The sequence below is a fragment of the Amblyomma maculatum genome, chromosome 3 (genome assembly GCF_055883805.1).
Source record: "Amblyomma maculatum isolate TAMU_Amacu chromosome 3, ASM5588380v1, whole genome shotgun sequence".
NCBI lineage: Eukaryota > Metazoa > Arthropoda > Arachnida > Ixodida > Ixodidae > Amblyomma > Amblyomma maculatum.
Genome location: NC_139346.1, coordinates 80,142,636 through 80,286,814, shown reverse-complemented (window position 1 = coordinate 80,286,814; position 144,179 = coordinate 80,142,636). Strand labels below are relative to the sequence as shown.

The 144,179-nt window shown below is 46.5% G+C and overlaps 1 protein-coding gene across 1 annotated transcript; it reads left to right on the top strand.

Annotated features, from left to right (window-relative positions):
- The first annotated feature begins 42,602 nt into the window (after positions 1-42,602).
- Positions 42,603-143,593, top strand: LOC146195062 (scoloptoxin SSD14-like). The gene is made up of 12 exons (XM_084596710.1): positions 42,603-42,625; positions 45,022-45,348; positions 48,710-48,832; positions 54,428-54,525; positions 75,462-75,657; positions 79,729-79,892; positions 84,786-84,990; positions 85,712-85,790; positions 119,580-119,770; positions 135,587-135,827; positions 139,954-140,067; positions 143,400-143,593. The coding sequence occupies exons 1-12, from the start codon at positions 42,603-42,605 to the stop codon at positions 143,544-143,546; spliced, it is 1,908 nt and encodes a 635-aa protein (XP_084452836.1). The 3' UTR covers positions 143,547-143,593.
- Positions 143,594-144,179: the final 586 nt, after the last annotated feature.

The window sequence follows — 144,179 nt, the reverse complement described above, 5'->3', positions numbered from 1 at the left end:
ACATGCCAGGCAAGTTATAGTTCCTTTTGTTTACATATACATTTAACAAGCGAAGCGTTTTGGAAGTACAGGTCTTACTGCACATGTGTGGTGGTAGTTTGCTAGTGTATGTCTATGTGGTGGACTCTGTGACTGCCTTGCTTGGATGATGCTTGCGTTGTACTGGGATGATTGTGGTAATAGCTGCTGGGCAAAGAAGAGGTATGTGGAAATGTACTTGGGTGTAGAATTTGTGACTTTCATGCTTGAACGATGTTTGAGTTCTGCGGTGAAGAACGTGCTACTATCTCCTTGGCAAAAAAGAGGTGTGTAAAGAAGATTTATTTGGGTGTAGAAGAGGAAGAGTGGTGAAGAGGAAGTGTGTGTTCAGATCCATAATATAGTTGGTAGTGTGCGCCAGTGTTGTGTTTCTTCTCATGGGATTGTGTTTGTTGCGCCACACTTCTGGGTACTCCAGAGTAATTTCGACTACCTGGGAATCTTTAACGTGCGCTGACAGGGTGGCTGTTCCTGGCCCTACGAGGCTGGGACGGTAGGTCAACGCCGCGTGCGGCGGGGACTAGCCACCTACCGAATTGTGATCTGTTGTAGGCTGTCATTGCACCCGACAACGCCTACGTGGTGGACGATGGCTGTTCCGGCGCGCGTCTTTCTCTGCCTCATCGTTTTCTTTCTCCGCTGCTTTCTCTGCTCTGGCCGCACGAGGCAGCGGAGGTGGCTCAGCTACAGAGCCAGTAGCAGGCCCGTGCAATTTGTTTTTCTTCTTCCTACAGCCACAACAACAACAACAATGCTGACATCGTACAGCACACGGACGCCTCTTCGTTTCGCCTTCATTGAAACGCAGCCGCCGGTGCAAGTGCATTTGTAGGCGTTATCCTCCATCGTCTCGCGAATATTAGGCTACCCCTGCTGAGCTAGATATTTAAAATTTCACTTTAAGTATTCTATTAAGGTCTACTGACTTTTTGCTAGCTCCTAATCTGCGTTTTGTTTTTTTCTTTTTTGCTTTCTTATTACTCTAAGTCAACTGGGTAGTCTAGTCTTGGATACGGTACGTTTTCTGCTTAGTTCAGAGTGGCGTTTAGTGCGGTAGTTTGTGGGCTCTTGAAGGTGTGAACAACCTTTAAAAAGAAAATTGCGATCATCGCGGAAATAACCCTTCGACTTTATCCTGATCCCAGCAACGTTCGTTCGCTTTCTAGGACCGATATTGAAAGAGTAACTATTTTAATGTCGCGGAAGTAAAAGTGGACAAAAATAACTCGTCGTGCTGGCTTTCAAGTTCTGTACGCGCGGATTTAGCAAGATCAGATTCTTTGGCTGAGTGTGATCACTGATGATTTCTGGCAGGTTTATGTCCTACTCTTCAAAACTAACTGTACTGCGGGTAAATGGCATCTCTCACCTCCGTTCGTCGTAAGATTGCAAGCACGTGCAAATATTTTCCAAACTTTAAAATGCTGAAAGCCCGCCAAAAAGGTGAGCAAGATTCAAGCGTTTGTTTTTGCTCTGTTCGTTTTAGGGCCGAAGGACAGCACGAGGAATACGAGACGCAAATGTTTCAATGCACAATAGCAATGCCAACCGTGAAGGCTATTCGTCGCCGATAAGGTCGTCACACTCAGCTTCGGCTTCCCATCGGTTTCCCCTCGATACGACTGGGATGTAGCTGCGGAAATGGATGCCGTGTTTACCTTCCAACTCGCAGCAGAGACAACGGAGCAATAATTAGCTGGAAAATCCAGAATTGTGTTCTTATACATGCAAAGTTTGCACGCTAAATTCGCAGGTGTCCGAGTCTTGCTTACTAAGGCAAAATCACTATTGTAGCCAGCACTCTCGTGCCTTCGTGAATTCACAGCTTGATGCTTGACTATAAACGTGTTGACCTGCTATAACGTAACTTTCTTCGTTCATCGTAGCTCTAATTGTCATGGAGGCCACCCCGAAAACGTCGGATGGATCCCAGAAGCGGGTATCGACCGACGCGCAAAGCTCGACCTCTGAAACACTCGCCAAACCTGCTGGGTGAGTGCAGTGTTGTGCGTTACATATCCACAGTAATATGGTTGAGCACCATAATTTGGTTTGATTGAACTAACCATTAACACAACTTAAGTTTTTAATGCAAGAAAGCATCAAGGTTGTTTTCAGCTCCAATTGTCACCAAGGCTTATGGACATCCTGGCATGGCACAGTTCCTGTCAGAGGATATTCAGAAACTCTTGTGTTTTGTAGCACTTGTGATTTTAAAATAATGTCAGGTGGAGCAGCACCAAAAGTGAATATTGTCTGAATTTTCTAGCTCCAATAACTATATTGTGATGGTAGATTATTGTCTGAGAATGTTTCTATCCCGGCGCAAATATTGTCACTGCTGAACGAGTGGTACCATATAGCACAGCCAACATGCACCCTCAAGTTTGTTTGAATCGTTATAATGGCATCAGATGGCGCTACGTGACCAAGAAGTAGCTGTATAGTCCGCTAATCACATTCTTGTGCTTGAACGATCATTTTTCATTTTGCATATGCCACTACTCAACTACTATCTACGTTGCTAAGACGCTATGAGGTGTGGTTATTGCTAATAGCCTACTTCAAGCCTCTACCGCGAGTACATCTTGTATTGACTATATCTTTGCATGATACGTCGATGTAACCAGATGGAACGATGTGTGTTACTTTGTGTACAGTGGACCTATGTGTCTAGTGGAATAATCTAGGCGTAGCACAGATCAGACAACCAATGTTTTTTTCTTGGATTGGGGGGGGGGGGGAGGCGTCACTGAGCAGGAAGATAATAAATACGTTCATTACGGGGTCTGCGGCTGTGCCTATAGACGTAGTATCAAATCCCGGCCGCCACGGCCTCTTTTTAATGGAGGTGAAAAGCAGATGTCCGCGTACAGTGCGGTGGTAGTGCACGTTAGAGAATCCTAGGTGACAAAAATGTCCGGAACCCTCCACTACGGTGGCTCGGACGCTTCCCGGAATCTCAGTGCTCTTCCGGAAATTAATTTGTTTAGATGCCTAGACGCTCTTGTTTTGCTGTACTGTATCTTGGCCGTGATTGAAAAGGTGAGGTGTGTGTGAGTTCATTTCCTAAACTGACTGGTGTTCTGAGTAACACAACACGGAGAAAAAATCCTGCGCAGAAGCACCTCTTCAAAGCTGAGGCAAAGATTTTGCAATGAATGCCATTATCACTGAGCGTCAACTGGGTGCTCAATAGATGACTGTTCCAGTAGGTGATAACTGCCACAAATGAGGTTAACCAGGTACACGATTTTGGTTGGGTTTGGTATAGGTGGTTGAACGTCCCAAGATGATTGGGTTACAAGAGGCGCCGTAGGGGAGCGCTCTGCACATTTCGATCCCCTGGGTTTCTTTAACCTGTACTGATATCGCACAACACTCGGGCGCCTGGCGTTTCTCCTGCATCAAGAAATGGCTCTTTGTGGACATTTTTCGATCCCACATCCTTGCGCACAGACATAAACTGCATTAACCGCAGAATCACAGCGGCTTGACGCAAGCACAAAAACATCATGCGTATTGGACAATATTAGGAAAGTCTAAACCTACTCGAACATTAAAAAAGTAAATTTAGAATGAAGATAAAAGATCGCTGGTTCACGTTGACCTGTTCTTAAATAGCCGCTGCCTGTTCATACCAGCTTATGATAAAGGTGACGCTGCTTTGCTTTTTGCTCCATACTTCCCAGATAAGATCAGAAATAACTAGCAAAGGTATCGATATGGCATTAATTTCAGCCTAAGTGAAATCTGATATCAAGTCCAGTTAAGTGTCACATCGAACGGGAAACACTGTGTAAAACGGAACAGAAAAATATAGTGGAGCGATCCTCAGAGTGCCGACAGAATGTCGCTTCTCCCACAGTGTTTATTTTCTTTTGCACTGCACTGCTCCCTTGAAACGCCCCATAAAAACAACTATCTGTTTTCTGTTATACTATCAAAATTTCTTAAGCCTTTATTAATTGCGGGAATTCCGTTTCATGCGCGAAAAGCGCTGAATTTAGCGGGCACGTCGCGTGAAGTGTAAGTACTCCTGTAGATTTGGACAGTTAATCTGATATGGTGCTAAAGAAACAACGAAATGTGCGCACTACCACAATTCACGCCTCGTGTTTCTGCTTTCTCACCACCTGCTTCTCAAGCAGTGATACTTCGCGGGAGGTTCTCGGTCTTTATAAAATACTCGGGTTGTTGTGATTTCACTAGACAAGCAGAATAAGACACGTTTGACGCCCTTCAAGACCTGTCCGCCCGTTCTTGCACGCTTGCTATACTTCAGTTGCGGGTGTCGTCAATGCAAACTTGAGGTTGGTTTCCTTTCAAAGGCGCTCAGTAAGACCCATGCGTCTCTTCCTTCGCGTACTACGAAGCACTCATCCGTTCAGCCTTTCAGCATCCACGCCGATTAGGCCGTATGGTGTTTGTAAACATGAGGTAATGCGTCTACCCTAAACCAATCATGAGAGCGATTTTCTTAGAAGATCCGTTTAAGTGGCAAGGTGTTGTCAAGAGTAAAATGCATTTAAACTGCTCGAAAGGTGAAGGTACCACTTTGTCTTTTTTGATTACTAGACAGTTGTGAGCGACTAACCACTGGCGCCACCTACCGTTTACAGCTCCACAGAGGCCAAGCGGCCAAGCCTAGGTGCGTAAGAGCGAGTGTCAGTTGAACGCGTTCTTCGGCGCGGAGAGGTGAAGCTGAGTAGTGGGGCACCATGCTTCGTTAATAAAAATCGTCTCCATTACCTGAGCCTTGTTCAATGCCGGACGTCTCGCCTAACTTCCGCCCAGCCTTTTCTCAGCCATAAGTCCTCGCCCATGCCCTCACAACTGGCGCAGTCGACCTCGAACCATGCCGGAAACGTCCCCACTCTCCCGCCTGACGAAGTAACCGGCATCCCCTTTGTCCCGTTTGCTTCTCCCGCCCGCCATATTGCCGCCTCCCCGCCCTATGAAGCCTTTCGCCCTCTTCGCCTGAGACGTCTCGCCTCTACGCTACTTGTGCTGCTCGTCTTCCGTCGCTTCGCTTGTTGTGCTGCACCGTGAATCGCCATGCCCCTCGTGAACAGGAATGAGGCTACGCCGGAGGACCTCGCGGGCTTTAAAAAAGATTACCTTCGTAAAGAGCTGGCTCACCGAAATTTCGATGCTGCCGGATTGAAGGAAGACGTCCTAAATCGCCTTCTCGCCGACATCACCAACAACCGCACAACGCCACCCCGTTTGCTTACCCCTGACTCTGCCGCAGCCGCCCAGGACCCCGACCTCGCGCCGCTTTCGAAGAATGTCGATGTAGCCCAAACAATAGAGTTGCTTACGGGTTTACTCCAGCAACTCCTCCATGTGTCACAAGGCCGTGCAGCCCCGGTTCAAGTCATCACTCCGCCAGACGTGTCCGCTTCACTTTCAACATACAGTGGTGACGGCAGCATATCAGCATCTCACTGGATTGAAGAGTTGGAGCGTACTCAAAACCTGGCTTCATGGGAACCGTCAACACTTCTCGCCATCACCCTGGGAAAACTTCATAGAGCCCCATCTGATTGGAAATCCGTCATTGGCCGCCAATGGCAACATGGGAGAGTTTCAGGCAGGCCTTTCTAGAGCAGATAAGTGACAAGCTCACGTTGCTGCAGTGTCAACAGGCAGTTTTTTGTCGGATTCAAGCGCATGGAGTGATCCTTGTTAACTATTCTCTGGCGAAGTTCAGGCTAATATCTGATTGCCCAGTCGCCCTCACCAACCCTCAGCGCATCGAGTATACCCTTCAAGGCGTTGCCGCCGCAAATCTGGCTACCGCATTGCTGCACAACCTCCAGCCACAGTCTCAGCATATATGGAAATAACTACTCAACTTTACCAGACATTACGTCATTCATCTTTTCGACTCACGCGCACAAAGAGTTCATTTGCCAAGGAACCAATGCCCAGGCTACAAGCGCTACAATGCAGCACAGAGCGCATAAACTCCCAGTCTTGGTCAGAGAGACCCGAGCGCCCACAGCGCATTTCAGCTCTCCCGCCTGACCAACGAGATGCTAGCTACCACAATATCTCCGCTAAGCACGGTGCCGCTGCCTACCGCCCCGGTCAGAACCTGGCAGGCGCTGTGTCTTTTCAGTGCCGTCAAAAAGGACATCTCGCCTCTAAGTGCCCATCAAAATCCACTGCTTGAAAGTCTAGCGTGCATCCCTCCCCAGCTCTCCAGCACAGCCCTTCTGAAACTTTTTATGAAACACTGGTTCAGTGTGCCCTTGTAAGTGCCATTATTGCCGGGATTGGCCACGTCGTCGCATTTCCTGACAGTGGATCTAAAGTAACACTAATTTCATGCCACCTAGTCAGCTCCTTGCCCCTCCTGCCCTGGACAAGAGCTCCCTTAATCGTCGTCATCGGAAGAGCATCAGCAACTCCTTCTGGTGCCGTCTGCTTGAAGATTTCTGTTGGGCTCATCACTGGTTTGGTTGAAGGAGCTGCCTTTGACAATAATCCCGTACCACTTATCATGGGAGAGGACTAGTTTTCTTCAAGCCACGCGCAGTTAGTATTTCAACCACCCATGCCTACTGATATTCGCCATTTCCCAACAAACACAAGTGTGCTGTGCCATGAACGACTGCTGCCTAGGATGTCAAATGCTGTTCTTCGTCAAGGGTCAGCTTTTGACCACTGTGTGCCTGGCCACCACAGCTCAGCAGGCCTACAATTATTACCTCTTCCCGTACCAGACCAGCCCTTGTGGGCAGCATTCTTGCCAAGATGTTTCAAAAAATTGCAACCACCCCTCTGAATTCAAACAAGCTGCTTACCCAACAGTTGAGGTTTGCATTGATCCATCCTTGCCCACCGCACAGATTGGTAGCCACTTGCAAGTGCCTCTGCAACAAGAAATTACAAGCCTCCTGTCGAAACATGCTGAAGTATTCGCTCGTGGAGAGGTTGACTTGGGTCTGTACGAAGCTGTGGAACATGCCATTGACCTTCTTCCTGATGCCGTGCCATACAGTCGATCCCCTTACCGCTATTCTGCTGCAGACCGTCGTTCCCCCCCTCCCCCCTGGGGGATCAAACAAGCACACTTCTTCGCCAAGGCATCATTCTCCCAGGCTCAGGACCTTGGACATTCCCTGCAATTGCTGTTAGCAGAGGTACTAAGAAGCGCCTCTGTGTTAACTATGTGCCTCTAAACAGGATGACAGTGACTGTTGTTCAGCCCCTTCCAAATGCGGATGACATCATGGATGATATTGCTGGCTCGTTGAACTTTGCCAGCCTTGACATCAAAGTTTGCTTACTGACAGGTTCGTGTCCGTGAAGGAGACAGAGCAAAACTGCTTTTATTACCCACCATGGCACTTTCATGTGGACCCGCATGTCATTTGGACTGAAGACTGCACCTGCCACTTTCCAGCGTTCCATGCAATGCATTTTCACAAACGTGAAGCCACATTGCACAAAGTGTGGTGTGCAAGCCTGCTTAGATGATGTTCTGATCTTTGCGCCAAGTTCTGAAGAGTTTGTTAGGCTACTAGATGAGGTATTCTGCCTCGTCTGCAGCAGTGGATTCAAAGTTTCACTGTACAAATGCAAGTTTGCCTTGGAGTCTATCAAGCTTCTTGGGTTCATTCTCAGTAAGAACAGGCAAGCAACCTGGCGCTGCCAAAGTGGATGCCATCCTAGGAATTCCCCAGCCTACGAACAACAAAGCAGTTTTGTCATGGCTCCAGATAGAAAACTTCTACCGCCGCTTTGTAAAGGGATTCTCAAGGATTGCATCACCTCTGCAAAGTCTGACTCGGTCTGGAGAGTTTTCCTGGACCAGCTCCTGTGATGAAGCTTTCCAATGAATCCGCATAGCAGTAACAGAAGCACACATGTTGCGCAATTGAGATCCATATGCCCAAACGACTGTAACAACGGATGCCTCGGGAACAGCAGTTGGTGCCGTGCTTTCCCAGAAACAATGTGGGAAAGAAACTGTAACTGAATACGCCAGTCGCGCACTCACTGCCGATGAGAAGTTACACAGTAATGTTTGGAAGTTTATTGGCGTGCATTGGGCAGTCACAATCAAGTTTCGCCACTACTTACTCGGCAAAAGCGTTTGCTTGCTAACTGACAACTGGACTTATTGCAGGTTTGACAGCTGACATTAGGCCTTCACGTCGTTTCACAGCCATGTTGATGGACCTTACTGAGTTCGAGTTTACTGTGCAGCACTATCCTGGTCGCCAAAACGTGGTTGCTGACATGCTATCCCGCTTATCAGCTGTTCTCCACCAATCACAGCCACTAGGAGCTGCACAAGCAGCAGAAAAAGAATGCCAGGATCTCCGTCGCTCTCTGCCATTTACAGAATCGTCAGAACATGAACATGACATCGCCATTATTGATGACATCCTGCACCATACTGATGTGACTGCAGGCACACAAAACATTGTAGTGCCAACAAACATGCGCCAAGCTGCACTGGAAGTGGTTCATGACGGTGGAGGCCATATGGACGTTGCCTGGATCCTGGCCCAAGTGAGAGAACGTTACTGGTGGCCGAACCTTGCAGCCTCAGTGACTCGCTACGTTACAGCCTGCCAGATCTGTCAAAGAAGCAACAACCCGTGTCTAAAAGTGTTGGAAAATGGGCCTAATGCCAATCTCAGACGTTCATTTTGCCTTAATTTCCATTGATCACATTACAACGCCAGCCGCCTCTGGAAAGAAGTATATTTTAAATGTTATTGACTTCGCCACTGGCTTCATTGTTCCAGCAGCCATGGCTTTAGCGTCGACTAAAGAGGTCGTAGCGAGTCTGCAGTCGATGTTCTTTCGGTTTGGTTGCCCTGACGACTGCATGTGTGACCATGGGGCAGCCTTCGAATCTCACCAGTTTAAGCACTTCTTGCGCATGCATGGTGCAGAGATTCACTACTCGGTCGCATATCGCGCAACCAGCAATGGTCTTGTCGAAAGAAGCAATGGAACTTTAGTTTCCGTTCTTCGGAAGCTGTGCCCGAAGGACCCTACCACTTGACACAGCAAACGTGAAGAAGCTGCATTTGCAATCAACTCAAGCTACAGTGCCAGTAGCCGCTTTTCTCCTTTCGAACTATTTTACGGGTACGTGCCTAAGCTTCCATATCAACGCCACCGTGCCGCTGCAACCAAGACACTTCAAAGCCGCCTCCTTATGTTGCCACAGAAGCGGGCTGTCGCAGCAGGAAATACCGATGAAGCACAAGCGAAACGAAAGACAGCATATGATCAGTCTCATAGGGATCACTCATTTAAAGTCGACCAATTCGTATGGGTACGCCGCCAACAACCCGTAGTAGATCGTACTGAAAAGCTAGCTCCTAAATTCAAAGGAATTTACCAGATCACTGACCAGAAGACTCCTGTGACATTTGGGGTCACCCGCATCAATGGAAAAGGACCCCGGGATCGACGCTACGAAAGAGTGGGGCACGGCTCTCAACTAAAGCACTATGTTCCACCAAATGTCGACCCCTACATCGTCCAGAACCAGACTTAAGCGCGTGACCCTTATAGCTCTCCTAGTGGTAGTGGAAATGACATGTCCCCACCAGCAGTGTGTACTGATTATAAAATCCCGCCTTACATACCCTCATCGAGACCGCACCGTCAACATCGGTCACCCGAGTGATTGAAAGAATACTCCCTCTCCCAGTGCGCCTCACGGCACATTTCATTGCTTTACCAAAGGAACTTGGTCTAATTGAGAGGGCCTGGATGTGAGCGACTCACCACTGGCGCCACCTACCGCTTACAGCTCCGGCGCGGAGACGTGAAGCTCACTAGTGGGGCACCATGTCTCGGTAATAAAGTTTGTCTCCGTCAGCACGCAACTGCAAGTGCACAAACGACAGGCTGTGTGCAGCGCGTGCAACAACTTCCGATAACAGTCTCAGGTGGCTGCCACCTAGGCATGCGCCGCCATATGGACAATGACACGGCCTTTATTTTTATCGTTAGCATCGGTCCACAACCGCGATTTTCAAACAGCGGCGATGATGGAGCCGCAAGCCGCAGAATCAACCGGTGATAACGCAACCAGGTGTGCACTACAACAAAAGTTTACAAGATGGCGTCCTTGCCCTTGTCGCAGAAAACCCTACGTCAGATGTTTGGATACTGTGCAAAAATCTTGATTGATTGACAGAGACCAGACTTCTTAGCGACATGCGCTCAAGCCGAAATTTAGAAACCGCACATCCCTCAAATGAAACGAGACGTCGCGTTTTGAATGAAAGAGATTAAAAATTAGTACGTGATGTCAGTCTGTCTCAAATAGGTTAATTTTATAAAAAATTGACTTTTTTTTTAATAACGATTCACTGCATTTCAGGTTGAGATTGCATCCTACGCCTCTCGGGTTGCCAGTAAGACACGTTAACGACATTTCTAGGGAATATAATATTTTATAGCTTGGTAGTAGCATGGATTGATATGTACGTCGTGCGATCTTCCATATAAAGTCGTCGCCTACTGCTGCATGATAAGGAGCATATGTATAATTTGAAATGACTACCAGCTTTAGTGGAATTTTGCCCTTAAAGCGGAGCTTGTCGGATTATGTTTCATAGCTTAAGCTCTTATCACGTTTGGAGACTGAGGTCGGCTTGTCAGCGGCCCCAAATTCAAGGTTGAGGATTCTCCCTCTTCCGTGATCAGATCCTCCCGTGCACGTGTTTACCGTACCTGCTCCCCGAAACTGAAGCGAGTGACCTTCGCGGATGCCTTTAGCCGTGCGCTTAAAGAGGCGAGTCGCAATCCCCTGCTGATTGTGGGCGCATTCAACGCCCTAGCCGGCTACGGGGCAATCGTGAAGAAGCGCGTGGACGCATTCTGGCAGAGCTGACGTCCACAGTGGGCCTCACCCTCTGCACCGACACCGACCTAGTATTTCCAACCCGCTCAGGCAAGCTGAACCGAGACACATGTCTAGACCTCTCCCTCATCCGCAACGTACGATATGCAGACTGGATCAACACCGAGGACACCCTCGGCAGCGACCACTGTGTCCTTAACACAACCGTTTACACACGCCCCCCCCCAAAAAAAAAAAAAAAACAACAAAAAACAAAAACGCCGCACAAAAAAGCACGGACCCCCATTTGGACCACCATTTGCCAAAATTTCCCTCCAGAAGCCAGCACAAACACCGCAGAGCAGGGCAACACCATCTGGTCCCAGTCAGTCATGGCGCACCGTAACTCCCACGAGAAACAAATACAGCTCACAGAGGTGATTACGGACGTGGACAACCACCTCCTGAATCTCTGGGAAACACGCCGCGGCCTCACGCATAACGGACCTCACTCGCCAGGCAGCAGAGAACGCGACACAACTGGCTGACTCGAACTGAGTGGACCGTTGCAACACGGAGGCGAAGCAAATATCGAGCCGGAGCACGTGGCGGCTCTTCCGAGCCCTCATCAATCCAACACACATCCGCACGAAAATACAAAAGCACCTGTACAAAACCACGCACTAATTCCAAGGAAACACAGCTTAGTTGGCAGTGGCGCTCCGCGATCGCTACCTGTGCACAACTCAGGACCCCCGCGGATGGGCCTCTTTCTATGAAAACAAGGAAAACAGGAGCTGGAAAACCCATTCTAAGCGCACGACTTGCGGGGCAGTCTGGCTAAAGTGAAGAAGGGCACTGCGCTGGGCAGAGACAAGGTCACCGTCAAACACCTGGCGAACCTCTCCGACACGGCGTACCAGTGCCTTCTTGACTACATCAATGCGATCTGGACGGGGAAGCCCCCCTCCCCACAGAATGCAAGACGACTCTCGTCAACTTCATTCCCAAAGTCGGGAAACCAGTCGAATGGACAACCTACGACGCATATGTCTGTCCTTGTGTGTGGGCAAATTGATGGAGACGATGGTGAGAGATCGGCTGTCTGAGTACCTTGAACAGCAATACACTTTCGCGGACACCATGTTCTGATTTCGCCCACACAAATCCCCACAGGATGTCCTGCTCCAAAGCGACAGCGAAATACTGAACCGCATCACATACTCAAGAAATAAAACAAATTGTCCTTGCCCTGGATCTCAAAAGCGCATTCGACAACTGTAACACACGGTGTCACACTGACACAGTTCAGTCAAACGCACCTTGATACGAGCACTTTCAACTACATGAAATAATTTCTCACAGTCTGTCTTACATTCGATTGCACGATCAAGAACACGAACCATGTCTGCTCTGCACGAGGGGCACTCTGCAAGGCACAGTGCTGTCTGCTCTCCTAATAAACATTGCAATGATGCGCTTACCTGCTCTGTTGGATGCGGTCGAAATGGTGCAGCATGCGCTTTATACCTACGACATCACCCTCTGGGCCACGAAAGGGCGTGTGAGGGATATAGAGATCAGCCTCCAAACGGCTGCTGGCCTTGTGGACCACTATGGCCGCGACTGGGGTCCCCAATATTCACAGAAGAAATCGAAATTCGTTTATCTGCGCTCCTTGCACTCATGCTCGACAAAAATCAATCTCTCCTTGCAAAGTGGCCTCATTCAAGAATCTAAGATAATTAGTTTTTGGACTCTTTATACACAACCAGCGACGATGCGACACAACACTTGCCAAGCTCCGGCAGGTGGCGAACCAGGTGGGCCGAATGGTGCGTCGGGTTATGAACAAGCGCGGTGAATTACGATGCAATAACGCCTTGCGGCTGGCGAGCGTATTCATGACCAGTGTAATCTTGTATTCGACTCTGGCCCTGCCTCCACCTGCAGAAACCAAGGAGGTTGCTATAGAAGGCACCTTCTGTAAAATAACGAAACGAGAACTGGATATCTCGGTCTCTAACTCTACCAGCCGCCTCAAGGCGCCCGGTGTGGTGAATACTTTCAAAGAGCTTCGTGCGGCTCAACTCACCCACTTATACACGCATCGGACAGACAGAGTCGGGTCGCTGTCTTCTAAGCGGATTCGACATACAACACACCCAACCGACAAAGGAGAGATGTCGCGTTCCCGAAAAATGGAGACGCGCCCTCCATGTGCGGCCTCTCCTCCCTAACATGTCCAAAGAGAACCATAATGGTCAGCAACGGGCTCTGGCGGAAGCCTTGGATGGACATTATGAAGCAAACTAGGAATTGTCTACGTGGACCCCTCCGGGCCGAACACTAGAGGGTAGTACACAGCCGCGGGCTTCCACAATTGCAAAACAGCAGACGGCCTTACGTTCAAGGCCCAGTCACCAACCCGCCAGAAGAGGTTGCCATCACCCTTGCAGCCTCCTACTCTGCTTCCAAATACATAATAATCAACTCACGAGGGGCTTGTCGGAACGTCCAAACAAAATGGACTGCTCCCCTATCCTACAGCACCTACCAAAATTGTTGTCGAGATTCGGATCCGCGTACCGAGCTCTTGTTCGGGCTTTTCCACGACAACACATGCCAACACCCACACAACATGCCTGGGAGGCTCGTCTACGCAGCTCTAACCTGGATGACCAACGAATCAACGGATCGGTCTCGTTCTAGAGGCTGCCAGATTCCAGAGTCTTGACCGACCCCTAAACCTGGGCCTTCAGCCCCTTGACTGTTTCAATAAATATTTACCAACTAAATCTCGTTTGGGCATCAGGTCACCAAGGTCTCACATGAGAATGAAGCAGCCGATGCCGCCACCCGCGCCCTCTCTCTCCTGGCATTTCTCACGGGACCCTACGTGGATCTTAATTGTGATTTTAATCTAAATACAAATTCAAAAAAATATGTACGAACATTCTAGAGTGTACTTTGGACCACTAAAGTGGTACGAGGCGATAGGCATTACAGCGCGGCGGATCGTAGCCTTCCACTACGGCACCTCTATCTCCCTCTCTCTTTCCATACCCACCTTCCTCCCTTCCTTTATGGCTTGGTGCATGTGTTCGCGGAAAAATGTGACAGATACTGCGCTTTTGCTATCCTTTAAATCGATTTCGAACGCCACAGGTGGCCGCTGTACTAACGCCTCCCAGACATCTGGGACTGCTTCTGTTTGCTGTATGGCGTGGCGCTTGAGGAAGCGGCCTATGAAAGGCGCCGCACGGATGCCTGGATCGGACCGCGGCAGGGTCAGCTTCGAATATGCATTGGTTGGTTTGTTGGACAACTTTTATTTCCATCGGAAATAGGCATTCTCTTTCCCGTCCACCGCACGCGTGCCGGGGAAAACGGAGATTCCTGCCCCCGCGGATTAGAGGCTCGCAGGCAACGCTTGGCTTGTGGCGGCCTCTCCCGCCAGATGGACGGTGCCTAGCTGGATCGCAGGGTCCGCGCTTCGCAGCAGGGTATCCTAGGCTTCTCTACTTCTTATATTTTGTCCTATCCCAGGAGATTCTGGGCACCAAACTATGTGGTCGAGGGTCCCTCTCGCCCCACAGTGCTTGCACTGATCATTGTCCATAACGTCTGGTAGCGCGTCAAACGCCCAGACCGGGTTCATGAAGGTCTTAGTTTTTAGCCGCCTCCTCGCGACAGATTCTCTATTTTTAGGGCAACATCTGGCGGGTGTACTAGCCTAGTCCCAATTTATAATGATCGATCATTTCCCCGTAATGTTGCAGACGCTTGTCGTATGTCCAGTGTTCGAGGGGCTCGACGGCTAATCGGAAGTAAAGAGCTCGGGCCATCTCGAGAGTCGCCTCGTTACCAGAGGCGGTAGAGTGAGCGGGTGTCCAAATTAACTGAAGTTTCTCATTAAGCATTCTTTGGGTGAGGATTTTGGCTGCCTCCGGCGATATCCTCCCCTTTCCAAAATTTCGGATGGCAGTTTTTCCGTCGTTAATATGAACTTGGGTTTCGTTCCTACGCAAGCTAGCGCTATCGGAACTTCCTCCGCAGTCTTTATGTTGCGGCCTCTGATGGCAGCCGCGGATACCGGCGCCCTTCGGCCATCGGCTACCTAGGCTACCGCCGAACCTGTTCTGCCACTTGCCGCATCAACATAGACTATTTCGTTCGCTCCCATATTCTTGAACCGTCGCTCTAGAGCTTTGGCTCGTTTGGTCCTTCTTTCGACATTAAAATTCTGGATGCATGTTTCTAGAGAAGGGGGGGGGGGGGGGCGGTTACCAAGGCGTTCCTGCTTTCCCTACTAATTGTGACGTTTTTGAATACCTCTGTCTGGGTTGAGTCCTACATTTGCAAGGATCACCCTGCCCGTCTTGGTCCTGCTTAGTCTCTCTGACTGGGAGACTCGCACTGCCCCCGTCAATTCTGTCCACTTGTTGCGCACCCCGAGTTCGAGCAGTCATTCGCTCGAGGTACTCATGGGCAGCTCTAGCGCCTTCTTTACGTATGTTTGGATCAGGGAGTCTAATTGCTCCTTTTTCTTGGACGTGATGTCCAGGCAGGGCGTGGCTTAACTGATTCTGTTTATTACGCATGTGTGGATTAGCTTTAGTACGATTCTCTCCTTGAATCTTCTTCCTTTAGTGGCGACCCTCCGCGAGAGCCCAAGTTGTTGCGTTGCGTAACTTTCTAATTTCTTTAGGACTTGTCCATTATGGCCGTGAGATTGGTGACTGTCCACAGAATGCTGATCTGATCTACTTCTTGTACCGGGTTGCCCTCTACCTGGATATGAAATGTCCCGCTATTCTTGAAGCGGAGGTACTTTGGGTTATATACAAACTCCAATTTTTTCTGGGCGCACGGCAGTCCCCTTTCAGCTGCGTAATAGACAATGGTGTCAGTCGCTGCCTACAGGAATTACTCCCTACTCACATCGATCTCCTGGTTAATCGAGAGGTTGATATCGTCCGCATACACGCTAAAATGTAGCCCCTTGATTTGATTAAGTTTACCCGGGAGGCCTCTCGTCGCCACGTTGAATAGGAAAGGCGATAGCACTGAGCCCCGTGGCGTGCCTTTGCTTCCTATTTCTATTGTAGGAGATTCTAAATTTTGAAACATCATGCAGGTTTTTCTGCCCGATAAGAAGTGTTTTATGTAGTTGTATGTTCTCTCCTCTACCCCGAGCGCTTAGAGCCCTTCGAGGATAGCCTCGTGTCTGACATTGTCGAAGGTCCTGGTGAGGTCTAGGCCCAGGATCACTTTGGCGTTTTTCAATCGTGGTCTATGATATGTTTTAGTACGAACATTACATCCTGCGTGTACAAGTGTGGTCGAGAACCGACCATCTCGTGCGGCCACAGGTCGTTTTGCTCCATGAAGCACGTTAATCTCGTCCGGACTACGTGCTCCAATCTTCCCTACGCATGAGGTTAGCAAAATGTGTCTCCAATTGCTTTAATTGCGGGGGTTTGCCCGGTCTGAGTATTAGTATTATGTTGGCCATTTTTCATTCATCTGGCTCGTCTCCCACACTTTTCCAACGAATTCCGCTAGAAGACTTATAGGGTCATCGGCCAGATTGCTTAGCATTTTATTGGGGTTCACGTTGGAGCCCGAGGCAGGTTCAGTTTTCAGTTTTACCACTTCTGCCCTCACCTCTGCCTCCGTCAAGCGCCTCGTTGGACCCCCTACCGCAGCTCGGCAGGGGAAACGCTGGTGGGCCGCAAAGTACATTTTTACTAAATTATTCATAAACGCCGCGTCGTCTCCTTGATGGACGGAGGCATGAATCTGTCCAAGACGTGGGGCATGCACCGGCAGCTGCTTGACCCAACAAATTCAAACACTCAATTGGGGGATACGATTGGCAAAATTCAGACACGCCTTCTTATATGCATATGATGTGATAACAACTTTATTTTTCCACTGGATAAGGAGGACCCCATCCCCGCCCCTGGGACGTAGGCCTAAGAGACGGGAGCCAAGACCTCCGCGATCAGAAGCAGGCAAAGAGGTCTTGGCTCTTCGCGACTTCTTCCGCCCGGCGGATGGCTTTTTGCTGTGGAGCAGGGTCCTCGCTCCGCAGCAGGGCTTCCAAGGCTTCTCTAGAATTTATATTTCACTTAGCCCCTGGGAAGCTAGCACATTCCCAGATTATATGGTCGAGGGTCCCTCTCTCCCTACAGTGTTTGCATTTATCGTTTGTTCTATCGTCCATCTGAATATAATATGCCCAGACCGGGTTCACAAACTACCCAGCTTGCAGGCGCCGCAATGCGACTGCCTCCCTATTGTTTAGACTTTTATCTGGGGGAGGCACCAGTTTTCTGGTTAACCTGTAATTTTGAAGAATCTCCGCATAACTTTACAGACGCTCGTTCATGTTCCGGCAATCGGGCGGCTCCACAGTTACCAGGAAGTAGAGAGCTCGGGCTAACTCATGGGCCGCTTCGTTGCCAGGAGCGGACGTGTGTGCAGGTGTCCAAATTAGGCGAATTTTTCTGTTTAGTCATCTACTGGCCAGAATCCTTGCCGCTTCCGTCGAGACCCTACCCTTTCCAAAATTCCAAATAGCCGTCTTGCTATCGCTGATTATGAAATTGGCTTGCGTTCTGACGCAAGCGAGCGCTATTGCAACTTCTTCAGCCGTTTTGATGTTGCGGCTTCTAATGGCGGCAGCTGATACAGGGGCACCTCGGCCGTCGACGAGGCGACCGCAGCCCCCGTTTTGCCACTTGCCGCGTCCACGTAGGCAAACAACTTGCTGTGTATCGAATCGAAGCGTCTGATTAGTGCTTCCGCTCTCTTCTCCCTCCTCTCTGTGTTGAATATTGCACGCATGTTACGAGGAAGGGGGGAATGCATGAATCTCCTGTTCACGTCATATACATGTCGTGATGGTACATCGCGCTACCGTTGTCGAAGACAACAAGCATTTATTTGAAGGCATCAAAGTTCACCGGCGCTTTATAATTCGTTTATAGGAAAGGTCAGTATCTATCACTTGCGGAATCCCGCTATCATCCTCACGGTAGACAAAGGGTATTATGAAGAGCGTTTCACGATCCGGGGTGTGGGGCAATTGGTAAAGTGCTGGGCTGGGGATCCAAAGGATGGAGGCTAGATTCCGGTGGAGACAAGGTTTATTAATTTATTCTTAACTGTCACTCTCGAAAGCGTGACAACTCTGAAAGCCACCTTCTGCTGACAACACTCTGTCGACAACATTCTGTGTTGACCACCTTGTGCTGACAACACTGTCGGCAACCTTCTTTCGACAGCGATGAAGCATTAAAGGCTTTGGCATTGATATCACTGATCCACGCACCACGCTCTCTCCACCCCGTGCAGAGGGCTGGGGAAGGCTAACGAGCGGGTGCTCTTGTGCCTGCTTACCAATACAATGTTGTGCCCAGCAACTGTTAAACATTTTGATCCCCAATTTGACAGGCGGTGCTCGCACTGTGGAAAGATGTCTGACGCCTACCACGTGGTGTGAGCCTACCAGAAGAACCCTTTGCTGCCACCTATTCCCAACCCCACCCGAAAGAACTGGGAGGCGACCCTGTCCGGCTGCTGCACCCTCGAGGCCCAAAAGGCCTTAACGCAGCGTGTCCGGCCTGCGGCAAACGTCAGTAGTGTGCCTGTCTAACCATTCCACCTGGCGACTGTACCTCTATATATACATAAAAAGTGGTTCCACCACCACCAGATCAAGATTTTGAATCAAGGGGGCGGAGGGGAGGCGGGAAAGGGACAGTTGGATCAAAATTTTGGTCTACTCGGTGGTCCCCAAGGATCGGACCGCTGTTAAATGGTCCGTTAGGTAAAGCACACAAAATGCCTGTCGTGTCGAGCTTTAAACTGTGTGAGGGAGTCCTACCGACGATCTCTGGTCAATGAAACCATACGAGGGCGTACCATCCGGGGGCCATTGGGGATAAATTAGTAAATTGACTTAGAGGAAGGGAAAGGCGCACGTATATGTCACACTTCTTGGTGGACGCCTGAACAGCTCCTTAAGGGAAGGGAGGGAGGTGGGAGTCAAAGAAAGTGAAAAAGGGCTGCCGTAGTGGATTGCTCTGGAATAGGATAGACTAGGATAAACTTTATTGCTCTACTAACTTCTTTTTGTCGATGGCTCTGGCTCCGTCTCAAAGGGTTTGCATCATTTTCCAGGGCGCTACTGAGTTTTGCTGCTCGCTTGGCATGGATGACCATTCCTCTTTGGAGGATTGGGTTGCCGCTGGACAGCATACTCTCCTAGTGTTCCGCACTCACATTTTCTAGTTTGTGGAAAATTTTGTTTCTACAGCATTCGCAAGTGATGTGATATAGCGTCGGTATAGCACCGCATCATGGGCAAACCTCCCTGTTAGTTTGGGAACCTTTTGCTTAAGATGTGTAAATTAGGGATTGTTCCAGCTTGCAGTTTCCGCCAGTAGACTGCTTCCCGGACTAATATCGGCCATCTTGACATCTTAAAAATCATCACATACATTCAGAACCAAACCCTCACAAAACTTCATCACGGCCTCATCAGACATTCGGACATTTAACGTGTACTGAAATCGCAGAGCACACGGACGCCTTTACGTTTTTCCACCATCTAAATGCCACCGTCATGGTCGCGATCGAACCCGGATGCTGCGGTCCAGAAGCTGAGCGATTGAATCGTTGAAAAGCTTACGCTCTTGCAATTCTGGGTCTGTCAGTTGTTGCTGCAATTATTGCTTTGTATTTGTGATCTAAGCGGTGGCGGTAAAACTTTAATCTATAACTGGCACATGATAAGTGTCAACCTATTTGCATACACGGCGGCTTGAAGTGCTTGCACGACGCGGTGTGTTCGGCCAGTCGAATTACTCCTACCTGAGTGTCCGGGTGGCAACAACAGTAGAGGCTGCCAAACTTTTTCGGTCTTTGTCTGTTGAGTTACATTTTCGGCTTATAGAAATGTCTAAATCTTATGTGCCAGATCCGCCTAATACTGACAGTGTTTGCGTCTATCGGAGAATTGTTCCGGGTAGCACTGGCTAAGGGTAGCTGGATTCGGAAAAGTCCTTGCTTGTAAGCGGTTCAGATGCATTCTTGGTTCTTATTTAGTACCTATCTGCCGGTGGGTATTCTACCCCTTTGATCCGATCGTGCTTAGCAACCTCTTTATAGATGACGAGCTTGTCGCTGCTCAGAGTGTATTGAGGATCACAGCCTACCCGGAAGGGGGACCGCGGGCAAGTTTGTGAGCTCCCCCATTGCCCTGAACCTGGGAGTGAGCTGGTGCCATATTAGCCGAATTGTTATTTTATCCTGACATAGTTCCGATAATTGCATATTGCTGTTTTCTAATAACTAGTTTTAGTAGCCATTGTCCCTGCTATCGCAAGGACAATGACCACCTGTTTAGCCGTGTCAGCTAAGCTCGTCCTGACCGAGCCACTTTTTCTTAGTTTACGTTCATCATCTGACACTACTGCAACCCTAACATGTATGTCCTCATACTCGTCAGCATTGGCATAGACCTCGTCCCGCCTTTCTTATCCTGTATTCCTTCCTTTCTTCCTTCTGTTGCGTTTTCGCCCTTCCTTCGTTCCTGGTGATGCTCTGAATGCATGTTCCGCGGCACCGGGGAATTTTTAGTCGCTTTCCGACTTCCATTGGAACATGTCTTCTGGTCCACTGGCTTTCATATCGAATACCTAGTCTTAGTAGTATGCTCCTCATCCGGGTCTTTGCTAGTCTTTAGTATTGGGTGATTTGGTTTGCCGCTATCACTTCTGCCAGCATGTTTGCACCCCAGCTTCATTAGCTGGTTCGTAGACGTATTGATGGGGATACCAAGGGTCGTTTGTATGAATCTTAATGATGATCGCCTCTATCTTAGCCTTCTCGAAGTTGGTTAGGTGTAAGTACTGGATTGCGTAGGCGATCGTGCTGATGAGAAGCGCCTGTACAAGGTTTAGGCGGTTGGCTTCCCTCATGCTCGACGTGCGATTAGCGCCGCTTTAATTAAACGCATCATTTGTTAAACGCAGCCATTCGGTTTCTTTATAGCTTCTCCGTGACGAATACTTTCCTGTAGCCACATTTCTAGGGTCTTTTCCACTTTGGGGATGGGTACTCCATCTGCCTACTACGGCATCTCTCATAGCCTGAGTCGCTTTGGGACGTTAAACCCCGCAAACCAAACAAACCAACATTCTGACTCTCGGTTGTTTGTCCACTCTGCTGCGTTGACTACTACGGCATCTCTCATAGCCCGAGTCGCTTTGGGACGTTAAACCCCGCAAACCAAACAAACCAACATTTTGACTCTCGGTTGTTTGTCCACTCTGCTGCGTTGACTTTTCGGGAGAGCATTTGAGGACTCTAGGGGTTGACATATTCGGAAATCGTGTTCACAGCTGCCAGAAAGGTGCCTTCACTTTGTCTATCACTACCTCCCGAGATTGGGATCGAGCGCATTTGGCAAGCACTCGCAGGTTATGACTAGCAGATTAGCGGTATCGCTCAAAAGGAAAGAATACAACAGTTGCATTTTACCTGTACTGACCTATGGGACTGAAACATGGAGGCTAACCAAGAGGGTTGTATGAAGTTGAGCACAACGCAGAGGGCTATGGAACGAAAAATGGTAGGGGTAACACTAAGAGACAGGAAGCGTGCAAAGTGGTTGAGAGAAATAACCTAAGTTACTGACATTGTAGGGAATATTAAGAAGAGGAAATGGGCATGGGCAGGACATGTAGTGCGAAGAGAGGATAACCGATGGTCGCTGGTAACAAACTGGATTCCAAGGGAAGGGAAGCGTAGCAGGTGGCGGCAGAAAGTTAGGTGGGCGGATGAGGTTAAGAAGTTCGCAGGGGTCAAGTGGATGCAGCTAGCACATTGCCGGGGTAATTGGAGAAATATGGGAGAGGCCTTCGCCCAGTATCGTCAGGCTGATGATGATGATGATGATGATGACCTGCCGTGGTCCAGAGTGTGCTGTTGTCCGCGTACAGGCTTTGGTTCAGGCCCTCAATTTCTTCTAGTTTTGATGGACGCTTGATCAGTGCAACATTGAAAAGTAGTGGTGAAAGGACTGAGTTCTGGGATGTTCGTCTGCTGTCTAGCTTAAGTTTGTCCAGCTTGGATTCTCCAATTTGGATGGTTGCTGCTTGCTTTGAGAGAAAGTAGCTTAAGCAGTTTTGTTTCAGCTATGCCGAGTTTGTTTAGGTTTTCAGGAATTGTTAGTGTTTGACGTTATCGAATGCCTTTGATAAGTCCAGGCCCAGATTAACTCGGCGGTCTTTAGTATGCGCTTCGATGATCTGGTGCTAGATTTGCAACATAATGTGCTGGGTCTGACGAGGTCTGAAGTCAATCACAGAGTTGGGGTAGAGTGCGTGTCTGTTTAGTCTTGTCTGGAAAAGTGTTCCATGAGTTTCCCCACGCACGATGTCAAATAAATTGGTCGTAGATTTTCAGTCTGTATGATTCTGCCAGGTTTGGGGACCATGGCAATTTGCGCTGTCTTACAGATAATCGGAAGTCGTCGTCGTTGCCATCAACTTTGCATGTATCTTGCGAGGGCAGCGGTTGAGGCATCGTCCGGATTTCGCAACAAATTCTTGCGGACTATCTGGCCCCGGTGCTGACGTTTTTCAAGGCGGGCAAGTTTACCCGTGATGGCTTTTTCTCCTATGGGTGTATCCAGGCCCTCGTTTGGTGGTCCGTGGTAGTTTGGGAGTACATCAGAGATAGGAGTTTCCACATCGAGTGCCTGTATTTCTTAAAGGACTTCCTTTTCCGTCCCATCTTAAAATTGGACAATCTTTTGGATGTTTTGTTTATGCGCTGATTTGCAACCTTCCGGCTACAAGAAGTAGTGTAGTACCTGCTAGGTTTTCGCCAGTCTTATTTATCTTTCCATGCTATTGCATGTATATTTTCAAGTTTTCTGCATAACTCAGGTGTTGAGTCGCGCCAGGCTGTGGCGTACGATGCTGTTCCATCTTTGTTGCTTAATCTTCTCCAATCCACTTGTGGCTTGCCGTAAGTGCAGTAAACGGCTGTCTACCTCCTCCACACCTGCTTCTTCGGGTACCTCTGTGGTTGTTTCTTCAACATTTGCACGAAGTGCTGTTGACCACTCTTCTATAATATTTGTAATTTCTCCGCTTCCGGTTTAGCTTATGAGCTCCCTGTAGGTTTCCCACCCACCCACTCCACTGCCTTTGCTTTTTCGCGGTCCTCATTCCACCACTGTTTCGACGATGTAGTGGTCACTGCCTAGGTTGTGTGTGTTTCACCATATGTGGCGTATTTTTCATGGCAGGGAAAGGTCAAAGCCGGATATGTGTATGTTTTTCATCCCTTTTCTGCTTCGGAGTCGATCCTGTGGATTCGTTAGCAGCGTTAGACATACCTGTTGCACGTCTTGCCAGAACACCCTGCCCTTTATATCTTCTCGACTGCAGCCCCACGCTGGGTGTGGAGCGTTAAAGACGTCTACTACGATCGGCGCTTGTTTGTTGGCGATTTTGAGTATTTTAGAAAAGTATGCCGAATTTGGTATTTCTCTACCGCGGAGTGCTGTATACATTAAAGATAAAAAGGCTTCCTTTTGTCCTTGCTTGGCATGAGTTCGGCGAGGACGTGGTCAATGTTTTTAACCTTTGTGTCATTCCGGATTACTGTTATGTTTCTCCTAATTAAATTACTTATACCGGAGCACTTAAAGAGGTAGGGACACCAAATTATAAGGTTGTGCAAAGCTTCTCACGCGCTTCCTTTGTGCTTGAAGACCTTGTAGTCAAGTATTAGACTAGAGGGAGGAATAGAAAATTTTTTACATATTTTCTAAAATTTGTGGAAATCCTCGCTTGTGCATTCGGGACCTATCACTAGCGCATTGACTGTGACCCAGGTTCACTGCAAAAACCATATTCAAGTATTTGGGACATCACTGCACAGTTTTCTGGCGCAAGAAACGATGCTGCTAGCCAGCTCATTTTGGCAGTTCTATTGCACCCGTAGCATTTTAACAGCTCTAAAGCGCGGACAGCCAGACGGCTCACTGTAGCTAAAATTATGCTTCATGGCAGTCATTCACTAAAATTTGCGAAGGCTGCTGCTGACGGCACGGCAATGGTCGGCGGACGGCGTTGTAGTCGGTCGCCGTAGCCGAGACCCGAGGTGGCCAGCGGCGCAGCAATGAGGCAATGTAGCAATCTTTGGTTTTGTTGCAGAATAGACAAATGTTATCACAACTGCTGATATACTCGTGCAACAGTAGCATGCCTGCACAAATGCGGTGGATTCGGCAACGGTGCCTCCTGCGGGCGCGCCAGGCGATGAACTGCGCTGCTCTCTGCCTGCCATACTCAGCCGCTAGCCCTAGTTGGTTTCACCAGACGGCACTTCGGAAAAGTGACTAATAAAGGTTTGTCTTCCGTCGCCGCTTTAGTATAGGAGCCTATCTCATAATAAAATAAGCTCGGCAAAACGTGTGCGCGACTATCTTCATTTGGCCTAATTTTCTCTCCACAAGTAACGCCAAAGACAGTTCCGGGCCGTTTATTACCAAACCGTATCCCGTAGTAGCACTCGAGCACACGACGCTCTGGCGTGATTCTTCTGAGCAACGCCACCTGACGACAAATTAAAAACCATATCCCGTAGGAGCACTCGAGCAGACGATGCTCTGGCGCGATTCTTCTAAGCAACGCCACCTGACGACAAATTAAAAACCATATCCCGTAGGAGCACACGAGCAGACGACGCTCTGGCGCGATTCTTCTGAGCAACGCTACCTGACGACAAATTAAAAACCATATGCCGTAGGAGCACTCGAGCAGACGACGCTCTGGCGCGATTCTTCTGAGCAAGGCCACCTGACGACAAATTAAAAACCATATCTCGTAGGAGCACTCGAGCAGACGATTCTCTGACGCGATTCTTCTGAGCAACGCCACCTGACGACAAATTAAAAACCATATCCCGTAGGAGCACTCGAGCAGACGACGCTCGGGCGCGATTCCGCTGAGCAGCGCCACCTGACGACAAATTACAAACCATATCCCGTAGGAGCACTGGAGCAGACGATGCTCTGGCGGGATTCCTCTGAGCAACGTCACCTGACGATAAATTGTGGGTATATTGTGTAAACGGATAATAACGCATTTAAAGGCCACTGTTCCTGTCGTGCTTGTGGCGCGATGGAAAAGAATTCGTGCAGGACGCACATCAGGATAACAGTGATATCCTGCCATGCGTGAACGCCATATACTGTGGAGGCCCATTAGCATGATTGAATCATATGAAAACCCTCCTCATTTTGCGCGGGTAAGTACCGTATTCCGTAAGGAGTAATAGGTAATTCTTTCTTTATGGTTCTTTGAAGTACGTCCCAAAATTAAACCCCTTCCCAACAATGAAGAAATACATGATCTATCGTTTCTGACTGTTTGCAAATTAAGCAATGCGCACCCCACAGAAGAAATAAACCTCGCAAAAACACTTCTACTTGCAAAGTTCTAGTGTGCAACTTAAAAAAGAAACAAAGCTGCCAGCACTTTCATTCTCTTTACCCTCTTCAGTACATTCCTGCCAAGCCCTCCCCTGTATATGGCCGTATAGATGGGCTCCAGAAGAACAACGTCGCACAAATCTTTGTATACCTTTTTCTTTTTTACAGTTGATAAATATTCTCTTGAAAATCTTGCATAAAAAAATCACACCTTGAACAACTTTTCTAAAGTAACCAGAAAAATACCTCCCGTGTAACATTCTGTTGGCACAACAAAATCTGGTAGTGCACGTCCAAGCCTAATTTGGCAGACAGTGAACAAAAATGCACCATGAACGTCACGCAGGAACAGAATACTGCTGACAATCTGCCGCAAAAAAAAAAAAAAAACCCTAAGCCCAAACCGCCATCCTTGACACTTTTAAATAAACTTGTGCGGGCTGCATCTTTCCCATTTTGAAGCCCACACAAAAACCGCGAATATCCTAGGCAGCTTCTGCACACTCAATCTTACACAGTGTAAAACTTGCATCCCATACTACAGCCTAGAAATGAAGAGGTTGCACACTGTGGCTCTGGTAAAAATTGATAAGCCAGTTCCTTTCCATTTATCTGCCCTTTCCCGCATGTCATCTGTGCAAGCTCTCCAATATGTCTCGCTATCACGATAGCATTCTAGTGGCACGCCAAGGTACCTTGGCCGATTCGTCACCCAGGAACCGTTTGCAAAATTATCAGGAGCACTTTGTCATCTACCGTACCAGAGTCCTAGGGACTGGGACCAGTTTACCCTGCTGCCTGTAACTTCACTAAAGGTTTTTACAGAATCAACAAGTTCGGTTATACCCTCCTGGTTAACCGTAAAAACCTGTCCATTGGTTTATTGACATTGTGAAGTTTGTAGATGATAATCCTGAGTGGTTGCCAAAGGTAGAACCTTTGATGGATCTAATTGAATTTTAGAACGACGAAGCCAGCCCCTGGCAGTCTTATTATATTAATGTCTTGTGTGTGTTTGTGTTGTCTTGGAAAAGTCAGGCAATAAAGAAAAAAACATTTCTTGTGGCGCAATGGATTAGCACCACCCACCTACACACTGATGCCACTGAAACATCTGTTCAAATCTTGTGCTGTAATTTTTTTTCTGAATCTTTTTTTGTTGCCTTCAGCGTAATTATTTCCTGCCTTCAGTGAGTGCACGTTACCTTTAGGTTGCGCTCACAGACATCTTTCAGCAGCAATCACCGTTTACAGTGCGTTTACGTCACCTTTAGGTTGCGTGCAGAGAGACCTTTCAGCAACAATCGCCGTTTAGCACCAATAAACACCACACCAACACCGGAGCAGTGGGAGGCTGCGCTGTCCTGCTGGACGCCTGACGACCAGCTCAAGCTGATTGACAGAGCGCGCAAGACGGCAAAGACCACTGGGGCCCTGGACTGAGGGCCCCACCAACGCCGGTAGAATTCCCTTTGTGTAAATAAAGTTCTTCATTCATTCATTAGCTCGCTGAGAGCGTCGTCTGCTCCAGTGCGCCTACGGACTATGGTTTGGCAATAGGCTTCCCTGCCGCTTCCAGCATTGTTCGGCCCACCAGGGTCACACCGGCACTTCGTAGTAATTTTTCGTGCGTTCGGCGATGTAAGCAATTTTGATTTGGGTTCACTGTTGCCAAGACTGTACTAGATGACCGTTTTGCATTCGCCAAAAAATTCTAGAGGGCACTTTAGATCACTAAAGGGCGATGAGGCGTAAGCCGTTACAGCGCGGAGGATCGTAGCCCTCCACTACGCCACCTCTATCTCCCTCTCTCCTTTCACTCCCACCTTCCTCCCTTCATTTACGATGTGGTACATGTGCCCGCGGAGAACTGTGACAGATACTGCACCTTTTCTATCCTGTAAATCAGTTTGAAATGCCGCTGATTCCTGTTGTACTAACACCTCCTAGATGTAATTTGAGTTTATTTCTGCTTGCTATTGTGAGGGGGGTCTCAGTTATGAGTGGAAGGTATTGCTGCAGCAGCGCTCTCTTGCGCTGGAAGCCGCGACAGTTCCACTGCCAAATTTAGTTTTCATTTACGTGCCTGGCCATTTCGCAGCTGAGCTAGGGTTTGCTCGACATTCTGTTGCCACGTGTTGACGGCTATGAGATCGGTTCGAACTCTTTGCACTTCTCCTGCAAGTGCCTGTACCTGGCTCTGAATTTGGTTCATGAATTGGATCATTTGGCTCATGAATGAATTCACTTTTTCGTCAAGCCTGTTTTCGGGTGCTTGGAACGGGTCTGTTTTATTAATTTTGCGCTTCACCGGGGGCGGGCGAGACGCCTCAGTCACCATTTGCTCATCCCCTTTCGCCGGAGGCGCGGCTTGTGGCGGGGCGACTGGCTGAGCTGGTGGCAGCTGCTTCTCGGGAGTGGGAGGCCCTTGCTTTTCCGTCTGCTGTTTCGAATTTTGATTTTGCGTTAGCTTTTTAAGAACCACCTTAATTAAGCTCCTCAATTTCGTTTTTAAGAATTTCGACTTCCTCGTCTTTCTTACCTTTCTTAGGTTTAGTCCGGGAGGCCCCACTGTTGATACTTACATTTTTCCGGTCTCCGCTGGCGTTCCGCGTCGTCCATGGATTGACCGCGTCCCTCGAACTCGAGCGTCTCCTGGACCAGGACCTGGAGCGTCCCATGGAGCGAGAACTGGAACGCCCTCGCTGCTGCGGTGGCGTCTCATCGGCAGTAGATTCCATCCAGCCTTTTCTAACGCGGAAGTCTCCTCCTCCTTGCTTGACTTTCGGTTGCCCTGTGTTGTCGTCGCGCGCTGGCTTCTCCTTGACTTTTCGCTCCCATTGCTTTTTATTCACCTCGTACGCAGTTCTGCATATTTCCTTATATTTTCGGTCGCAGGGAAGGGAGTCAAAGTAATGGGATACCAGGTGTTCAACAGCGATAGAGGCGCGAAATCGACGGTGGCGACCTTTGCCAAGCGCAAAGCAGCGGTGATAGAACACGACTTGAATTCGAGAGATATGGTTGGGTTGGTTCATAGGAAGGGAAAGGCGCAGTATCTGTCACACTTGCTCTGTGGACACCTGAACCGCGCCGTAAGGGAAGGAATGAAGGTGGGAGTGAAAGTGGATAGAGAGAAAGGGGGGCCGTAGTGGAGGGCTACGGATAATTTCGACCACCTGGGGATCTTTAACGTGCGCTGACATCGCACAGCACACGGACGCCACTTCGTTTTGCCTCCATCGAAACGCAGCCGCCGAGGCCGGGATTCGATCCCGGGAACTCCGGCACAGTGGTCGGTCGTCTTACCACTGCACCACCCCGGCGAGAACGTATTTCTCGAGGTATTAACGGGACGAAAGAAGGATCCCAGTCTATTACTTCTTAACATTTGTAGCTCGCCCAAGCAAAATAAAATTAGATTTAGGGCCCTTATGCGCAATGCCATCAAGGCGGCCGGGAATACTCCCTTGCTGATCGTTTGTGACTTTAACGCCAGACATCAAGAATGGGGCTATGCTATACAGGACACCAAAGGTAGGCAGCTATAGGGAGGACACGCACGAGCTAGGTTTCACCCTCCATACGGATCCCGGTCATCCAACGAGGACGGGTAACAGTGTATGCGCGGACACATCCGCAGATCTGACATTTTTTTCAAAAATTACAGGGTTTAGACTGGCAGAATTCGGAGCAAAATTTTGGCAGTGACCATTTCATTGTCGTTTCGCTCCTCAAAGAGGGCGTCAAGACGCTCAGGGCGTGCCAACCGGTCGTTACGAAATGGATCAATTTAGAGAAATCAGCGCAACCGCGCAATGAGAACGGATTGAGAAGATTGAGGAATGGACGGAGGCACTCAGACGCCACGTTGGTGAGGCGACAAAAACGCTGGTAGGAGACGACGCTCCTGGTATAGCAGATAGCCGACTGCTCCACATGTGGGACGCTAAACAAGGCATGGAACGCAGGCTGAGAAAGCAAAAATGGAACAAGAATCTTAGAAGGATCGCGAGGCATAACAAGGAAATCGAAAGCTACGCGATGAAATTGTGCGAACAAAACTGGCTCAGCAGATGCGACGCAATGGAAGGAGGCATGAATCTTTCCAAAACGTGGGCCATGCTCCGGCATCTGCTGGACCCAACAAATTCAAAAACGCAATCGGGAATAAGATTGGCAAAAGTCAGACACGCCTTTGAAGGAGACGATGCGGCGTGTATGAATGTTAGTAAAAACGTACGTTGCAGACAACCAGCGTTCCCCCCTCCCGAGCTATAGTGGCACGCCCAACGAGGCGCTTGACGCCCCCATCACGGAGGCAGAGGTAAGGGAGGACATTTTAAGACTAAAAACTAAATCATCCCCGAGCCCCGATGGGATCACCAATAAAATGCTAAGGAATCTGGACGATGACTCTATTAGTCTTCAAACGGAATTCATTGGAAAAGTTTGGGAAACGAGTCAGTTGCCAGATCAATGGAAAACGTCAAACATAATACTAATACCCAAACCGGAAAAACCCCGCAATTGGAAAATATGAGACCAATTTCCCTAACCTCATGCGTAAGGAAGTTTCTGGAGCACGGAATGCAGACGAGATTAACGTGCTTCATGAAGCAAAACAACCTGTGGCCGCAAGAGATGGTTGGTTTCCGAGCACACTTATGCACGCAGGACGTAATGCTCCAACTAAAGCATGATATCATAGACTCGCGATCGAGAGACGCGAAAGCGATCCTGGGCCTAGACCTCACCAAGGCCTTCGACAATGTCAGGCACGAGGCTATCCTCGAAGGGCTCGAAGTGCTCGGGGTAGGGGAGAGAACGTACAACTACATAAAAGACGTCTTATCTGGCAGAAAAGCCTGCATGATATTTCAAAATTAGAATCTCCTACGATAGAGTTAGGAAGCAAAGGCTCAGTGCTATCGCCTTTCCTATTCAACGTGGCTATGAGAGGCCTCCCGGGTAAACTTAATCAAATCAAGGGGCTACGTTTTAGCATGTATGCGGACGATATCAAGCTCTGGATTAACCATGGGAGCGATGCGAGTACGGAGGAACGCCTGCAGGCATCGACCGACATTATTGTCGATTACGCGGCTAAAAGGGGACTTTCGTGCTCCCCGCATAAAACTGAGTTGTTCGTTTATTTATTTATTTATTTCCAATACCTCAAAGGCCCCAGGATTACGGGGTTTTACATTAGGGGTAGGCTTGACAGTATTGTCGAGATTAACAAAAAACGTTTTCAATGGCGGTTCTGAAATGGCTTGGGTTAGAGTGAGCGACGATGTCAGCAGGAAGATCGTTCCAGTCGATGGCTGTCCTTACAAAAAATGAGTTGAGGTGCGTTGTCGTTCGGGCATGTGGCGGATAAACAGCCGAGGTGTGGCTGATCGATGAATCGGCATGATGACTGCTGTGCTAGATGATAAGGCATGATATAATTTATGAAATAAACAGAGTCTAGATATTTTACGGCGTGCTTGCAAGCTTGGGAGACCGGCATTAGCCTTTAGATTAGTGGCGCCAGTATTACGAGAATAGTCAGAGAAGATAAATATAGCTGCATGGTTTTGTGTTAATTCAATGGTAGATATCAAGTTTTGAAGATGCGGGTCCCGCAATGCGCATGCGTACTCCAATTTGTGCCTTACAAGAGTTACATAAGCTAGATGTTTAACAGAAGAAGGTGCCTGAGCTAGGTTACGCCGAAGAAAGCCAAGTGTGCGGTTAGCATCGTTAGTAACGGATGTAACGTGAGAATGCCATGTAAGGTCACTGGAAATTGTGACACCTAAATATTTCAAAAAAGATACCGAGGAGTTAGTAGTTCTGTTTAGTAAGTAGTTGTACGAAGAATAGTGTTGGCGTCTGTGGAAGGTAATTAAGGCCATTTTGTTAACATTTAGGGTCATTAACCAATTTCGACACCATTCCTCGACTTTTGCCAGATCGGCCTGAAGAGCCAAATTGTCAGTAGGGTTATGTATGGGACGGTAAATGACAACAGTCATCGGCAAAAAGGCGGATATTAGAAGAGATGGAGTTCGGTAGGTCATTAATATATATTGGGAAAGGAGAGGACCAAGTACGGTACCTTGGGGTACACCGGAGAGAACAGGGGTGAGGCTGGAAGCGTAATCGTTAGCGAGAACAAACTTTGAGCGGTTAGTAAGCAAATCTTTGATCCAATTAAATACAGATGCATTTAAGTTAATTCTTGACAGTTTTAGTAATAGTCGCTTGTGGGGAACCTTATCAAATGCTTTTTTTAAATCTAAGAAGAGTGCATCAGTAGGAATATTAAGGTCTAAGTTGGAACTAATGTCGTTTCCCTTTCGGCCCTGGTGGCGTCAATTGACGCCACAAGTAAAAATTCCCCTTGGCGCTTCTAAAGCGAAACCAAAACCGCCAATTTTTTTCCCGAGATAGTCTTCAGGAATCCCTACTGCCATCGACACGAGCGTTCACGTTATGTTTTTACGCTGACGGCGATAAAGAAGAAGACTCTCCGGCCAGAGCATGGCACGCGACGGGGCAGGTAAGCTCGCACTTTCAAATATTATAACTTAGTAATTATTGAAATGCACGCGTTCCTATTTTTATAAGTAGTTTTTAACGGTTAGCTAAGTGCAGGAGTGCTTGAACTGGATTAGCTGAGTGCGTTGGTTTTTCGTAGCGCCCTTTTTTCTCTATGTGCGATTTTGACGCCATGAGGGCTCAGCGGTTGCAAAAGGCGCCCATTGAGTTACGACGGACGCGGCGTTTCAGGTTGGCTATTTCTGTATTCTCGCAGATTCATCGATCCCGGCGGCGCTCCTTTACTCCTGTCATCGAACTCAGTCCAGCAGGCTCCAAGCCGCTACAGATGCGCTGTTTGAGCAGCTAGATAATGGAAATTTGTCGGATGTAGACGGCGAATGGGAGGACGAGGACGACGCTGCCGAGGTTCCTGCGACCGATCCAGCGCCAACGGACGATGAGAGCGAGAGCTCTGATGACGAGTGTGGTCTCGTAATGTCCACTGGATGGAAAAGGACACCATTTCAGGAACCAGATGCGACATTTCGAGGGGAAGTTCATGATGCGCCCGAATTAGACTGAGAAATGCTATCGCCATATAACTATTTCAGAAGATATGTTCCGAAAAGTGTCTTTCTGGAACTTGTGGATAAAACAAAGCAATACTCGGTGTTTCAGGAGGGAACCTGAGTGAAAACTGACGAAGAAGAGATAAGGCGGCTTGTGGCACTTCATCTAACAATGGGTGTCTTACGCTATCCAAGGTTGAGACTTTACTGGAAGCCTAGCATGAAATCGGGTCTTGTAGCGTCAGTCGGCCTGTCACGCAACCGGAACAACCTGCATATTGTTGACGCTAACACCCCCAGCAAGACAGACCGCCTTTGGAAGGTGAGGCCCCTGCTGGATGCGTTTCAGAAACGGTGCAATGAGCTCGTTCCAGAGGAGCGGCTTTGCATTGACGAGGAGATTGTGCCCTTCAAGGGCCGTCTGGACATCAAGCAGTACATAAAAGGAAAGCCACACCCTTGGGTTGTAGAAATATTTATGCTCTGTGGTGAATCCGGCCTTATTTATAACTTCGTGCCATACCAAGGGTCGACAACGGCCCTGTCCGACGACCTAAAGTCTAACTTTGGCATCACAGGTGCAATTGTTATGACTATGGCTCAGCGCATTCCATCTGGTGTGGGACACAAGTTGTTTTTTGACAATTATTTTACTTCTTTGACTCTGCTACATGAAATGCGGAAGAAAAAAATATTTGCTGCTGGAACCATAACATCTAACAGATGTGAGAAGTGTCCCTTGATTAGCGAATAGATCTCAAGAAAAAAGGGCATGGCTCATCGGATTGCCTTGTGAGTTGGGACGGAAAGGTGGCCGTAACGAAGTGGCAGGATAACAGGTCGGTAACCTTGGCATCAAACTTTCTTGCTGTAAATGTTGAAGACACCGCCAGGCGATGGAGCAAAACAGAGAAGTGTTTTGTGGACATCAGACGACCAGCTGTAGTCGGTGCATACAACCGCAGCATGGGTGGCGTCGACAAAACACATTTCCTTGTGGCGCTTTACCGTACAACCATCCGGTCAAGGAAGTGGACCCTTAGGATGATATTCCACTTCATGAATCTGGCGGTAGTGAACGCCTGGCTTGAATACCGGAAAGAAGCGGACAGGCAGCTTATCCCGTCAAAGAACAGCTTGACTTACTCGATTTCACCTTGAACGTCATTGAAGCGCTTTCGGCAGCTGAGAGTAAACCTTTGACTCCGAAGAGAGGAAGACCCTCAGCGTCCCCTCTGCAGCCTGCAAAACAGGCTCGGTTTACAGAAAACAGGCCTGTTCAAGATGTCAGGTTTGATCAGATCGGATATTGGCCCATTCATGACGAATCAAGGGAGCAGCGATGCAAAATGGAGCACTGCACTGGAAAATCGCGCATCCAGTGTGAGAAATGCAAGGTCCACTTGTGCCTTTCAAAGTCTAGGAACTGCTTCAAAGTGTTTCACACTCGATACTAAAGAAATTGTGATTTCTTAGCGTTTCGTGGAACCCTCAGAATAAAGCATCGAAAATTTTCATTTTACAACCCTTGAGCCCTGATGTCCTATTTTGACGCCGCATCGCTAACTCGGTAACTATTTTCACTACAAGGTTAAAACTTTCTGAGGATAATATTTAACTAATATAAACGTGAAAAAATGAGATTAAAAAAATCTGCAGTCGAAATAAAAAATTCAGGGCCGAAAGGGTTATAAACAATGCAAGTTGCGTGTCACAAGAAATGCCTTTCTGAAAACCGTGCTGATTGGGATGGAAAAATTTGATGGATGTTAGGAAGTTGACGACATGTGAGTAAATAACGTGTTCTATGATTTTAGAACATACGCTTGTGAGAGAAATGGGGCGAAAAGTGTTACCTGAGCCCTTCTTAGGAACTGGAACGATCTTGCCCACTTTCCAGTCTTGAGGGACTGTGCCAGATGATAAAGACTGCTGAAAAATGTGTGTTAGGATTATGCTAGTTATATGCTTGGTGTTCTTCAAAACCTTTGTGTTGATGCCGTCAACTCCTGACGATGATGTGAGCTTCAAAGAGTCGATAATTTTGCTATGTCATGAGGTGTAAATGTGATGTCCGTCATGTTCAGATGAGTTAAAATGGGAAAGGAAGGGAGGTTTGCGTTAGTCTCTCGAGTGAAAACCGCACTGAAAGTACGATTGAGGGCCTCAGCAATGTCGCCATCAGATAAAGGAATGCCTGACTCGTTAGTTAAGAAGACGCGTGTATTTGAACGTTTTGGGTTAATAATCCTCCAGAACTGTTTAGGGTTGTTGCGGATTAATAAAGGTAGTGTCGATGAAAAGAATAATCGTTTAGACTTTACGAGGAGTGAGCGAAAGAGTTTTAATGTAGAATGATACTTCTGCCATGCACGTGGGGTGCTAGTAGATTTTGCCGCTCTGAAGTGTCGTTTTGTTTTGTTTTTTAATCATTTAAGAGATGATGTAACCCAAAGTACCTCCGCTGCAAGAATAGCGGGGAGTTTCATATTCAATGGAAGGCAATCCGGTGCCAAAAGTAGATCACATCAGAATTCTGGGGATGGTCATCCAATCTCACGGCCATAACAGAGAGGTCCTGACAAAATTATAAAGTTACGCGATGCAAACCCTCGGGCTCTTGAGGAGGGTCGCCACTAAAGGAAGAGGCCTCAAGGAGAGAAATTTACTACAACGATTCCAGACGTGCGTAATAAGCAGAATCAGTTACGCCACGCTCTACCTGTACATCAAGGCCGGCGAAAAAGAGAAGTTAGACTGCCTGATTCGAAGATGCGTTAAGAAGGCGCTAGGAATCTTCATGGGTACCTCGAGCCAACGATTGATCGAACTCAGGGTGCATAACACGGGGGCAGAATTGGCGGAGGCAGTGCGAGTCGCCCAATTAGAGAGGCTAAGCATGACCGAGACGGGCAGGGCAGTCCTTGTAAAAGTAGGCCTCAACCCAGACAGAGGAGTTCAAAAAAGTCACAATAAATAGGGAAAGCAGGAACGCCCTGGTAGTCCCCCCTTTCCTTAGAAATATGCATCCAGAATTTAATGTCGAAAGAAGGGCCAAACGAGCCGAAGCTCTAGAGCGACGGTTCAAGAACATGAGAGCGGAGGAAGTAGTCTATGTTGATGCGGCAATTAGCAGAACAGGTGCGGCGGTAGCTTCGGTAGTCGATGGCCGAGGGGCGCCGGTATCCGCTGTAGCCATCAGAGGCCGCAATATGGAGACTGCGGAGGAAGTTGCGATAGCGCTAGCGTCCGTAGGAACGGAAGCCAAGTTCATAATTAGCGACAGAAAACCTGCCATTCAAAATTTTAGAAAGGGGAGGATATCGCTGGCGGCGGGCAAAATTCTCGCCCAAAGAACACTGAATAAAAAAATTCAGGTAATTTGGACACCCGCTAACGCTGCCGTCCCTGGTAACGAGTCGAGCCCCCCGAACACTGGGCATACGACGAGCGTCTGCAAAATTACGGGGAAATAATCGACAATTATGAATTAAGACGTAGACTGGTACCCCCCCAGATGTTAGCCTAAGTAATTTAGAAGCTGCCGCGTGGAAGCGGCTACAAACTAGTACGTCCATGAACCCGGTCTGGGCGTTTCACGCGCTACCAGACCTTAGAGACAATGATCTGTGCAAACGCTGTGGGGCGAGAGGGACTTTCGACCACATAATTGGGAGTGCCCACAATCCACAGGGATAGGACAAAATATTACAAGTAGCCTGGGATACCCTGCTGCGAAGCGCGTACCCTGCGATCCAGCACCGCACCGTCCATCTGGCGGAAGAGGCCGCAACAAGCCAAGGGCTTCCTGCCAGCTTCTAATCCGCGGGTTCACGACTCCCCGTCTTCCCCGGCACGCGTGCCGGGGGCGGAGAAGAGGACGCCCATTTCCGGTGGGAATAAAAGTTGTGCAACCAACCAGTTCTGCTTGGTGTGCGGTGTGGCGTTCGAGGAAGCGGCAAATGAAAGGCACCGCACCTACGCCTGGATCGGACGCCCGGCGTGGTCAGCTTCGCATACGCATGAATTGCCTGGTGACGTCATGACCGGTCGTGACGGTACACCGCGCCCCTGGTCGAACACCACCAGCATTTCATTGAAGGCGTCAATGTTCACCAGCGCTCGATAATTCGCTTACAGAAAGGAAAGGCGCCGTATCTATCACTTACGGAATCCCGCTATCATTTTCACTGTAGACAAGGGCAATTATGAAGAGTGGTTCATGATCCGGGGCATGGCACAGTTGTTACACACTTGGCTAAGGATCCACGGGATGGAGATTCGTTTCCAGGTAGAGACAAAGTTTGCTAATAATTTTAACTCTCGCTCTCGAAAGCATGACATGCCCAATCATTCCTGTCCGAGCGGACAGCAGAGCTCACTTCAGGTAGTCTTAAATCGGATCGCATCCTTCTAGGAAGCCGAGGCACATCACACGGCTCGGTGCTCTTCCCTTTCCTCATCAATATTGCACTCATTACAATTCGCCCCAAGCTCGCTGCCCTGACGGGGTTGCAGCACACTTTCTATGTGGACCTGTGGGTAAACACGGGGAATTACGACCAAATAGAGGATAAGCTGCAGCAGGCACTCCACATAATCGAAACTTACGCGTCGCGAACAGGCCTTGAATTCTCGCACGCGAAATCGAAACTGCTGGTTTTCAGGACGAAGCCGCGCGGAAGAAATGTAAACCAGGTCCCCCGAACTCAATGAATGTATACGTGAGAGGCCATCCAGTATGGGAGACCAAACCATGCGCATACTGGGCATGTACATACAGAACAATCGTAAAAAAGAGTACTGCAGAATCTGCATTGGAGTAATGCGAAAGCACGGATGCTGCCATTAGTGGCTTATGGTTGTTTGTAGTTGCTTAATTCATTTCTTGTTTCCCCATTTTAGTCTTTGGTACTTTCTAATTGCGCGCCAATCCCTTTATGTCACCTTTTTCGGCTCTACTTACGGTTGCGTGACGCCACATTCTTGACAGCATATCCACTACGGCACCCCTTTCTCTCTTTACACTTTCGCTTGCTCCTTTTAGCCTTCCGTTACGACGCGGTTCAGGTGTCCACAGAACACGTGTGGCAGATACTGCGCCTTTCCTTTTTGTGAACAAGTTATTCTAATTGCCTAATTAACTTATTGGACTAATTATGTCTTCAGACACGTTACATCACCCTCTATCGATTGACACCTAACATTAGTCTCTACCACTTCTCACAACTGCGGCGGACGCGATTTTGCGGACGCGTTCTGCGGACACGGTCTGCGGACAGAAATCTGTGAACATAGCAAAGAAATGCTTTCGCATTAAAGCACAGAAACAATCAACAGACTAAGGGCCGCGGTCAATCAGACTATACGACTCATCAGACGGATCGCCATCATAGGAAAAGGAATGAAAATGAGATCTCTGTCGATAAGTACAGGCTTTCGTACTGAGTAGGAATGTCTACTCCCTCCCGTACCTGCAACTGCAATTCGCGGAGAGAATGAAGGTGGAGGGCTTAATCCGACAGGCCTACAAGGCTGCCTTTCGGCTCCCGCACAGCACATCTACGGAAAAGTTGCTGACCCTTGGGGTTCACAACACGCTATCAGAGCTGTCCGCGGCACACCTTGTCTCCCAGCTTGGACGACTCTCGCACGAAGCCCCGCCGGGGTGGTGCAGTCGTAAGACGTCTGACTACTGTGCCGGAGTAGCACGTTAAAGAACCCCAGGTGGTCGAAATTTCCAGAGTCCTCCACTACGGCGTCTCTCATAGCCTGGGTTGTTTTGGGACGTTAAACCCCACAAACCAAACCAAACCAAACCAAACCTGGGTTCGAGCCCGGCCTCGGCGGCTGCGTTTCGATGGAGGAGAAACGAAGAGGCGTCGTATGCTGTGCGATGTCAGCGCACGTTAAAGATCCCCAGGTGGTCGAAATTGCTCCGCAGGCCTCCACTACGGCTCCTCTTTCTCTCTTTCAACATTCTCTACCGCCTTCCTCCCTTCCTTTAAGGCGCGGTTGAGGTGTCCGCATAATACCAAGTGAGACAGTTACCGCGCCTTTCCCTTCTTATAAATCAATCAAATCAATCTCTCACGAATACGGGGGTACACATGTGCGAGCAACCTCCAGAGAAGCACGCAAAAACACTGTTACCTACACACATTAGGACACCTATTCATTAAACCCTTAAACAAGAATATTAACGCGGTAGCGTTAAGGAGCTCGTGTCGCAGAAAAGCCGGTGTCGTCGGCGTCCAGTGAGTGATAAATCCCGGCATGCACTTCATAAATAAAAAGCAAGTTCCAAGATGGGCTGGGTGGGAATCGAACCAGGGTCTCCGGAGTGTGAAACGGAGACGCTACCACTGAGCCACGAGTTTTTTTTCTTCTTTATTGCCTGTTTTGAGTTCACATGAATTCAAAAAGGATCCACAATAATGGTAAAACTCGCAACAACTAGACTTCGGCTGTCACGAAAGGTTTAAAATTTTTTTAGGACAGCCAGTTCATCGAGCACACTGATCCAGTCAGGTGGATCAGAAAGCACCCGATACGTTTCTCTAAGGAGCAGCACACTCTCGATAAAGTTCTCGCGTACAGAACGCGTGTTGACATCTGCATGTTGCACTTGCATCCTTGTTTTCCACAGGCTGTGGAGGCCCAAGACCATGACTAAATCCAAAGGAATACCCTTGAAAGCTTGAAAGCGGTACAAAAGCGCTTCTAGTGAATGCGGTGTTGCCTTAGAAACATGCCGTAGAACGGTATACTGCAGTGTATATCGGTAATTATGAGCATGTTACTTACAGAGGTCGCAGTTACACGAGTAGCGAAGTACGTTTCCGCTACATTTCCTCTGCGCTCTGCGCACATGCAGAGCCATCTTGCGGCAAACACAGAAGAACACCTCCTCGCAATGTGCGGCGCTGCCCCGACACGTGGCGCGCCACCCGCCCCTGACGTTTCGCCGTGCACCCTCACAGGTTGTAGAATCAAGCGTCTTTCCTTTCTTTAGATCACTATCTTCGCTCACCCGCTTCTCCCCTTCGGGCCGCGCGGTTACCGGTGCGAGGATGCCCCAATACCCTTGCGTTTACTAAGTTTTCTCGACGAGGTGCAATAACGCTATCGCGTTCCACTCTTGAAGGCGAAGCTTAAGCGTCCTCCAAATTTTTGTTGCGAAAATCGGCAGTGGCGCGAGAGGAGCTCTCGCGCTAGGCCAGCCAATAAATCATTCTTCATCATGTCACAAGCCCCGCCGGGTTCGAACCTGACCGCGGCGGCTGCGTTTCGATGGAGGCGAAACGAAGAGGCGTCCGTGTGTTGTGCGGTGTCAGCGCATCGTAAGGATCCCTTCAGTTCAGTTCAGTCCTTCAGTCGTGTCCGACTCTTCGTGACCCAATGGACCATGTCACGCCACGCTTTCCGGTGTCTCACTATCTTCCTAACATCACATAACTTCATCTGCAGTGCCTCGAGGATGCCATCTAACCATCGCGTTCGCTGCCTACCCCTTCTCCGGCGACCCTCAACCTTTCCCAACATCAAATCTTTCTCCAGCGACTCCTCTCTTCTCATCAGATGACCAAAGTAGCTGAGCTTTAACTTTAGAATTTGGCCCTCCAATGAGCAGTCAGGGTTTATGGTCGACAATATCGACTGATTTGGTCTTCTGGCAGTCCAAGGAACTCTCAAGAGTCTTCGCCAGCACCACAATTCAAAAGCGTCAATTCTTCGGCGGTCAGCCTTTTTCACAGTCCAACTCTCGCATCTATACATCACAACTGGGAACCATAGCAGGAGTTATACGGATCTTGGTTGGCAGACTAATGTCTCTGCTCTTTACTAGGTGGCCAAGGCTAACCATTTCTCTCTTTCCCATTTCTCTCCTAACTTCATGGCTGCAGTCTCCTTCCGAGGTGATCTTGGAGCCCAAGAAGAGAAAATCTGTCACAGCTTCCACTTCTTGTCCGTTGATGCTCCATGACTTGATAGGGCAAGACGCCATGATCTTTGTCTTTTTAATGTTCAGTTGAAGCCCAAACTTCTCACTCTCTTCTTGTACGCGCATCAGAAGTCTCTTGAGTTCCACTTCACTTTCTGCCATTAAAGTGGTATCATCCGCATATCTAAGGTTGATACTTTTTCCAGCAATCTTCACTCTAGCTGAAGACTCGTCCAGACCGGCCTTCCTCATGATGCACTCTGCATATAGGTTAAATAGGGAGGGCGACAGTATGCAGCTTTTCCTCACTTCTTTCTCAATTGGAAACAAATCATTAAGACCATGCCCAGTTCTGACTGTGGCCTCTTGTCCTTCATACAGGTTCCTGAGGAGACAGATGAGGTGAATTGGAACTCCCATCTCTTGGAGAGCTTGCCACAATCTGCTGTGATCTACGCAGTCAAACGCTTTTGCATAATCAATAAAGAAGGTGTAGATGGGTTTCTGGAACTCTTGCTTTTTCCATGACCAGCGAAGGTTGGCAATTTGGTCTCTAGTTCCTCTGCCCTTGCGAAACCCAGCTTGCACGTCCGGAAGCTCCCGATCCACATACTGCTGTAGCCTACCTTGGAGGATTTTCAACATCACCTTGCTAGCATGCGAAATGATGCGATCGTGCGGTAGTTGGAACAATCTTTGGCACTGCCTTTCTTTGGAATGGATTTGTAAACTGACCTCCTCCAATCCTGTGGCCACTGCAGGGTTGTCCAAATCTTGTGACGTAATGTATGCAGAATTTTAACAGCGTCGTCATGGTTGAGGTTTTGAAGCAACTCAGCTGGAATGCCATCAATTCCTCTAGCTTTGTTCTTAGCAAGGCTGGCTAAGGCCCATTCAACTTCACTCTTCTGGATACCCGGCTCGAGATCAGTAATCACAACCGTCTTATGTTGGGTTTGCACATTCGGGTCCTTCTTGTACAGTTCTTCTGTGTACTCCTGCCACCTCTTCTTTATCTCTGAGGCTTCAGTGAGGCCCTTGCCTCGTTTGTCCTTTATCACGCCCAGCTTCGCACAGAAGCTTCCTTTGATATCCTAGGTGGTCGAAATTACTCAGTTGCCCTCCACTACAGCTTCTCTTACTCTCTTTTCACTTTAACTCCCTCCTTCCTCCCTTCCCTTACGGCGCGGATCAGGTGTCCACAGAAACAACTGTGACAGATACTGCGCGTTCTCCTTCCTATTAACCGATTATTATTTATTATTATTGTTAGTATTACTATTAATATTATGTCACCATGATGTGCAATTTGCTTGCTTGTCATCACGTAACATTTTGGTGGAGGCGCGGGGTGCGTCATCCCGATCCTCGTCTTGGAGCACCGCCGCCGATCTTACGCAGGGACCATAGACCGAGAACTTTGGGATAACGCCGCGCAGCTTCAACCCAGCCCTTCCTGCCCAGATCCGACCAACTACCACCGCCCAGCCCTCAGCCCGGATCTGAAGACAAGGCGCTCAAATGAACTTACCAGAGACTGGACTAGAGCAAAGACCCGACGAAACTGAAGAATGAAAGAGAAGAACACGCAACCTCCGTACCGCCCAGCCGCCCGACGTGACCTCGAGCCATCGATCCCATGGATGCTTCGGTGGCGTATGGCTGAAGGGCTCCAGGGGAGGAGGATCACCTAATCCTCATTGTGGTTATCGTGATTATGCGTGATCCTTGCCTCTAGCAGTGGGAGGCCGTGTTGGCCAGCTCAGACGCGGTCGTCCAGACCAGGGCCGTGGAGTAGGGCGCCCAGGTCGCCGTCAGCCATGGGTTGATGGCCATCTAACACGGATTCATCCATACATGCTCTCTGACGAAAATAGTTTTTCCATCCATCCATCCAGTGGTGGCAAGCACATCATTCTCTTCTATCTTTTCTTGAACATCTACATCGTCACGTCACTATCGACTTTACCGAACCAATCGGAACAGTCGCTCGGTGGCCCCGGAAGCGTTGCGAAGAAGATCGGCAGTGGCGCGAGAGGATCCCTCGCGATAGGCCCGCCATTAAATCATCTTTCTTCATGTCAGCATGTTGTGCCGTTCGCTTGCTTGTCGCCACGTAACAATATATACCCCGCGCACCACGAAGGTCGACGCATGGCGATGGCTCGCGCCCTACATTCCAAGTACGGCTGACAGGTCAATACAGCCTACGTCGACGCGGCGGAATAGCGCCATACTCAGAGACAAGCGTTCGCACTGGCCACTGTGAATGGGAACGCTTCCTCGTTGGCGGCCGTATCAACCGCAACCACCTCCTCCGAGACGGCGGAGGAAGTAGCTATAGCCTTAGCTATAGTAAGCACGTCCGCTCATATTATATTCGGTGATTATAAAAAAGCTATTCGCAATTTCGCGAGGAGCTGCATCATTTCTACCTTCTTCCGCATCCTCCAAAGCACCCCTCCTCTGATAAGAAATTGAACAAATCTGGGTCCCGGCCCACTCGTCTAATCCGGGGAACGAGGCGGCTCACGCGCAATCCCGAGGTTTTTTAGACTGGGCAGTGAGCGCGTCCTCCGACCCGAATTTTACGAGAGACGGGTTAATGTTTTTTCAATAATATTACCCACCACTTCAGGCTGGAAAGGCGCACATATCCGCCTCCCAACAAAGGCGCAGGGTTACCTGGCGCCGACTACAAACACGCTTACTCCTAAATCCGGTGGCGCTTGCCCTTATATACACAGGCCAGTACAACCAAACTGCAGTAAATGCGGCAAAAGGGCGACGTACGACCACATTTTCTGGAACAGCGCAAATGATCCACCTGCGCTGGAATGAATACAGCTCCCTTCTCCCGGACGGTGGGAAGCCGTGCTTGTCAGCTCGGACCCGAAGATCTAATTACGGGGCATCGAGCGGGCTAATGAGGTCGCCGTCAGCCATGGACTAGCAGCCATCTAGTACGTCTCTCCTAAGACCTGCTTGAGCGACGAAATAAATGTTTTTCAATCCAGTCCAGTCAGCTGACAACCTTCTGTCGACAACAATGAGGTATTAAAGGCTTTCGCCTTAAAATGTGTTATTTTCTGTCAGCAATCACCAAGTTCGCACACTGAAGCAGCGCTCAATACGGCGCATCAAAGCGGTGCCTCGATCAGTGCTATTCAAACTATATACCCGCGAGCATTTACGCTCGCTCATTCATAGTCAAAGCCTTCCCCACTTTTTAAATTTTGTTCCAGCTGCTCACTTAACGTAGGAATTTGGGCAAAACTGTAGGGAAGCGAGCGGACAACATCGGCACTGCTACGAATAGCAAATTGTCGGAGAGCGATTTGTCGACAGCTGTTCGTAGGCGACAACATGTTTGCGAATATTTCGTGCTGGCGCGGCGTGAACGGAAAACCAAAACGACGAAGACATTGTGTTTACGGATGCAGTCGAACAACTTGATAATTTCCGCAGTGGGACTCCGCGACGAGAGCATATGGCGGAGCCGCACTGCAAAGAGGGCAGACGACACACCTACTCGTTGACGTCACCAGTCTTTGGTCCATTTGACATTTCAATCTTATGTGCTGTTTTTTTTTTTTGCGTCAGGTAAAAATCTATGAGCTATGAACTGAAACCGAAACTGCTGCGTACTAATAATAAGAAAATATATTGTGTAATTCGATTTTGCGTTTCCAACACCGTGTTCTGTGCTTACAGATTCGCTACTCGCTATTTACGGCACAAAAGTACGGCACCAAACATTAGACAGATTTAGCTTACCGTGATCCGCGATCCGCCACTGTGGCTCTCTACCGCGCGCTGTCAAGCTGATTGGTCCCGACACGGCAGGTCTGTGTGCCGACATCCAGTATGTGGCGCCATCTGTCGGCGTCAAGTGGGGTCTGGCATGCGCAGTGGAACGCGCGGTGGCGGATCCCAGTAGCGGATCGCGGATCACGGTAAGCTAAAACTCTCTATTGGTGTCCCTACCCCCTTAATAGACTTACGTGCAACGTATTCGAAAGCGTTTGTTTGTGAGCGTTGCCATTTGTTGTATGTTCTACTATTGTTATTGTTAACTATAATTTGCACGTAAGGTTGTGTTTATTTTTGTATTTGGCGGCAGTTAGTTTTAAATAGTAATTATACTTTTGTTGGGATATGTAACTGCTAGTATTTCTTCAGTTATCTATATCCGCTGCAGATATACTTAGCTGGTATCAAGATATTTCGCTAGACTGTGTCTTGACAGCACAGGTTATCTTACACAAATTCTTTAGCCGCAGAAGGTTTTTGCTGCGATGCACCTTGCAATACGTACGCAATGAAATATGCTAGCGCGCTGTTAAAGTAGATATTCGCTGAACGCCAGATTCTCCAAGATTATTATCTCCGATTTGATTCGACGTATGCGGTAATGTCTCCAGCAGTCGTTGGCGACCATAGCTTTTACTAGCGCTGGGATGAGGCAGTGCCAACTGCCTTGCAACACATGTTTAGCTACTATTAAACATTATCAGTTCGCATCGCTAGGAGTTTAGAGCACGTTTTTCGAGCACTTGAAGGTTGCTGAGTTCTGTAGAGCCACTTTATGCGCCGCATTAAAGGCTTTTGTCTCGTTACTGGCAGCGAATCAGTTGGGTTGTTTTATCCGAGTTGACTATATTTGCCTGTGCCTGCCACGTCGTAGAGGTGAATCCCAGCACCTGGTTCTTCTGTTTTTGCTGGCTGTGGTGACGACCGTCGCCGTGGCAGCTGGCCTGCTGCTGCTGATCGGGGGCTCGGGAGATGACGCAAAAAGTGTGGTGAAAGAAGCTGTGATCAGCTACACACCGTCCATGTCGAAACTGGGAAACTACACGAAATGGGCGGCAGCGACGGATGCGGCACCGTGCGCGGGAGCTTCGAGGTAAGAAGTTGGAATCGCGCACAGGGCTTCGCCGCCAGAGCAATGTAATTGATTTCTTCTATCTCAGTAGCAAGATGGTTCTGGTTAGCGGATATCGCATGAGAACATTCACATTTCGAATAAGGCCCACGGATGAAGGCGCGAAATAATGGGATACATGGTGTTGGCGGTAAAACTTAAATCTCCCAACAGATACAGGATAGGCGTCAACCTATCCGCCTACACGACAGCCTGGAGTCCTAATTAACTACCCCTGCACTTCATGTGTAATATGGGATGCATACTAACTGCACCTGCACTTCATGTGTCACCCCCAAGTGTGCATACAAAAATGGAGTTGAGGAAGGTTTTTATAATAGCTACCAGGAACATCACGGACAAAACATTTAAAGGCAGTTAACATTGTTAAAAGCGCGCACTACCACACAGGCACACACATGCACGCGCGCGTACAGCCTGTCGTACCCGTGCGTCGGTTCAGGATCGAAGACACGAGGAACTGGGATTTACATTCACTGCCTGGGGCCTCGAGGGCGAGATCAGTTCGCAACCATCTCTGTTTATTTTTGGAACAGAACTAACGTAACTCAATATAAGGCTGAAGGGTGCGTAGCCCTTTGATAAGTAAAGGGAAACGTACAAAAACACACAAGCACTGCTGTTTGCAAAGGTTCGCCGTAGTCGTCAGTGTTTGGCTTTTGGCTAACCGTAACACCGGCGCAGGCACACATCAGTTCGAAGGAACCAGAGGAGTCCCCCTGAATCCTTCAAAGGAGCCGCGGATGGGCTGCTTGTCTGCACGCGGCAGGCCTGACAGTCATCTGTGCGCAGCCACCAACTCTTGGCCCTCCCTTTTTTCTTCCCGCGCAAACGTTGATTCCCGAACTAATGTCTCCGTGTGCATCGAGGGCAATAACGTTGTTCCTCCTTCCGTCTTCGTTGTCGCGATGCGAAGCACCTGCTCGAAAACCGGGGGGGTTGTCCCGCTCTCATTAAACTATTAACAGGACCGTTTCCATTGAGAATGGCGAGATTCAGCGATAGCTAGTTAGATGCTTCATTTTGCGACATGTCGTGTAAACAATGCAACAGCGTCGGGTATATGTGCGCTGTTAATATCTTCATTTTTCATATTTATGTGCATAATCATCTGCCGCGTGACAGGGGCCATACAGCTTACATGATAGCCAAGGACGGTAGGAGGGCAGTGTCTTTATTCTGCACATGATTATAGAGACCCAATGCGGGCCTGAACCGAGCACATCAGCGGCTAACCTTAAATGTCTAACGCACTTTTTCCGCTTCGTCTTCTTTCGATTCCACCTAAGTCCCTTCCATCATTGCGCGGCCAAGTTGTGGGCCATAATGAGTTTTGGGTTCGTGCGGTATATGTAAGAAGTAACTGGATGACGCCATTTCAGCCACGTGTCATATCAAGTAGTAACGATGTTGCAGCTATCGCTGATGACCAAACCCGAAAGCTCATACTTGATTCAGCGAATTTGAGCTTTAGCTTCCTGCGTGAAATGCTCTACTGATTTCATCGAATCATCGTCCCAAATTCGCACCTGGAGGTCTTCGCGTACCTAAATTCTTTGCTCTACGGCACGAGAGCGAACATGGTGGGTTCGGGCAACCATTGTTTTTTTGCTTGCTCAGAGCACAATTTCAGCGCTGTAAGCCACGAAGATGGTAATGGATAAGCTTGCACCGAATTGTCTTCGTAATCTGCGGCTTGAAACGCCGCGTAGGGAGCTGGCATTTCTTCAGTATCTCGTTCTGCCTCAACAGTGGCGATGCTTTTACTGCGGCACTTCTGTCATGTCGGCGCACTTGACCTTCTTATTGTAGTCAACTGAGTTGCCACTGCTCGTGAACCACGCATCTTTATGCGTTGGCGCAGCACATCTCTGATAGATATGCCACGTCCCATAGTTGTAATCCGCCCCAACTTTGAGCTCATGACTCTCTCCTCTCTTCCTATGTCCTGCTTCGCAGCATCAATTGCGGCCACGTGCTTGGAGACGTGCTGGTGCAGACGCGATCACATAATCCTAATAGCTTGCCACTAGAGTTCGCGTTTTCAAGAAAGAAAATGTATGTGCGCAGGCAGCAGCGCATCTAAGTAAATCTATGTAAGCCGATTGCCTTTTGCTAGACAGCGAGATGATGCTGTTTGATAGTTTTAGTTCTGATTCTCCACTTCACAAGGTTTGTTACCCCCCCCCCCCCCCTTATCCCCCCGTGGGCTGAGCGTTTCTAGCTGGCATGCAATTTTGGGACACATTAATTTGTGGCTTTTTTACTCGGGACTTTATCAATCCTGAGAAAGAGAACGAGGTGCTGAATTACCGAAATCTCTTCTGCTGCATGGAAGACTGATTGTGCAAGCGTTTATCTCGAGATACAATTCAATGATTATGAAGAGTAAAAAAAGCGCACGAACAAGCGGTGTTCTATGATTCGGCGCTATGACGCCAACACTTTAAAGCCATTTTCATCATCTTTGACGATACCGAAATTTGAAATTCAAATACGTTGCATTTTCTCTACCTTTTCAAGTCATCTTGCCGACTCATAAAGAAACAATACAGAAATGACATCACGACTGTATCGCGGCATTTAACTTTGCGCATCTCTGAGCAGTCTGGTCGCTGTTTCTACATCTGCGTCAGAAGAATACGGGCGGCTGTAGGAACGCGCTAAGGTGTCTCTCTTCGGACTGTGACGAGAAATTTATAAAATATGTTTAGACCTGCGGGGATCACGCAGTTGTTTTACATTTGGCTCGTATACGTTCACAGACATTCGCTTGATGTTAGGGACTTAGAGTATTACCATCAAAGTAATTAGGACCTTTTAAGCAACGACCTGTTTGGGCCCAGTGCACATTCCCGAAAAAAAAAAAAGCCGGGACATCGTCTTTCACATTGCTAAGTGAGGCGGCACTGTACTAAGCAGGGATTCTTCTATTTACCAAAAGGGCAGGTCGCCTAAGCTAGGAGGTATTTTTGATGCAAACTTTAAAACCTTTCGATGAATTTCAGAGGAGCTTGTGGACATATGGCACCAGTAGGCTCGTGCTTGACAGCAGGAACTTTGAACTATAAGCATTTATTACTGTAACTATAACATATAACTTTAAAGTTATAATTCTAGGCACTATGTCGCGTGACTGTGTGTCAGTGTGCGTTGATCTTAAGTATGTCTTCGTTCTGATAGCATTATTTATTACGCTGTGTGGTGGGCTGGATTGAAAGGAACAAGACCAACCTCTTATCCACTAGGACTCGGCCTCCTTGCAGGATGTGCCTAATTCAGGCTGGAATAGACACACTGGCGTCATCTGCCCTTCCCGCAGGTACATGTACACCAAAGGTGGGAACGCCATCGATGCAGCGGTGGCAACTCTCTTGTGCCACAGCGTCGCACTTTCCGAGTCGACTGGTATTGGTGGTGGCTTCGTGGCGACCATCTACCTGGCGTACGTACAAACGTTTCCCAATATTAGGCGAGAGCCTATACTCTGCTCCATGTGCCGAAAAGCTTTCGCCGTACCCTTCAATTGTCCGGGGAAAACTTTCGCCGGAAAAAATACGAACGCGATTTGGTGACAAGATTATGACGCAACCGTAATTCGCACAGCATTCTGGGTGATGTCATACAATTTCACTCACCATTTATCTTCCATCTATAAGGCATGTTGCAGGCTAGGTTGCGTTAGGGTTTCGAACCGACGAAGTATGTACCTCAGTGTCATGCTTTCTAACTGTCAATATCCACCATTATATGCGACAGATACTGCCCCTTGCTTTCCCAAGACAACGTATACAAAAATATTGCAAAAATCTGGGAATGAAAAGACGGTGTTGATGCCGCTATGGCGCCTACTCTTAACCGAAGCTTGAGCATCTGCCTAATTTCTTTATTGAAATTGCATTAGGCACAAAAAGAGGTAGCAGGGTGCTTAAGCTTCGTCCTAGGGACACGAGTGAGAGCGGTTTTTGCACTGCCTTTTCATGCCATAAATAAAAAATACGAGGGTCTTTAGCGACTGAAGTCGTGCAAGGCGAAAGCCTGAGTGTCGCATTCTGCTGGCTTTAATTCGTAAATACTTCATTAGTCATAACATAACAAATACAACACAAGTGTCGGCTAACACATTATCTTCCATATTTCAGCAGTCTTTAGATACCGGATGTATTCCAGATGACTGGAAAACAGCAAACGTCAGCCCAGTTCTTAAATCCGGTGACAGTACATCTCTGGAAAATTATCGCCCCATATCTCTAACCTCGATTTGTTGCAAACTACTTGAACATATTCTTTACTCGCACATAATGGCTCATCTAAACAACAACTAGCTTATTGACGACCAGCATGGCTTTAGGCAAAAGAAATCTTGTCAAACACAATTATTCGAGCTCGTAACAGATCTTCATGAATCGGTACACGAATTAATATATACTGATGCCATAATTATAGATTTTTCAAAAGCTTTTGACCGCGTTCCCCATAAAAGATTAATGAAAAAAGTTAATAACCTTCAGCTGCATTGCGACATCACCCGATGGATCGAAGAATTCTTAAGAAATCGCTCCCAACGTGCCAAAATTAAAGAGTATTCGTCGAACAGTTCACGCGTCATATCCGGAGTTCCACAGGGATCAGTTTTAGGGCCTCTGCTATTTTTAATTTATATTAATGATATAGCGTTTAATATATCATCTAGCGTACGACTCTTCGCTGATGATTGTGTAATTTATAGAAAGATAGCTGACCCCACTGACGCAGTTATCTTACAGACTGACTTAGTGCATCTAAATGAGTGGTTTCCCATGTGGCAGATGGAAATTAATATAAACAAAATCAAGCTAATGACCTTTTCCACGCGCAATAATACGCCTTCTAATGTTTACATGAATAATGGCAGTTTAGTTGAAAGAACAGATTGCTTCAAGGGTGTTTTTTTCAGTTCTGATTTAGGCTGGAGCGCCCATATAGATTATATCACGTATAAAGCATTTCGAAAACTAGGACTCATTAAACGTCGTTTACATCTTGCCAACTCCGAGATAAAACTTCACGCGTACACTACTCTCATAAGGTCAGCTCTAGAGTATGCCTCCATAATATGGAATCCAAGTAGTGTGTCATTAATTAACCGTCTTGAGTCTGTCCAAAATAAAGCTGCCAGGTTCATCCTTTCGTCGTACTCAACGTATCACAGTGTGTCTAATCTTAAAAAATCTCTCAATATGCCCGACCTTGTCATTCGACGCAAGTTCTCTCGTTTATCGTTCTTTCATTCCTTATATCATGGTGACTGCCCATTTGCAGCTAATCGCATCGCTCCTGCCCATCATATTTCATCCCGGACTGATCATCTCTACAAAGTACAGCCAATATTCGCAAGAACGTTAAAATATCAAACTTCACCCTTACTGTTATCTATAGAAAACTGGAATTCAATACCGAGTGATATAGCTACTGAAACTTCTTTATCACAATTTCAAATAAAATTTTCAGGGCACCTTGGTTGTCTGTAATCACCGTTGTATTGTTCCCACTATTGTCTTCTTAAGCGTTACGTGCTGTTCCCTGCACACCTATGTATCCACTAGTAAATGTAGTGCTGTGTACGTCAATCTGTATGTTGTGTATAATTCTTAAGTGCATTTTTGTTAATTTACAGAACATCTATGTATCCGCTAGTGAATGCAGTGCTGTGTACTTCGATCTGTACGTTATGTATAATTCTTAAGTGCATTTTTGTTAATTAATACGCGTGAAGGATATTTGTTGTGCTGTTTTTATGCCGCTCCCCCCCCCCCCCCCCCTATGTAATGCCCACTTGGGTTTTTAGGGTATTTAAATAAATAAATAAATTAGTCGCTAATTATGCAATTGCTTAATTACTTATTTATATATACCTTAGCAATTATTTACTTAAGGAATTACTTAGTCATCAATTAGTATATATTTATTGTTCATTAATTTGTACTTAATGACTGATTGACATATGGCCATACATTCGCGCATACTGCGATTGGTCGAGACCTCTATGACGTCATCCCGCCACGGCCAATCAGAGCCGCGGCAAAACTGGGACACATTTTGTCCACAACAGCATGAGCCATTAAAGGCTTTCGCCTTAAAAAACATGAGCCGACGGTGAGGCGGCAATGGATTTCCTCAATAATTTTGCGAAGCAATCGGTCTGAGGCATCGGAAGCTGCCAGACGGAACGTCGACACACGCGACCTGGCGCCTAGCCCCATTTCAGTTATCGCTTGGCATCCAGAAGCAAGGAGGGCGGGCGTTATGTGCACCTAGCAGGGGAATAATACGCGCAACGACATCTACTGAAATAAAAATAGCACCACACAGTGAATAGATTCTGCACTAATCTGCAATACCAACTTTGTTTATATGCAGCTCACATTGTATATATCCACGTTCGCCATATGAAGTGTACTCCTTCGTTATATCCGCAAATAATTATCTGAGCCAAATTTAGAGAGTTATTTTTGAACCACAAAACAGCGAATAGTTTGACGCCACCCGAAACATCCTGCTGTAAATGGTTCAGTCACAATGGCCGTTTGAAGATTCTCGTACGCATGGCTTTGGAGAGTAAATGTCACTGATGCGAACCCCCGCTTATAGTAGGCTTCGACCCAACTAGCAATCCGTGTCCTGCGGAGTCGTTTAAAACGACCGCAAAATTTCTGCGCCAAACTGGTAGCCCACAAAGTTCATACGAATCATGGTACTCAGGGGTCCAACTTCGATGTCTGCCAGACTGGGCGAAACGAAGGGAAACAAAGGTGTAGGTACAAGTTGCGGCGCTGGAACGTCGCTAATATGCGTCCGTTATTGCTATGAAACTGTCTTGTAGTCACGTGGTATGGTCACATTTTGGGTGCGTGTATATGCTATGCTGCTTTGCGACGGCGACGCTGGGTCGCCATATTGAAACTATGGCTCACAAAACCTTGAACTGCGGCAAGCATGACTTTGAGAAGCGTAACTAGTAGACCTCACACTTTAAAATCTGGTCTAACCAACCTAAATTGTTATTGTGAAATCAGTACACTTCCCAAACATGCTTTAGTAAGTCATACACGCCATAATTTATATACTAGGTTTCCTTTTAAGAGACTTGTTGTGAATGGCACTTCGTGATCCATGCGTTGCATTACCGCATGCGAAGTACCCACGCTGGGAGGGGGGTGTTTGCTCCTGAGTGGTGACGAATTTATTCAATCGAGCGGTGTCCAGTTCCTGTAATTCCACCACTTGAGAAACCTCCTCGGCAATTTTGATCTAATTTGTAGCCCTACCCCCGCCACTTCCAGTTTGCTGCCGCCTGTATTTGTATGTTCAGTTCAGTCGTTCAGTCGTGTCCGACTCTTCATGACCCTATGGACCATATCACGCCACACTTTCCGGTCTCTCACTATCTTCCTAACATCACATAGCTTCATCTGCAGCGCCTCGAGGATGCCATCCAACCATCGCGTTCGCTGCCTACCCCTTCTGCGGTGACCCTCAACCTTTCCCAATATCAAATCTTTCTCCAGCGACTCCTCTCTTCTCATCAGATGACCAAAGTAGCTGAGCTTTAACTTTAGAATTTGAACCTCCAATGAGCAGTCAAGGTTTATGGTAGAAAATATCGACTGATTTGATCTTCTGGCCGTTCAAGGAACTCTCAAGAGTCTCTGCCAGCACCACAATTCAAACGCGTCAATTCTTCGGCGGTCAGCCTTCTTCACAGTCCAACTCTCGCATCCATACATCACAACTGGAAAGACCATAGCACGAGTTATACGGATCTTGCTTGGCAGTGTGATGTCTCTGCTCTTTACTAGGCGGTCAAGGCTAGCCATGGCTCTCTTTCCCAGAAGCAGGCGTATCCTAATTTCATGGCTGCAGTCTCCTTCCGGGGTGTATGTGGGGTGCTTTAAATTCTTGCGTAATGCCATGTGGCTATGACGTCACGAATGTGTAAATGATTGAGGAGTTTTGAGCAAGAACGTGAACAAGAGGAGCACGCAGCCACACTGGACGAGTTCTTTTTTAGCCACGAACAACTTTCTTAGACGAAAAATTCAAACTAGGATTTTTTCTGAGTGGCGTTTTCTACACCGGTGACTTTTCGGCTTAATGCGCTGTGCGCGTAAGCTGTTGCGTAATGATCACTGCCGTAGTGTTGTTTAACGAACCTGGTTTTGCACATAGAGGTCATTACTCTGGTAAACCACAGACAGGATGCCATCTTGAAACTCACCAGCGCCCCGCTGAATGCTCGTGCTAAGCATAGTGTAGAAAACTACGTGCAAAACAAGTGATCTCGATCTGCAGCTCCACTTCCCGCTTCACTAGGTTGGTAGTAGCTTGAAAATTACCGATAGGAGCCATTCTGCTTGACAGCTACATCATTAATGCAGTGCTCGTGTGTCGTGTGACATTTGGTGATGACTGATGTTGTTCATTCACTGTAAAAATAACCAAAAACCTGGCATGTCTGCTTCCTGTTTACTTTGTACCGTCGTAGCATTAATGAGCGTAAATGCAGGGTCATGTGGCAGATATCTAACAGCCCTACATGTGAAAATACGCTACGGGAGCTTTCAGAAAAAAAGTTGCAAGGGAGGTGCTTTTCCTCGTGTCGCGGAAGCTGCCTGCAGTAGTGCATTTCCATTGCGTTGCTGAAAACAGCGGCTGCGTGCCGCCACGAGTAGCAATCGAGGCTATCTGCCACGCGATATTGCGTTCGCACTCATAAATATCACGACAAACAGGAAAGCACCCGCGGCCCTTTCCCAAATGAATGCTAGCTTTATCTGCTTGCTCCACGCCAACTCTGTGGCGTAGACGCATTTGGTCAATCTAGGCGGACAAGGCAGGCTAGAGTCTTCCCGGCCTTCTTTGCAGTATGCCTAAGGCTAGGAATAGGGGAACGGACTATTTACGCCACTTGTGAATGCGCGTTTCAAACCGTCTGTTGTTTGAATCGCTTTGGTCAATCGCTAATTTTTCCACCATTTTCCCACCATTTTTCCACCCGAAGAGACAAGAAAAAGGTGAAAACAATCATCGCCCGCGAGAAAGCTCCTTTGGCTGCCACCAAAGACATGTTCGTCAAGAAGGAGACAGCGTCCCTCCGAGGTGGGTAATGCGCACTGCTCTCACCGGGCTCAAATCAGTGGCTTCCTGCCGCAGACTATTGCACAGGTCAAGAATTGATGACAATAATTGACAACAAGTTTATCTATTTATTTTCCTTATTTTGGGCAGCGTCATTCTAATGTAGTTGCATGTTGCTGGTGTATGAGACTTGGATTTGGTTAATTGGAAGTATATGGAAGAGGCCTTCGCCCCGCAGTCGATGTAGCCCTGCTAAATATGAAGAGGATGTATATAATGCGCATGAACTTATATAAGCACAATAGAGACAACATGATAGGCAAGAAAGACAGATCAGGGCGCTTGTCTTGCCTGTTGTGCTATCTCTTGGGCGCTTATACAAGTTTAAGAGCATGAAGCAACTAGCCTCGCAACGATTACACGGATATAATGCACGCGCGATGGACTTTTATATTATTGAAAAACTCAGTGCCCGCATCCAGTGCTGTCTGATGTGTGAAGGTACTGCTTCCGCTAAAATATTAGAAAACCACAAATGCATCCACGGTGAGAAAAATGGGGGATTTCAATCTACTTATAGAGCTCTGAAGGCTTTGAAGTGGACATACCTAAATGAGCCAGCAAATGTTCTGAACGTACATTGCAGTTGGGTGAATTTAATATCTTGAAAATTGTAAAACGTCACTAGATGTCTTCAAATAACCTGCGTGTCTGCAGGAGTATGGCCAGGGACAAGACCTCGCAGTGCCCTGTATTATCCTTATGCTGTTTTTGTTCCAGGAACATATCCTTTGTAAATATCTAATAATGCTTTACGTAAATGCTGGCATCCTTTACTGCATGTTATAGCGCGCTGCTGTTAACAAAGTGCCACTTATGAACACTTTAAATCCCGTACGTGAGATTTATATCCTTTGTATATATCACTAATATTGCTTTACGTAAATGCTGGCATCGTTTACTGCATTTTATGGTGCGCCGCTGTTAACAAATTGCCACTTATGAATACTTTAAATTTCGTACGTGAGATTTATATCCTTTGTAAATATCACTAATAATGCTTTACGTAATTGCTGGCACCTTTTACTGCATTTTATGGCGCGCTGCTGTTAACAAATTGCCACTTATGAATACTTTAAATCTCATATGTGATATTTATTGCAGTGCGGAAATGCGCAATCAAAACGAGTATGGTCCCTGTATGGTCATTTATGAGCTCTCTGTTTCCCTTCCGACGTCTGTAACATTATTTTTTCAGTGTTCATAATTTCGCATCGAAATGCGCGGGCTACGATGTAGACAAAGTAAAGATGATTCGAGGCTCATTTGCGGCCCCCTGGCGAGCATCGCAGGAGAATGCTGAGCTGTGGCGTTTTGTGTCAACTTTGCAAGATGGCGCCATGCGTCTAACCGGAGGCTTATTGTCTTTGCTTTTATTTGCGTTTTGCATGCGCCGATTTCGAAACGCTGTCCTTGCCTTTAGGAGTGTTTTTCCCTTTAGGGGCAACTATTTTATTTTTGTTTATTTTTTCTCTTACCGTCGCTGTACCCCATTATGTCAATGCCCTCCAGCGTCCTTATTATGCACAAAATGATCGTGGACTCATTCTGAGTAATTCGGCTTAGAGTAGTAGTTTGCGTGCTTTGCTGGGGAATGGAAGAATGGTTACTGGATTGCTCGTGTAGACCCGATTCATTTCGCTGTTATTGATGAACAATTCTCACGGACATGCTCAGTTGGCACATTCTGGGGACATGCTCCCTCCCCGCTACTCATGTACGAAGACATTTTTTTCTTTCATATAAAGAGGGCGATGCACCTTAATGTATTACAGAGACAAGACCAAAAGGAGACCTTGAGCAGAAATACGCGTATAATCCGTGCGTCTGTCGCATGTAGTGAGGGATGTGCAAGTTCTAGTGGATTACCACAGGTCAGTATTTTTGTCCTGATTTGTTTAATATGTACATAAATGATGTAATAACTCTTGCCTCATTTGAACATTTTATTATATATTCCAACGACAGGTCATCGTTATAATAGGAAGGGATATCGAACCATTTTTGCCTCTGCTGACACCAAATTCTAGTCTGAAGAATGGACTGAAAAAAACGAACTCCGAGAGTCAATGTGACGAAGACTAAATGCATTTTATTTCAATCAAAGCACAGACGTATAAGCCTAAACAGAATTATAGCCTTTCAGTATTTTCCAGTCGAAATTCTGTTAAGATTAAAAACGTTTGGAGTTATTTTTCATGAAACTCTTGGAACTACCACATCGACATTCTTTTACAGCAAAACTCTCCAAAGTAATCAGCTTCATGTATCGCAACCGCAATATTACTATGCGAAAGGTGATGACGGCCGTTTATAACACCTTGTTCTCCTCAATTTTGCATACTCTCTGTTAGTGTGGGCATCTACAACAAAAGAAAATGTAGAAGAGCGACACTTACTGGAAAAATGGTTCCGTTGGGATGTAGATTGCTGATTTCACACAAATGAACTATGCTTAAAGTAAATGTGGTGTCTGTTATGAAGACTCTTTAAACAGAAAAACAGGAAATAAGGATGGGGGCATATTTTTAAGGCAACTAGCGAATCTATAAAAATGTATACCGAGCCATGCCACCCTTTACAACCCATGTAGCACATGCGACCGGCCCGATATTTGAAATTGATTGGTGATGTTCGGTCCACCAGTGGCCCGGCGTTGTCAATGCACTACCAATAATGGTACAGCCATGCGATAACTTCGACCACTCTTGGACCAGTGATTTACATGTTCCCCCCATGATTGGCATTCATGGGCTATCAACGGGCAAAAATGACCTTGCGTATAGAATTGCTTGCCAACATTGTATACACAATGATATATGATCACCAATATTATCCAGCCATCGGCAAAGTCTTGCCCATAATTTGTGAATCATGTCATACACTGGTAAATATTTTCCTGCTAGTATATGTGGCTTGTCGACATTGAATATAGATTGGCATCCATTGGTCAATATCATCCCGCCAGTCTTAGTGGCTTGCCAACATTGTATGCATCCATTGCCCAATGAGCGGTGGCCAGTGGCCTACATTGAACATATCATGGCATGCATAGGTAAATATTATCCACCCGGTATTAGCGGCTTGTTAACATCGAATATATATTGGCATACATTGGTTAATATTTCCCTGCCAATCGTGATGGCTTCCCAACATTGTGTATATCTGCAGATAAAATAATCGACGATGGCATACAATAGTAAATTTGTCCTGCTAGTATAGCTGGCGTGTTGAAATTTAATATATCTTGGCATAAATTGGTTAATGTTATCCCACTGGTCTTAGTGGCTACCAACAATGTATACTTGTTGGTTCTAGTGGGCAATATTGCCCATTGAGCTGTGGCGACTGGCCAGCATTGCACCTATCATGGCATACATTGGTGAATATTGCAATGCCAGTATTGATTGCTTGTTAGCATCGAATCTATCTTGGCATACATTGGTCGATATCCTTCCGCCAGTCGTCTTGGCTTCCCAGCATTGTATATCTGCAATTAGAGTGGTCGATATTGCCTGACGAAGTGTAATGGATTGCCAAAATACCATACATCTTTACTAGGCTAATCAATATACTCTTGCCATCATTGGTGGCCTGACAACTCGGAATATTTAATGCTATACGATGGCCAATATTTTACTTACTAATTGTGATGGGTTTCCAATATTGTATCCATCATGGGGTATAGTGGTCGATATTTTATGGGCAGCTGCGATGGCTCGCCAATATTGCAGGCATCACTGTATGCATTGATTGACATGATCACCTTAGTATAGCTGGCTTATCTACATTGAATACATTTTGGCATACTGTGGTCGATGTGGCCCAACCAGTTTTGGGAACTTTACAACAATGAATATGACTGGGTTATAGTGCGATATTGTCCACTGAGTTTTGACGGCTGGAAAAACATGGCACATAACATGACATATGTTGGCCAGAATTGCCTTGCAGATATTAACGATCAATTCTCAACCTGTATATCCTGATATATATTTAATGCCCCGAACAATACTCTCGTGTCCCGCGCGACGGCTTTCAAGTATGTTTATACATCTCAGCGACATAGTAGCAGCAGTAGAGTACATTTATTCAAGAAAAATGGCTTAGGCGGTAAGGGCATAGTTGGTACAGGGTCCTCCCCCATTGCTGCAGTGGCTTAACCCCTGCCAGCGTAAGGCTTCAGTTTCTTGAAAACACAGGCCATGAGATAAAGGCAGAGATTCTTTAGTCAAAACATTCAGAAAGCCCCGAAATGAAAGGGTGTGTGGCACTACGCATGCAAGCAGGGCATGCTTCGTGCAATGTTGCCGTCGAGTCGGACACGTGGCTTATGCCGTATACGAAGCGCTTAGAAATGCCCGACTGTTGCGCTGTTCTCAACTGTGAAGAAGTTTAGTACAAAGTGGGAACGCGCAGCAGTTACATGGCCTACAATTCCTCCTATACGTCTTCAGCGTGATGCGTGAGGCCACTCATACGTCAAAATTATGAGATTACTTCCTCGCCCTCCTCGACAAAATCGCAACAAAACAGACGCATAATTTTTTTAAGCTGACAACGGTCCTGCCTATCTATAGAATCACAATACGGCGCAGTATACAAGCATATACACTTCTAAAATGTGCAGTAAGCCAGTAAGACATAGCACCTTCAAAACCATATGTACTATAGGCTGCCAGGCCAGCGTAATTCGTAGCGATGAGGTTTTACATCTACATCCTGAAACCTTTTGTCCATGACTGGAAATACACATAAATGCTTTTTTTATGCAGTATTTCATTTGCGTGGTGAAAGAAAAGACCAAATGCTGGAAAACAAAGGTCGAAGAGATTGTGCTGGTAAGGGAAGATGTTGCACCGTTTTGTCAAGTACGCTAGCTGACTTCTCAACGAGGCGCCAGCACCGACTGTATTCCGTCGTAGGTGGTCTTGTAAGCACAGAAGACGCGCTAGCTGAAGCATATTTGTGTAGTAATTTACATCCGCCATAAACTTGCACTTGATTTCTATATGCCGGCATGCTCTGCTTTGAGTGCTTCAGCAAGACACGAATGATGAACAAACCCTTTAGGCTGTTGATGCAGCACAGCTCATAGTCAAAAGATAGATTCACCACACATAAAAAATAAAAGCATTGTTTTCTATACGTTCTCTACCTTCGCCAGGCAGAGGAAAAAATCTAGCTTTCTCAGATGTTCTGGAATGAAGTGTATTTAAATTTAATAGCATTGCACGCTGCCAACTTTTTACTTCAAGTTGTGTACTTGCTGTGGCAGCTGTTAAATAGTTCACACTCAACCTTTCCTGGTGAAAACTTGAGAAAATATTGAAGAAGCTTGAAGCATAGAATCTCCACAATTGGAGACTGGAAATAAGTGTCAATGAATTTTTTTCTTTTGCAGAAACAAAAAAAAACATGAATGCGTGCTCATCACCGAAACATTTGTCACAAAAATTATTGTTGCCTAGTAATGCTGCCCTTCAAGGAAATTATTTTTGTCCAAAAGCTGTATAAGCGCGCGTTTAACTCTCATGACCTGTCTTCAAATATTTTTGCAAAAATTGTCACTTGTTTTGCAAAATTGTCACAATTGTCACTTGCAATCACAAGTTTAAATTGTTCCTATGCAGTATTCCAGGAATATTTTCCATGCTTTTAGGAATATTATCAATACAAATTGCAACAAGACCGAGGATATTTCAATAAAAAAATACGTTCGTTCGCTCTAACAGTTTAGTAACAGTTTGGCAGCCAAGGTAGTCTGGCTGCTGGGTTTCCTTTTCAACAGTGTTTGGAGCCCTTGATGTATTTCAAAAGGCAAAAAAAAAGGTCTTTAGAGATTAGAGTGATATGCTTTTTTCCCGCACAGGTGAATAATAATTTGGCATGTCCTTTAAAACACTTGCTAAGGATTTGCTAAGGAACAAATCGGGCAGCCTGGTTACTTTTGGCAAGGACGGTACGTTCTTTCTAGTAGAAGTAGACAGGTGGCTATTTGGGACGCAGCGGCGCCAGCCTTCGCCATGGCAGCGTACGCGTTCTTCGTTCCCACGCCTGAGCAGCGTCCATTGAACCCCGGCGGAATTCCAACTTGCAGTGTCATATGAAACCATGCGGACAGCGCTGCCGCGCTAGCACGACTGGCGCCGGCGCTCTCTCTCTCTCTCTTCGCTCTTCCCTCCTCTCTAGCAGCACAGGTGTGCGCCTCGCGTCTGCTTCAGCTCCGCTCGCATTCGGAAAATAAACAGTAGAACCGTAGAACCACGACATGCCTCACCCCGTTTCGCGGAAGAGTCTGCAGCTCAGTGTGAGTACCACTGACCCTTTATTTTAAGATATATGTTCGTAACGGAGTAGGTTTTTTGGGAGCCTTTGTTGCTTTATTTGCCTACCATGTTGCTACACTTCCCTGCAGGAGTAGACTCGGGATCACAAGGACGGACCTTTGCGTGCCAATTTCCTCTTGGCTGCTTCGGTTGACGCTGCATACAAGGCTGTGCTGGACGAGCGGTAAGATATCCAGTTTTTATACAGTGTGGCTTATTAGCTGGAAATTATCCATCTGGATGGCCAGGGAAAGTTGACCTCAGCTATGGAAGCCTTACGCAGTTCTCAAACCGATATTGAGCTGAACATTTCAGCTCTGACCGAACGCATAGAAGGTTTGGAAAAACAGCTGACAGATTTGAACGCTTTGAACAACCGTGTGAGTCTAATAGAGGACACTGTCGAGAAGGTTGATAAACAGTTATCGGCACTCCTCTCCAAAGTCGATGACTTGGAAAATAGGAATCGCAGAAACAATTTAGTTATATACGGATTAGCTGAGGAAGACGAAGAAACAGCAGCTGAACTTGAAAGTAAACTGATTACTGAGGTGTCTCAAGACAAATTAGGGTTAACTGTCTCTGACATTGATAGGTGTCATCGACTTCGTCGAAAAAATAGAGATAAGGAACGTCCTGTGATAGTCAAGTTTATAGATTACCGAGAAAAGGCATCGGCATTAAAGTCCGCCTACAAGCTAAAGGGATCCTCAATTTCAATTTCTGAAGATTTTCTACCAGAATGCGGGAAATCCGAAAGCACCTGTGGAAGAGTGCCGCCCAGGAAAAGAAAAATGGAGCCAAGGTGAAATTCGTGTACAATAAATTGTCCGTTAACAGTATAATGTATGGCTGGGATGAAGTGAAACATGCCCGTTTTAAGTTAAACAGGAAAAACAACTGACAGCAAAAGGCCGTTCCCAAATCGCTAAAAATATTAAATGTAAACTTTAGAAGCATATTAAATAAAGTTAGTGAGTTAGAAGGAATTTTACTTTGCGAAGATCCAGATATCGCGGTTTTAACTGAGACATGGTTAAACGAAACCATTTTCGATAGCGAATTCGCACCAGCTGATTACAGTGTACTTAGAAAAGACCGTGGTAGCAAAGGAGGAGGAGTCGCCATAATCTTCAAAAATTATCTAAATGTAGTGACCATGCCTGAAGTGCTATAATCGAATGCATTTTCTGTAAGGTTTACCGCAACAATGTTCTGTACATTGTTGTTCTTTGTATAGGCCTCCTGGATCACCTGTCATTGTTTTAAATAATCTAGCAGATTATATGAGAACTTTTATTAAGCCAAATGATCGAATTATTTTAGCAGACGATTTCAACACACCGGACATTGACTGGCCAAATTTCGCAATCAACCAATGAGGAATCAAGTGAGGCTATGCTTGATATAGCGTTCTCATATGACTTGACACAAACTGTAGAGCAGCCGACCCGAATATAAGGAAGTTCAAAATCCACACTAGACCTTTTTTTTTTTGTGGTACAATTTTAGATACAGCTAAATGTGTAGTCATACCCGGTATCTCTGATCACCCAGCCGTTCTACTTACTCTTTCCGGCTTAACTGTTGATAAAAATTGCTCAGAAATGCATTTTAGAAACTTCTCTCGAGCTGATGATGTTTCCATTGTCAACGTTCTTTCCTTCAACTTTGATACATTTTGTAATAGCACTGACAGTGTTCACAAACTTTGGGACCGGTTTAAAGCTATGATACATGAATGCATTGAATGCCACGTGCCGGTTATTGTTAAAAAGATAACAAAAAACCCATGGATTTCTCAGGTGACACTGCAGTTAAGAAGAAAACTGAAACGGATGAAAAAGAAAAAAAGCAACGAGTAATTCTCCGGAATTAGAACAAAAGATCAGTTTGCTTAGCTCTCAGCTCAAACAGAACACTATCGCTGACAAACAGCGTTAATTTGAAGAATCGTTATCCAAATTTATCTCTGAGTCTCCCGGGAAGTTCTGGCGTTTGGTCTCCCCAACATCAAAGGTTAATAATGAGCTTGAAATCAAAAGTGTCTTGGTCAGTGATGCACAAACAATATCTAATGAATTCGATGAACATTTTAAGTCCGTGTTTAATGATGACAATCACATTTTTCCGAAATTTGAAGCTTCCCTCCCGCCTCTGGATGACGTTGAAGTTAGTGAGCATGGTATTTTAAACATGTTACTTAACCTTGACATAACGAAATCACCTGGAGTAGAGAACATACCTAACGCCTTTTTGAAAAGATATGCACAATGGACATCTAAGTGCTTATTTGTTATATTTACAAGGTCTTTACATGATGGTCAAGTGCCAAGAGACTGGGGGACTGCTAGAGCGAAGCCGCTTCATAAAAGTGGAGACAAGCGAATAATCAAGAACTACCGCCCTATTTAACTCACATCAACTCCTTGTAAACTATTTGAACACATAATTCACAATCACATATCAAACGTTCTCGAAGCCAATATTTTTTTTACTAAATATCAGCATGGATTCAGGAGAGGTTACTCAACTTGTACACAGTTAGCAGAAACTATACATGATTTCGCCTCGTCAATTAACAATGGAACGCAGATTGATGCCGTATTTATGGACTTCTCCAAAGCTTTTGATAAGGTTACTCACGAAACGTTAATTTATAAACTGGATACAGTACTTCCTAACAAACAATTAGTAAAATGAATTTCAGCCTACCTTTTAAATAGGGAACAATTCGTTGTCTTTAACCATCATTCTTCTGACAGGCTTACAGTTCACTCTGGCGTCTCTCAGGACTCTGTTCTTGGTCCTCTGTTGTTTTTAATATATAAATGATATTGTCGTTAACATTCCTGTAAAAATTAGGCTTTACGCTGATGATCGTGTTATTTATACAGAAGTGAGAAATGTATCTGATCAACTACTTAATAGTGCGTTACAAACAGTTTTCGCATGGTGTGAAGCATGGCAAATGTTCATTAACTTTGAAAAAAAAAACTGTACTAATGAGAATCACTCACAAAAAGAAAGTCTTACCCTTCGATTATTGTATTAACGGCATGACACTAACTGAAGTGACAGAATATAAATGACTAGGGCTCTGGGTAAGTAGCAATCTTAGTTGGAATAAACATTTTGATCTCATACCGTGTAACGCTTTTCGTAAACTCTTTTTCTTGAGACGGGCATTGCGGTTGTCTACCCAATCTGTACGCCTGCCTGCTTACAAATCTATTGTTCTGCCTACCTTAGATTATGCTTCAATCATTTTGGACCCGTTCACGCAAACTAACATGAATTAGAGAATGTTCAAAAGAGGGCGGCACGATACATATAAACAATTACCGGCGTACATCAGTAACGCACCTTTTAATTGAAGCTGGCCTTCCGACAATGACTGAGCGAAATCGTTGTGCACGACTTAAATTTCTGTACCAATTAATTAAAAGACACTGCAGATCAGAGCTCACCGATTTGCTTGTTTTTTCGTCCGGATACATAACCCGACAACGATACCAGCTAACTTTAACTCCTTTTCGCGTTCGAAATAACTGCTTTAAATACTCATTCCTTCCACGAACTATTTCCGATTGGAATAACCTCACTAACAATGAAGTGCTGCAGCCATCACTGACGTTGTTCTCACAACATATCACATAGTTTCTTTTTATTACATTTGTTATTTCAGTGCTGTGTTGTGTATGTTGGATTTTATTCCTAATTGTGCAGAAGAGCTTCAACGTGCACTGTAATTATTGTTTATATTTGCTTGTTTTGTTAAACTGCTTAGTTTGTATTCCCACGCTGCTAAACTCCCAACACTGGGATTGCAGTATCAATCAATCAATAAATAAATAAATTGTCAGTCATTGGCACCTGATAATTACGATTAACAGAATGCGCTTATCTGCTGTTTATGTAAGAGGAAGAAAAGCTTTTGCTTGAACTCTATTGCACCAAACAGACAATATGCATTCTTCATGAATTCCAATTTCAGCACACTGGCTTGGACAAACTAATTTTGTAGCAATGGCAACTTTTACTGCCTTTGAACAGTTTGCCCAAGCTGTGCTAAAAAAAAAAACAATTCAGCATAGTATTGTATCTTATTTTTGTTTTCGCTTGCAGATGTGTGTACGAAAGTAAGATGGTGACATCCAAGCTGCTCGAGCATACATCGGGAAGGGCTGCTGAAAGCTGCTGACCTTATAACCGAGAGCAAAAGGCGCATGCTAGAGATGCTGGCTTGGCATACAACTGAAGCTGCCTTTAATGCGGTGTCTTTCTACAACCTGAGACCTGCCGATACCTTGTCAATGGACCTAACCAGAGGTGAAGTCCTGTAAGTCTGAAAGAATTCTGCCTATAGCTTTTTTTAATATGTATCACATGCGCACCTAATAAATATCCATGAAACGAACAATTCTGCCTTTTTTGTGTGAATGCATGTATACTTTCAGGATGCTGTATATATATCAGTAGCTGCATGTAAAATACCTGCACAAAACCAAACAGCCCTATCTGGATAGCAGTTATTAAAAGCCAGTGAGTAAGCTTGGTTGTAAGTATTGAATAGCCAGTGAGAGTGGCTGGTTGTACATTATATAGAAGCCAGTGGGTATGCTTGGGTGGAAGATACTGGGTGGCCGTTGAGTGAGGCGGCATGCCAATAAATAACCTAGTCTGCAATTGGTGGCCATTGCTGGAACTTTTAATCTACTAGATTAGATTAAATCTGGGCACGGGTAGCGCCCCAATGAAATATCTATTATTGGTCCCAACATTGGGCCCGGTTTCCCCCAATATTGGACTGATGGCGATTCATTGACGGCGTGCTACTTGGGAATGAATATTGAACTGCAAAAAACGTACATCACAACGTATGGTTTGCAAACACTTCAAAAGCATTTGCACAGAATAACAGAACAGGGAGAATATGCAACTCGAAAACGGTACTTTTTCAGAACTACGACAATATTGTATGACCGGACGATTGTCTTAACATCTTACCGTCTCTACGACATCACAGTGATGAAATATTTGAATACTTGTCTCTGAACTTTTGCCTTTGTTTGTGAATTGTGTTTTCGTTTATATAATATGCAATGGGGGGGGGGTTGTAACATTTTGTTCTTGAAATACCTTTGATAACATATTTCATTAAGGAACAATGCCGCTTCTACACTGCCAAGTGTAAGGAGGCCTGCGGCTCTGTCAAGCTGTGATCAATGACAGCTTTTTCTGTAGAACGAAGGTGTCATACATGCTTACATCTACGTGACGCAAATAAAGGTATTATTATTCTCCGCAGGGGATATCTGTTACAGCAAATGTTTGAGTGTACTCTGCGCAATCACGGACCTCGAGCACCCACGCTTAGCCGTGCGTGGCATTGCCGTGTCCAGGGAAAAGGGGATCCTGTCAGTTGAGCCGATGTCGAGTGTTAGGACTTTTAACACTCGCTGCTTTCTTTCTTAAGTTGTTCAGGACCTTCTCCGCTGATGCGCTACGCTCCACAACTTCACAACGGTCTACCATCCACAAACGCACGCTCTTATCAGTACACTGACCGACATGATGTCAATGTATGTTTCTGACCATCATCTGACTGGGACGTCTCTTTACCTTTGATAACATTCGCCTATAACTCCTCTCGGCATGATAGCGCCGGATTGTCGCCCTTTTATCGACTCTTCGGCCGCGACGCTCTACTTCCCTTCAACACCTTACTGGCTCTTGACGATTCCTCCTGCAGTTACGCTTCTGATGCCATCGCCTGAACTTGGTGCGTCTCAGCGTTGTCAGAAGCACCATTACGATCTTCAACACTGTGAAGCTTAATACCCTTCTGGCTCCCTCGTACTCCTCTGGCTCCTAGCCCGACGTGTAGCATGTGCGAGAAACTTTTGCCCCGCTACGTGGGCTCTTACCGCGTCTTGCGGCAATTTACCAACATTACCTACGAGATTATGCCTGTGCACCGCAAGTCTCCCTCTACAGACCGTCATCCAGAAGTCGTGCATGTCGCCCGTCTTAAACCTTATATTTCGTCCTCACCATTGTAGTCTACGCTCCAAGACTGTGCTTCTTCCGCGGGGGGTGTTGTTACGGGGCGCAGTCATGGAGACGATGAAGAAGTGCTGGACTAGTCAACAACGATGACGTTGAGGCCAGGCTGTGTTTGTCCTTCAAGTGTGTCCGTGAGGACGACTGTGCAGCTACGTCGGAGTATGCCTTGTAACAATATCACAATGGCTCACATCATGCAGTGGAAATGCAGAGGTTTGTTCAGAAATTATACTGACATCAGAGGATACTTGAGTCAATAGCATCCACAGCTTTTTGCCTTCAGGAGAAAAACCTTGGCCCACAGAACAGAAACATTTTCATAAAATATTAAAGCTTGCGACGTGATCGAGATCAGGCTAGCTGAATCTCTCAGGAGGCCCCTCTATCGTAATGCAAAACGACGTCCTTGCAAGAGATGTACCACTAAAAACACACTTTGAAGCTCTTGCAGTGAAAATGATTAGCCATAGAACCATGACAGTTTGCTCCCTATACTTACCACCAGGCCTCACAGTTACCGTGCATGATTTAGAAGAACTTATTGAACAGCTGCCGGGGCAATATGTGATAGCTGGGGATCTTAATGCACACTCCCCTTCTGGGGAAGTGACCCCCCCCCCCCCCCCGAGAGCACAGGACAAATCGTAGAAGACTTTATACTCACCAATAACATATTTCTCATGAATACAGGAAAACCGACTTACTGCTGTCCAAGCTCAGGAAAATGAGCTGTCTGGATTTGACCTCTACATCACCATCTATATTTAGTAATTTTAATTGGGATGTTATTGATGACCCTATGGGAAGTGATCATTTGCCCACAATTTTAAAATTATTGTCGTCTACAGATACCATTCCAAGAAGACCTCGGCGTTGGAAATGTATCTTGCAGACTGGCCGCTGTATAGAATGAATGATACCCTATAGAATGAATGTGCAGAGGACCTCAACACAGATGAAATAACAAAAAGATTACCGCTTGCATAATCTCAGCAGCAACACAAGCCATCCCCCAAACAACAGATTTGCATGAAGACTACAACCAACGTTTCAAAATATAGGAACTAAGTAGAGTTTTATCATCAGGAAAAAAAAACAGCACCAGGCCCTGACAATGTGCACCATTCAATGCTTGCCAATCTCTCAGGCAGCCACTGATGTATTCATGGCCTTTTTGTAGAAAATGTAGATAACTGGTAAAATACCGGAGGAATGGAAAACAGCCGTAATAGTACCCTATCTAAAGTCTCGAAAGCCATCGAGTGCAAGTAGTTACAGGCCTATAGCCCTGACCAGTTGTATCGCAATGTCGTTCGAAAGCATTATTTAGAAACACGGCAACTTCTGGATAGAAATCATCTGGCTTTAAGAAAGCATACTCGATCACAGCTCACCTCGTCCACCTCGAAAATAATATCCGGGAAGCGTTCATCCACGAGCAGGACTACATCGGAGTCTTCTTCGACCTGGAGAAGGCCTACGATACCGCATGGCGTTTCGGTGTCCTCTGCGACCTAGCAGACTTAGGTATCTGCGGGAGGTTGCTGAACTGCTTGAGCGACTTCCTGGCTGACCGCACGTTACGAGTCCGTCTCGGCACAACGTTTTCTACGACATTCACCCGAGAGAATGGGGTACCACAGGGGCGCATTTTGAGCACAGCATTCTTTATAGTAAAAATGCATTCTTTAGCAAAAGTAATCCGCAAGTCCATAATGTATTCGGTTTATGTTGATGATCTGCACATAGCATGCACCTCGTCCAGCATAGCTGCTTGTGAGAGACAAATACAAAAGACATGAAGGAATTCGTTGCGTGGGCAGAAGAGAATGGCTTACACATTGATCACACACTACACTTGAACTAATCAATACTACCAGAGAAATAAGCGAATATATATTTAGATGTCACATTTGACAAAAAGCTGACATATTTAACCGGTTTAAACGGTCTCAGAAAATATTCTGCACGTCCCCTTAACATTATAAAGTTCTCTCATGAAAACGGTGGGGGTCCGATCGAGTATGCCGGTTGCAAGTCTATCGGTCTATCCTAATTGAAACGACTGGACCCTGCTCATAACCTTGGTCTGCGCCTATGATCTGGAGCATGCAGAACGTCCCCTCTAGCCAGTCTTTATGCAGAAATAAATGAGCCACAAATCGCCGAACTGCACTGACGAGCCCATACGTCTTCAATATCCGTTCTCTTTCGAAACATCTTTGTTACTCCATCGTTACCATATGCCCATCTAATACTTTCTTCCTCAACAAACCACATTCTGTAAGGCCATTGATACTGAGTTTTGAAGATGAATGTAAGAAATTTGCAGTGCTGGATACTCTACCTATCACTGCATCAAGAAATGATCCGGGTGTACGTGGCTTCTCACTAACAAACACAAAAAACAAACGCCACATGATCATATAATGCAATAATATTTCATGCTCCAGGAAAATTGTAATGCCTACTACGAATTTTACACAGATGACTTAAAAGCAGAAACACAGGTAGGCATTGCAGTAATTAAAGTCAAAAGTAAAAAAAAGTGGTACGCCTGCCACAGTGCGCCTCAATTTTCACAGCTGAGTGTTATGCTGTATGTAGCTGTAGAGCAGATAGTCAAAGAGAAAATAAGAAACCGCGTCATCAACACTGATCCTTTGAGCATGCTTCAGCACTACAATCACAAAAATGCTTTAGAGCCTTTTTTTGCAAAACATTATTCATAACATAGTTAGTCATATCTCAAAAACCTAACATTAGGTTCTGCTGGGTCCCTAGCCATGTTAGCTTGATTGCAATGAAACAGCTGATGCATGTGTTGCGCAAGCCTGATTCGATTAAACTAAAGTGAGCGTGCCGCACAGAGATTATTTAGTTATTACATAAAAATTGAGGCATAGAGGCACGCTGCATGTAAATAGCAAGTAAACAATAGTTTTCAATCCGTAAAGCCCTTTTTATCAGAATGGCAGTCCAGTAGAACCAAGATACTTTGTTGGGCGAGTTGGTAGACATCCATTTTAATTTTAAACAGCGCGAACAGGAAGATACAGGACAAGTGATTGCTTCGTTTTCTTCATGTTTGTTTTTATCTGGGCCTTGGAGTAAAGGCTTAGGCTTAGTTGTGAGTCAGCGCTTGTACTGTGGCTTCCTTGTATATTGTCCTGTGTCTTCCTGTTCGCGCTGTTTAAAATCAACAATGCATGCGTCCAGTATAAATCAGGAACGTTTTAGGGACGTACTTTTACGTCGCTTACTCATCGGACACACACACGTCGCTTACTCATCGGACACACTCACATCACTCACAAGTTCTTAGTGACAAGTACGAGACAAACCGCTCTGCGAAAGGTGCGATAGGGAACTCAGTTTATCAAGTCTTAATTGCCTGTGGAGAGCTGGAAAATCTAAAAAAATTATTTTACATTAATTTACAAAGAACACAACCCATTACCTCCCGCGATTCTTTTAGGTTAACAAGCCCTTGCTATTCTGCTCAGATACTTAAATTCTTCAAAGACACCTGCACATTAAACAAACTTTAACAATCAATCTTTACCATTATCAACCGTTATCAGTTTTCAACCTTGTGTTGGGCGCAGCATAGCCTTGGTCACTTTTGCACCGTAAAACACCATATAACTAAGTATTATTAATATTGAATATAACCAGCCCTTATACATAGCATTCATTGATTACGAAAAAGCATTTGACTCAGTTGAAACCTCGGCGGTGATGCAAGCATTGCGAAATCAGGGGGTAGACGAGCCGTACGTGAAAGTGCTGGAAGATATATATAGTGGCTGCACAGCAACCATAGTTCTACATAAAGAAAGCAACAAAATTCCCGTAAAGAAAGGTGTTAGGCAAGGAGACACAATCTCCCCAGTACTATTCACAGCTTGTTTAGAGGAAGTATTCAGAGACTTGGAATGGGAGCAGTTAGGGATAAGGGTAGATGTAGAATACCTCAGTAATCTGCGATTTGCTGATGACATTGCCTTGCTAAGCAACTCGGGGGATGAACTGCAAATAATGATTGATGACCTAGACAGAAAAAGTAGAAAGGTAGGCTTGAAAATCAATATGCAGAAGACTAAGGTAATGTTCAACAGCCTCGGGAAGGAACAGCAGTTTACATTAGGTAGCGAAATACTGGAAATAGTAGGCGAATATGTCTACTTAGGACAGATAGTAACCGCAGATCCGGACCATGAAAAGGAAATATCAAGAAGAATAAGATTGGGATGGAGCGCATTTGGCAAGCACTCGCAGATTATGACTAGCAGCTTACCGGTATCGCTCAAGAGGAAAATATACAACAGTTGCATGTTGCCTGTACTCACCTATGGGGCTGAAACGTGGAGGCTAACCAAGAGAGTTCTACTTAAGTTGAGGACAACCCAGAGGGCTATGGAACGAAAAATGGTAGGGGTAACATTAAGAGATAGAAAGCGTGCAGAGTGGGTCAGAGAAATAACTCAAGTTACCGACATTCTAGTGGAAATTAAGAAAAAATGGACATGGGCAGGACATGTAGTGCGAAGAGAGGATAACCGATGGTCGCTTAGGGTGACAAACTGGATTCCAAGGGAAGGAAAGCGTAGCAGGCGGAGGCAGAAAGTTAGGTGGGCGGATGAGATTAAAAAGTTCGCAGGGGTCAAGTGGATGCAGCTAGCACAGAACCGGGTTAAGTGGAGAAATATGGGAGAGGCCTTCGCCCTGCAGTGGGTATAATCAAGCTGATGATGATGATGAATATTAATATTATTATTATCATTATTGTTATTGTTATTATTATCGAGGGTGGTATCTCACAAGTCATTGTCGGCTTAGATGGGTCCGTTTTGTGGGCCGATTCCTCGGTGTACAGGGTCGAAATTTTCTGAATTCCATAAGTAAGGTATTGTATGGTACTGCGCCGAATTAGCATAAAAATGTTGCATGCTCTGTGGTCTAAAGGCATTCTCATCAGTATAGTGATAAGACAGCTGTTATAATCAATATTTTCTTATGATATTTCAAATGCATTGAAAAAGAAAACTTCCCGACCACTAAATATACTTAAAGGCCTGTTACGTAAACACTGGGGTTCCGATATAGCCTCTCTTTCAAATTTACCGCTCTGTCATGCGTTCACCGTTTGACTGCGGTTGCATTTTATTTGGGGTCAGCGAGGCCGTCATACCTAAAACAACTGGACTGAACACACAACCTAGGTTTACGTCTCTCAACAGGTGCATACAGAACATCATGCCTAAATAGTCTGTATGCAGAAACCAGTGAGCCTGTTCGTGCGGTTTCGATGGAGGCGAAACGAAGTGGCGTCCGTGTGCTGTGCGATGTCAGCGCACGTTAAAGATCCCCAGGTGGTCGAAATTACTCCGTAGCCCTCCACTACGGCTCCTCTTTCTCTCTTTCCACTTTCATTCCCACCTTCCTCCCTTCCCTTCGGCGCGGTTCGGGTGTCCACAGAGCAAGTGTGACAGTTACTGCGCCTTTCCCTTCCTGTGAACCAATTCTTCTTCTGTTCGTGCGGACAGAACTATGCTCACATACTCATACTTCCTGAAGATATGCTCCCTCCCAAAACCATCTTTTGTCAAATATTTACGCCCCGCCGGGGTGGTGCAGTGGTAAGACGCCCGACTACTGTGCCGGAGTTCCCGGGTTCGAACCCGACCGCGGCGGCTGCGTTTCGATGGAGGCGAAACGAAGTGGCGTCCGTGTGCTGTGCGATGTCAGCGCACGTTAAAGATCCCCAGGTGGTCGAAATTACTCCGTAGCCCTCCACTACGGCTCCCCTTTCTCTCTATCCACTTTCACTCCCACCGTCATCCCTTCCCTTACGGCGCGGTTCAGGTGTCCACAGAGCAAGTGTGACAGATACTGCGCCTTTCCCTTCCTATGAACCAACCAACCAACCAACCAAATATTTACAAAATGTCCATCTCGAAGGCTGTTCATCAACCTGCTATAAGACCAGTCATTCTCTTCGAATTGAAATGCCAAGAGTTAGACATAGCAGATACCTTACCTGGTATTGCTCGGAAATCCGAACCACTCCCACCTTGGTACTGCCTACCCTCATTTTGTGAGTTCACATTAGCTCATTTTCAGAAAACAAGAGACACCCCATCAACATATATTACAAGAATATTTACAATAAACGAAAAATAGGGGAATACACATCATTTTTGTTTACTGATGGTTCAAAGTCAGTACGCTATGTAGAAAGTGCAGTGGTGCAAAACGATTGGCAAACAACAGTTCGACTACCTCAGTTTACATTCATTTTTACTGCTGGATCGTATGCAGTCTGTATGGATATGTAAAATATAAATCAGAACATCAATGACAGTATGAATTACACTATTTCTTTAAGTATGCTCACCTCACTTCATCCAAGAAATGCAGTCAAACCATTTTTCGGAGTCATTATACACAAGATAAGAGCCACAGCACATGGACAGAACGTAAAAATTGCTGGGTTCCGAGCAATGCTGGAATAGATGGAAATGAAAAACCAGATGCATGTGCTGCACAAGACCAGATTCTAGAGATTAAGAAATTAAATAGACGCATTCACATTAGTATGCTGTAAACTAAGAGAAAACTGGAAGTCTTATTCGAACACTGAAGTAAATAATAAATTACGTTTGGTACAAGCTGTCAAGACAGAATGGAAGTCCTGCTCGCATTCAGGTCATTTTATGCCGCCTTCGCATTGGACACACACACACACACACACACACACACACACACACACACACACACACACACACACACACACACACACACACACACACACACACACACACGCACACGCACACGCACACGCACACGCACACGCACACACGCACACGCACACGCACATGCACACACGCACACGCACACGCACATGCACACGCACACACACAGTTATATCTTTACAAAAGAAAACACAGCAAAATGTGCTCTGTGTGCTGAAGCACTTACTGGATTTCACATATCGTGTTCATGCGTAAAACTAGACAAACAAAGAAAACAATACTTTCCTCTGTTTTCTTCTGAGTCCATACTGTTTCACTCTCGTTTGCATTTAGGGGAAAATTCACTCGTGGAAATATCTCCTGTGTTTACATTCTTAAAAGATGCAAGATTCTCACGAACCTATAATTTTTGTAAACATACTTTACATATATCTTACAAAACCAATGCATGATTTCTACCTCGCGGTTAGCGCCTTAGTTGCTTATGCGCCATACAACACATGACATCACACCAAATTTCAAAGGCTAACCGGCATAGGTGTAAATCTCCGCTTGAAGCAAGTCTTACGAACGTACCGATGCGGACAAAAGTGAACAGAGCACTCAATTTTCTAGAAAAAAATTTCACGTGTTGCAAAATTGAAACTAGTGGCCGTGGCAAGTGCGAATCGGTAGCAGACACCAGTACCCTTTTATTTGGGCAGATTTTGTTTCCTAATCTCCAGTACAGAAGACATGATTTTAATTTGAACAGAAAAGGGGGTCGGTTTACGTGTCCGCACGTGTATCTGTCCACGCATGCGTGCCCTAGGGGTAGCATATCTAACTAGAGATGGAGGGCGAGAATCGATTTCGACCTCATTCTTCCATCTCAGAGGCGAAGCTAGAAAAAGCACAACCCTGCCGATTCGGCCAAGTCATGTGACCTCGTGACGTCACGTTACTCGACTGTCCGGTAGCTCGCCCTGGTGGTACAGTGGTTACCTCACTCGAATGCTGAACCCAAGGATGCGGGATAGAATTCCAGCCGCGGCGGTCACATTTCGACGGAGGATAAAAGCAGGGTGTCCTTTTACTGGGCGATGTCAATATGCGTTAAAGAACCCCATGTTGTCAAAATTTCTGGAACTGTTCACTACGGTGTTCTTACTGCTTAAGTCGGTTTAGGACGTTAAACGATTTAAACTAATCAAATTCAACCACCCGATGACCAGTCTGTGCATGGCCCTGTTGCCTGTCATGTACCCACTGCCGGATCTATGCCCGTGATTTTGCACTGACAATGCAAGCGGCAACCCAACTCCGATTTTTTTGGGGGGACGGGACTTATAACACTAATAAGGTCCTTGTGACGTCCTTTCTATGGATTGAAATATCAAATGCAGTGTCGTGGGTTAGGAAGAACAGTTCGTTAAAAAAGAAAGATTAATGGGTGACAGATTTAGGGATTGTGAGTATAATTCGTAAAATTCGAACTACCTAGGCCATTAAAAGCGATCGCTATACTTTCAGGACCAAAAATACCTTGTAAAGTTGTTTTAGAATGAAAGCCTACTAAATGCTCTGTCGTGATCGTTGCGCCGTTAAACGTAAATGGTTTATTTATACGTTTTATTTTACCATTGCGAAGTCTGGGCAAATGGCAGATCACGTCACGACCAGCCACAGATGTATTCCACAAATATTTCTCCTCTCCGCGATTTGCACACTCTCTCTCTGATCTGTATTTGCTGATTTACAGGTGGGCTCGCTGTGGCGGTACCGGGAGAACTTCGTGGGTACGAGGCCCTCGTGAAAGAACATGGCCTGAAGAAAGATTTCAAAGAACACTTTGATTATGCAATCGATGTCGCACAGAATGGTTTCGCCGTCGGATTTTTCCTTGCTCGTGCTCTTCAAGATCAGCAAAAGTACATCAAGGACAACGCCGAGATGAAGTGAGAACCTTTCATTATTTTCAGTTAATATTTGCTCACTGCCAAAAGACCGGCAATTAACGGCGTAGCCCTCCTAGAGCAGTACCCATTCATTCTTTCGGTAGTTTTGCAGCCATTCAGTGCTTGCCTTTCTCGCAACGCAGGGACCGAGAACAAGGGAGCTAAATCAGTAGACTTTAGGCTGCGTGCGCGATCGGCAAAATGATTTAAATAGCTCTTCGAAACATTTCAGACTGGCTTGTAGAATAAAGTGTGGCGGCTTTTTTGTTTGCCACGTAGCTGTATATGAAGAGAGACTTTAGTTCTGTATTTCAGCATTCTATAAAGTGAAAACTGCAGAGAAGCTAGGCTCATGCCATCGCTCCATTGAACCAGAGGGTGTGCCATCATTTTGTGAAGTATGCAAAGTGATGTAGGATAACACTTCGTGGCATAGTCGGCTATGCTGTCGAAATAGAACACTGTGCCCCAGGTTTTATTATTGCCTTCGAGAAGGCTGTTGGAGTGAAGATTTGAGCAAACCATCGATATTTCTTAACTAGCTCTAAATAGCAATTAAGCGTAAAGAGAGCATCCGGGAGAGGGGGTGACTCAAAAACCTTTTGGAATCAAGGAAAAACATAACCAAGAAAATAAACTGTCAAACGACTATTCACGTATGACAAAGCCGGCATGCAATGCAAATGTTAAGGTCATTTGAGATGGTCGTACGCCGTCTGGGTTCACTTCCTTGCGCAGTCATTGCCTGACTTCATTTCGATTGTGTTTAAAGTTTTCGCACATGAAATAATCTGTTTAGTTTTGGTCCTGCAGCGTGCAGAAGAAGTAGGATAATAACAATTGGAATCCGTGAGGAGAAGGTCGCATTTATACAGTGTTTTTTTAGGCAAAGTGGGGTTTAATGAAACCGTTTCAGGTAGAAGGGTCCTTTTTTACTGGCATAAGGTCGTCAAGGAGCTGCGCTGAAGTAAAATTGATCCATATATTTGATACACTATAATTGAATCATATTCGAACCATCTGTAGAGCTTTCCGGATTTGGCGACGGGTAGCCTGGCAACGAATTTCAGGCAATTTCCCGTTTAGAGTAGGGCGGCCGCGTTGTTGCTGCCATAGATTGTAAATACTGTTGTCGTGCGAAGGGTTGAAAAAAGGCTCGATGCTACGAAGTATGTGCTCCGGCTCCATTCGCAACAACACTATCGGAGGGCTTCAAAACAGGAATACGTCTTCTGCGATTGAGCAGGCTTGCCTTGATAAGCACTGAATAATTGTCTGGAGATTTTTTAACTCTGTACACAAATCGAGAAAATTGAAGAGAATATTTAGTAGTAATTTAGCACGCTTCGTCTAAGTACAAATTTGTAGTACTAGCACTTGGTTTTCCCTTTGGTGTCGGGTTACACATATTCATCAGCATACGCTTGATACCTACCACACTGTGAAGCAGCATCTGACATAGGTATAGAAAGTCTTAGGTTAACCAAGCCATATGAGGGCACTGCGTAAACTAACAATAGCACGTGTCTGGCGCTGCATCCAAGGCACCGGGCCTTTGTGGGTTTTTCTCTCAAACGAGCTGCCTAAGTTGGCACCTCTTGGAAATTCAGCAATAACAGGTGGTCTTAGGACCACCTACAAAGAGCTGCGTTTCTCACACGAGCGTAGTTGCTGCACGGGTCTAGAGGCTTGAGCCTTCTATGCCTCACAGCAGCTAAAGAGGCTGCTGGGATGCGCTAGTTTACGCGAGCTCGATGATGGTTACAAATTTTGAGCACCCGTACGGCAACGCCGAAGAATGGACGCGTTTGAATTGTGGTGCTGGCGGAGACTCTTGAGAGTTCCTTGGACGGCAAGACGATCAAATCAGTCGATATTGTCGACCATAAACCCTGACTGCTCATTCGAGGGTCAAATTCTAAAGTTAAAGCTCAGCTACTTTGGCCATCTGATGAGAAGAAAAGAGTCGCTGGAGAATGATTTGATGTTGGGAAAGGTTGAGGGTCACCGGCGAAACGGTAGGCAGCGAACGCGATAGTTAGATGGCATCCTCGAGGCGCTGCAGATGAAGTTATGTAATGTTAGGAAGATAGTGAGAGACCGGAAAGCGTGGCGTGACATGGCCTATAGGGTCACGAAGAGTCGGACATGACTGAACTGAAGTGAAGACAACGCAGAACGTGTTGCGATCTTAGGTTGGAGAATTCTGCGGCGAATTCGCACCAATGGGGCCAGCCTTACTTTATTGGCAACCTGCAGTGGCCAGGTGGTGTTAGTGGAGCGCAACGTTCAGCGCCGCCAACGGCGGTGCCGGGTAATCTCAGGCGCCCGACGTGGTCGGGTTGCATTCGCGTTGTAGGGTGGGAAGCATGTCGACTCTCACTTTCTGCGGTTTTAAGGCAATCGAATGTCTTTAGAGCTACTTCCAAACACCAATGCTGGCGAAATGACACCGCCTGTTAGAGAATGGTCATGTTTAGAATGGGAACGATGTCAACGTGCGAAGTGCGCGCACGGCGTTGAATTTCGCGTGATTAAGCGGATGTATTTTTAACGATATATATTGCCTCAGATCAATCGGATATGTGATGAAGAATTAAGAAATGAATAAATAAATGAAGACTGTTGGCTGGTGTAAACAGAGCGTTTCGTTTACCTATTACGCTCACACCTCATACCTAAACATTGAATGTGAAGGAAGAGCATGAGAATAGATTGATTGTCTATTTCTTCTTTTTTTTTGTTCTTGCTGTTTGGTTACATCAGCATAATAATTTCCTCGCGGTGCACCTTTTCTTCGTGGTGCACCTTTCGAGAGTGCCGAGGAGGTTACAGGAAGGCAGGTGCGGTTGCCGCTGCGGATGCCGTGGCGATTGCAGCACTTTGTTGTTGTAGCGTGCATCATCAACGAAAACCGGCATGCATTTTGTACCTCCGTACCTCAAGTGTGAACGGGGAATGCCGGCGGGCTATGTTGGGACTCAACAACACAGCGTCCATAAGTGAGGTCGTTAGAGGTAGGAGTTTTAACTGTTGCCACTAATGATGGAACGAACTATCAATGGGAGAAGAAACTTGAGCAGCTTGAGCAGTCGCTGAAAGAAATTTCTGAAATGGAACGATAGAACGAAGTTCCATGCCCGCGTGGAGTTTCATGTGGCTTGCGGAGGCCCGTGATAACGAGTACATATTACGGGCCTCCGCACACCGCCAGTTCGACTTTGTCAGCACCTTATGAACTAATTTACAGAAAAACATGCTTATCCAAATCTGTAATTGGACGTTTTTCACGTATTTTGGCTTTAAGGCTCCGAATAGACACCGCATTAGAATTCCGGTCCATAGAGCCCATGATTATATTTTTATTTCGCCTCCGCGGTGAAATGCGACTGGCATTAGAAGCTGGGGCTCTGCGACTTTGCTGCTTTCCTGTACGTTATGTCCTCTAAAAGGTCAATGCCACTCGATCCTGCACAGCATATACCTGTACACACCAAATTTCACAGCGCATAGCACGTACTGAGGAGAGTGTCCCAACAATCTTGCGACGCTCCGAGACAAGTTTTGTACAGTTTCCTGCGCTGAACGAGCAGTCGTCGTATTTTAGCCCCTTGGCGACTGTACGCCATTGATTCCGTAACAAAACGAATTTGAGGTATATTACTCTCTCACACACACTATTGTCTTCTCTCATCACTTTTCCCAGGTTCTCCCCGCTAAGCAGTGCTCTTGGGTTACCTTCGCGATTGTGGCACTCTTACGCGCCGCCCCTGGGCTTATTTTTAATTTTGTTCGCACTCGTAGTAGTCGCAGCATCGCTCGAGACCGCTGAAGCCACTAAATGAGTAAATAAAAAATAGGATAAAACGTGAACGTAAAAAAAAACACAGTGGTCGCAACATACACGGCGCCTACTTCTGCGCCGCCTCATTGTTAGCCTCCGTCAGTCACTAGGTGGCGCCACATGTCCCAGCAAACTGTGTTGCAGGGTGCCTATACCAAAGCATTTGATCTGCCTGTTGTGCTGACACTATTTCATGTTGTCTTAATTTCCAATTGCTTGCTGTGCAGGAAGATTTATTTCAAGGCCGACAGCGATGTACCCCTCCTTCAAGGGGAACTGTTGGTTAACACGGACCTCGCAGATACCTTGAAAAGTCTGAAGGAAAACGGCGTTGATTACTTTTACAAAGGCGAGCTGGCAGACAAGATAGTGAAAGCCGTCAATAACACAAGTAAGACAGCAGCCTGCTCATGTTTTCTCGTTATATGTTCGAAAGTTTTGTAAACAGTGAGTAATTTGTTTTCGTCACCGAGAGTCTTTTTCAACGCGTGCATGGATGAATCTGCTTCAAGTTAGAGTTGGGATAAATAAACACTACTAGAAAATGCCTATGTTTAAAAATGTTCATTTTTTTTACGTGTAATACTAATTTCTGTATGTGTCTATGTTAAGTAATGTAGACCAGATAAACATATTGCAGTGCGTCTGCAACAGCACGCTACTAAGCACTCAATTAAGAATATAATTTCCTATCGGCTCAAACGTAGAATTCTCTACGTTGTCGGAACACAACGCCTTTGACGGATCTCCTTAAGATGGGTACCGGGGGAATTGCATTGAAACAGTAATGCAGGATTTCTGACTAGTCACTGATTTCTTAGCTGCGCTGCTAGGTTATTACCGCGATAACGTTAATCTGGCATCGGCGCCGAAATCCGGGATTGGCGGCCATGTTGCGAGCGAAAAATCACGAGCATGGTGCTGGCAGGCAGAAGCTAGCAGCTATCATGGCCGAGCTCTAACTGGGCGTGAGATTGCCTTATATTATGTTTAGCAGTAGCTGCTGACTCGGGCCTCTTTACGTTTGGGAGGGTGATATCAAATCAGCCTGCCAGGACCCTTGTTCCTTGTTACACGTAGGCCACGCCGGCACGTTCACACGGCTTGGCTAAAGCAGGGCTTTATATGTGGTCTGGTAGTCTATTCAATTGCAATATTCGGGTTCCCGGCGCCACAAGAGGGAGCTACAGGGCCCCGCCTATACTGGAAGTCGAAACGTACGGAGGGCCTGCGAAGGCACTGGAGCAGGAGTCAGGCGGCGGTGCGAGACTGTGCAGTGCGGTCTCCATGTAAGCAGACATAAGGAGGTCTGTACTGACAGTCTTTGCCCGGTCGTTCTGTAGGAGGGCAGCGGTTTTCGAATTGCGGTGAGTATGTGGGAAGGTACGTTGTTGACCGGTGTTAATGGAGCCCGGAAAGCCTCGCGGCGCACAAAAACGCAGGTCAAAGCGGCCAGGTTACGGTGCACAAAATGTTATGGTGGCGGGACGGACGCGGTGGAGTAGGCCGGGGATGTTTAAAGCAGTCCAACAGGCGTTGAAGGAATTCATGGGGCTTGCTTGGGAGCTGCTGTGATGCAAAGAAGTCTCCTGGAAGACGCAGAACACTACCATACACCAGCTCCGCAGTTTAGCAATGTAAGTATTCCCGGATGATTGCCGGTAGACCAAGGATCACAAGGGGTAAAGAGTCGACTCAGGTGGCTCAATTGAGGCGAGCAGCTAGGGTCGCCTTCAATTGGCTGTGAAGTAGTTCCACCTAGCTTTGGCACACAGGTGATACGCAGTGGTATGGCAATGCTTGGCGGCAAGAATATTATTAAGGGAAGACAACAAGGACTCCAACTGGCGGCCACGGTTGGCTGTCAGGGTGCCAGGACAACCATATTGAGATAACCATGTAGAGAGAAAGGCGCGGTAAACAACCTCCGCTAGGATGACATTAATGCGGATTGCTTCCAGGCAGCGAGTGGCGGGGTCGGCTATGGCCAGTATATAATGGTAGAGGGCTCAAGATGTCGAGATTTACATGGTCGAAACGATAGCCAGGTGGTAGGATGGCCTGGGAAGCTGTATTTGGTATGACGGCAGACCTTGGTCGTATGACAGGGCAGACACAGACACGTTCAAGTGCGTAAATCAGCGTTGATTCCTGACCAAACATAGCGGGGTGTGTGAAGTCGCTAAGTAGCCCGAATGCCTGGGTCGCATGTGTCATGTAGAGAATAGAAAATGGGGCCACGAGTGAATCCGTAATTAAAGGGGGGGGGGGGGTCTGTTGGCACATTATACCATAAGGGCTCAGGAGAGCAGGAATGGGGCACAAGCCGTAGTCCGGGGGAACGGGGGTTCACTCGAAAAGCGGCGAGCTGACGGTCATTCTGCTGGGCGGAAGAGAATGCGGCCCAGTCGCCGCTGGAGAGATGGAGTTGGAGGTATCGCTCTCACCGAGAAGCTTGCGCATCCAGTGAAAATGCTGGGAAGGGCGGCAATCGCCAAGGTCTTCCTCGGTAAGGAGCTGCTGAAGACGGGAGTGCTCCGGCGGCATGTCTCGCCAGCACTGTCGTTTTCACGTGCTGATATGATGTATCACTCTTGGGGGCAGAGAGGACGTCGCAGAACTCGCTGGCAACGTCGAGAGCAACGCTCTAGGCGCATAGTAGTATCGTGTCGTCTCCGAGCTGATGCGGGCAAGGCAAAATTGCGCCTCGATCTGGTGGAACCAAACGTTCAGGTTCTGGGGCCAGGAAGGTGGGAGACGAACCTGCAGTGAGGAGACGTCCTGCGAACGCGAGTCCTGTTCCGTGGAGGCTGAGGGATCACTCATTTCTCGTTCAAGGTCACCAGGTGAAGGCCTAGTGCCTCAGGAGCGAAGGAACAAGACTGGCACCAGAACAAGACTGCCTGCAGAGGCTTCTCGAGCCGCTATCAGACGGCGTCTTTATTTTCTTCGCCGGGTGGCGCGCGATATTCGGGCACTACGAACCAATAAAAACAGAGCAACGCCCCCACGATTTTTGTTAGCACGTACATTTTCACTTGGTTACCAAGAAGGGCGAGCTTACAGAAACCAACGTATAACAGAAAACAATATATATCTGTGCTGGTCATTAGGAGAGAAGTGTGCAAAGTAGACAAGATTGCTTAACTCGCGATTAGCTCCATCAAAATCTGCATCAAACGACAACCAGCACTGCAGGAGGAAAGCAACCCCGGCGCGATGGTTCGCAGGTTGGAACGGACTTTATCCAGGCGGCGGCGGGAACATTTCAATGGACATGAGACACAAGGTGTCCGCGTGTTGTACGATATCAGTTTACACCTAGCCGTTGAGGTGCAGTGGCTAGGGAGCTCAACTACTCTTCCCAAGGATACGAGATCGATTCCCAGCCGCGGTGGCCGCTTTTCGATGAAGGCGTCAAGCAAGGCACCCGTGTGCAGTGCGATGTTGATGTATGTTATAAAAATGCGAAGTTGGTCGAAATTGCTGACGCCCTCCACTACGGCGTATATCATAGCCTGAATCGCTTTGGGAAGGTAAGCCCAGGCGCCGAATCAAATCATATCATTGTACATTAAAAATCCCAGGTGATCGGTATTCACCGGAGCATTCAACTACGGCGAGCATTGAAGCCAGACCTGCTTTTGGATTTAAACGCCCTAAATAAAGCTGAAAGTCACGGGCGCATTTCTCGTATGGGGTAGATCTCAGCTCACATGGTTTGAAGCCGATTCGTCGCATGAGTGTTGTGTGCGTGTTGCCGGGGTTGCTCCTAAAAGTGCACATGTGATGGGCGCTTTGGCAGGAGCATCCAAGTTTTGGCTTAATTATTTGAGATGTTCTATTAAGGTGAAGTGAACACTTCAGGGCTTTTGGATACCAATTCAGACACGCTAAACCCCCGGGCCACAGAGGCACGTTCTACGCCTTGGTTAAGCACGGCGTTATAGTTATGTGGGGTGGTATATAACACAGTGTTGTAGTTTATGACTGTACAGCAATGACTATGTGTCAAGTGGAGGCGAAAATTAAGGGATTACTGATCAAACGACTAGCAAAGTGCACTGACGCAAAGATGATCCCGAAGGACGTCATGAACGGGAGGCATTATGGATGTTGCGTCATATCTTTAAATGCGTTTCTGAGTGGCCCAGGGCACTCATACACAACGTTGAGTCTTTGTTAAGCACTGCTTTATATTTATGTGGGTGGTTTTTTATGTAGTACTGTAGTTTATGACAGAATTATAATGATTAACGGCGACTTTTATCACAGCGCGATAGAGATGAAGGTATCGTTACATGGAAATGCATCGCCATTTTCGTCGGTGTAAGCCAAAAAGCGCTGGAATTGCTCTGGGAGGTAGCAACTCTAGCTTTGATGACCAAGCGCTGATTCTTCGCTGGTTTGTGCGACCTAACGAGACCACATAATATTAGAGTACTGGGAGGAGCTGGCAACTGTGGTTGCTCATTCTAGGTGCGAAGGTGGTTTAAGCATCAAACTTCAGTGCTCTTGGATGCCGACGTAGGCACGCTACTGATAGGTCGCATATGCACGTTCTTATGTATAGACTAAAGCGGAGCTTTTTACAGGTGCGGAAATAAGTAAACGGGGACCTTTAATATTAAAATCACGCCCTCTGCACTGGAGGTAAGAAAACAATATATGTTTAAGTGAAAGAGTACTGGCATCTACGACCACTTCGCACATAGGAGGACTATCAGTTTCAATTATGGAATGCTTGAAAATGTGTGATGGAAATAGCTTCTTCGTTTACTTTTGTCTAGACTGGTACATTGGGTGACCGTTGTAAGTCATTGTGCAGTAACCCTAAGGCTGAGCCCCCCGTAATGTTTTTATTCCTGTTGGTCTTTAACACAGTGTTGTAGTTTGTGACTTTACAGACGACTATGCGTGAGATGAGGGATGCACACGTTAAGGGATTAGTGTCAAAACGAATAGCAAAATACATACACGCGAACAAGGATCCGCAAAGAAGCTTTTAACCAGAGCAGATCAAGCTATGGCATCATACGTTTCCTCCCAAATTTATCCGATCGGGACTTCCTTGGCTAACGGTATGCGTCGTCTTCCAACCATCTCCGGGAACGCCGGGAACTTTTCAAAGGGGTACTCTGAAGCGTTAACGAAATTGAAATGTTCCTCATTTTAAAGCAATGCAACTAGGTGCCTGTCATCGGTTACGATGTATCTTGTTAGATGGCTAAAACTTTCAGTAAAAATACGCATTTCGAATGAGGTCCTCATTTTTTTTTTGCAGAAGGAATTTTAACAAAAGAAGACCTTGAACAATATACAGTCCGTTGGGTTGATCCTGTTGTGAGGAAGTTCCAGGATGGTCGGACAATGTACTCAGTCCCTCCGCCGGCTAGTGGCGTTGTCCTCGCCTACATGCTCGGCATCGTGGACTTACTGAGAAAAAAGGCTTCGGACGTGCTCGAAGACACTCTGCTGAATTACCACAGGTTTGCTGGCTACTTGTTTTGAGCGATATCCGTAGGCAGTGGGTTCGTGACATGAAATGTTTGGCGGAGTTACTTGGATGCATCAGGGCTTGCTTCGTGTGACAGAAAAATGTTACGTTGGCGGCATCACTCTTGTTGTAATGGGGAAATGACCGCGAAGTGAATAAATCAATTTCGTTCAGACAAATTGGTCAAACACATGTTTGTAGCATAACATTTCGCTTTCGACTGCATCCATGGCTAGGCAAGTTCAAAGTTAGTTGTCAGTGATGAATCGAACCTACGACATATTAACCTCCATTTGTTTCTGTAATTCTAAGTGTACACGTCCAATGACAAGAGAGATGGATACTGTGCCTTCCTGTCCTCAAATTCAACAAAAATATAAAAGTATCCTCCCAATGACAAGGCGGTGTTAGTCACTGTCGCGCCTATTCCTTAGCCGAAGCCTGAGCGTTCCACTCATTTTTTATCCCTGTATTTAGTTCATAAAGTGTTCATTGTGAGTAAATACAGAAATCTTAAAAATATCGATAGTACCTGCCTGTATGACAAGTTTAGTTAATTAATGTTCAATTAACTACATTTCGGTTTCTACGTGCACACGTTTTCACTGGCATAGCTTTGTTGTCGTGAATGTTTTGTTGCTAATGTGCAGTGTGCTTTCGTCACGAGAAAAAGTCGTCACTTGCGCAATAGCACGTTGCTTGGTTTTCTGCAGGTTTATTGAGGCTCTGAAGTTGGCTTACGCCAAAAGAGCGCTCCTTGGAGACACAGATTTCGAAGCCACCGTTGCCAAGGTACGCTATCAGGATCACTTTGGCGCCTTGCGCGTGTGCAGGTACATCAGAGGTGCAAAGCTCTAGCTAGTTACGGTTCCAACTAATTCACCGCACCTCGTTAGTTGAAGAGAACTATTTTTAAAAAGGACTGACTCTATTCGCACCGATGCGGTGAGATAGATGCAGCGCATTCCTTTATCGCTTGCGGTGGTTGGAATAGCACTCGCTGGCAGTTTTTCTTCTCCTTGATCTTGTAAGCAGTACTAGGATAAAACGCTTCTTTAGGGTTTCCTCCAGCCGCTGTCAACGTACTTGGTGGTAGCGTCTCAAATAAGGAGAAAGCGTCTATGCAGGTTTCCAACCCCTGCAGGTTACAGAGCCACCATCATTTTGAAGACACAGGGTTGCGCACCAGATTCACTGGTGCAGTTCCCGGCTTTGCTTTCTGAAATAATGTCACTAGGACGACTAAGTGCATTATAGCATTTATACATGGCATGCTTTGCACACTTCGCATTATTCGCAGTGTCCACACGAGAAAGCTTTCACTAAACTTACGAAGGATTATCGTGTGCACGCAAATCCTAATCAAAACACTGGGGAAAGAAATATTTTGTGCGAGAACTATGAGACAGCTTTGCAGAGTTGCAATTTTCCAACCCTTGCAGGTTACAGTGCAACTATTTTAAAGACACATGGATTCCGCGTGCAGTTTTAGTGTTGAAGTTCTTGGTTTTGCTTTCCTAAATGATGTCAGGAGATCGCCTATGCGCATTTATAACATTTCTACTTGGCAAACTGTGATTACTCGCAGTATGCAAACGAGGAGGCATGCGCGGAACTTACGAAATATTACCATGCGCATGCAATCCTAGTTTAAGCAGTTGGGAACAATGGTTTGTGCGAGCAGGACGGTATATCTCTACAGGGTTCCCACTCGCCCTTGAGGGTTCCTGGACACCCATTTGAAGACATATATACACTGGTTTAAATCAAACTACTTTTAAGAAAGTCAAACGATTATGCCTCAGCGGAGTAGGGGTTGCCTGCCAGAGTCGCGACCCAAATCTCGGAGGATAGATTCTATCACTTGACCTTCCATTTTATCTCTTAAGTATCTGTAATGTGAATAGTGCATTGACTACAGGCAAGCCCTCTCGCCCAATCAAGGATGTTCAGTTGCCCTGAAGCCGGGTTTTCTGAGGAACAGGACCTCCAACGCTGTCACGTATGAACTTGCTGTAAATCTCGACTTGGTAATCGCCTCCAGTGCATAGCATAAATCTTTGTTTACCTTTAGAGAACACCTACATTTCAGGTGGTTCATGTTAATTCATTTTCCCATTGATGCAAAATCATTTAACACGGCAGGATTAAAGGCAACCTTATGCAGAAAAAAAAAGCCAACGTCGGCTTCCCGCCGCGGTGGTGGACTGGTTAGGGTGCTCGACCTCTGTGGCCAAGGATGCGGGATCGCATCGTGACCGTGGCTGCCTCTCTTCGATGGAAGCGAAAAGCAAGGCTTCCGTGTGCTGTGCGATGTCAGTTCACGTTAATGAAACCCTGGTTGTCAAAATTTCCGGAGCCCTCCACTATGACGCCGCTCATAGCCTTCGCTTTCGAACGATAAACGCCACAAACCAAAGCAAAAGTCAGCGGCGGCTTGGCTTGCATTGTGAGCAGAAAGCCGCTGCATGCTCCTGGATGGTTGTGTTTAGCAGGTGACATGGCCTGATATGGACTGGCCAGTGTGGTCATGTTACGTAAGTCACGGGATCACATGGCATCACGGAGATGGCAGTACCTGCCAAATCTGGTAGCTCTTGTGGGATGGGAGTGTGAAACGATGATCGGGCCTTCCTCGATCCTTGAATTCCGAAAAAGGCATAGCACTCTTTTACAACACAGGCAAGTTCTTAGGCGCTGGGTATTGCAAGGCTTGAATGTCAGTGTCGGGGGGCCCATTGCATGATATACCTCACAGATGTATTCAATGGGTATGTGTGACATAAAAACATGCTTAAGACACTTAAGAACCCTAAGCGCAACAAGAGGGGAAAGCCTATCCCAGGTAGCACAAAGTGGGCTATGAAGGGTGGGCCCCGGTGGGCCCGATGTAGGCAATGCAGGACAGCCCCGGTGGGCTCAATGTGGGTGCTGCAAGAGGGGCCGACGTAGGCCCGAAGCGGGCTGTCGACAAAGCCCCAATTGGCCCCACTAGGGGCCGATGCAGGCAGCCCTTGCGGGGCTGCCCACATTTTTCCGACATTGTTAAAAGGGCACATCCCGCCAACTCCCCGCGATGGTCCTACTTTGGACCGATTTGGGTAGTCGCTTTGGAGGAACATTTTTTTTTATTATTTCAGTTAGCCCCTCAGAAAATGACATAGGACCAATGCGGGTTCTATAGCGGTAGCCACACTTGGGCTTTCCCACATTATTCTCATAGGGGTCCGACGTAGGAAATTGATGGAAAGCCCTAGTCCAAGTTTTCCCAATAAATATTTAGGCACATAATTAGGTAATTACTTTATACATGTCTGCACTTTCTAAACAGCCGCAATATTAAATTTTACAATAATTCATAACATTCATCTAGCCGAAATGACTTCATGTACATCTTGTTCAGGCTATGAGATGTGTGTTCTGAACAGTAATATTGTACTGCGAGTTGCAGGCGGTCCAAAGCAACCACATAAGAGGCAACAGTTAGCAATCAGTTTGTTTTAGTATATCTAGCGCAATTTGCCCGAGCGCGAGAACTAAAGCCATGTAAATTTCTAATCGACTAAACATGGCCACAACTGTTATACAAATCATCTATAACGGTAATTTAGGGCAACATCTAATGCAAATAAAAGTTAGAAACAATGATTACGCAATTGCACGCACGCCTTCTAGCCCCATTACGGCCGATGTGGGACCTACAGCGGTTTTGTGTGGGCAGCCCCAATTGGGCTCGGTGTTGGTTTTGAACCTAAAGCCCACTTGCTGTTGCACGTGCCTTCAAATTCCCCACAAGGGACCAATTTTGGTATCATGCGGGCCCTCCCGCCTTCCAGCCCCATTACGGCCCATGTGGGATATAAAGCAGTTTTATGTGGGCAGCCCCAATTGGGCTGGACGTTGTTTTTGAACCTAGAGCCCACCTGCTGTTGCACGGGCCTTCAAAGCCCCCACAAAGGACCGATTTTGGTACCATGCGGGCACGCCCGCCTTCCAGCCCCATTACAGCCTATGTGGGACCTAAAGCGGTTTAGCTAAGGCTGCCTCATTTGGGCTTCACGAGGGCTTGCCCAAATTGAGCCCTTATTCATATTTCACCTGCCCTCAAGTAACCTACAAGGGGCCGATTTGGGCAGCATGTGGGTATGTCCGTTTTCTTGCCCCACTACGGCCGATGTTGGTTCCACAAAGATTTAATGGGGGCGGCCTCACTTCGGATCTATGAGGGCTCTCCCATAAAAAGCCCACATTTAGGTTGGATTGCCCTCAAATATCCGGCAAGGGACCCTTGTGGTCTGGATGCAGGAATGTGCTCTGCATTAGCCCAAGAAACGCCGCTATGGGACCCATGCAGGAGGAGCAGGGGTAAGCCCAAATGGGGCTTGCCCACATTTGCCCCATCGGGGACCGATGCATGTTTTATGATGGTTGCCCCAGCCCCACTTGCCTACATCGGACCTACTGGGGCCCTACATTCTGTGCTACCTGGGATGGGTCCGCTTTTACTGTAGTTTTTACTTGATAGAACCCTGCCGATCACGCAGTGCAGGAGAGAAAATGATAATTTATTATGAATAACATATTGTAACGAGTACAAGGCAGCGATCACTGATCGGAACAGTTCCACGCGCTACACTCAGTTTCGTCCTCTTTGTCCTCTGTTCTTTTTCCTCTTTTCAGAGAGGCACGCGGCATTACCCCCCTCTTCGAAAGCGGCCACTCGACGCTAGGAATATCCTCAGATTATGCACACAGGAGAAGCAGGGAACACAAAGCTGCACACGCGCAAAAGATCACTGCCTCTCATAATACGGTTTCATCCGCACTACATGAACAGTTTCAGCACTTGAGCGCCGCCGTGTTGAAGGTCGCTGGCTCCGAGCAACAACTTCGTAAGTCACGTTACTAAGACGCCGAATGACCTCGTATGGCCCAAAGTAACGGCGAAGTAGTTTCTCGGAGAGTCCTCGACGGCGCACTGGTGTCCACACCCATACAAGATCGCCAGGTTGGTAGTGAACGTCTCGGTGTCGGAGGTTGTACCGACTAGCATCGCGATGTTGTTGTTGTTGAATACGGCATCGTGCGAGCTGGCGCGCTTCTTCGGCCCGCTGTAGAAATATTTCGACGTCTGCATAGGCGTTGGTGACATCGTCGCCATGACTTATGGGCAGCATAGCGTCCAACATTGTGGTGACGGGACGACCGTAGACTAGCTGGAATGGTGCAAGACGCGTCGTCTCCTGTTCAGCCGTATTGTATGCAAAAGTTGCATGCGGAAGGACTTCAACCCACGTGCGATGCTCAACGTCGACGTACATGGAAATCATGTCTGCAAGCGTTCTATTGAGGCGTTCAGTCAGTCCGTTTGTTTGCGGATGGTAAGCAGTAGTCCTACGATGACTTGTGCGGGTAAGACTGAAGAGAGCCTGCCTTAGTTCAGCCTTAAAGGCTGTACCGCGGTCAGTGATAATAACCGATGGGGCACCGTGGCGCAGTACGATGGTCTTAAGAAAAAACTGGGCTACTTCTGCAGCAGTTGCACGGGAAAGTGCCTGTGTCTCGGCGTATCGCGTTAAGTAGTCCGTCGCCACTACTATCCATCTGTGCCCTGATGCGGACGTTGGGAAAGGGCCCAGAAGATCCATACCCACTTGCTGGAAAGGGGCTGTTGGCGGAGTTATCGGCTGAAGGAGCCCTGCAGGCTTCAGCGGAGGTGTCTTTCGCCGCTGGCAATCTCGGCATGTTCTCACGTAGTGCTGGACTGAAGGCAGCAACTTAGGCCAATAGTATTTTTGTCGAATGCGTGCTAATGTTCGCGTGACTCCTAAATGTCCAGCCGAAGGCTCATCGTGGCATGCGTGCAAGATTTCTGGCCTGAGGTCGGACGGCACAACGAGAAAAAAGGTTTCCTTGTTGTGCTGAAAGTTTCTCTTATATAGGACGCCATTGCGAATGCTGTAGGAGGATAAACCCCGTGCAAAGCGCCGTGGGACAGCTACATCAAGGCCTTCGAGATGCTCAATAAGCGGGCGTAAACCGGGGTCAGCCCGTTGACGCTGGGCCATGTCGGTGGTCGTGACGACAGCAAGAAACGGGAAGTCATCGTCTTCTCTGTCGCGAGTGGCAGCATCAACTGGTGCACGAGACAAGCAATCGGCGTCGCTGTGCTTACGGCCGCTCTTGTATACAACCGTAATGTCGTATTCTTGGAGATGGAGACTTCACCTTGCAAGCCGTCCAGAGGGGTCTTTGAGGTTGGCTAGCCAGCATAACGAATGGTGGTCGCTCACAGCCCTAAAAGGTCGGCCGTAAATATAGGGTCGGAACTTAGTTATGGCCCAAACTACCGCGAGACATTCCTTTTCCGTGGTTGAGTGGTTTGTCTCTGCTTTTGAAAGAGAGCGACTTGCGTAAGCGATAACTTTTTCAGTGCCATTTTGCCACTGAATCAGAACGGCACCGAGTCCAAAATTACTGGCATCGGTATGGATATCCGTAGCGGCGTTTTTGTCAAAATGGGCAAGTATCGGGGCGGCCTACAGTCGCCGGCGCAACTCGTTGAAAGCATCCTCTTGATCATCTTGCCACGCAAAAGGAACATTGTCTCGGGTAAGACGCGTAAGAGGCTCGGCAATCACTGAAAAATTCTCTACGAAACGCCTGTAATAGGCACAAAGCCCCAAAAACCTTCTAACGGACTTTTTGTCGGTTGGGCGCGGAAACTTTTTCACAGCAGCAGTCTTGTCGGGATCTGGTTTCACGCCCTCAGAACTAATAACATGGCTAAGAAAGCGGAGCTCCTGGAATTCGAAATGGCATTTCTGTGGTTTTATCGTCAGTTGGGCTGAACGCAGTGCCTGTAGTACCATTCGCAGTCGGTCAAGGTGCTCTTCAAAACTAGCCGCGAAAATGACGACATCGTCAAGATACACTAAGCACGTTTGCCACTTCAGTCCAGAGAGAACGCTGTCCATCATTCGCTGGAAGGTTGCTGGTGCAGAACAGAGACCGAAAGGAAGCACTTTAAATTCACAAAGGCCGTCGGGGGTGACGAACGCTGTTTTCTCTCTGTCCCTTTCGTCCACTTCTATCTGCCAGTAGCCATTCTTGAGGTCAAGCGACGAGAAATATTTGGCATTGCGTAACCGGTCCAATGCGTCGTCGATACGTGGGAGCGGGTATACGTCCCGTTTCGTTACCTGATTTAACTTACGATAATCGACGCAAAAACGCAAGGTGTTGTCTTTTTTCTTCACCAACACTACAGGCGAAGCCCAGCGGCTGGTAGACGGCTGTACCACGTCATCGATAAGCATTTCCTGCACCTGCCTTCGAATAGCCTCTCGTTCCGTTGACGACATTCGGTATGGGTGTTGGGAAATCGGCTTGGTCTCCGCGGCAACCATAATGCGGTGTTTGGCTACTGGGGTACGCCCAACTTTCGAAGACGTTGCAAAGCATCCAGCAAATTCCTGAAGGAGGTCCAGGAGTCGCCGCCGCTCAACCACCGACAGATTGGCATTAATGTCCACAGTTGATAGAATGTCGGGTGCATTACATATGGCTGGTGACGGCGGCGCCAGAGTACAGATGTTCCCTGGCTCAATAAAGTCGGCAACATACGCGATGGCCGTTCCTTTCGCAATGTGCTGAAACTCGTCCCCGAAATTCGTAATCCAGAGCTTCGCACAACCATCCCGTAAGCGAGCAAGTCCTCTTGCAGCGCAGATCCCTTTCTCAAGAAGCAAGCCCACGTTAGTCTCTGCCAGTACGTCTCGGTCGCATGGTGAGTCACTTTCTACCAAGACCATAATGCTGCACCGTGGCGGGACCGTAACGTCAGCAGCTGTAATACGTAAGGCGGACGTTGATGAACCGTCGACGTTAGATCTCGCAATGGCTTGGCTCGGCGAAAATGTCACTCGTGATTCTTGTAAATTAATTATCGCACCATTAGCCTGTAAGAAGTCCAAGCCGAGTATGACGTCTCGCGAACAGTGGGTAAGTACAACGAAGTCGCAAACATAAACAAATCCGTCAATTGCAACTCTCGCAACGCATCTTCCAGCCGGGGTAATAAGGTGTCCCCCTGCAGTGCGGATCTGAGGCCCAGTCCACTCGGTTAAAACTTTCTTCAATTTCCTGGCTAACCCACTGCTCATAACTGAATAGTCCGCCCCCGTATCAACTAAAGCTGTAATGAGACAATCGTCGATAGAAACTGGTATGTCTGAAATTGCGCACTCAGGTTCATCGTTACATGTCGCCGTCTGATAGCCGTTATCTTGTACTAAACTTGATGGAGTATGTTCAGCACTTCGCTCGTCAGCGGCCTCACCTCCGCAGGTCGCTGTTCCTAGTTTTCCCGAAGCCTCGGGGAGCGGGGGCTCGTCGAGCGGCTGGTGCGGGATGTAGACGGCCGTGGACTTGGAGAACGATAACGGGAAGAGGTAATGACGCGGGACCCGTACTGTGGGACGTCCGGAGGATTCGTATGCGTCGACAGGTACTCCTCGATTTCGGGTGGTCGTTCACCACTCCGAGGACATCGTGCACGCGGATGAAAGCCACGAAGTCCGGCGCGGCGGTACGGACAGAACCTTAACAAGTGACCGGCCTCACCACAGTGGTAACAAAGGGGCTGATTGTCAGGGGTACGCCAGACGTCAGTCCTTCGGAATCGTGCTTCGGCTAGAAGAGGAGGACGGCGTGGGCTTGGATCAAGAGTAGGAGGGTTCACTCTGGCTCTGGGAGAGCCGTACCCACTGTGGTGCTGGTTTGGATGCGGCACAGTGGGGTTCCCTCTTGGAGGATCACAGAGGTTATGCTGCTGAAGCACGGCCGCGTACGTTGGCACACTCGGTGGCGGTGGCTGCACACCAGGCACAGACGGTTCCGGGACGACGGCTTGCCTCACTTCTTCGCGAACGACCTCCGCGAGTGATGGAAGCCTCGACGACGATGTTAGACCCCGTAGCTGAATATGTCTCAGCTCTTCCCTGACCACAGATCGAATCAGCTCCCTTAAGGCATCATCAGAACCGTTGATGCCGGAACCGTAGACGACCGGTGACATGGCGGACACGTTACGGTTATAGTGCTGAGCCCTGTGTCGAAGTGTTTGTTCTATTGTGGTGGCCTCCGCTAGAAACTCTGATGCCGTGCCAGGTGGATTGCGCACAAGCCCAGCAAATAGTTCTTGCTTCACCCCGCGCATTAGGTGGCGCACTTTCGTCTCCTCTGACATATTTGGATCAGAACGCCTAAAAAGGCGGATCATTTCCTCGTAGAACATTCCAATGCTCTCGTTTGGGGCTTGGATACGAGATTTCAGCGCCGACCCCGCACGCTCTCTTCTGTCGTTGGCGGTGTAGGTCGCCAACAGCTGCCGACGAAAGAGGTCCAATGTTGATAGTGTCGTTTCGTGGTTCACGAACCACGTCCGCGCTGAATCTTCGAGAGCAAAGTAGACATTATAGAGCTTCCTTTGCTCATCCCAGCCGTTGTAATTGGCGACCCGTTCGAATTGGTCCAGCCAGTCTTCAGCGTCCTCATAAAGCTCGCCATGGAAGGACGGTGGCGTTCGAGACTGGAGGACGACGAACTGGGGTGTAGACTCTCCGTTAGTAGCAATGTTCGGGTTGGACCTATGCATGTTGGCCACAGGCGAGCAGGAAAGAGGCCCGAACTCTGGCGACTGACCTCGAAGGCGGCGGCTGCAACTGCGATGGACCGGTGTCAAATCCGTGGTGGCTCTCGGTTGCCCTTGAGGGGTTGCACTCAGCAAAAAGGGAAATCGTACCCGGCTGCTCCACCAGAAAATGTAACGAGTACAAGGCAGCGATCACTGATCGGAACAGTTCCACGCACTACACTCAGTTTCGTCCTCTTTGTCCTCTGTTCTTCTTTTTCCTCTTTTCAGAGAGGCACGCGGCAATATAGCATGAGCAGTATGGGGAGGAGAGAGAGGTTGAAAAGACATAGCAGTGGAGCGGCGCGGTAAGTGGGGAAGGATAGGATAGACAAGAGGTGTGATGGGCAAGGGAAGTACAAATTAAAAAAAAAAAATCTGGCAAATAAGCAGGCGGCAGAGAGTTCCTTGGACACCCAGAAGATGAAGTGAGTCGATACTGTCGACCATAAACCCTGATTGCTCATTGGAGCATCAAATTCAAAAGTTAAAGCTCAGCTAATTTGGTCATCTGATGAGAAGAGAGGAGTCGCTGGAGAAAGATTTGATGTTGGGAAAGGTTGAGGGTCACCAGAGAAGGGGTAGGCAGCGAACGCGATGGTTAGATGGCATCCTCGAGGCGCTGCAGATGAACTTATGTGACGTTAGGAAGACAGTGAGAGAGCGGAAAGCGTGGCGTGATATGGTCCATAGGATCACGAAGATTCAGACACGACTGAACGACTGAAGTGAACTGAACTTAACCAGGAAGAACGCGCACAGATATTTTAGCCTCGTAAGGCTTAAAAGTTAACACGACACCTGATTGGCACTGTCACTGTGATTTGAAAAACGAGTCGCGATGTCCGCACCGTCCAAGGAATGGACATGCGCAAGCAATGCGCTCCGCACCTTGTGGGCGGGGTCTCTAGGCAAGGTGAGCTCTCCTGCAGAGGTGCATGTCACCTAGATTTCTGCGTTAGATGCGCGAAGTATTTGACGCGCGGCTTCTTCCGTGCGGGATACCAGGGTAGTAGCTCCAGTCGGCGACGTTGGCGCGTGCTCGGTACGGCGCTTGTCTTCGTTATATGTTATCAGCGCAAAAAAGGTGATGGCAACGCAGGAGAAGGGGACGGTACAACGAGCGCTGTGTTGTTGTGGTCCTCTTCTCCTGTGTTCACGTCACGTTGTTTGCTCTTTTAACCTATAATGAATCACCAACAAGCCAAATCTGCTGTTTTGGTCTTCATTGATGGATTCAGATGGCACGTGCCGCGCTCCCTACTGGAGATCGCGGGGTAGGCGTCATCGTCGCGCCCGTGTGGTTTTCACGTGCCCTTCGTGGCGTTGTCTGTTAACGCGCTCGGCTGTTGATCGGACGGGGTGCGAGTTCGATCGGCGATGGATGAAAATTTTTAAATGGTTCTACTAACGTGGCTAGATTGTGAGGTATGAAGACTGCGCCACCCATGCCATTGCCAAGCGAAGCCCCGCTGCGCGTTCCTGCTGCTTGGGGAAAATTAGCGCTTCCGTCGGAGGCAGGCATCGTAGCTATCGTAGGTTGGGGCACCGCACAAGCTTTGCTTAGCGCTGGTCTGATTTCATTGTATTTATGTAATTATTCAGGATAAATGGTATCAGTTGCTGTCCCCTTTTCTTGACAAATGTCGTCAACTGTGAAGAAAAACCCAAACATGGTATTTTTCTGCCACGTTGCAGAGAAAACCTCTCCCTCTGGTGCGCCTGCCTGGAAAGCAAATTTAAAAGTAGGCACGTTCCATCCCAAAGACCGAGAGAAGCTGCTGCAAAAGAATTATGCAGTTTGTGAAAGGCAGTTCGGCCCAGTTAAGCTAAGTGTTTCGACTGTTCTCACAAGCTGATGCTTGGTGTTGGTGCGAAACGAAATGTAGTACGTCCGGATGCGACAGGCGGGCTATGAGGGCAGCTCAGGTTTAACTGAGACGAACGGAGCTTCCTAACGTGAACCGGCATCGTACAGCTCATGAATATGCGTTTTGCGTTTCGGCTAACGAGCCAGAATGCAACCCACGCGACACGGCAGGACGTGTGTTAGCTCTTTCAATTACAATATCGCTTTTGTTGTCTTTCAATTATAAAGGTTTCCTATCTAAGAGACTCTGCTGAGTTTATTTTGTAAGTAGATTAATTTTTAAACACATCGTACACGTCGTGAATGGAAATGAGGCTTTCATGCCACGTGATGTTTCTGCATGCAAGGCTGGTGCTTTTCCGACAAAGTTTTCCTAAGTACCTTACCAAGAGTCTGCTCAAAGAAAGAAAACAACAGTCAACACCACCCATATCTACGAAAAAGAGGCGCAGGTCGAAACTCTGTAGAGTCAGCTCATCAATCAGTTTCATCTCACTCTTGATTATAATATGGGCAGAACGATGGATGAAGAACCTGAGGACTTTAATTTTCGTCTTCAGCTAAGATCAAAGAACTAGTGGCGCCAAATGTTCCACCATCAATCTTACCACCACCAGCTTACCAAATAGCTGAGTTTATTGAAAACAAAGAGCCCCTGCCCAGTTTGCAGCTGCGTTTGAATTTGAGGAAGAAAGTTCACCTAGCCTTACTATCTTCTTCGCTTGTCAACGTCATTGCCATGCCGGCATACCAGTGAATCCTTTTTCCTATTTTTTTTTCAATTGCACAATATGCATAGTTAGCATCATCAAGAAATATATTGGGTTTGCAAGCTGAACATTTGACAAATTTGAACTCTTCTTTCTACAATTTTTAATTTTTCTTCAAGTCCATTGACTAATTCTCATTTACGCACTATAACGTTTCTAAGTACTGAGCGTCCACTTTTAATTATGAGCATTTTGGATACCTCTTAACCCCCTTTTCAATTTTATTTTTCATTTCTTTAATTCATCACTTCAATATTTACAAAGATATCATTAAATTGTCATCGCCAATCGACAAAATGCAATCACTACTCTACAGAACCACAACTATGATATGATTCTTTAACCTAGCCCCGATTATTGCGTACAGGCCATACCGAGAACTAAAAGTACTACGCCGTCAGCTTTTGAGCAAAGTGTATAAGCTATCGCTTAACAAATACTCACATATACTACCTGAAAATGAGATACATTACAGCATCCAGTGAAGTGGAAAAATATCACCGAGATCAAATCATCGCGATCAAGACAGCAGCGCGGTGCTGCTTGGGCAGCACAAGTGATGTAAACGAAGGCAAAAGAACACATTTAAGTGGCGCTGGTTTGGAACAAAGCAAGCGCATAGACGAATGCAGGGAAGACATAGTCGTATGGGCTGTGGGAAGCAGTTGTCTTTCTCTGAACTGAAATGTGAAAAAGGAGCGTAATTTTCACAAGCACAACTGTGGTTGTATCCACAATGTCAAGGTTAGATTTAAGAGAATCGCTAGAGCAGATATTTGCTGAAAAGGTTTGCGATGTTGGATTTACTTTGGACGTCATCCTCGCCGCGATCGGTTCCGCTGACAGGGTTTCAAGGATGTGTAAATAATCTGTCTCGTACAGCTACAGCATACTAAGTGGTGTTGCTAGCTCAGGAGCACTAAAGATTTTGCAGAGGGGCCACTTCGCTCTGTCGTTCAATTTGAATGATTGGAATACGCATTGTAAGAGCTAATAAGTGGATAAGCTACTTTATTTTTGGATACAAACAGTGAACCGGAAGGCGTGTAGGTGTCTATTTACCTGCACACTCGATGCACACAGTAGCCGGATTATAACTTCTTTGATTCGATTTTTAAATCTTTAATGTATGCAATTGAAAGTATAGTAATAGGTCTGCAAACATATGCAGTTACCTGGGGCATTTGATGAATTGAAAAGTTTTGTTAGCGGTGAGCTTTTACATACAAAGTTGTTTAACTCATAGCCGATAAGTCTAATGAATGGGTCCCAATATATAACGTATACAATTTAGGTAGATGGCCTGCAAATAGCATGCCCCTCTTCCAGAATATATACTTGTGAGCGGCAATAATGAATGAAGATAGATAAAAAGACTTCCTGGCCAGATACAAACCAATTTAGATTTACTTCTCAAACAGTAACGGTTCTGTTTTTCTTGATGAGACAAGGCCTGCAAGCCGATCCGACACCATACCTTAACTAAACAGCACTACCATTCAAATAAGAACATAAATTGTTAGGCGTAACGTTTGATAAAAACTGACATTTTTACTGCATATATATACATAAGCCGTCAATGGCCTGAAACTACTGTCACGAAAGAGTGACGGCTCTGCAATGGGATCTGTCGTTTTCGTGCTCGCTCTGTTAGACTATGGGTGAATTGTAGTTGGCTCAGAAAAGCCGTCTTAGCTGAAGCGACTATATCCGTCCATATTCCCAGTCTGCGGTTGTCATCCGGGGCTTACACGACATCCCAAATAGTTAGCCTTCAATGGAAACTATTCCCAATGCTATTCACAGCTTGCTTAGAGGGAGTATGCAGAGAAGTGTAATGAGGCAGTTATGAATAAAGGTTAATGGAGAATACCTCAGTAATCTACGATTAGCTGATGACTTTGCCTTGCTAAATATTTCAGGGCATTAAACCGCAAATAATCATTGATGACCTAGACGGGAAAAACAGAAGTTCGACTTGGAAATCAATATGCAGACGACTAAAGTAATGTTCTACAGCCTAGGGAAGGAACATCAGTTTACAATAGGTAGTGAAGCTTTGGGAATGGTAGGAGAATATGTTTACTTAGAACAGGTGCTAACCGCTGATCCAGACCATGAAAGGGAAATAACTAGGAGAACATTATTGGGATGGACCGTATTGGATAAGTGGTCGCAGATTATCACTAGCAGCTTACCGGTATCCCTCAAGAAGAAGGTATACAATAGTTGCATCTTACCGGTACTCGCCTAAGGGGCTGAAACAGAGAGGCTAATGAAATCGGTTCTACTTGCGTTAAGGACAACGAAGAGGGCTATGGAACGTAAATTTTTTGGTGTAACGTTAAGCGATAGAAAATGTGCAGAATCGGTAAAAAAAAGTCCAGTTAATGACATTCTAGTGGAAATCCCGAGGACGAAATGGGCATGCGTAGGGCATGTAGTGCGAAGAGAGGATAACCGATTGTCGCTTAGGGTAACAAATTGGGTTCCAAGGGAAAGAAAGTGTAGCAAGGGGCGCCAGAAAGTTAGTTGGGTGGATGAGATTAAGAAGTTTGCAGAGGTAATTGGATGCAGCGAGTACCGGACCAGTTTAGTTGGCGGAAATGAGATATACCTTTACTCTGCAGTGGGTATAGTCAGGCTGTTGACGATGATTATGAATATGCACATACGACCTTAATTAGGACTCAGCCAAAACACCTTTGTTATTCCATAATTGCGAAATTCACATCCAGAAAACTCTTAAACGACAAGCCTCGGATGATAAAGTCATTACTTTTGCCTTTTCAAGAACTATACGAGGACTTGCATACAACCGATGATATGGGCAGTATTGCCACAAGACATGAACCACTCCTTCCATGGCAAACTCTTCCAGCAATGCTATTGCGAAAGCCATACTACGCCAGGTTTTGGCCCGTGGCGTAGTCCGTGGCCGCAGTCACGAATGACCTTGAATAGCCGAGAAGAAGAAGATGAAGAACGCTCGGTCACCCGCAGCTAATGCTTTTCACTCCATATGCGGTTCAGCAGCGTTGAACTCTTCTCTTTTTTTTTGACCTCACACTAACAAAAATGCAAAGAAGGATTCCACATGAGAACATATTACAACAATACCTGGTACTAAAGAGATGAGAATTGCAGCGCATTTAACACAGATGGTCCAACAACTAACAAATATGTTGGAAGTGTTGTAGTACAATAAGCAATAGAAGAAACAATACGACGGCCTCATTGTACAAAATTGTTTTGAGCAGAATGTTACGCTGTTTGTGCTCAGAAAATAAGGAATGAAAACATCAAAAATCGCATCATTTGCTCAGATTCTTCAAACCTCCTCAGCGAATTAAATTCTAAAAAATGCATTTGAACCACTGATCCGAAGCGTAATACACAAACTGGTAAAGGCCACATCTGAAAATCATAATAGAAAATTTTGCTGGGTCCTCAATCATGGCGGGATTAGCGGTAATGAAAGAGCAGACACAAGCCTGATCTACGAAAATAAAGCATGTGAACCTATCACACAGCTTACATAAGGTTGGTGCGCAGCCACAGGGAGCTAGGTGACAGGCGGCTTGCAAAAATGAAGCAACAAGCTGCATTTTGTAAAGCCCATTTGAACAGAATAGAAACCTTATCGACATGAGGAACATTTTATCAAAGTTAGCTTATATCTCATACAAACCGCATATTCGCCCAGCCGGGGATGCGCAGTGGTTACGGCACTTGGTTACTGTGCCCAAGGATGCGGGATCAAATCTCTGCCTAAGCGCCCGTTTTTCACTGGAGGCGAAATGCCAGGCACCCGTGTGCTGTGCGATGTCAGTACTCGTTAAAGACCTATAGGTGATCAAAACTTCCGGGCCCTCCACTACGATGTCTCTTATAGCCAGAGTCGCTTTCGGGCATTAAACTCCACAAACGAAACGAAACCATTAGACATTCACTTATCGTTCATAGGTTATTGCTGACAAAAAAGACGCCTTTATGTGAAATATGTCGCGATGAGCTTGCAGTTAATCAAATTTGGTCTCATACTCACGACTCAAACACCTTAAGAGAAATATTTTACTGTACTTTGCAACGCACACATTTTATTTCGTCTTGTATTGGTTCTAGGAGAACAAGCATTTTTTGATATATCTGCTATGTTTACGTTTCTGAAGCCAGTTTTAAATCACATATAGGTTTATGAACATTTACGTGCTATATAACATACCGTTGTAACCTTATGTTGGGCACATGATAGTCACAGTTGTTTAACTATAGCTATAATGTACTACCTGTACCATATAGATTGATATTGGAAGCTGGGGGCATCTGTTAATGCATGTTTGAAGTGTACTGTGCGATACCACGGACTCCGAGCACTCACGCTTAGCAATGCGTGGCATCGCTGTTTCTGGGCAAAAGAGGAGCCTGGTGGTCGATCCGTTGCCGAGTGTTTGGATTTTTAAGGACTCTCGGCGGAGGCGAAATGCCACTTGGGCTCACGCTTCTCACAGACTGCTACCCCGGGCTGACTTACCCGGGGGAAATCGGCGGTCACCTTTTCCTATCCTCTCCTTCATCTTTCACTTTCATATCCCATTTCTCACAACTCTCCTATCCTCTCCTCTCTTCTTGATGCTTCCTTTTTTTTTTTTTACTGGCGGCGAAGATTAACCTTGGATGACAAAAGTGCCCTGAGCTCTGCCATACTTGGTTACAGTCATGGAGTACGGCTGGCGTTGGCATGACTTATATGAATGTTCTTGTGGCGTCGTCTTTTTGGGCTTCGTGGTGAGTTGCTGCTACCATGGCCGAACATATTTTTATAGCACCTTTATTCTTAAAGCACTGTTGGGGCTGGGGCAGGTAGGTCATCGCCGCTTGCGGCGGTGGCTAGCCTGCCACCGAATTTTTATCTGTTGTAGGCCGTCATTGCACCCGCCACCGCTTCGGTGGCGGACGACGGTTGTTGCGGCGCGCGTCTTTCTTTCTTTTTTCCTTTTCTTTCTTGTCTATTTTCTCTTATGTCTGCATGAGGCAGCGGAGGTGGTTCAGCTACAGAGCCAGTAGCAGGCCCGTGCGTTTTCTTTTCCTTCTTCCTACAGCCACAACAACAACAACAAAGCACAATCGTGCTCCGAAATGAGGGGCGAACCAACGTAACTGCAGGTGTTTTTGCCCCAAATAAAAGAGGTGTTCCCTAGCAACCACATTGTTAATAGCGAACAAACTCAAAAACCAGCCAGGAAAATTTCCCTTTTTATTGTTGAGAAGTGCCTCAAAGTACCATTACGTCCCTTTCATAAAGCCACAAAACTTACTATGGAGACGTTGAGCAAAAGTGTCCAAACTACCTAATATCAAAGCATTTGGTGAGATTCAAGTGTCGATCACACTCCATAGAAATGCAGGGAAGGCTCATTGACCAAAATGTAATCGACGTTCAGAGGATTAAAACCCGGAAAGACAACACGGAAGTTCCAGCCAGCATCTCATTCCTACGTTTAACAGCTGTACGCTCACAGAATCGGTTGGTTTGGTTTGTGGGGTTTAACGTCCCAAAGCAACTCAGGCTATGAGAGACGCCGTAGTGGAGGACGCCGGAAATTTCAACCACCTGGGGTTCTTTAACGTGCACTGACATCGCACAGCACACGGGCGCCTTGCTTTTCGCCTCCATCTAAAAGCTGCCGCCGAGGCCGGGATTCGATCCCACGTCCTTGGGAACAGTAGTCCAGCGCCGTAACCACTGCGCCACCCCGGCGGGGTTACGCTCACAGAATCAATTGCGGTGGGCTACACAAAAGAGTTGTCCCCGTCCTTACATACCGAACCCGCGTCGATGTTACAACTGCTAGGGATATGGTCACGGAAATGAAAGTTGCCGCGGCTACCAGACCAAAATATTATGACAAAGGCCATAGCCCAGAAAACTGTACAGAAGCACCACGCTGTGCTAACTGTGAATGTGAGCACCCGGTATATCCTAGGTCTTGTCCTTCTTGGAATAAAACAGAAATATATAATTACACTGAAATCTACAAAAGATATCTCGTATAGAAAAGCTAGAACACGTATCCATAGCTCGAAGACATTCTCTAACTCCGAAGACGAACTTGCATGCGCATGTATGGGGCGATGCATGTGCATGCATGTTCGATTCCGCACAGGCCGCAGACAGCGGAGTTGTGGCAGGACCATTTGCCCCAGGTGGAAGCAGCTCATGCTACCCCACTACCTTTCAAACAGGCCACGCAGCCCTCAGGGCCAGCGGGCCCCAACACCTGTGTCCACAAGGCGACGTCTAATGCAAATATCCACGTCCATCATGCACGCATGTCATGCTTTTCTGATCACACACTTCACACGACCCAAGGGAGCTCCTTGTCGTCGCAGAGACGGCGGAACTTCTTGGACTGACCAAAACAAGACAAGGCCGGGATCACAGGCAAAGAAAAAACTTAATTTTTTTTTTTCATGTACAAGATGGCATTCGTAATTCATTGAAATTGCACAATTTTAAATACGTTAACAGACAATAAGGACGTTTTGGGTAATTTTCTCCTCTAGACCTGTGCTTGCAGGAAACAAGTTTAGGCCCGAAGCATACCAGTGTGCTTCAAAAATACGTCTTTAGCCATGACCATCCAAGAAGGGGTAGCTTTCGCCGTTCAAAGAGGCATCGCAGCTCGTAACTAAAACTGAAAATCAGATTTGTATCTGTAGCAGCCACCCTCCTGACATATTAGACCACTGAAGTATGCTCTATATACATAGAACCACATCTGAAAATAATTTACAAGAGTTGGAAGACCTTTCAAGCCAAAACCTAAAACCATAGTTGGGGATTTTATTAATAATAATAATAATAACAACAACAATAATAATTTGTTCCTATAAAAGGAAAGGCGCTCTATTAGTCACACGTGGTTCGTAGACACATAAACCGCTGCGTTAGGGACTGCAGGAAGGTGGGAGTGAAAGCGGAAAGATAGGAAGGAGTGTCGTAGTACTGGGCTGCGGAGTAATTTCGACCACCGGTGAATTTTTGACGCACATTCTGATTTTCTACTTTATACTTTCGTATCACGTTTGTTTGCTGAATTCTGGTAAATCCACGTACTGCTCTGCATCAACCGGCAAAATGAGCTGTTTACACCTGCCATATAATTCACAATCTGTTTTTAGCGATTTTACTTCAAATGTTTTAGATAATCCATACGTGCATGATCCCTTGCCAGTTTTATAAATCTATCATCATCACCGCAGTCATTCCAACGAATCACTCAGTTGCAAGCTGCAGTTAGCAGATTGGGTAAATTCTAAAGAAAATCTAGTTTGCACTAAATATATTAAATAAACTTAAAGGTCCACTGAAAGGGGTCACCAAGAAGGGTAAACAACGCCATAACACTGATAGATATTGAACCACCCATCATTCTCCCGCAAAAATTTTCGATCTAGCTTCTGCAACACCAGAGATATCGGCGATTAAAAATGAGCCTTCCAATTTTCTCTATCAACTCGTACGCCGAAGGGAGCCATAAAAAAAATAAAAGAATACAAGCAAGTTCAAAGCCCCGCCCAGACATACGTCACTTCGACGAACTTCCGGTTGCCGCGCGCTCGCTCGCTGGCGTACTCGCGTTGCTCGCGTCAGCCCGTCCTCGCTCGTGCACACGCCTGAGGAGTTCGCCAGTTCGCGCAGCGACGGTTAGTGTAACCGCGAACCCGTGGTTACCCTATGTTACACGGCGGACCGAACCATAGTTACACCACTAACCGCGGTTATCGCAAACCGAGCTTGACGACCTCGGTTTGCGTCGTTAACCGAGGTTATGACGGCGTCTGTTGACGGAAGCTACTCGTCGGCGCCCGAGTGCGCGAAACGTACGAGCGGGTCTGCTTCACAAAGTTATTCATTTGCCCACTGTATCACGTTTAAAGATCGATGTATAGAATATGGTGCCGCCCGACGTCTTCGATTACGGCCGACAGCGCAGCGACTGCATACTGAAGCCCTGTCTTGACTGCAGTATCGTTTGAACGGCTTGTTGCTGAGCAGAACGTCAAAAAATGCTCGGCCTTAGCTATGAAAGTACACGAGTTTGCAACGCTTGCAGCACGGGATGCCGCGAGCAGGCTGAGGTACGTTACACAATTACCGCGGGGGTGGGGCGCGCGTGCGCGGCGAACGACTGCGCCGTGCGTGGCCGTCCCTAGTCGTCGCTAGGCCTAATTTGTTTCGCTTCGAAGCCGCGGTGGTCGACGCTTTGGAACATGATCAACGCTGTCGTAAATCGTCTACTTATGAAACTGCCTTATAGTGAATCCTATCCTGCCATAGTAAAATGATTATAGGATTAACTCTGCCGGCGCATTAATCGCAGAGCTAGTACGAGCAGATCGGATCAGCCGAAATGCACCAGCGGCAGCTGGCTTGAGCAGAAACTGGCTTGTATCACGGCTATAGCTCTTACCAGCAGTTTGCTGCTGGTCTGCTATCCTCACAACGGCTTCATACTTGATATTCGGCTCAGTATTCCAGACGCCAACAAATTTTAGCACGCTTTATTTCGGACATCGGTGCGAACGACCCGCCGTGTCGTTCGTGAGCGGTATGCGGGAGGAGGGGCCACAGCGGCGGTGTTTACGGCGGTCGAGGAGGTGCTGCCATGGTGCGGTGCTTGACCGTGCTGTTGACGCCTCGTCGGACGACACTCCGGTACTCCTTAAACCACGTTATATAAATAAGATATTTGTAGGTGCAACTACATTCTGCCGATCCCTGCGCCGCTTCGGTTGTTGTACTTAATGGGCAATGGCCACCTAACCGATAAGGGCGGCGAGCTGTGTAACAGCCCTCACAGAGTTCGAGCAGTGCGCGAGCAGACGACGTTCGCAGCTACCGGAAGTGTGTCAGTGACGTCATGGCTGCAGTGGCCGCAGCGAATGGCAGCTATTCAGCTTCTAGCAAGCCTTGCCAGTCAACTCGACCGTGACGTGACGGGTTGAGGAAATAGTTCCATGCGACACCGCCAAGCGACATTTTCTCTGCCTGCGAAATTAAAAATAAAAACGCTGTTTTTAAACATTATTAATAAATTGCTGGCTTTGTTCCAAGGAGTTATACTTTGCGTTAATTCTCAAAAGGATGTGTTCTACACACTGAACACTTTTATCAGTGGCTTCTTGGGGGCCGTTTCCGTGGACCTTGAACGTTGATGAACTAAACGAAAAGCCCACAAATTGTATTCTTGGTATAGAAGAAATCGCCATCCCTTAATCTTGCGGAATAGTGTAGTGCAACCACGATGGTTGGCATTTTAAAAAATGCAGGAAAGCAAGAGAGGAGCAAAATAAAGCTTGGGGAATTTTTAGGAGGTACCCAACCTATGACAACCTAATAAAGGTCAAGAAAGCAATAGCATAAGTGCGACATATGCTACAAAGTGCCGGTAAAAAGTGTATGGAAAAGCTGCGTATCATTTATTAACAGCTTAACTGCACCTAAAAATGTCAGGCAAGGGCAGAACCTAGATGACACCTTCGCATCATTTACATTTCCTCTTTTAACCGCACACGGTACTCAAACAACTGTACAGGAGGAAGCAAATATATTAGGAGAACACTCTTCGGCAGTTTCTTGTTCTTGTCACTACATACATAAAATTTTAAAATGTCAAAATAACGCTGAAAAGCACATAGTTCCAACAACTGGTTTCACGAAGGAATCTTGTAACAGCCACATTACTGTCCATGAAAGCAATAAAGCGCAGTCTGCCGGAAAAAAGCTTGCCCCAGAGCCCGACAGAATACGTTATGAAATGCTGGCCCATTGCTCCGATTGCGCTGAACGTACATTTTTAAATTCTTTTAACGAAATATTCATGCTAGGAAAGGTACCAAAAGCGTGGAAAACAGCTTTTACAGTTCCCTTTCTTAAACCTGGAAAGCCACCAACTTCCCCTTTTAACTACCGGCTTATAGCCTTTACGAGTTAACCTCGCGAAATCTTTTCAAGTGTTTTAAACATTAGATTAACCTTTATTTTAGAATGACGTAAATATTCATCAGTGTGGTTTTAAAAGCATTCACCACGACCAATCATCATCTTAGCCTTGAAAATGCTGTCCGGTAAGCACTGTCTTGCCGTCTTCTTTGAGAGGGAAGAAGCGTATGAAAAAACGATGAGGTTTGACGTTCTACCTAACCCAGCAGATCTGGGTATTTCAGACTGGATGACAAATTTCCTGAATGAGTTACTATCAACCCATTAATTTAAAGAACACTTGGGCTCAAGCCTTCCCTGGAGCTTTATTTAAGTGAACGGAGTTTCCCAAGGGTGTATTTTTAGTACTACTCTGTGGTAATGCTTAATTCAATAGCCAAACATATAGCAAATTCCTTCCCTGGAGCTTTATTCTAGTGAACGGAGTTTCCCAAGGGTGTATTTTTAGTACTACTCTGTGGTAATGCTTAATTCAATAGTCAAACATATAGCAAATTCTAATATGTACTTACTAAATTTAGAATGATGATCTCCAGATTGTATGTACATTCTTTAGCACAACGATTTGCGAGCGGCAAGGGCAGTTAATCATGAATAGACTAGCTATGTGAGCAGATAAAAACGGGTTCCAGTTCTCTCCACAGAAATCAGTGGCGGTACTGTTCTCCCTCAAACGAGGCTTCTATATTGCCTGAAGCCTACACTTAAAAAAAAAAAAAACCATAATACCTGTAATAAAATGAGCATATATTACTGAGAAAAAGAACATTTTTACCGCACATAAACGCCATCAAAAAGAAAGGATCTCAGTCATTAAACATACTGAAAGTACTGTAAAAAATAACAAAGCTCCGGCAGGACATGCCTTCTACACATCTATCAATCTGTAACACGTTCTACCCTAGTTCATAGAAGCATTGTGCACCGGTTCAACGAGACCCTCGTTCTGAAACGCTTGGATACAGTGCACAGCATGAGATTGCGCCTTTCAACATGCGCATACAGAACATCTCCCATAAATAGCATTTATATTGACTCAAACGAAGAGCCCTTAAAGTGTGGAGAACAATGTGTATACGCACATATGCACTGATAAAAAGGGCTTTACCACAACACCTATGATACCTCATAGTCACAAGCTGCCCATCTAAAACTCTCTAACAACGAACCCCAAGTGAACAAGCCACTAATCCTCCGTTTTGAACAGGCATGCCAGCCCACTGCCACTCTGGCACCAATTCCCCTCTGTATGCGACTTCGCATTAACCCACTTTCATAAACAAACACCGCATGAACACATAGTACAAGAGCTCTTGACACCAAGGAAAATACAAAAATAATACAGCATTCTATATTTCTAATTCTAAGATGGTTCTAAGACAGCGCGTTACACTGCAAACGCTGTAATACAAGAGAAATGGGAATAAATACTAGGTTGCCAGAGTGCATTGGCTTTAAACGCTGAATATCATGCCGTTTCTATGGCTATCAAAAAGTATTACAGAAACGTTTTGGAAACATCATCGTCTATACAAATTACCTCAGCGTAATCAGAGCAGTGCATCACAGAATTGCTAGGGAATCTTTCATTGAAGGCATAATACATAATGTAGGATGGGGGTTTATTAGAGGTACTTGGGCGCAATCAAGAAGCACGCTAGGAACACGCGTACGAGCAGGTCCAGAGCACACACCGATAGCGATGTCACTGGCGTTTGCGCGCGGAAGCTTCTTGCTCATCTTTGCACGTACTTGATCTTCGCATGTATATCTTGATCTTTACAAATGTCATATATACAGAAACAAAGAGGCAGTCAATTAAGGTTTGCTTGGGGCCAAGCCATGTCGAAATCCGTGGCAGCGAGAGAGCTGACACATGTGCCGCAGCAGCCCGTAATGCTGAAATACAACTAGTCAACATGCCTCATAGAGATGTTAGCAAAAATCATGCAGGGAAACTGAGATTGAAATTCCAGGCTTCATGGAACAATGCAGTTAACAAAAAATTACTTTGTGAAACTAGTTGTCCAGAAATGAAAACCTTGCAGCCACCAGAAACACTTTTTTTGGTGTCATTTTTGTCGGCTTCACGTCGGACGCACGCATCCTTAAGAAAAGAAATCTCTATGCAAAGGGTGTGGACGTGAACTAATAGTAAATCATACTTTACTGCCATGCACCAACGTAGAGGAATTAGGAAATATTTTGCATCGTTTTACAATGAACAGACCCTTTTTTAATCAAGCCTGCTTTTGGGAGAGAATGCACTGATGAAAATTCCACATATTCTTGGATTCCTAAAAGAAGCAGTTCTCCTAACAAGCTATTAAAATAGATTAGTCCTTTGCGGAAAGTAGAAACAAGCAACCTTGTTCTTGATGCATGATAGCCTTGCTGGTTATGCGCCAAAACCCCCAATACAACACATGTACATGAATACTGGCTTACGTTTTTCTTTTAAAATACAACCTAAATTTATAAGAGCTAAGTAGAAATTCCCAAGCGGACTCAAAATGCAACGTGTTTAAATTCAACTACAGATGGGCAGATATTTTAAGTACATATTGTTAAGATCGAAGGCTAAGCTCCTTTCCACGTAGCCGGATGCTCCACACGAGTGGTGTCGACGTGGCGGCGGCGGCGGCTCCGTGCACAGCTAGCTTGTTTGTCGGTAAAACACGGCGGTGTAAGACAACACTTCGGTATTTTGCCGCGCGCCAGACAACCATTTCTACGCGAATGCCGGTCGGTGCCTTGGTTTTCACGGCTTTGATCACGGCGGGAGGCTGATGATGAACACGTATGGCGTGATCGGCTCAGCGAAGGTTCTGTGGGCGAGCTGTATGGTTGCACGGTGAGAACGCCGACTCGACCTCCGGTCGAGGAATTACACTAGTGTTGTGTCACAAAACAAGGTGGTGTTCTGCCGGACTCTCATTCTCCTTTCTGAGGCCTCGGACTGTGAATTCGATGCGACCAGCCAGACCCAAGTCTGAATTGCGGCCCGTGACTGCAAGAAGCCACAACATCCTCTCCGAGATATCGACCGGGCCTAACATGCGACTCCTGGACAGGTGTGCACTCTGCAACATTGGTGTGCGAGGATGTGTGTGATAAATCACGTAGTGAGTGAAGCCTAACAAGTGACGCGAAGGCTATTGGACGATCAGGAAGCAGTTGAAGTCCCCAACTCCGGGCACGACGGACAATATTTAAATAGCCCACGGGTGCCTTTCAATACGCTCTATTTTACGCTTCCAATATACCTCTCATTTGACTTTCCTGTACTTTTGTAAACGTGTATATAACTCTCATGTATTCTCTTCTCTGCGTAAGCCTGTGCCCATTCCTCCAAACCTCCCACTGCTCACCATCTCTTCTCGACGGGATATGAGGAGATCGACCACAGTGACAGCCGAACCGAGGGTCCCACATCTAACGATGTGCATACGTAAAGTCATTCCCATATTTCCAAACATGCAAATGCGTTAAGAAATTTAGCTCTTCTCACGTTTGGCGATTTATGACGGTCTTTCGGCAGCTCCGAATTCAAGATTGCTGATGTATCATATGATGGCGTGGTCTAAGAGCTAGTCACCCGAGGTTCGAACCGGTCTTAAACGGTTCGTTGGGTCAGTGAGTCCATTATTTTCAAGATGCATGGCGAACACGCCCGATCCAAACTTTCACAGCCTTCTTATCCTCTTCTCCTACTTTTACCCATTGGCTAGATTTCGCAGCTGCTGTACGTTGAGTGGCGCCGCAGGGGAAAAGCTGGAAAACAAATTTTTGTGTAACTTTGTTTTCGCGGGGCGGTGTTTAGATACATCGGTGTTTTATTCAGTCAAGCTTTGTATGGAAAATAGGTTGAAATTAATGATTCATAGTAATCTTCCTGAGAAGGTATTTTTCTGAAGTGTCAGATACCAATTTAGCTTCCCTGTTTAAAAAAAACTATTTGCGATTTTAATACGTCCTGTACAAAATAATATAGGGGTATGAAGGAGCCGAAACGGGGCATAAAGAACCCATAAAGAAGCATGTAGGACTACTACTAGGAGGACGCTCAGAATATGCATATAGGTCGTGTTTCTCGTTGACAGACTCCTTTTACTCCTGTATATCGCATGTGGGATATATATTAGGAGTTATCGGAGTTATGAATAGGTCCTGTGTGCCATGATACAGGAGTTAGATGTGCTCCTTAATGAGGATTTGTTTATGCAAAGTTGCAAAGGCGAAGTGTCTTATACGCATGCGGTGTCCCAGCTAAATTGAATCAGGATTTAAGAACAACTAAGCCTTTTTAAAATTTTATTGAAATGAAAGCTATTGAAAGTTTATTTTGCATTATTGCTCTTTGCGTATGCTCTAGCTGTGAGCACATGCGGTAAATACAATCAACAATCGCTGCACATCTTCTGACCTTATGTCGCACTTTCATATCTGCAACTGATGAGTCTGCAATGGAAAAGTGCAGGGAATAAATTCGTCTTTCCACATAAGCATAGCAAGTTCGCTCTAGCATAACTCAAAGCACGTTGCGCCGCCTGCCGAACTGTTCACTGATAGCTGCATATCAACCGCGATGATTATTTAGGGTTTGCATATGCAAAAGGCGTAATAAGAAATTAAATAATGCTGCCCCAGACTAGGTCGCTGATTGGGTCGGCACAGTGAATTTTTTCATCCAGGATGTACACAGCGGTAGATTGCGTTGAAGTCGTAGTATGTATGGCGTTGCTTGATGAGCTTTGCTCGAAGGTCGATGATCGCTCGATGTTCACTGAGAAAATCCAGAACCAGGATAATGTCTCGCAAGCAGTTCTGTAGGACCACGCTGCTCGTAGGATATATAGGTACGTCCATTTACTGTCACTCTTGTGGTGCATCCTCCGGAAGGCGTAAAAGGTTACCACTAGCGGTGCGGATTAGCGGGCCGTCCCACGTGGTCGTCATACTCTCGAGCTGGGCGGCGAACGCTCCACTCATAACAGAACAGTCGGCTCCGGTGTCCACTAAGGCGGTAACCGTGCGACTGTCGACAGCAGCTTCGAGGTCACTTGCTTGCGTCCTCGTATTGCTTGATGGTTCCGGTCCTCAATCTCTACTTCATTGTGTGCTTAGGTCGAGGCCGGAACACACAGTTGTCACTTCGCTGGGCGGCTGTGTCAGCTAGAAGTCTGGTCGTGTTCTCGTCGACTTTGTCGTCGTGTGGAGTGGCAATTTAATGGCTGCGTCGTCGTCACTTGCCGTTGGCGGCGGAGGATGTCCGTGTTTTCGCCGTGAAGCAACCTCACCGTTAAAGGTTGCTCTCGTTAGTTTCCCCTGCATGGGTTAGCGGACCTTGCTTAGACGCAGCTTCGTCCCAGCGACGCATAGCGGGACCTCAACGGCGATGGGAAGCCTGACAGACAACTTGGTGACGAGTGCCCTCAAGTCGTCTATTTCCTGTGGTCGCTCGCCAGGACTGGATCGTGGGGCATCGATGGTGGAACCACGCAGGCCGATACGCCTGTACGGACAGTGACGGGGTGTGTGTCCAGCCTCACCACAATGGAGGTAGCTTCGGTTGCTAGAAGCCTCCACCTGTCGCATTCCCTGGGCCTTGAGTGTCATTCCTAAACTTGCCGGGTGGGGGCCAAGTGGCGGCGTTCGAGTTGATTGTCCGCGTCGAGGGGTGCTTGGAGGGTTTCGTTGCAGCGCAAGAGAGCATAACGCGGCAGCGAAGTTCTCTGTGGGCTGTAGCGTCGGAGCCGTCGCCTGAGGAACATCCAGTGCCTGCTGACGTCTTTCCGGACAACGTCCGCAAGGTCGCTACTTGAGGTTTGTTCGGATTATAGAAGCAGTCGGTGCAGGTCTTCTCGAACGACCTCACGGATAAGGTCTCGCGGGCTGCCTCCGCTTGTAGGCGAGACTGCCTAGTGTCTTGTGGTGAAGACGGATTTAACGGTTGTACTGCGGTTCTTTTTTTCCAAGGTCTTCTCTATACTCGCTCCTTCGCGGCAGAATTCCGTCACAGTGTTTGGCGGCTGGCATACTATACCCACAAGAAGTTGATCTTTTACACCGCGCATCAGGAATTGGGCCTTATTCTCCTCGGTCAAATCGGGATCGGCGCGTCGGAAGAGACGCTTCATCTCTTCAACGTAAGCAGGGATGGACTCAATTGGAAGTTGGTTCCTCGAATAAAGGAAATACTGCGCTCGGTTTTCTCCGGACACATCAAACGCCTTTAGAGGCTCCGTCGTAAAAGTGTCCCAATCATGCAAAGAAGCTTCACAGTTCTAAAGCAGATGCGCACAGATCCCTGAAGTGCAAAATACACTTGCCTCAACTTTTCTCAGTCGTCCCAAGCGTTTAATGCTGCCACACAATCGAAAATGTCGAGCAAGTTTTCCGCGTCTGCCGCGGAAGCTGGACGGCTCACGGGGATGGACGAAAACTAGTTTCTGCTTGCACGGCTGGTTGTGTCTTCAGAGGCATGGTCACATTGACAGGTGTACAGCATGTTGTGAAAATATACATAACGAAAGCTGCAAGGCCGAATGCACATTTCAACTATATTCTGTCTGTTCCATATACATCCCCGGAGCCCCAGAGACACCTTCCATGACAATTTCACTGTCAACGAGACTGCCTTTTTGTATCCGCGACGTGGTTGAGAACGCAGCCACTCGTTACTTGCGTTCCGCCTTTTCATTCCGTCTCTTCGCGAGACGTTGTTCACGCACTTCAGGTTTCTCCGACACGAGCTTAGCTCTCCGCGCTTCATTCGTACGTAGAGGGGCAGCCGCACGCAAGGCAATAGGGCCATTTGTTTAACCTGCACCAGCTACACCAGTGCAGCAAAAATCCATTGTAGGTATAGGAGATTTTCTACACTGGTGTAGCTGATGTAGGTTAAACAAATGGCCCTAATGTCTTCGGGATAGGTAGAACCAGCTTCCCTACGGCTCAGAAGATGCCACCAGCTGCGTCTTATTGGAATCTAGGAATTTGGAATCTAGGAGTGAAATTCAAACATAATAATAATAATATTAATTGGTTCACAGGAAGGGAAAAAGGTAGTATCTGTCACTCTTGTTTCGGTGGACACCTGAACCGCGCCGTAAGGGAAGAGAAGAAGGTGGGAGTGAAAGTGGGTAGAGAGAAAGAGGAGCCATAGTGGTGGGTTACGAAGTAATTTCGACCATCTGGGGACCTTTAACGCGCGCTGCCATCGTACAGCACACGAACACCTGTTCGTTTCGGCTCCATCGAAACGCAGCCGCCGAGGTCAGGATCGAACCCGGGTACTCCGCCACAATAGTCGGGCGTCTTACCACTGCACCACCCCGGCGGTACCACTCATTGATGAACCGCTTTGGACAGCTAATCTTTTCAATCGAACGCTAGTCGGTGGTGAGCTCAAATTTGTATTATCGTAAATATGTCATTACGCTAACATTGTGACCTTATTAATGGTGCCAGAATGACCGGAGTGGTCTCTAATGATAAGTTGGTTTCGTAGGCGTAAAATTGCTAGTCTAAATATGCACTAACTTTGGTAGAGGAGTCACACCGTCAAACTTTGGGGGCTCAAATGACAAAATATATGTTGTATCGTATTTAGATTGATTGATTTATAGGAAGGGAAAGGCACGGTAACTGTCTCGCTTGTTTGCTATGGGTACCTCAACAGCGCCATAAGGGAATAAAGGAAGGTGGAAGCGAAAGTGGAAAGAGAAAAAGAGGAGCTGTAGTTGAGGGCTGCGGAGTTATTTCGACCTCCTGGGGGAAAGAGGAGCTGTAGTTGTGAGCTGCATAGTTATTTCGACCACCTGGGGATCTTTAACGTGCGCTGACTTCAAGAGTTCTGCCCTGATAGGGCTGATGCAGGTGGTCACCGCTGATTGCGGCGGGGGCTGGCCTGGCACCGAATTTTTATCTGTTGTAGGCCGTCATTGCACACGCCACCGCTGGTGGTGGACGACGGCTGTTGTTGCGGCGCGCGTCTTTCTTTCCCTCTTGCTTTTTCTTCTCTATATTCTCTTCTATCTGCAGGAGGCAGCGGAGGTGGCTCAGCTACAGAGCCAGTAGCAGGCTCGTGCATTTTCTTTTCCTTCTTCCTACAGCCACAACAACAACGCTGACTTCGCACAGCACACGGACACCTCTTCGTTTCACCTCCATCGAAACGCAGCCGCCGAGGTCGGGTTCAAACCCGGGTACTCTAGCACAGTAGTCGGGCGTCTTACCACTGCACCACCCCAAAACATCGTTTATTTATATATTGAGTAGATGGGTGGCTGATGCTGGCAGTGATGGGGCTGGGACAGGAAGTTCACCACCGCCGATTGCGGCGGCGGGCTAGCCTTCCACAGAAGATCGGTTGTAGGCCGTCATTGCACCCGCCAGCGCTTCGGTAGTGGATGATGGCTGTTGCGGCATGCGTCTCTCTCTCCCTCATCTTTTTGTTTCTTCTTTACTTTCTCTCTTCTTTCCGCACGGGGCCCGCCGGGTTGGTGCAGTGGTAAGACGCCCGGCTACTGTGCCGGAGTACCCGGGTTCGAGCCCGACCTCGGCGGCTGCGTTTCAATGGAGGCGAAACAAAGAGGCGTCCGTGTGCTGTGCGATGTCAGCGGAAGTAAAGGAACGCCGCAAGGCTCGGTGCTCTCCCCCTTCCTTTTTAACGTGGTGATGAGAGGCCTTCCCGCCGCTCTTAAAGTCCTAAAAGATCTAAAGTTCAGCATTTACGCGGACGACGTTAATCTCTGGATGAACAATGGCAGCAACGGCAGCATAGAGGAACGCCTACAGGCGGCGGCCGACAACATTGTGTCCTACGTGGCCGAAAGGGGTCTTTCGTGCTCTCCGCAAAAATTCGAACTTTTCATATATAACCCAAAATCAATGATGTGCAAGGGATACTTTAAAGTATAAATTAAGGTCGATGGCAAAACCGTACCAAAAGTTCAGCAAATCAGAATCCTCGGACTTTTTATTCAACAGGACTGATATAACGACGGAACGATAAAAAAAACACTACCGACGCGACGCAAGTAACAGGGATATTTAGGAGGATTGCATTCAAAGGCAGAGGCCTCAAAGAGAGAAGCCTCTTGAGACTGATGCAGGCGTACATAATAAGTCGAATATGCTATGCCACACCGTTCCTCAATATCGGGACCAATGAAAAAGATAAGATAGGCGCACTCATCAGGCGTTGCGTCAAGAGGGCGCTGGGTCTACCCATCTCCTCTTCTACGGAACGCTTGATAGAAATGGGAGTGCATAATAGCTGGACGGAACTTGCTGAAGCGGTGAGAATCGCCCAACATGAGAGATTAGGTAGGTCTAGCACGGGTCGAACCATTTTAGAATGGGTGGGTCGAAAAATAGATAGGGGCACAGCCGACAGGGTTGCCCTACCACCACAATGTCGCGCGAACATCATTGTCCGTCCCCTCCCCCGCAACATGCACCCAGAATGCCACAAGCAGAGACGGGAGGAGAGCAGAAGCACTGGTTAAAAGTGCAAAAGAATTCAGAGTAAAAGAAAATGCCTACGTAGACGCTGGCAGCGGCCGATCAGGGGCGGCAGTCGCCGCGGTAGTCGATGGTAGCGGCGCACCAGTCGTCTCCGCCACCATCCGAAGCGGAAACAGACACGGCTGAAGAGGTCGCGATAGCGCTCGCTTGCGTCGGAAAGAAGGCTAGATTGATCTTTAGCGACAGTAAAACTGCTCTCTGGAATATCGGAAAAGGCAGGGTCTCGCAAGAAGCCGCCCAAGTTCTAACAGCTGCAGCTAACATTGATTGCAAAATCACCCTAATTTGGGTCCCAGCACACACGTCCGTACCCGGCAACGAGGCGGCCCATGATTTAGCCCGAGATCTCTACTTCCGGACAAACGCGGAGCAGCCCGACTGCCCGGCGATGGGCGAACGTTTGCAAACCTATAAAGAAATAATCAAAAATTATGGATTAGCAAGACGTCTGATGCCGCCACCGGATCCTAGCTTAAATAATAAAGAGGCCATAGCCTGGCTGCGATTACAAGCCGGAAATTTCCCGAACCCTGTCTGGTTGTTTCACACCCAGGTAGATGAGAGAAAAAATGATAAATATAAAGCCTGCGAAGTGAGGGGGACCCTCGACCATATACTTTGAGAATGCCTTAAGTCTCCGGGCGCTAGGGACAACATTAAAAGTAGAGAAGCCTGGGTAACCCTGCTGCGAAGCGACGTCCTCGCTGACCAGCAAAAAGCCGTCCGCATGGCGGCTGAGGCCGCGAATAACCAATGTATATTCGCCAGTCCTTAGTTGCGGAGGTTCCAGCCCTCGTTCCTCAGGCCTCCGTGCCAGGAACGGGGAGTAGGGGGCCTCCTAAATCAGTGGAAATTAAAGTTTAATAATCATCATCATCATCATTTAAAGATCCCCAGGTGGTTGAAATTACTCTGTAGCCCTCCACTACGGCTTCTCTTTCTCTCTTTCCGCTTTCACTCCCGCCTTCCTCCTTTCCCTTACTGCGCGGTTGAGGTGTCTACAAAAAATAAGTGAGACAGTTACCGCGCCTTTCCCTTCCTATAAATAAATAAAAAAGCATGGAGGGGGCTCAGGTACAGAGCCAGTAGCAGGCACGTGCATTTTGTTTTCCGTCTTCCTACAGCCACAACAACGACAACAAAAACGAAATAACAGCTTCGGGGGGGGGGGGGGGGGGGGCTGCTCCTGGCCCTACAGGGCTGGGACTGGTAGGTTACTGCCGCTGGCGGCGGTGGCTATCCTGCCGCCATATTTTCATCTGTTGTAGACCGTCAATGCATCCGCTACCGTTTGTGTGGTGGACGACAGCTGTTGCGGCACGCGTCTCTCTCTCTCTCTCTTCTTTTTCTTTCTTTTCTATTTTCTGATCTGTTCTCACGAGCACCGCCGTGGTGGTGCAATGGTAAGACGCTCGACTACTGTGCATGAGTATCCGGGTTTGATCCGGACCGCCGCGGCGCCTGCATTTCGACGGAGGCGAAACTGAGAGACGTCCGGGTGCTGTGCGATGTCAGCGCACGTTAAAGATTCCAGGTGGTCGAACTTACTCCGCAGTCCTCCACTATTCCTCCTCTTTCTCTCTTTCCACTTTCACTCCCACCTTCCTCCCTTCCCTTAAGGCGCGGTTGAGGTGTCCACAGAAAGAAGTGTGACAGATACTGCGCCTTTCCCTTCCTGTGAAACAATTATTATCTGTTCGCACGGGGCAACGCAGGTGGTTCAGCTACAGAACTATAGTAGCAAGCCCGTGAACTTTTTTTCCTTTTTCTTTCAGTCGTAACAGCAACAGCAACAAATAGCTTACCGCCTTCCCTTACAATGCCTATAGGTGCTGGCTGCATTTCAGAGGAGGTGAAAAGCCCCACAGGTGTGGTGCAGTGGTTAGGGCGCTGGACTGATGTGCGCAAGGATGCGGGATCGAATCCCGGACTTGGCGGCCGCTTTTCGGTAGAGGCGAAAAGCTTCGCAGCCGTGTGCTGTCCGATGTCAGTGCACATTAATAACTCCACGTAGTCAAATTTCTGGGGCCTTCCACTACGGCGTCTCATAGCCTGAGTCGCTTTGAGACGTTAAACTCGAAACACCAGCCAGACTAACGGAATGTGGTGAACAATTGAACAATTGATTGATTGAAAACTTTATACAGTGCACGGGAATTCTCGGAGTTGTGGGTGGTTCGCCTATTCCGATAGCTCTGTGTCCTGCGCTGCAGCGTGGGCCCTGCGAACCAGTCATCGTTGTTGGTCGGGGCCCTCGCTGTGCAGAATGGCCTTCCCCTGCTACAAATTGAGATTGTGAAGTTTATCGATAAAGGGATTTAATTGGCACGCCCACAATATGTGAAAAGCCGTAACTATTTCTCCATAGCCTGGGCACTCAGGTGTGTAAAGTGAGGGCTACCATTGGTGGAGTTTAAATGGTGTAACAAGAGTGTCTGTTTGTAGCCGGCGGAAAGTGTGTTCTTCCGCTTCGTCTGGAGTTTTGTGAGGTGAGGGGTATGTCTGTCTGTGTTGTCTGTTGTATTTACTTCATTTGGCACTTCAATCCACACATGGGCATTACTTTAACATAGTAGTCTCTGGAGTCATGTATTTTGTTGCAATATGCATTCATTTTGCGTTCGAGGTCAAAATATAGGTTCGGAATACTCCATCATGTGTCCGTGATCGGCAACATGCATTCTGAATTTCTTCGTAAACGCAGGTAGCCGCAGAACTGAGTTCTGAAAAGGCGGCGAAGACAGCGAGAAGCAAGATCACCGATTCAAAGACTCATGAAAATGTGAGCTATTACGGCCTCGTGGACCCCAAAACAGAAAAAGGAGGAACGTCACATACGTGCTACTGGGACGAAAAAGGCAACATTGTGGCCATAACCAGCACCGTCAACTACTAGTGAGTGCGCTGTCATTGAACTGTGTATAACATTCTGCCCCCATATTGCTATTTTCAGTAACAGTGTGGCCTACGTTTAATGTACCTGAAGGTGGATTACATCATAGCTGCGTTAGCACTCCAGAGCACAGAAATGTTAAAGTAGAGATATTATAAACTGTGTTCTGAGCGATACACAGGTTTCGCCAGGCAACTTCAGTCAATTATTTAAAAATTGGTTTAGTTTGGTTTGGTTTGTGGGATTTAACATCCCACAGCAACTCAGGCTATGAGAGACGCTGTAGTGGAGGACTCCGGAAATTTCGACCACCCGGGGTTCTTTAACGGGCACTGACATCGCACAGCACACGGGCGCCTTGCTTTTTGCCTCCATCGAAAAGCTGCCGCCGAGGCCGGGATTCGATCAATTATTTAAAAATGAAAACCACGTAGTGATCTAGTGGAACCAGATTTTCATTATTGGAATTAGCCTAGTTTGAGCCATGCTATTTCTTGTTCACTCAACTAACCGAATATATGTTTGTTACTATAGTCTGAAGATATTAGCTAAAGACACCAAACATTACACGCAAATTTGTAGAGCACCTTCAGAAACCTCTGAAGAAATGCGTGTTTGACACGTTATATATCGCGTTGGTTTCATTGGGTGCCAAAAACAGCCCATGCCTAATGAAAAAAGCCATGTGTCGAGGCCCTAGCGCAGCGCCATTGTGCGGCTCTCAGGCGTGGGTAGGTCAGGAAGTTCAGCTGCAGTCTGCCTGTGGCCACGGGGAGGCGACAAGACGTGAATAATAGCTGTAGTTGTTTAAGCTTCCGCTTCGTGTGGAATGACACCACATGTGAGTACTGCTGGACAAGGTCGCTGAAATGATAGTGCGTCCAGGACTGTGAAAGAAAAGAATACATCTATTCGATTCTGCTTGAAACAGGGAACGCTCGGCCAGCAATATGCATGTGTTCCGTCATGCGATGAAGGCTGGACGCCCAGAGACCTACCACACAAGCAAACCAATGTCGCTGTTCTGTGGCCATGATCACACAGCAGCAGACGTTATTCATACATTTTAAGTTTGAGCGCTGCACAATAGAGGTGCTACCACCGCAATATTTCGCAATCTTTCTACGAAACTCTCCAAAAAGGACCAGGTGAGTTACATTGCGTAGAAAGCTGTTCTACAACTTTGGTTATCATTTTTGGGGTCTTCAGCCAATACATAAAAAAAAACTGAACGTAATCAGCCTAGACGAAAATAAAAAAAACAGCTTTAGGAACGCCTGCAGCAGGCATTATTTAAACCAGATGATAGTGCTTACTTTGAAACAACACGAACTCTGAGCGCCCCCGCTTAGCCGTGCGTGGCATCACCGTGTTTGGGGGATGGTAATTCTAGAATTCTAGTGCTTGAGCCGATGTCAAAAGTTTGGACCTTTAAGGCCTCAGCGCGAAGGCGACACAGAGTTTAGCCTACGCTTCCGATAGACGGCACCACCGGCCTGATCAGAGCGGTGGAAATCGGCAGTAGCATTTTGCTATCCTCCCTACCATATTTCACTTTACTACCTTCTCTCTTACAACTGTCATGTCCCTGCCACTCGACTTTTTTTTTCAGGCAGCGAGACTTAAACTTGTGTTCCTAACCACCTTGCGGTATGCCATATTTGGTTATAGTCAGGATGTATTGTTTGCATCAAAAAGACGCTCTTGCTAGTTCTGTCCCGTCTCTTTGTTGGGCACGCGGTGTGTGGCCGTCATCCTGGCCGAAAAGGAAATAATTTATGCCTCCCTCCCTCCCTAATCTCAAATGATTGTTCCCGGAAAAGGGGGCGGACCAATGAATCGACAACATATTTCTCCAAACATGCCACCAACTTTCCACGTTTCCGCATAGTGCATACCGAAGACAGCGAAAAATCTAGGCTGATTTCATCATTCCTTCCAACAGAAGCAGTACTTCAGGGATGCAAGGTAAAGAAGCTGCCAAGCGGCGACCTGTTTTTGGACGTTCTATACGACCACTAAATTGAGAAACTCTCGGTAGTGTCATGCTTTAGAAATTGCCCGATAACTATCCTCGACCTACTACCATTAAAAAAAGTTTGTGGAGTCATTTCAGATGAAGACCCGAAGTACTAAAGTGAATAACTTGAAGAAGGATAAAATACAAGAATGCCACCAACATTTATGGAATAACAATCGGAAAGTAAAACAAGGAAACACCAACCAGGCACATAGTCCTTTCATTTGGATCTTGCACACTACCCGAGGATGGGGGGTTGGGTACAGGAAAGGAAATTGACAGCATACATTCCTAATCCGGAACGCTGCTTCAAATACTAGAACTATGAAAATGGCTCACAGACTTGCCGATATCAACTTAAATGTGCAAAGTGTGTCTTCCGCGAATATCCCTTAGAGACCTGTCACGCTGAAACACCTCATTGCATCAACTCTAAGGGCAGCCATGCTGTTTATTCACGCACACTTCCAATCTGGAAACAGGAAAAAGCTGTCCTCACTCTGAAAGTAAAAAACATCTTACAGGGAAGCGCGCAACAAGCTTACCTCAGATCAGAATCCGACATACCTGCTGTGACGCAAAAGGGGATGGCAGCAGTGTTTAGCACGTGCCCCGGCCACATATAATGAGTCTCGGGCAAGGCTGTCCGCTCCTTAAGTGAAGGTTGTTAGCGCTGGCCAACACTTTCAAAGCAGGCTATGTAGACCCTGAGCTTACCAAGATACGTTGTTGGGCGAGTTGGTAAACATATATTTTTAATATAAACAGCGCGAACAGGAAAAGACAAGATAAAAGGAAGCTACAGGACAAGCTCTGACTCACAACTCAGCCTAAGCCTTTTTAATCCAAGGCCCAGACAAACACAAATTTGACGAAAACGATGCCTTCGCGTGTAACAACCCCTGGGTTCATCTGCTACACAAAAAGTCACTTTAAAAAAATCTATTTCCTTGAAAGAGCAAGAGAAGTCTTGCTGAGGCACTTAATGTCCCTTGAAATAAAATATGCTTCTATCAGTTCTCTCGTCAGCTTTTCTTTGTGCCGATACAAAACTCTAATCTGGTCCAACACTTCTCCTTCTTTACTGTTTCACAGGAATGGTAAAGGGAGACTAGAAAGGCTTTGTCCTTGCCACTTTCCAAGTTATTTCGGTGTTCCTGTAGCCTCTTGTTAATACACCGCCCTTTATCTTGTCTTGTGCCTTCCTGTTCGCGCTGCTTTTATTAACAATAAACTTTTAGGTTAGCCAGCCCTAAAATATCTCGATAACGGCAAAGCCTAACCGAAATGTTTCTTTGCATTCTGAACAGTCGTTCAGCACGTCCAAGGACGCAACGGATACAACAAGCAACGATCGTTCAATGCGTCATCATCCGATAGGGGGCGAAACTCCATGGAGTGAACTGGGCACCATAATTTGGAAAGGAATTATGGTGCCCGGACTTACTTTCGGAAATGCGGTTTTGTGCCTAAAATCAGAGGTACAGTCGACGTTAGAAATAAATCAGATTCGTTGGAGGATTAGCACTAGGGGCCCACGGCAAAACTACAAATGAGGCGGTACAGGGAGATATGGGCTGGGCATCTTTCGAAGTACGGGAAGCTCAGAGTAAAATATTATATGAGGAACGCGTGAGGAAATTGGACAGTAACAAATGGGCAGCTAAAGTATTTAAATCAGTTCAGTTCAGTCGTTCAGTCGTGTCCGACTCTTCGTGACGCTATGGACCATGTCACGCCACGCTTTCCGGTCTCTCACTATCTTCCTAACATCACATAACTTCATCTGCAGTGCCTCGAGGATACCATCTAACCGTCGCGTTCGCTGCCTACCCCTTCTCCGGCGGCCCTCAACCTTTCCCAAGTATTTAAATACCTGTACTTAAAAAGCGTTGACTCACAATGGAGGAAAAGAACTAGGAAACTAACTAGTAAGTATGCCAGTCACAAGGACGGAGAAATAAAGAGCATTAAGCAACAGGTGAAAAACACAGAAGGTAAAAATTGGATAAATTCTATGGAAAAGAAACAGAGTGTGGAATTATACCGAAAGTGGAAAATGCGGATAAGGAAAGAAGATTTCTTTGATAACTCAAGAGGCAGTGCCCTACTTTTTGAAGCTAGATCAGGGTGCCTTGGAACACGCAGCTACAAAAAGAAATTTGACAATGGAGATTACGCATGTGCTGTATGTGGAAACTCCAGTGAAACAATTGACATTATTATACTCGAATGTAATGGTATCCATCCTGAAGTTGATGCAGGCGCAATCACTGTTCCTGAAGCTCTGGGCTTTAGAGATAACAGTGGCCGGGTGAATAAACCGGCGGTGGAAACTAGCAAAAAACGACTGGAAGTTTGGTGGCTTAAATGCAGAGATGTGGCATAAGGTTAGTATTGTAGGAACAAAAATTTAATAAATAGAATGATGGTTTATTTAACCATTCTAAATCAATAATTAGGATATAGGGAGAAAAATGAGCATGATAGCTGCTGCTACCACCCCGTTTCAAAGGGGACGCTCCTATATTCCATCCATCCATCCATCCATCCATCCGTCCACCCGTCCACCCGTCCGTCCGTCCACCCGTCCGTACGTCCGTCCGCCCGTACGTACGTACGTACATACATACAGCCTCAGTAACCATGGTTCTAGCATTAAACGTTGCCTGGGTCGGTTTCCAATGGCGGCCTGTCCAGCTGAGCCAGAAATTTCTAGCACCCCCGCTGCGTCACAGGTTTGACAGCCGCCGTGGTCAGTTGTTCCGCAGCCGTTGGTGACTGAGGGCTGGGTTTTATAGGACTTATAACATGGGAGGTTGCGGCCAATTACGGCGCCAAGGTGGCCAGCTCCTGTTCTAAGGAGTGCGTGCGTTGCCGGAGGTGCTCACCGGCATCAGCTCACACCTCAAACCTGTTTATGCAAATCCATCGACACACGGAATTCTTTTTAATCGGGTGGAGAATTGCGCGGCACCGGGATTCGAACCACGGTCCTCTAGAATGCGAGGCGGATGCTCTACTTCTACGTCACTGCTGCCGCCACATACATACATACATACATACATACATACATACATAAATACATACATGCATGCATGCATGCATGCATGCATACGTACATACATACATACATACATACATACATACATACATACATACATACATACATACATACATACATGCATGCATGCATGCATGCATACATACATACATACATACATACATACATACATACATACATACATACATACATACATACATACATACATACATACATACATACATACATACATACATACATACATACATACATACATACATACATACATACATACATACATACATACATACATACATACATACATACATACATACGTACGTACGTACCGTCTTTGCCGAAAGTAAACAGGCTGTAGGATCTGCTTCTCAGTCATGTGGTAGCAGATTCATACCACTTCTGAAGCTTTAAATCTCTGCGATGCAAAGTTGAGCACCTGTCTTCACTCCTTAAGTAGTTTTGCTAAAGCGGGAATCCTTATTGGCTTTCTGATACAAGTGAGGAGCAAAACATGCAGCCTGGTTACTTTTGGAAAAGACGGTACGTACATACATACATACATACATACATACATACATACATACATACATACATACATACATACATACATACATACATACATACATACATACATACATACATACATACATACATACATACATACATAGACACACATACATACATGCATACATACATATATACATACATACATACATGCATACATGCATACATGCACACATGCATACATGCATACATGCATACATACGTACATACATACGTACATACATACATACGTACATACATACATACGTACATACGTACATACATACATACGTACATACGTACATACAAACTGGAACAGACATCACCGGCCCTGAAAAGACCTAGGGTCCCGACATTTATCACATAAAATGGTATTCGTAGTCAAGTGGAGCTATTGTCATTATGATTATCATCACCATCAGCCGGACTATACTCACTGCAGGGTGAAGGCCTCTCTTATATTTCTGCAATTGTCCCAGTCCTGTGCTAACTCCATTCACTTGACCCCGGCCAACCTCTTAACCCCATCCGCCCACTGACTTTCTGCCGCCCCTGCTACGCTGTACTTCCCTTTGAAGAATGACATTGCTGCTAGTGAACATAGGCTCAACACTCGGCTTCAAACGGTGGCCGTCAGAGATATTTACATAAAAACACAATCATAGCATGCTGCGTCTATATTGAGTCACACTGAACAATAACACACCATTACCTAAAAGACGATATATATCAACCGCCCATCCTTTTGTGGTAGTTGGAATTTTTGACGTGTATTGTCCCTTTTGGAGAAGCCAGAAAAGCGATACACAAGGCGAAATTATAGAAACATTTATTCTATGTAACATGTTTTGTTTACTAAACACGGGCAAACCTAGCTACTGCTCAACGATCATGGCAAAGTTGAGTAATTCAGGTCTATCTTTTTGTTTTGAACCTGTTTTAAATGATTTCAAAAATAAAGCTTGAGATAATCCAAACAGCATCGAGTGATCTACCTGCACTAATTACATTATCTTTATCACCACACATCACCCCAAGCAAACCGAGGCGGTGGAAGCTCCATTTAGCTGAGTGGTCTCTGTTCCAGTATAAAGTCAGCGAAGAAAACGTTTTTTCGGAGGACGTCGATGCAGATGAATCAAAAGAAAGGTTTACAAACTATATAAACTATAACTATAAGCTGTGCGCCAAAACCCTAAGGCCTGGTATACAAGAGAATGCCGGGATGAAAAAAAAACAAAATTCAATCTGTGGAACCCAGGTACCCGACATTAGAAAACCTTATAGAATTTAAGAAATCACGAGAAAAAATATGCTACAATTGACGAAATGGCGAAAAAGACTCATGATAAAGATATGTCATCATCGTCATCAGCCTGAGTATGCCCACTGCAGGGTGCAGACCTCTCCCATATTCCTGTGCTAGCTGCATCCACTTGAACCCTCTGAACTTCTTAACCTCATCCGCCCACCTAAATTTCGGGCGCCCCGTGCTACGCTTTCTTTTCTTTGGTATACAATTTGTTAACCTTCACGACCATCGCTTATCCCCTCTTCGCACTATGAGCCCTGCAGATTACTTTCTTCTTGTTGGTTTCCACTGGAATGTCAGTAACTTGAGTTATTTCTCTGTTCCACTTTGAATGCTTTCTATCAACACACGCTTCCTATCTATGAACGATACACATCTAAAAATGTGTATCGCCCATAAACAGCTCAGCTACATACAAAAATTTGCGAGCAGGCTTCAGAATTAAATGGCACATTCTCACAGTTTACAGTCCCTTATTAAACAGCTCATCGTATTCGGACAACTCTAGACAGGGGAACACTTTGCAGCAGTTTATAGTTCATCCTGTTACACACAGGCCTTTTGAAGTATAAAAACAATTGAAAAACTCCGACTTTCAACGACTGGTGGCGCGAATGAACCCTGCAACAGGCAAATTATTATACCTGAAATCAATTGAGTGCTGTCTGATGACAAATAACATCAGGTCCAGACAGAATACACTATGCAATATTGGCCCACCTTTCCAACTCTACTTAGAAGTAAGTTTGAAATTTTGTAATAAAATATTCATGTTGGGAAAGATACCCGGGGCTTGGAAACGAGCTGTTACTGTTCCATTCCTCAAACCCGCAAAGCCGGCAACCTCTCCTCACAACTACAGACCCTTAGAACTTACGATCTGCCTTGCAAAATCTTTTGAAAGTGTATTGAATATTAGGCTAATCTTCAACAGAATCAGGTAAACATCTGGAATTCATCAGTTCGGGTTTATAAAAGCATGCTCAAGCAACTCAAGCATCCTCGAACATATCAACGTGCCAATGGCAAATACAGTTAACAAAACAAAGGTTAGCCACTTGGGCTGACAAAAATGGGTTCCAGTTTTTCGCATAGAGATATAAAGCTGTTTTGTTCTCACTCAAACGAGGCTTGTATATCGACCCTTACCTATACTTAAGAGAAACGGCACTATCTGTCAAAAGCGAACACAAATTCCTGGAAATTACAGTAAATAAAAGGCTAATATTTCTGCCTGATATAAACGTCTATAAAAAAGAAAGCATCCCCTGCCTAAGCCTACTTCAGTTACTATCACGAAAGCACTGTGGATTCACCGTTCTGTGATACGCTTCACTCTAGATTATGAAAGCATAGTAGGTCATCAAGACCCTAGTATCTGAAACATTTGGATCCAATACAAAACTTCGGTCTGTGTCTGTGAACTGGCGCATGTAGAACTTCTCCCATAAACAGCCTTTACACTGAAAGAAATGGAACACCCCTCTCTGATAGGAGAGCAATGCTGATGTGCGCTTATGTACTGAAAGTAAGATCTCTGCCCTAACACTTTTTTTCCCTATAGTGACATAGTACCTATCGAAAAACACTCTCAGGACAGATTCCAAAAACAGACCACTTATCTTTCGTTTTGAACAGATATTCCATGGAATAAATATACTCGATTCACTTCCAAAAACTCACCCTGGTGCCGTTTCCTCGGTGTGTGTGACCTCACATTACACACTTTCGTAGGAAACAAACACCGCATGAACACATAGTACACAATAATTCTGAACACTAAATGAAAACTAGAAAGGTTACACAGCATTTCATATAGACCGGTGTAAAAGAGAGCTTTACGTTAGAAGTGCTGTAATACAAGGAAATTAAATAAAATAGCCCGGTTGCCCGATTGCTCTTCAGTATTCACAGTTCAATGTTGTGCTATTTCTCTGGTGGTAGGAAAATTATTAACGAAAAGTATCGAAAAGGGCATCACTTATGATTCCCTCAGTGTAATCACAGCACTAAATCACAGAAATGGTACAGAACCTTCAATTGTAGCCATCATACATAACGTTACAGAATCACTGGGACAATCAACAAAGTTATGTTGGTTACGTTGGAATTACGTTTGTGTAATCGGCAACGAGTGAGGTGATGCATGTGACACAACAGCCTGTAATGCTAACATTCAGCTGGTCAACTTACCTCATAAATATGTTTTAAAATTCTTTAAAAGAAAACGGAGCAATATGGCAAGCTTCATGGAATGAAGAATTCAACAAACTACATCTTGTAAAATCAGTCGTCGTTGAATGAACATCATGTTTTAATCAAAAACGCACGATCAAAATCAGTTTTTCTCTTTCTCATCGGACACACGTATCTGATACATTGCTTCATTCTAAAAAAGAAGGCAAACCTTTATGGGAAGGATGTGGACGGGAACCAGCAATAAATCACATCTTACTCTTATGCACGAGGCTAAAGAAATTAAGGAAAAATATTTTGCTTGTTTTTACAATTAACAAATCCATTTCCATCCAAGCCTGCTTTTGGGAGAAGAGGCACTTGTCCAAACGTCTCATTTTTTCGACTTCCCAGAGGAACCAAAGAACCTGATCAAGTTTCCATAGCTGAAAAACAGAATAGCCATTGTCTATAAAGTAAAAAGCTAATCTTGCTCTTAACGCATGCTAGACTAAGTTGCTTATGTGCTAAAAGGCCGATCGAACACAGCTTTATAAACTGTGCATTTTTGGCTACATTATGCACCCAAATTTATTCGCATCCGAAGTGATTTCATATTTATATAACTTTAACTCGGATTATGTAGGATAACCTGAATGTGCAAAAGTTATTTCTCAGGTTTAGAACACTGGTCTCTCATATTAAATACAACAATGTCATCGTCGGCATGCTGTAGAAGGACCGAACATTGTGAATGCGGAAAGCATAGCCTCTAATCTACAGCCAGTGTCATTTTTTGAAAAGGGTTTGGCTGTCTTCAGCTTCTGTTTCTTGTGGCCACATCATTTGTATAAGCGAAGAAAATTGCACACGTCAGGGAAACTGAGTAATATGCAGAAAAGCTTGAGGTGGAGCTTCTTCATGCCGAGAAAACTATCCAACCGGTTCTGAATTTAGGCACTGTCATTCTGTCTGAGGCCCTCTAGTTTATAGTTAACTTTAGGCAGTGAGAGACCGGAAAGCGTGGCGTGACATGGTCCATAGGGTCACGAAGAGTCGGACACGACTGAACGACTGAACTGAACTGTAAAGTTGTATAAAGGAAAGGAAGAATTTATGTACCGATTTATGAACAATCACTAAAAAAAAAAGAGAAATAAAGACAAGCATGGTGGCAACGGCAACAACCCGTTCCAAAGGGATGCTCCTGTATTCCATCCATCGATCTAACTGAGTAATATGTGCGTATTCAAGAATGCTGCTTTCGTTCTGATGGTTTTCGTCTTCTTGTAGCCCGGTGTGTCTGCGCTGTATCTATCTAAACGAGTAGGGTACTATTTATAATTCAGAATGAGTTGTTACGGCTGTAGTGAACTCTGCGAAAATATTATTAAGACGAAGATGAACCAGGCGAGGATATCACGATCACAAGGAGAAGAACGACGAAGTGCCGCTGCGCTGCTCGAGCTCGCTTGTGAAGGCCTAGACTGGCTGTGCTCTTGTGTGGTTCTCTGTGAAACTTGGAGAGGGCTATTACCCCTTTTAAAGGACAGTAAACACCCCCTTTCACTTGGTGGAGGTCAGGATTTCCTGCCGCCCTGGAGCTTCGCAGCCGCACACTACCGACAACAGCCATGACCGATGCTACCACTCCTAGTCCAACCGCCTCCTCGTCCCCCGTCTTCTGCGCTGGAGCTTTGCGCCAACGGGACCCTCCAATCTTCAGTGGAACCGGCGACCACGACGTGGAAGATTGGCTATCATCATATGAGCGGGTCAGTACGCACAACAAATGGGACGACGGTCTCAAATTAAATAACGTGATATTCTACCTAACGGACGTTGCGAACCTGTGGTTCCGCAACCACGAGGCCGATATCCCCTCGTGGTCTGCTTTCAAGACCACTTTTTCCGATATCTTCGGCAGGCCTGCAGTGCGCAAGCTGCGCGCTGAGCAACGCTTGCGCCGCCGTGCACAGCTACCCGGCGAAAATTTTACGAGCTATATTGAAGATGTTGTAGACCTGTGCAAGCGCGTGGACGCTTCAATGACAGAGCATGCCAAGATTGGTCATATTTTACAAGGAATCGACGATGACGCGTGCCAGATGCTTCTGGCCAGAAACCCAGCAACCGTGGTCGACGTCATCAGTGCATGCCAAAACTTTGAGGAATTACGCAAGCGCCGTCAAATCACTCGTTCTTCGCTTTCACACCAGGAGCCTCTTGCAGCTTTAACAGCTGACGCAGAACAGTCCCCCTTGCTGCAACAAATCAAGCAGTTCGTTCGAGAAGAAGTTGCCCGTCAACTGTCCCTCGTTCCCCATCGTACTGACGCTTCCTCTCCTTTGGCGCCAAAGTTGCAGCAAGTCATCCGCGACCAAGTCGCAGAAGCACTTCCCACGCTCCCGGAAGCTCCTGCCGTTGCTCCCTTGACATACGTCGGAGCACCACTACAATATAGCCAACCATCTGTCCCAGCCCCTTTGACCTACGCGGCAGTGGCTGCGCGGCCTCCGCCTGAGCCGTTACCACCCGTGCAGCCTGTCCTACGCCATGCACCGCTTCCTCAAACGGCTCCGCTTCATCCTGCGACTCCGCGCTATTACAACCCGTGGCGCACTTCTGACAATCGCCCAATTTGTTACTACTGTGGTTGCCCTGGACACGTGGCCCGTCGGTGCCGTCGCCGCATGGCTGCGCGTCCCGAGCCTGCGTCTTCGGAGTACTCCCCACAGCTGCTTCGTTCTGCACCGTCTTCGCCTGCATACGCCGCCGAACAGCGTTCGTACACGACCCAACGTTCTCCTTCTCCACGTCGCAGGTCACTGTCACCAATGCGCCGGCGACCACCCCCTCCTGATGAGGGAAACTAAGTTCCGCGGTTCATGAGGCGAGAACTGCGTGCTCTGCGAAAAGCTCAAGGCCTCATATTTTGCCCACGAACGTTATAGCAATCTCTATCGATGGTCTGTCTGTACATGCGCTGGTCGATACAGGTGCTGCAGTGTCTGTGATTCATGAGCGACTTTGCCGACGATTACGAAAAGTTACAACGCCATTTAACGGTTTGTCGCTCCGCACTGCCAGCGAAGAGAGGATTGCACCTTTAGCAGCATGTACAGCGCGTGTCGTCATTGAAGGTCGTTTGTACAGTGTAGAGTTCGTAGTTTTGTCGTCTTGTTCTCACGATGTGATCCTTGGATGGGACTTCTTGTCCAAAAATAACGCCGTGATCGATTGCGCCCGAGCTGAAGTGGAATTTTCTGCACTGTGCGACGTACTGCACGACGACAACCGTTCAGTGTGTCCTCAAAAGCTCGCCATCGCTGAAGATGTCGACGTACCTCCAGAAGCTTGTGCCCTTGTGCCTCTTTCGTGTCCTGCCGTGTCAGCCGTTACTGTTCTATTTACGCCGTCTGCATCCTTCATCTACCGCAAGCACCTGCCGCTGCCGTCTGCTGTTCTCGATGTTCACGGTGGCTTCACGAAGCTACTCATCTACAATCCGTCTCCGCGCCCGATTACTTTACTACGTGGGGAATCTCCCGGTTCTATTGAACCAGCCCACCTTCTCTGTGACCTGGATGCCTCCGAGACCAACCGTGGTAACTACATCGATGCTCTGCAGTCCGATCCGACGCCTGATTCGTTGCCAGAAGACTTCTTCCGAACCGCCATCGATGACGCCCTTCCTTCCACCTACCGGACGCAGCTTGTGGCCCTTTTACAGACGTTTCGCTCCGCGTTCGACGCCGCCCACACACCTCTCGGCCGCACTTCCACAGTCGCGCATAACATTCAGACCGGCTCTAACACGCCTTTTCGACAGCGCCCCTATCGTGTGTCAGCGGCAGAGCGTCGCGTGATCAATGAGCAAGTTGAGGACATGCTAAAACGTGGTGTGATCCGTCCATCTCAAAGCCCCTGGTCTTCACCAGTGGTGCTCGTAAAGAAGAAAGATGGCTCAGTTCGCTTTTGTGTTGACTACCGGCGCCTGAACAAAATTACCCACAAGGACAATTACCCCCTGCCGCGTATAGACGACGCTCTTGATTGCCTCCAAGGTGCCGAGTACTTTTCCTCTCTTGATTTACGTTCCGGTTACTGGCAAGTACCAATGGCCGCCTGTGACAGAGAGAAGACCGCATTTGTGACCCCGGATGGCCTCTATGAATTTAATGTAATGCCCTTCGGTTTGTGCAACGCGCCCGCCACATTCGAGAGGATGATGGATAACATCTTGCGGAAGTTCAAGTGGCACATCTGCCTCTGCTACCTGGACGACATTGTTGTCTTTTCCACCGACTTCGCCACGCACCTAGAGCGCTTGCGGCAAGTTTTGGTTTGTCTTACTGACGCCGGCCTACAACTAAATCTTAAGAAGTGTCACTTCGGTGCCCGGGAGTTGACCATTTTGGGGCACATCATCTCTAAGGAAGGTGTTCGCCCTGATCCGGCCAAGCTGCGCGCAGTGGCGGAGTTTCCTAAGCCGGTCTCGCTCAAGCAACTTCGAAGCTTCATTGGTCTATGCTCCTATTTTCGGCGCTTCGTGCGGAATTTCGCTTCTATAATTGCACCCCTTACGAAGCTACTCGGGGGAAACAGTGACTTAACTGCGTGGTCGGTCGAGTGCGACGAAGCGTTCACCACATTGCGCCGTCTTTTGACTTCGCCACCAATCCTTCGCCACTACGACCCCACAGCACCTACCGAGGTCCATACTGATGCGAGTGGCGTTGGCCTCGGAGCGGTATTGGCTCAACGAAAAAATGGCTTTCAAGAATACGTCGTCGCGTACGCGAGTCGCGTCCTCTCCAAAGCTGAATGCAACTACTCAGTTACGGAGAAGGAGTGTTTGGCCATTGTGTGGGCACTAACCAAATTCCGACCCTACCTGTATGGTCGCCAGTTTGACGTCGTCACGGACCACCACGCGTTATGTTGGCTGTCCTCTCTTAAAGACCCGTCCGGCCGCCTCGCACGATGGGCTCTCCGCCTTCAGGAATTTGACATCCGCGTTATATATCGATCTGGCCGTAAACACATGGACGCCGACGCTCTGTCTCGTTCTCCCCTAACCATCGCACCGATTTGCTCCTCGGCGGCTGATCCCGTCCTCTCGTCTCTAACACTCGCTGATATGCCTGCGGAGCAGCGAAAAGACCCGCGGCTCGCATCTCTTATCGACATCGTGTCCGCTTCTCCAAACGCTGCGCCTTCTCGGACTTTACGCCGTCAAGCACCACACTTTGCCCTACGAGACGGTCTTCTCTACCGCCGCAATTATATGCCTGATGGTCGACGGTGGCTTCTCGTCATTCCCCGCCATTTACGACAAGAAATTTGCGCCTCTTTCCATGCCGACCCTCAGTGTGCCCATCCTGGTGTAGTGAAGACGTTTCAAAGAATCTCTCAACGCTACTATTGGCGCGGCATGTACGGTTATATTCGCAAATACGTCCGCTCCTGCATCGCCTGTCAGCGCCGCAAGTCACCAACACCTCGTGCTTCTGGCCCCTTACAACCACTTCCATGCCCGGCCCGCCCTTTTGACCGCATTGGCGTTGACCTTTACGGGCCACTTCCCTGCACGGTCTCTGGGAACCGGTGGATTATCGTCGGCATCGACCACCTCACCCGGTATGCCGAGACCGCCGCTTTACCCGCCGCTACTGCCCGTGAAGTTGCCCTATTCTTACTACATCATTTTGTTCTTCGCCACGGCGCACCGCGAGAGCTGCTGAGCGACCGAGGACGCGTCTTCCTTTCCAACGTCGTTGAAGCTCTACTGGCCGAATGTCGCATCATACATCGGACCACAACAGCCTACCACCCTCAAACTAACGGGCTGACTGAGCGCTTCAATCGTACTCTTGGAGATATGCTCACAATGTACGTTGCCGCTGATCAGACCAACTGGGACGCTGTTCTTCCTTTCGTGACGTACGCATACAATACCGCCACGCAGTCAACCACTGGATTTAGCCCTTTCTTCCTGCTTTATGGGCATGAGGCATCGTCCACGATGGACACTATTTTACCATATCGTCCTGACTCCTCCGAGTGGACACTCCTTTCAGACGTTGCCAAACATGCGGAAGAATGCCGCCAGTTAGCCCGCAGTTTAACATCGGAATCGCAAGGCCGCCAAAAGTATCGTCACGACAAAGATCAGACGCCACACGTTTTCCCTACAGGATCCCTTGTTTGGCTCTGGGTTCCTGCCACCCCTCCGGGATTGTCATCAAAATTTCGAACCGAGTACCACGGCCCCTACCGCATTGTTCGCCAAACCTCCCCTGTGAATTACATCGTGGAGCCACTCACTCCCTCTTCAGACATGCGTCATCGCGGCCGCGAAACTGTGCACGTGAGCCGCCTCAAAACATACTACGATCCGCTCCTCTTGCCCTCACCCTAAGTCGCCAGGATGGCTCCTCTTCGCTCCGGGGGAAATTGTAGTGAACTCTGCGAAAATATTATTAAGACGAAGATGAACCAGGCGAGGATATCACGATCACAAGGAGAAGAACGACGAAGTGCCGCTGCGCTGCTCGAGCTCGCTTGTGAAGGCCTAGACTGGCTGTGCTCTTGTGTGGTTCTCTGTGAAACTTGGAGAGGGCTATTACCCCTTTTAAAGGACAGTAAACACCCCCTTTCACGGCTATGATTTTTCTAAGCTTGGTTATTTTTAACTCGCGCAGCTTCGGCAGCCACGTAATACCCAATGGAACTGGATTCCTGCTCAACGACGAGATGGATGACTTCTCTACTCCGGGTGCAGTGAACGTCTTTGGTTTTAGCCCTTCACCTGTCAACTTCATCAAACCAAAGAAAATACCGCAGTCATCCATGGCTCCCACCATCTTGCTAGACAAGGACGGGAATCCCGAGATGTGCATCGGCGGTTCTGGGGGTTCCCGCATCACTACTGGCATTGGCCTGGTGAGCCTGGAGTTTTTAGTAATGTCTGGTTATTTACACTTCCCCTTAAACTATTATCGTGGTGATATTTTAGCGCCAGAAACCCATATAGATGGAGTTCGTGACTGAGTCAAACGTAAAAGCTCTACGTGGAGCCAACGTTTCTAAATAATATTTACGAACGTGCTCCTGGGGACCACTCGGAACCGATTAGGACGATCCTCCCTTTTGCGCACGCTCCCTGATGGTGTCCTAGGAGCTGGCTGGATGCGCTCACTGATTTTATTGCCCCAATAACACATGCGGAGTGAGTCGCGGTGGGGTGCCGTCGCGACTAGTTCATCTTCTTGCACACCACCGTGCGCTGAGTTGAGGGGCAGAGAAAGAGCAACAATTTTATTCGCGTTTATGTTCGGTGCTAATGAAGCTAGCCTAAATTTTTTCATTGTTGAAAGGACACATGGGATACCAATTGCTCGTGTGAGTTTTCTAGTTTTAGTAAATGTTAGTAAATGCCGTTTATGGCCCCTTGGACTGCGGAAAACTGCAGGGACTGCGGAAAACTGGTACTGCACACTTGATAATTATTTATCTTGACAGGGCTGTGGCAGGTTGTTTCCGGAGTGAAAACAATGTTAAAATAAAATGCCACTTAATGACACTTGTCATCCATTGCCATGATGTGAATATGCGCAATTGCAATGTCAGCATCAAGGGCTATGTCCTTGCCACAGCGGCTACGTGGTGCAAGATGGCTGACTGCGGTTCCACATAGTGTAGATTGACATCATTGTTTCGAGGGTATCTGTTAATGACCACTCATAACCAGAGCTTTCGGATCATACTATTTGAGAAAAAACGTTCTAAGAAGTGGCTAGTTTTGTATGCATTTTTGGGAGCTTATGAATTGTCGTGCCTTATATAAGAGGTCAATATACACGTTCGGCTATTGCTATCATTGCTTTTCGGAAATCACATTTTTCTTTTTTCTGTTCATCTTAATTTATTCTACGGCTGTTATCTTTGAACACTTTCGCTATTCCAGGTCTTCAACTAACTTTATGTTCGAGGTGTTCGTGCCTTTATTAATAATCGGAAAATTTGCATCTGAGACAGTATATTTTAGTGGCCGCAGGAGCCGCAACTATCCCTATACACCCCGATATTGACCAATAAAAACAGGCCTTTGTTAATATATGGGCCCTATGGGAAGTTTCGCAACAGCTGGTAGTATTGAAGAGCACTGCTTGCAACTTTATTTTGCAAATGCACCTAAGTATGATCAAGTTCAGCGATATTAGCCAGTGCAGCTTTGAGAATCTTGGAAATTCGCGAGTGCAGTATCGAGGATACTGCACAATCGCCCAAGTGAAACACGATCCTCAGATCCTGAGGATCGTGTTTCATTTTGATGCATTCATTCATGATTCATTTTGTAATAAGCATTCAAACAATTTATTGGGCATATTCGTGACTACATAAGCTAGAGGCCGTGGATGGAGACTAATATGGAGACAGTCAGTGTTAGAGCCTATGAACTAATGTTTGACAACATGGAGAGGAGCAGCGCAAGCAAACACGGACACAAAAACACACGAAAGAACAGGATTAGCATAGTTCAATAAAGAAAGTTGTTTTACACTAGAATTACAATGAAATTGATACCAGGAATAATTTAGTTTGGACCAGTGGTGATCGCTGACCCATGCTACGTGAATACAATATTTGGTAGAAGTAAAACTGGACACAGGACAATCTGCAGCTAACCTCCTATCACGTGTAGCAGCTTGCATGCACTCCTGCATTTGAAATTATAAATTATACTTGTGCTTTGCCAGTATTCGAGTTTTACTTAGTAAGTTAGAGGCTGCTGACAAGAGGCTATTATGTTAGGGCAGCTTAGAGATCAATAACATAAGGTCAAGAAGCACATCTTAAAAAAGATGGAGTCAGCCGGGAAGGAGGTGGTGCAGGACATGGACCAATTATGCTTATATGCATATATGATACTAACGAAAATTAGAACAAAAGGTAGTCTGTAAGCTGCAACTGCTCGTCATGGCCCGTTAAAATTCCCAGCGCCTGTGCAGAAACGTACGAGTTTGTCCGAGTCATTTTTGTTGCTCGTGAATTCAGAAAGTTCGCACAGTTCAAGAATAAAATATTTTCTGCTTAGAATGGTTTTCATTCAGGATCGAAAATATTCGTTTTGTATTTGTTGTAATATTTTTCTGAACATCAAAAGTTGAGCCGCTCAGTGATCACGTGTAGGCAAATGCTTCGCTAATTATGTATCGAAAGCTTCAGGCATTTGACATGGATCCTAATTCTCCATGAAGTGTGGCGGTTTTTTCTTGGTAATGCGTGAGTCTTGTGTGCCTATCTTGCAAAAAACGTCCAATTACTAGACCACACAGGGACAGTTCATACGTCCTAAAGAAAATATTTGGGATATGGAAGGCAGAGACAAATGGACTATTAATTCACTCAGTAGCAATGTTCATGCAGAGCAAAAATAATCCGCGAAGAGAACTGACAAAAAGGACTCATAAATGTCTTCACGTCGTAACTTTAAAGGCGGCAGCATCCCCTGCAATTATTTTAAAGACCCTGCTCTGCACAAAACCGAGCTGCTGTCAGATAGTAGTTTGCAAGTGAAATGGCCAGGCACTGAGTAGAAGATGAGATCCCAATGTAGCACAGGTTGTGTCTGAGCTGCCAAAGGGTCGTCAGAAGCCAATACATTCAGGTTTTTTTTTTTTTTGCAGAACGTTGCCAACATGCCTCTGCCACGGTCCAGTTTCGGATGCTAGTACCCGAAAAACCACTCGGGTTTCTAAGGTTTCGCAGAGAATAACAATTCCGTACATCTTTTTATTGCTATTAATAGTAAAACCTGAGAACCTGTTTAAATTTAGCTTATTTACCTTTTCCACCTTAGTCTTCACTTTTGACACTGACACGTCGTTGCGTCCCAGTCGGAAAAAACTACAGAAAATTTTCTGATGGTACGACAGAGTTTCTGTGCGGTTTTTGACGGAAAACCTGTTGTGACAACAGAACGTTCTGTAGTAACATCCGAAATTTCTGTAGGTACAACAGAAAAGTGCTACAGAACTACAGACAACATAAATATACTACAGAAAAACTACAGAACTACAGAAAAGTACTACAGAACTACAGAAAAATTTGATGGTTACGACAGAACTACAGGATATTTTGTCGTATTTTTGACACAGTTCTGTAGTTTTTTTTTTCGACTGGGGTTTGTCGAACACACCGACAACACATCCGTACAACAAAACTATTTTCTTGGAGGGATTGTGTGTTGAACTGCGCTCTATGTTACATAATCGTAAAATGTACTAAGGGTGTCTCAAAGTTAGCCTGTCAAGGTGACTGCTTGTCAGAAATACATGAGACGCATAACCTAATTTCGACATCACCTATAACGTGGGACCAAGGCTAACGACTTATTTTTGAACCACGTATGCCTTCTGAAGGTGGAGCTTCTTCCCCGAGAATCAGTATATCGTTAATACATATACACCATTAGATATACGCCGTTCTGCCTCAGATCTATCGGCCTTCTATAAAATATGTCTTACCTTGGCCCATGACGAGGCTCACGACTTGACTATATCATTACCACGCAAGGAAACGTCACAATGTTGTGTTGCGTCCGTTTTTCTCCCCCGTCTTTCACGCTGCAAGTGCACATAATCTAACCCTTTGATTTGGAGGCACATACGCCTCCTCTAGGCCAAGATGAAACGAGCGCAGGATTTAGCTGGAGTTGGGCTTTGCCTCTATGTCGGTTGGACTTGCACATAAAGTTGTAGCTTACAAATAAATGAAAAATGTAGTCTTGAGACAACAGCCACAAATTAAGAGATTGGAATGCGAGTATCAAACTACGCATGCGCCGAGGAGGAACCGCAGACCGGAGCCAGTGCGCCGCCACGTAATGGCCTTAAACGTGGAGATTAGGTTGACTCTTTGTGCATAAAAATATAGCATAGAAAGCTCTATTGAATTCGTTTCTGATTTCTATAACTTCGTCTATGCTCGTCCATGCACGCGCAACTAGGCGTGTGTATTGGGCTTGAACCATTTTCTGATGGTTATAATTTCCGCTCTTGTGCAGGTTTCCATGCGTACATTGTGGCAAGGAAAGACCATCAAGGAAGCGATCGATGGACCTAGAGTGCACCACCAGCTATTACCGCCTGAGCTGGAAGTGGAAGCCAGCTTCCCAAAGGTGGTATTATTTATTTATTTATTTCAGTTACTCTCTTGGCCCGGTGGGAATCATAGAGGGGAGTGGGACTTGGCAAAAAAAAAAAGGAGGGGAGGAAAGAACATGGGTACATGGCATTGTAGGTTATGAAAGCAAATGATGTTTAAAATGCAGAATTCACACAATAAAATAATAATAGCAAACAAAACAAATTATACAGGTTGCAAATTATTGAATGCATAAATACAGGATAGGGTGGAAAAAAAACCAATAATGACGCATCTGAGCTTATATTTGGCCAGAAGATTGAAGCGTAGTTGCATGCTTTTAAAGCACATTATTTTTCATCAGTAGCCGCGCGAGCAACGAGCTAAAATGTTAATTCAATGACCCAGCCGCTCGACTAGGTCTTTGTTGGTTCTCACTATCCTTTACGTAGTACATTTTATTTGTTTATTTCACATATTTACACGTACTGGAAAGATACCTAGGGCTCATGCATTGGAAGGCGTATAAGAGAAAGATGCTGAAAAGAAACACTAAATAATTAAGATTCCAAATAAACTTTGGAGTGAAAGAAGGTCCTATGATAATACAAGGAAGGAGATGCATATTTCTATTAGTCATTCAGTGCGATAGCTGCAGCTTATAAGACTCTGTATAAAATCGTTGAGATCGGAATTATGTTCCTGTTTTCTGCCGTGGAACACGTATTAGCCTTGTGCCGGAAGGCGCAAACGTGGAGGAAGTTCTCGGGGTATTGTGAAATTCATATTTAAATCTTTCTGGCCCCTCAAATGATGCGTAGTTGAGTACATGTGACGGGGCTCTATATACCGCGAGATCGCACTTTCCTCGAAGGAGGAGAACGTATTCAAGACAGTTCGGACGCTATAGCGTAAAAGGCTGTTTTTTTTTCTTCTAAAATAAGGTGGTTGGCGTTGCGAGCAAAAAAAAAAAAATTAATCACGGGCATGGCTTTGGAAAGTGACAGCTGGCAGCTGACGTGACCGCCCCTCACTGATCGCAGGGTTGTGCGATGTCGCGTGATCACGTGGCATAGTTGACATGGCAGGAGCAGCCGTCTTGGTTTCTCATTTGAGAGAGGGAGGGGCGGGGAGGGGAATCTAAACGTCTAGACTCGTGCTTTCCGAGACACCCCTGAGCCACGCAGACAAGTCTGTGCGGCTTAAAGTGGGGCTTTAAATTTACGTGGGATGGTGTTTCAAGCAATGTGGTGGCTTACAACTGAATGCTAATGTGTTTATCTGAGATAATAAAGGCAAATTTAGCTCAGTTGTGAATATTTTATTTATCACATTTGAAGAGGGCAAAATGCACGCGCGAATTAGGGTCAGCAAGAGAAGCCAATGACGGGGTTTGTGAACGCTGGCGTGTCGCTGCATTAATGGCGGAGTTTTAATGAAGTGATTAATTCAAACTTGAATACATATTTGGAGGGGGGGGGGTATGCACAATTGTTACAGAAGTTTTGCGTATGACATGTGTGCAAAGTGAATTAATATGAACGATTCGCACAGTGAATTATTGCTATTCGAAAATTTCCAAATAATCTTGAGGGTGTAAAACAAAAACAAAAGTTACATTCATTAGTAGCAAGGAACAATGTAAAGAAATAATATTGATGAAGGCTCGACAAATAACATTTGCGTCACTTTTTTACACAACAGCTGTCTTTAATATTTACGTACGAAACTTTTACCTGTCTGTTTGAATTAAAAACAAGAACCACCTGATGCAGAGTAGTTCGAGTGCCATTATTTTCTCTTATTCTGGGCGGTCTGCTAATGCGGTTTCTTGTTTGGTACGTTTGTTTCTTGTTTTGCAAAATAACTGTTGAGCATGAATGGGAAGCCACGAACTGTTGCATTTATAAATATTTAATATTTCTAAGCTACCTTGTGTAGAACAGTGGTGTGAAAATATGGAACGTCTAAAATAATTCTGATTGCTTTGTTTTCTAATAGCAAGAGAGTTTTCAAGTCGGTGTCTGATATTTTGCTCCAAACTTGTGACAGGAGGTAAGGTGGGACTGTGCCAGTGCAAGCTAAAGTTGTTTCTGTACCCACATGGCAGAATGAATTAAAATGCATTGGTGATGCCATTAGAGAGTGCCACGTTTAATTCAGAGAGTTAATTTCGACATTGCGCAGAAATTTTCGTTAAATATATCCCCAAGATAACGTATGCACTCAGCATGTTGGATAACATGGTTGACAAAAGTAATTGTCCACCGCGCCGAGGTGTTTAGAAACCAATGACTGCCAGGTCAGCCTTGATAACCCCGATTGGCAGATATTATTGTTTTTCAGTAGTTTACTTAGCAACCGTAGTACTGCTCACGGGGTATGAACACTTGCTTCGAGTGACGGGGGTGCAGGGTTCGATACTGTGCCATTGGGCATCTAGCAATAAACCAATGCTCAGAGGCTTTCTCCTGACTATTTTGCCGATCTTGGGCTTATTCGACTGCGTCTTGCGCAGAAAATAATACATTCTTCCAAAGCGCTCATTTCTCGAAAATTTCCCATGCTTCTCAATGGTTCATGATCATTACCAGATATTCCTTTCTTTCGCTGCTTTTTATATTTTGACACAGCAATAGGCATGCTGTCAGCAGTGCTCTGCTCTGGTTAATGCTTAGATGGTTTTGTACTAACAAACGCAGCATATGTTTGCATCAGGGTCGCCAACTGACACATCTGTGTGGGATACTTTTGCGGAGGCCTAGCGATAAGTTTCGACTGCTCATAATTGTACACGTGCCTCTTGCCGGTCAGCGTTGAGCCCGCATCCTCACTCTGTGCAGTCAGGTTCCCATACCGCTTCGCCAATAAAACAGTCAAAAGGGTGTCCATATTCTTCTATTAACTCTTAAAGTTGTTTTAACCGCATAAGAACAAGAAAGGTGTACCTTGAAGATGGCGATGTTGACCTAAAAAGTATTTTAGTTCTGGGCCTATTTCAGTCAACAAAGATTTATATTTTTCCGTGTTATTAGTATGAAAGCACCAACTTTATCGGAAGCTCCTCAGGTTTTGGCGCTAAAGCGTACTTATAAAATAATAATAGAGAAATGATGGCTTTTTCTAATTTGGAAATCGTTGTTGCGATTTTCTGGCGCTAAGAATTACCTCTGAACAACCAGAAAAGCGGTTAAAATTGTGAAAACCCAAATAACTTTCACAAATCTCCCACTAGTATGACCACTGACGGGGCCTTAAAGCTACCAAGAGCCTACTTTCCATAACAGCCACTGCAATTTCGCTCCTGAAGAAGCATGATGCCGTTTTCTGCCAAATTATTTTCATTCTCTTCAAACTTCCTTTCAGGAATACGTAGACATGTTAAAGAAGAAGGGCCACAAGATCAAAGTTAAGGAAATCATGTCGAACGTTATCACCGGCATCCACAAGCGGGACGGTCGTCTCTATGCAAACACCGACTTTAGAAAAGGAGGCACCGTAGACGGAGAGTGATGTGGGCTCTCCTCGAGGCACTACCCTTGAAACGAAAGAAATAAAATGATTCCAGCGTCGCTTCTCTGCTGGTATTATATCGCGGCTGTGTTTCAAAAGTGAGAAATATTATTGGCTTTGAAAAGTTGCGTACGTCGCTTATAATTTTTTGTCCCTTATAATGCGCTGGTTATGTGTGCCTGTGCTGCAAAAAATAAGCCTAACAATCCAGCCGTAGAAAAATAGATATGGTTACACCATTTTCTATAGTCGATGGTGCGGTAATTTACCTGCGTACGCATACCCAATGAGATGATGATGGATTTGGAGAGAACTGCCTGTCGTCAGACTATTGGGAAAATACGGTTTACTTTGCGCTCGTAGGTGGGGAACACATATTTGATGAAAAACTCAATTGATGGAATTAACGTTTTTGGTATTTCACGCGATCGTTGCGAGGTTACTATCTCCACCTGCATTATAATAGCGGAGTTATTAAGTGGCGCAAGGGTCATCACAGATCGTAGTTTGGAAATGTTCCGTCGTCCTGACATTGTGAAGCAGCCTTTATCCAGTAGATGTTCAGATGTAATGCTTGGCATAGCGTACGCAGGATGGTATGGTGAAGATATTTATTGATCATAATTATCCCAA

What these genes read in the sequence shown, in the direction of transcription:
- LOC146195062 (XM_084596710.1), top strand. Translation starts at nt 42,603, where the DNA reads ATGGCTCGCGCCCTACATTCCAA. An exon ending in ACTCTGCTGAATTACCACAG is followed by an intron (nt 84,991 to 85,711) that starts GTTTGCTGGCTA and finishes GGTTTTCTGCAG; the next exon opens with GTTTATTGAGGCTCTGAAGT. An exon ending in TCGAAGCCACCGTTGCCAAG is followed by an intron (nt 85,791 to 119,579) that starts GTACGCTATCAG and finishes TCGTAAACGCAG; the next exon opens with GTAGCCGCAGAACTGAGTTC.